General features: G+C 39.0%; 5 protein-coding genes, 1 long non-coding RNA gene and 1 pseudogene across 9 annotated transcripts; 2 read left to right on the top strand and 5 right to left on the bottom strand.

Moving 5' to 3' along the window:
* Positions 1 to 15,152: 15,152 nt before the first annotated feature.
* Positions 15,153 to 20,644, top strand: BCKDK (branched chain keto acid dehydrogenase kinase). 2 transcript variants are annotated; one of them, XM_003761597.4, is made up of 12 exons: positions 15,153 to 15,298; positions 15,994 to 16,340; positions 16,444 to 16,512; positions 16,637 to 16,747; positions 17,264 to 17,311; positions 17,511 to 17,630; positions 17,745 to 17,843; positions 18,048 to 18,121; positions 18,224 to 18,352; positions 18,439 to 18,528; positions 18,861 to 19,019; positions 19,121 to 20,644. In XM_003761597.4, exons 2-12 carry the CDS (start codon positions 16,152 to 16,154, stop codon positions 19,263 to 19,265), a joined length of 1,233 nt encoding a protein of 410 aa, XP_003761645.1. In that variant the 5' UTR covers positions 15,153 to 15,298; positions 15,994 to 16,151; the 3' UTR covers positions 19,266 to 20,644. The 2 variants fall into 2 exon arrangements, with proteins under 2 accessions (XP_003761645.1, XP_031795652.1); XM_031939792.1 differs by lacking the exon at positions 15,153 to 15,298 and adding an exon at positions 15,535 to 15,894.
* Positions 20,645 to 21,927: 1,283 nt separating this feature from the next.
* Positions 21,928 to 29,463, top strand: KAT8 (lysine acetyltransferase 8). 3 transcript variants are annotated; one of them, XM_031939767.1, is made up of 11 exons: positions 21,928 to 22,296; positions 24,451 to 24,525; positions 24,667 to 24,842; positions 26,066 to 26,119; positions 26,304 to 26,468; positions 27,108 to 27,197; positions 27,644 to 27,784; positions 27,876 to 27,969; positions 28,061 to 28,211; positions 28,459 to 28,613; positions 29,234 to 29,463. In XM_031939767.1, the coding sequence occupies exons 1-11, from the start codon at positions 22,095 to 22,097 to the stop codon at positions 29,296 to 29,298; spliced, it is 1,368 nt and encodes a 455-aa protein (XP_031795627.1). In that variant the 5' UTR covers positions 21,928 to 22,094; the 3' UTR covers positions 29,299 to 29,463. The 3 variants fall into 3 exon arrangements, with proteins under 3 accessions (XP_031795627.1, XP_031795618.1, XP_031795638.1); XM_031939758.1 differs by having other exon boundaries at positions 27,852 to 27,969; XM_031939778.1 differs by lacking the exon at positions 21,928 to 22,296 and adding an exon at positions 22,481 to 23,359 and having other exon boundaries at positions 27,852 to 27,969.
* A 4,668-nt stretch (positions 29,464 to 34,131) lies between these two features.
* On the bottom strand, positions 34,132 to 36,223 carry LOC116419968 (polyserase-2-like). Its single transcript, XM_031942798.1, has 6 exons — positions 36,023 to 36,223; positions 35,742 to 35,810; positions 35,369 to 35,484; positions 35,036 to 35,277; positions 34,756 to 34,877; positions 34,132 to 34,579 (listed from the first exon to the last, which is right to left on the bottom strand). The coding sequence occupies exons 1-6, from the start codon at positions 36,221 to 36,223 to the stop codon at positions 34,427 to 34,429; spliced, it is 903 nt and encodes a 300-aa protein (XP_031798658.1). The 3' UTR covers positions 34,132 to 34,426.
* A 14,478-nt stretch (positions 36,224 to 50,701) lies between these two features.
* LOC116419452 (polyserase-2-like) lies at positions 50,702 to 51,686 on the bottom strand. The gene is made up of 3 exons (XM_031939753.1): positions 51,607 to 51,686; positions 51,326 to 51,447; positions 50,702 to 51,149 (listed from the first exon to the last, which is right to left on the bottom strand). Exons 1-3 carry the CDS (start codon positions 51,647 to 51,649, stop codon positions 50,997 to 50,999), a joined length of 318 nt encoding a protein of 105 aa, XP_031795613.1. The 5' UTR covers positions 51,650 to 51,686; the 3' UTR covers positions 50,702 to 50,996.
* A 757-nt stretch (positions 51,687 to 52,443) lies between these two features.
* LOC116419945 (polyserase-2-like) lies at positions 52,444 to 91,344 on the bottom strand. Its single transcript, XM_031942727.1, has 7 exons — positions 91,049 to 91,344; positions 90,640 to 90,812; positions 89,711 to 89,945; positions 89,501 to 89,630; positions 89,132 to 89,367; positions 52,595 to 52,758; positions 52,444 to 52,494 (listed from the first exon to the last, which is right to left on the bottom strand). The coding sequence occupies exons 1-7, from the start codon at positions 91,281 to 91,283 to the stop codon at positions 52,444 to 52,446; spliced, it is 1,224 nt and encodes a 407-aa protein (XP_031798587.1). The 5' UTR covers positions 91,284 to 91,344.
* Positions 91,345 to 91,824: 480 nt separating this feature from the next.
* Positions 91,825 to 92,313, bottom strand: LOC116419451. The gene is made up of 3 exons (XR_004229767.1): positions 92,190 to 92,313; positions 92,022 to 92,063; positions 91,825 to 91,873 (listed from the first exon to the last, which is right to left on the bottom strand). It is a non-coding gene; the product is annotated as an uncharacterized LOC116419451 (long non-coding RNA).
* A 13,556-nt stretch (positions 92,314 to 105,869) lies between these two features.
* LOC116419928 lies at positions 105,870 to 117,195 on the bottom strand (annotated as a pseudogene).
* Between the last annotated feature and the right edge of the window lie 8,580 nt (positions 117,196 to 125,775).

Below are 125,775 nucleotides of genomic sequence, written 5' to 3'. Positions count from 1 at the left end.
TGAGAATTATAAGGTCAAGGAGAAAATACTACAACTTGTTAGAAGGGAGGAGTTGGTCAAAAACAAAAAACTAATAATGAGGTGCTGAGAGGAGAACTGGAGAACTATAGACTGAATGCAGATCCAGTGTATACTATTTTAACTTTTTTTCCCTTGTTTTTTTTCTTTCTAGTGTTTTTTTCTCTTTTGTTCTGATTTTTTTCCCCCAACTTGACTCATATGGAAATAGGTTTAAAATAAACGTACTGATCCAACCATTCTGGAGAGCAATTTGGAACTATGCCTAAAGGGCTGTAAAACCTAAAAACTGCATATCCTTCCATAAAATACTTTTTATAAACAACAAGGAAGTAGAAGAAATTTCAAGATTGGAAACAAATCTTTTTTTTAATTGTACAGTTATTGTCACTTTTAATGTTTTTTCCCTTGTTAATACACGAATTCAAATATGGAAAAAACAAATGTACACATATAATCTATATCAGATTGCTTACTGTCTTGGAGAGGAAGAGGTAAAGGAGGGAAGAAGAAAAAAAATTGGGAACTCAAAAGGCCTCTCAGGAAGTAAGGAGAGAAAGGAATTTTGGTTATATAAAATAAAAAATATCAATACAAAAAAATAAAACTTTAAGAAAGCCATTCTAAACGGTCTAGGCCAGAGGTGATGAGCACCTCTATTATGGGATTAATCACATGCATGGAGAAAAGACTTAAAAGCAAAATTTAATGAAGTTAGGAATGACAAGTTCTGCTAGTAGATAGGATATATGGGTGAATGAGAGTGAGGGATTGAAGGTGACACCAAAATTTAGAATCTGCCTGTCTAGGATCATGGTAGTATCTTTTTTGAAATTTTTTTAATATGGAAAGCTTTTTATTTTCAAAACTATGCATAAATAGTTTTCTTTTTTCTAGTAAACTTGTTTATTTTTAATACACATTGCTTTATGAATCAAGTTAAGAGAGAAAAATCAAGAGTAAAAAGAAAAAACCATGGGAAAAAGAAAAACAAAACAGAAAAAAGTAATGAACATAGCATGTATTGATTTACATTCAGTCTTCTTAGGTCTTTTTCTGGATGCAAATGACAGTTTCTGTCCAAAGTCAATTGGTATTGCTTTAGATCATTGGACCATTGAGAAGAACTAAGTCTTTCATAGTTGATCATCACACATTCTTGCTATTATTGGTGTACAATGTGTTACTGCTTGTTTCTCTTATATCAGTTCATGTAAAATTTTTCATGCCTTTTTAAAATCAGCTTGTTCATCATTTTTTGTAGAATAATAGTCAATTATCTTCATATGCCACAACTTATTCAACTATTCCCCAATTGATGGACATCCATTCAGTTTCCAGTTTCTTGCTACTCCAAAAAGGGCTGCCAGTTTTGCACATGTGGGTCCTTTTCCCTTTTTTATGATATCTTTGGGATATAGACCAAATACAGACAATGAGAGATAAAGGGTATGCACAGTTTAGTACTTGGAACTATTTGGGCACAGTTCCAAATTGCTCTCCAGAATAGTTGAATCAGTTCACAACTCCACCAATAATATATTCATCCCCTCCAACATTTATCATTATATTTTTCTGACATCTTAGCCAATTGGAGGTACCTCAGACTTGTCTTAATTTGCATTTCTCTGATCAATAATGCTTTAGAGCATTTTTTCATATGACTAGAAATTATTTTAATTTCTTCATCTGAAAATTATTCATATCTTTTGGGCATTTATCAGTTGGAATTTGAGTCAATTCTCTATATATTCTAGAAATGAGACCTTTATCAGAGCCCTTGGATGTAAAATTTTTTTCCCAGTTTTGTGCTTCCCTTCTAATCTTAGCTTCATTGGTTTTATTTGTGCAAAATCTTTTTAATTTAATATAATCAAAATTATCCACTTTGAATTTTATGATATTCTCCAGTTCTTCTTTGGCTATAAATTCCTTTCTTCACAGATCTGAGTGGTAGACTATCTCTTGTTCTTCTAATTTGCTTATATGTCTAAATAAACCCATTTCAACCTTATCTTGGAATGAGGTGTTAGCTTTTGGTCAATGCCTAGTTTCTGCCATACTGTTTTCCAGTTTTCCCAGCAATTTATCCCAGAAGCTAGATCTAGTTTTTTGGATTTATCAAATACTAGATTACTATTGTCATTGGCCATTGTTAATTGTGAGCCTAACCTATATCAGCTACTCTTATTTCTTAGCCATTACCAAATATTTTTGATGACCACTCCTTTATAATATAGTATTATGTCTGGTACAACAAGGCCACCTTAATTTGCATTTTTTCATTAATTCCTTTAAATTCTTGACTTTGTTCTTTTAGATGAATTTGATTATTTTTTCAAATACTGTAATTTCTTGGCAATTTGATTGGTATGACAATTAGATTAATTTAGGTGGAATTGTCATTTTTTATTATATTAGCTTAGCCTACCTATGAGTACTTGATATTCTTTCAGTTGTTTAAATCTAACTTTATTTGTATAGAAAGTGTTTTGAGTTCATAGAATTCCTGGCTTTGTCTTGGCAGATAGACTTGCATGTATTTACTATCTAAAGTTATTTTAAATGGAATTTCTCTTTATCTCTTGCTATATTTTGTTTGTAACATACAGAAAAGTTGATGATTTATGTGGATTAATTTTGTATCCTGCAACTTTGCTAAAGTTTCTAGTATTTTTTTTAGTTGATTCTCTAGGATTCTCCAACTATATCATCATATCATCTGCAAAGAGTGATAATTTTGTTTCCTTATTACCTACTCTAATTCCTTTAATTTCTTTTTTTTTTTTATTGCTAAAGCTAATTTCTAATACAATATTGAATAGTAATGGTGATAGTGGACAAAGAGTGATAATTTTGTTTCCTTATTACCTACTCTAATTCCTTTAATTTCTTTTTTTTTTTTATTGCTAAAGCTAATTTCTAATACAATATTGAATAGTAATGGTGATAGTGGACAATCTTGTTTCACTCCTAATCTTATTGGGAATGCTTCTAGTTTATCCCCATTACCTATGATGCCTGCTGATGATTTTAGGTAGATATTGATCATTTTAAGGAAAACTCCATTTATTCCTATGCTCTCTAGTGTTTTTAATAGGAATGAATGTTGGATTTTGTCAAAAGCTTTTTCTGCATCCATTGATATAATTGTATGATTTCTATTAGTTTTATTATTGATATAGTCAATTATGCTAGTAGTTTTCTTAATACACTACAATTTCTTTGCCAAGAATATCCCAAACTAGGTTCGTGAAGAGTCAGACATGACTGCACAACAAATTATTCATCTTGAGTTCATCTGTTAGAAGATAATTATAACAGGCTTCAACACAGGTCCTCCAGAGACAGGATTGATCATTCTTTTGATAAGAATTCTTGGTCTTTAAAAAATGTTTTTCCTTTACAATGTTGACCTTGTAATAATTATATTTCTGGTTCTGCTCACTACATTCATCAATTCATACTTCTCAGGATTCTCTGAAATCATCTCTTTTGTAATTTCTTACATTACAACAATATTCCATTACATTTAAATCCCATAACTTGATTAGCCCTTTCCCAACTGATGGACTCCCTTCTTAGATTCCAATTCTTTTTTTCTCTTCCTTTTGAATCCACTCCTTCAAGGTCCCATTGCTCTATATAATGCTCTTTTTAAACCTTTCCTCTGTCCCTATTCCCCCTTCAATTTCATACATTTCCACAATTGTGTTTGATGTGCCTTTTCATTTGATGTCTACTTCCCTCACCCTTTTTCATTTTTGTATATTCTTTAATTTAATTTAAACCATAAAATATAAATTATTTTATAAATGTATTTAAATTTATTTTCAATTCCAAATTCTCTCTCTCCCCTCCCCACCCATTAAGAAAGCATGTAAATATACTCTTCTCAGAGCTGATTATAAGAAGTAGCAAGTTCTACCTCCTTTCTTTTTTTCCTTTTCTTTTTTTTTTTTTGGCAAGGCAATCAGGGTTAAGTGACTTACCCACACGATAAGTGTCAAGCGTGTGAGGCCAAATTTGAACTCAAGTCCTTCTGATGCTTTATTCACTGAACCACTTAGTTACTTCTTCCTCTTTTCTGAAATTCTTTTAACTTTCCTTCTCTTTCTCCTCCTAAAATCCTTAGAACAAAATCATTCCATAAGCCAACCTGTTTTTCTCAATTCCCTCAATACCGTCTGAAAATATTAAGGTTCTGAAAGGATACTGCTGTCTTCACTTATGTTATTGGAACTGCATCATCATTCAGCCCCATCTAATTATTTAAATAAATTTGATGTCTCTGATTGCTTATAATTATATTTGTAAATTCCTTCTCAGCTCTGATCTTTTTTCCCCCCTCTGAATACCCTTTTATTTTTCCAATTACAGGTAAAGATAATTTTCAATATTCATTTCTGTAAGATTGTCAATTCTAAATTTTTTCTCCTTCCCTCCCTCACCTTCCCCCACCAGAGATAGCAAGTAAGTACTCTGATACAGAATACAATCATTTAAAACATATTTCTATATTGATCATGTTGGGAAAGAAAAATTGGATAAAAGGGAAAAGACATGAGAAAAACAAACAAACAAAAAAGCTGAAAATAGTATGTTACGATCTACGATCTTTATAATTCTTTCTCTTGATGCAGATGGCATTTTCCATCCCAAGACTACTGTAATTATCTTGGATCACTGGATCACTGAGAAGAGCAAAGTCTATCATAGCTTATCATCACACAGTCTTGCTGTTACTATGTATAATGTTTTCCTGGTTCTGCTCACTTCACTCAAAATAACTTCATCTAAGTCTTTCCAGGTTTTTCTGAAATCAACCTGCTCGTCATTCCTTATAGAACAATAATAATCCATTACATCCCTATATCATAACTTATTCAGCCATTCCCAAACTGGTGGGCATCTACTCAATTTCCAATTCCTTGCCACCATAGGTCTGGTCAGAAATGCTTGAAAATCCTTTATTCCTTCAAAGATACATTTTCCCCTATGGACTATTGAACTTTTCAGGATAAGTTATTCTTTGTTTTGTGTCTCTCTCACCTTTTAAAATGTTGTATTCCAAGAGCTCCTCCTGTTGTTTATATAAATCAACTGTGGAGGAGGAAAGATGGCAGAGCTCTTGGGAAATGGCCTCAATTTGGGGAGTGAAGTTAGGCAAGGTTCAAAGGAGAGGCTTAATGTAACATGTCAGGAACCTCAGTTATGGGGAGTTCCATACAGAATTAATTAGGGAGGAGCAGAATTATTGATTTGCCCAATGAGGGCCTCCTTGAGATTAAATAACACAAATTTGTAATGAACCCAGATAGTATAGTTAATTAACTTTCTCTAGTTTCCTTTCCTATCTGAATGAAGGGAGTAATACAGAGATAGGATTTGGCTAGGTGTCTGTAGACAGATGTATAGGGCAATAGGTCTAGGGGGTAAGGGATTCAACAGAAGATGAAAGTGCAGTTGTATGGTTCACAAAGGATCAAAATAGGGAAGGAGAATAGAATCAATTCAGAGGAGATTGCTTGGGAAAGAACTATACGGTAGAGGGAATGGATGTTACATGGGCAACTGGGTGATACAGTGGATAGGGAGCCAGCTTTGGGGGCCAGGAAGGCTCTTTTCTCAGACAACTGTAACCTCAGACACTTGCTACTTTTGTTACCAGGGCAAGTCACTTAACTATTGTTTGTCTCAGTTGTCTTCTGTAAAATGTGGAAAATTATACTATCTACCTTTCAGGATTATTGTAAGGATCAGATGAGATAATAACTATATCTTGAACATATTAAACACTATATTAATAGTAGCTATTATTATTTTATATATTATTTCCCAATTCAATTAGTTGCTAAGCTTACCAAATCTAACTCCACATGCAAGATCCCTTGCATCTGTGAAGTCTAAAAGTCAAGCCAATAAACATTTATTAAATGCTTACAATGTGCCAGATACTGTGTTAAGTGCTGGGAATATAAATGTAAGCAGAAAAACAGATCCTATGCTCAAAGAACTGCATTCTAATGGCAGGAAGACAACAGATGGTGGGCAGGAGGATATGAAGTAGAGAAAGTTCAAGAGTCTTTAAGTGTATCCTGGAGAGGAATCAAGATTTAATTGGAACATTAATTCTCAAAAAGTATATCCAATAGTTTACCTCTCGGACCTGTGGAGGAAGAAAATATTTTTGACCAAAGAAGAACTAGAGATCATTATTGATCACAAAATAGAAAATTTTGATTATATCAAATTAAAAAAGCTTTTGTGCAAACAAAACTAACGCAGACAAGATTAGAAAGGAAACAATAAATTGGGAAAACATGTTTACAGTCAAAAGTTCTGATAAAGGCCTCATTTCCAAAATATATAGAGAACTGACTAATTTATAAGAAATCAAGCCATTCTCCAAGTGATAAATGGTCAAAGGATATGAATAGACAATTTTCAGATGAAGAAATTGAAACTATTTCTAGCCATATGAAAAGATGCTCCAAGTCATTATTAATCGGAGAAATGCAAATTAAGACAACTCTGAGATACCACTACACACCTAGGATGACAGGAAAAGATAATGCTGAATATTGGAGGGGATGTGGGAAAACTAGGACACTAATACATTGTTGGTGGAATTGTGGATACATCCAACTATTCTAGAGAACAATTTGGAACTATGCTCAAAAATTCATCAAACTGTGCATACCCTTTGATCCAGCAGTGTTAACTACTGGATTTATATCCCAAAGAAATCTTAAAGAAGGGAAAGGCACGTGTATGTACAAAAATGTTTGTGGCAGCCCTGTTTGTAGTGACTAGAAACTGGAAATTGAATGGATGCCCATCAATTAGAAAATGGCTGAGTAAATTGTGGTATATCAATGTTGTGGAATATTATTGTTTATAAGAAATGACCAGCAGGTCATTCAGAAAGGCTTGGAGAGACTTACATGAACTGATACTGAGTGAAAAGAACGGGACCAGGAGATCATTATATACTTCAATAACAATATTATATGATGATCAATTCTAATAAATGTGGCTCTTTTCAACAATGAGATGAACCAAATCAGTTCCATTTGTTCAATAATGAATAGAACCAGCTACAGCCAGTGAAAGAACTCTGGGAAATGAGTGTGAACCACTACATAGTATTTCCAATACCTCTGTTTTTAATCCACTTGCATTTTTTATTTCCTCCTCAGGTTAATTTTACTTTATTTCAAAGTCTGATTCTTCTTGTGTAGCAAAATAACTGTATGGATCTGTATACATATATTGTGTTTAATATATAATTTAACATATTTAACATGTATTGGTCTACCTGCCATCTGGGTGAGGGGGTGGGGGGAAGGAGGGGAAAAGTTGGAACAAAAGGTTTTTGCAAGGGTCAATGCTGAAAAATTACCCATGCATATGTCTTGTAAATAAAGAGCTATAATAATAAAAAAAAGTATATCCATAATTAATTAATCAGGAGCTTGAGATGTTATGTAAGGAATTTCATAAGACTGGAAAACTTGATTAAGGGACAGGTGAAAATGGAAAAGCTAACAACAACAACCAAGGAAATTTATAACCTAGAAAATTACTATCATGGGAATGGAAATTCCATACATGACCCACAATCTCCATCATCATCTTCTTTTTTTTGCTGATGCAATTGGGGTTAAGTGACTTGCTCGGGGTCACACAGCTAGGGAGTGTTAAGTGTCTGAGACCAGATTTGAACTCAGGTCCTCCTGACTTCAGGGCTGGTGCTCTATTTATTGCGCCAACTAGCTGCTCTCCACAATCTACTTATATAAAGTTTCCCACAAAAGAATAAAAGATATAAATATTCCATTGTTGAGCACTCACTCATACTATGAACCAGGATCTCATCCTGATCTATTTTTCTATGGAGTTGTATCAGCCTTTTTTTTTAATGAGACATTTAGACATTTATGGAATAAAGCAAGCATTTCTATAGCATAGTACAAAAAAGCTTATTGCACATATAAATTGCAAAAGAAAAAAGAAAGGAAAAAGAGACAGAGAGAGAGAAAGAAAGTAAAGAAGAAAGAAAGAAAAGAAAAGAAAAGATTTAGTTGGCCCAATCTGGTTTTGGAAGAAACCAACCAATAGGAGAGGTCACAGGAAGTGTATTTCCAAAGTGTGAAGTCTAAGGGGAGAGTGAGTTTCCTGTACCAGGAGTTTTCTATGGCATGATAAAGTTTGGAGAGGAATAAAGACCAAGTAGAACTGACCAAAAAAGCCAGATACCAAAACAGAGAAGAGAGTGTTATTTGTTTATTCATATCCTACTTTTCCTGACCCCATGGACCATTAGCATGCCAGGCCCTTTATCCTCCACTACCTCTCAAAGTCTGTCCACGCTCATGTTGTTTCCATAATACTATATATCCATCTCATTCTCCACCTTCATTGAAAAAAAAATAAACTTAAAATAAAAAGAGTACTCAGCTTCCCTCAGAGCTCTGCTCAAAGTCCAAACCTTCTTCCTTTCTTCTCTGGCAAGCTACTTCTATCCCCTAGAAATAACTTTGTATTTCAGATTCTTAAACTGTGGGTCATAATCCCATAAAGGATCTCATAAATGAATATGGGAATCATGAAATTATGATTTATTACCAATAACTGTTTCATTTGTATACCTATTTTATATACCGATATACCTAAGATCATGAAAAAATGTCCTGGGCCAAATAGTGTTGTGAGTGGAAAAAGTTTGAGAAAACCTGCAGATGGTATGGTCTTTCTGATTCCCAACCCCTCCTAGTTTATGTAGTTATCAATCAAGGACCTTTTGATTCACAAATCTTGGTCCCTTTGAATTCCAATAGAAGATCCGGGCCTGTCCCAGCCCCACCCGGATCTGAGCCAATTTGGACTACACCCACCGGCCTCTTTAGCAGAATCTCTCATAATAAAAGAGTTAAACTGCCTGTAAGAATGCTGATGGCCCATCTAACTATCAAAGAGAAGTAGGAGAAAATGCTGGGAGCAAAAGACAAAAATTATTTGTTATAGTAAAAAGTGTTAAGTAGCCTAAGCATCTTATAAAAGAATTTATAGGCCCGAAAAGCTAGATTGATAAAAGAGATTTATTATGGGGTTTGGAAGTAAGGTTTAAGGAAATAGGTAAGGATACTGGAAACAATATTCTAATGGACTAGGGGCCTGGCATGCTAGGTGTAAAAGAATACTTATGTGAACACTCCCACCTCAGTGATAGTGATAAGGATGTTGGGGTTTGGGAGTGTTGTACCCCAAAAGTATTTTGATGTATCTCAAAAGAATTCTCCAAATCAAGAGGCAAATATTTATTATGCTATTAACAGCTGGCTAAATAGAAGAGTTTTTTTAAGCAAGGAAAGGGGGTTTAGCAATTAATAACGGGCCTAAAACTCCATTAAAGAGGAAGATGCCTTAAGAGGAAAATACCATTAAGTCATTGCAAGAGGTTTTTTGAAATCCTCAATAAATCTATCATATACACTAATTTCTTCTCTCTTGGTATCGAAACCTCTTACCACACCCTGGTCTCTGTTCCTCGGGACTGGTGGACCCGTGGCGACCTTATTCTCTAAATTCTCCAAATTCTCCGGGACTGCGCAATCTTCTTATTGAGAGGTTCGATCTAGCAATGGCTACTCCTTTCTCCAAAATCTTCCGGGCCCCACGTATGGGCGCCATTTGCCTTGGAAAAGAGGAAGAAATTTTGTTCACAAATTAAAAACAATTATCATATCTAGGTAGATGTTACATAAGTGAACGTTATACATACAAATCATTTTGCTTTTAAAATGCCCAATACATAGAAAAATATCCCAAATTGCATATTGCCCGTAACAGAAACATTTCCCAAAAGGACAAAGAAAAAATTTTCAGAGGCCCTTTAAATAACCTCAGGATGACCCAATACATTCAATTTAAACTTATACAGACTACCCAATTCCATTATAAGAATTCAAGAAGTTTTTTAAAAATAGTAATTAACTTTTAGAAATATTCTTACCAAAGTATGGATCACATTTGTGACCATATTCCTCAACCAAGAAAAGTTATGTATCAAGAAACAAATATTCAATCAAGTAACCTAAAAGTAAGCATGTTCCTTTAAATCACAGTTTGCTGCACTGTGGGGAGAGAGGAGAGGACTCCCTTCCCCCACTCCTGTCCCCTAGGAAAAAACTCCGCTCAGTGTCCTACATAGGGATCCTTTTCAAGATTTAGCCCATCAATTTTATTTACTTTCTTCCCAAATCTACCCATTTCCAGTTTTCTCTTTCTCCCTAGCTATATACCTGAACACTCAGATGCTCCTTTGGGCCGGGCTCTGTTTCAAGGGAAACAAACTTTCCTGTCTGCTTAAAATATCTAAATTCCATTTACTTACAATATTAGTACATCAGGTTGAAAGTTTTAAAATCACAAGCAGATTTTCAAATAACCAATTCCCAAATCCCTTAATCATTGTTCTTAAAAACTTAAAGCTTTTACATGGGCAAACAGACTAGGGGCTGATTCCAAGACCTCTGGCCTGGGGGAGAAGTTTGTTTCACCTTGAATTCCCTTTTTCCCTTCCAGAATCCAAAGAGTCTTGTATGAGCTTCCAATCCCATTTTGTGCCTTCAGAGAAGGCCTAGATATTCCATTTAAACTTCCTTTTCTTTTAAATGTTAGCACATTGCTCTTCTAGATTTTTTTTATTTATTCATTTATTCATTCATGTATTCATTTATTCATTCATTTATTTATTCTTTTAAATTTCTTCCCTTCTCTCCCTTTTTCTCAGGCTACTGCAGTCAGCCAGAGAACACACACACACACACACACACTAGAGAGAGATTTTTCAAACTTCTTGATATTTTCTAAGCTTGCAACACAGAGGCTGAATTCTTATCTTTTACAAACTTGCTAACTTTTAACACAGACACACACAGACACACATGGAGTTCCATTTTACTAAGCACAGTTGCAACGGTGTACTTAAAAATTTTTCAACCAACAAAACAGACAAATCACACAGAACATAGAACACAGTTACTACATTAAACATATAACATATAACCAAAGGATATTTTCCAGCGTCCCAGAAAATACCCGTTTCAGAACTTTACCCAGAACAGAACCAGAATAACCAGAACCAGAACCAGATGGGTATGCCAAAAGGCACTCAGACAGACTTACTCTCCCAAATGCCCAATCAATATCATTGTCCACTGTAGGCCTGATTGAAGCTGAAGAACCGCTTCCTTCAAGTCAGCGGAGCTAAAGGCTCTCACTTGGGGAAGCTGAAGAAAAGCCATTGAAGCTTTGGGAGGAGGGTCATACAGAATCCTTTTCATTGTTTTTGGGAGCCTAATTTGAGCCTAGAATTGGTGTGCTTAAGGGCACCTTTTAAGAAAGAGGCATTGTCCTGAATTACATAAAAATCATTAAAGCAATCTCCAACTCTTTTTCACCTTTTCTCATCAATGGTTCCTTCCTGCGGGAACCATGGGCAGACATCTTCTAAAAACTTAAAAATTTTACAAATTCATTTTTTCTTAACCTTTACTCTACGCGTCCTTAATAAATCCTTGAAATCCTCAACAAATCTATCATATACACTAATTTCTTCTCTCTCTTGGTATCGAAACCTCTTACCACACCCAGGTCTCTGTTCCTCAGGACAGGTGGACCCGTGGCGACCTTATTCTCTAAATTCTCCAAATTCTCCGGGACTGCGCAATCTTCTTATTGAGAGGTTCGATCTAGCAATGGCTACTCCTTTCTCCCAAAATCTTCCGGGCCCCACGGATGGGCGCCATTTGCCTCGGCAGAGTGTGTGGACCATGGAAGAAAAGAAATAAGAAAAGAGATAAGGGCAAGAGAGAGGGGACATGCAAAATGGAGGCAAGACAAATAAATCTGATCTAGACTCATTTTAATGGGTGCAATAGTACAGATATATATAGCAGTAGAAAAGAAGGCAGGGTTGTTCAAACACAGTACAGGGTGGGGGTCCATGACAAAGCGTTGGTATCCCGCCCAAGGAAGAGCTGCTTAGATGTTTCAGGTGGCAGGAAGCTCTATGATGCAATTAGGGGATGCCTAGATATCTGCCTATTCAAAGTTAGGATGTGATTAGGAGATTCCTATTCAGGAAGTCTTTGGTATAATGTGATTAGGAGATTCCAACCTATTCAAGGTTGGCCTTATGTGGCTGTAGATTAGTGCTGGCTCCCCACAGTGGACCACAACATATTTTCACTTTTTCTGTTGATGTTTGCTTACATTTTGTTCTCTTTCTCAGGTTTTTTTTTTTTTTTTTCCCTTCTTGATCTAATTTTTCTTGTGCATCAAGATAAATGTATAAATATATATACATAGGGGCAGGTAGGTAGTAGAGTGGATAGAGCACCAGTCCTGAAGTCAGGAGGACCTGAGTTCAAAATAGGCCTCACACTTAACACTTCCTAGCTGTGTGACTCTGGGCAAGTCACTTAACCCCCAATGCCGCAGCAAAATAAAAAAAAAAAGTAATAAATATGTACACATATATTGGATTTAACATATATATTAATATATTTAACATGTATTGAACTACTGGCCACATAAGAGAGGGGATGGAGGGAAGGAAGGAAAAATTTGGAACATAAAGTTTTACAAGGGTCAATGTTGAAAAATTACCTATGCATATGTTTTGTAAATATAAAGGTTTAATGAAATTTTAAAAAAGAAAAGAGCCAAATCCATCTGAGTTGATCATCACAATCTTATTCTTGCTGTGTACAATGTTTTCTTGCTTCTATTCATCTCACTTAGTATCCATTCATGTAAGTCTCTCTAGGCCTTTCTGAAATCATCCTGCTGTTCATTTCTTACAGAACAATAATATTCCATAATATAATATACCATAACTTACTCATCCATTCTCCAATTAATGGGCATCCACTCAGTTTCCAGTTTCTTGCCACTACAAAAAGGGCTGCTACAAACATTTTTGCACATGTGGGTCCCTTTCCCTCTTTTATGATCTTTTGGGGCTACAAATCAAGTAGAGACATTGCTGGATCAAAGGGTATGCACAATTTGATAGCCCTTTAGGCATAGTTCCATATTGCTCTCCAGAATGGTTGGATCAGTTCATAATTCCACCAACTTGTATGAATGTATTGTATGAATGTCCCAGTTTTCCCACATTCCCTCCAAAATTTATTTTCCTATCATCTTATTCAATCGGAGAGGTGTGTAGTGGTCTCTCAGAGTTGTCTTAATTTGTATTTCTCTAATGAATCGTGATTTAAAGCATTTTTCATATGACTTGAAATGACTAATTTTAATTTAATTTAATGAAAACTGTCTATTCATATCCTTTGATTCCTTTTTCAATGCAAAGAATTGAGAGACCTCCTCCTAGGGTAGGGCTATAATAAAGATCCACTTGAATAAAAGGCCTAATCAAAATCAAAAAGATCCACCCATGATCCTATCGGTACTCCTCCTAACTTGCTTGAGAAAGCTAGGCTTCCTGATTGTTTACAATAAATCAGACTCTCTCTCAATACCCAGGACCTCATCGGTAACGTATACTACATAAATTTTTTAACTCGGCTTCCTCCTGGACAAAGCATATCAGATGGGGCTCAGACATACTCCCAGAGGATGATCTCTGCAGATCAACTCTCATTTATCACTGAATACTTTTGAATTCACTGTCAGTTCTCTTCTTGGCTGCCAGGGGTCAGACTTCTAAAAGTTGCTTCAAGTGTGACTGATTTCCAAGTTTTAGTTGGTCTGGAGAGTTGGTCTCCATTCCCTGATGGCTGGCTGTTTTTCCCTTTTGTTTAGAATTCTGTCAAACTAATGCACCTTCTAACTGTTGGAGTGGTCCCTATTGGGTGTGTAGTTCTGCAAATAGTAGAAGGGGAGAGACCTCTTTCTGCTGCCCCTTGGTACAGCTCCGATGCCTGTATTCCAAAAAGCTGCTCTGAGCCTGGCATCCTTTCAGCTGATTTTTACTAACTCAAGTCATGACAATGAACATTTATTATGTATGTCAGGCCCTATGATGAGTGCTTGAGATACAAAGAAAAGCAAAAACAGTCCCTGAATTTAAGAAGCTTACATCCTCTTGGAGGGGACAACATGCAAACTACTATACTATGAACAATCAAGATAGATATGATCAATTGGAGATAACATCAGAGGGAAGGCAAATGCTCCTTAAGAAAGGTGGGATTTGGGGTGAGATCTAGAAGTGAAGGTAAGGAAGGAGGGAATTCCAGAAATAGGGGCCAGAGAATGCCTGCCAGAGATCAAGTGCTTAATTTGAAGAGCAAGAAGGTGTATCTTTCACGCCTAGAACAATACCTAGGATATAACAGGTGGCCCAATAAATGCTTCTTCTTATCACTAATGTAGAGCTGGAAGGGGCTTAGTCCAGACTTCTGATGTAGCTCCTTTGTTTTACAAATGAAGAAACTAATATGGAGGAGACTTACCAAGATAACCCAGATACTAAGTAGCAGAGCTGCTATTTAAACCCAGGTTCTCTGGGCAACGACAATGCACTTTCTCCTATAACAAAGTATTGACTGGTTGGGTGAAGTCTAAAAAGCTTTTATCAAATTAATTTCCAACTATCTCTCTCCCGTGCCTAATGGATCATCACTACCAACAGAGAATAAAAAAGCAGGAAAGAGCAGTTCAGCAAAATTAAGTCACACATCACCAAACTCGATTGTAAATGCAATGTCCTGCCGTCAATCATAGTCCCCTTCCTCTGCAAAGGAAAGGAGGGGAGCTTTTTTTAAACCAAAGCTAACGGAGGTCACTACCATTACACAGAGTTGAAAAAAGTTTTGAAGGATAGACAGTCACTCAACAGGCGAGGAGAATACTTAGGGCATGGGGGAGAATCTTGAGCACAAGTTCACAGATCAATTCTGGGATTCTTTCCAAAGCCTCGCAACTTCGCCGCAGTCCTTAGAGAGGTCGTGCCAAAGAAACTACAATTCCCAGGAGGCCCTGGTCCCTCAGCGTAGGTTTCTTTTATCTACGTCATCACGTAGGAACTGGAGACGGGAGGAGGGAGGAGAGCCCCGGAGGAGGAGGAGGGGGGAGGAGAAAAAGGAGAAGGAGGAGGAGGAGTGGGGAGGGGGGGGGGGAAGATAACAAGGGGAGGCAGCGTCCGAAGGTGCAGACTGCTTGCTTCAGCTTGGTCCTCTCACTCTGGCACCCGCGTCGGATCCGCTCTCTTCCCCGTCCCACTCTCTTCCTGGCCCAGGCGGTAAGTGAGGGCCTCACATGGCATACCCCCCACGCGGGCCCTACCATTGCGGGGTCTTACATGGCAGGCCCTGAAGAGGGATCTACCATTACGCCGACGTGGGGGGTGAGGGGGAGGGGGAAGGAAGGGAGGCGGGGGAAGGAAGGAATGGCATTGGAGGTTACCCGGGCGCTACCATATGTTGGGGGGTAATGTGGAGGAGAAGGGAGGGGGAAGAGCCCCGTAGGAGATATCCCCCGGATAGAGGACACCGGGGAGTCCCCTGCCTCCCATCCCCCAAGTTTGATTGGTCATGGATGACCAGGCCCCCCCCATCCCCTCTGCTGGGTCATTTTTGTATCTGATCTTTTGTGCATAGATCCTCTTTGAGGGCTGTCAGCGTGGTTGGTGCTTTTCTGCCAGGGTCCAGCCTACCTGTCCTCAGGAGGCTGCCTGTCACCAAGCTGCTGAAGTTTGTTTCCTGCAGAAGGGGAAAGAAGGGTCAGCCCTTGCCCAACTCCTTACTCTACCTCCTCCAGCATCAGAAATTGCTCTTCTAGGAATTGGGGCCAAGAGATACCTCTAGTAGGGAAATCTGTCTAATTTGGGAACCCAATGTAAGGATGCCCCCAGAACGGTTTCTGGGAAATCCCTGGAGGTGCATCTGGGGTAGTTCTGTTCTCGTAGTCACATCCTTCTCTACTTTCTTCCAACAGATGGGAGTGGGTCTACGAGGCCTACCCTTTGTTTCCTGTCCTCCCCCCCTAAATCTCAGGTAAGCCAGCTCCCCCTAGCCTCCACCCAGTCAATTTTGACCCACCTCCTGGGTTCCTTTGGAGGCCCATCAAGAAGATAAACAGGTGGGGAGAGGACAATGCTCTTAGCATCAGTGCTGGGGAGTGGCCCCCGTGGGGGTTCCCCACTCTGGCCACTGGCTTCCCCGGCTCTTCGATTCTGGTCTACTTCGGCCACTGACACCCATCACATGGAACTGGCCAGAGAGCGATCCAAGACTGTCACCTCTTTCTACAACCAGTCAGCCATTGATGCTGCAGCTGAGAAGGTGGGCTATGGTAGAAGAAAAGGGTACTCTCCAGGGTGGGGAAAATTTGGAGGAAATAGCTAAGTTTATGTGGAAGCTATCAATCATCTGTCCATATTTTCAGCCTTCTGTCCGTCTTACTCCAACCATGATGTTGTACTCAGGCCGTTCCCAGGATGGCAGCCACCTGCTGGTAAGCGTCTTGTGGTCCTTCTCCTTGAGCCCAACTATCATTCACCATATCACCATTGCTCCCTTTTTATATCCTGCTCTTGTTTGAGATTTCCACACATAAAACATACATCCTTGCTTTCCAGAAAAGTGCCCGTTACCTACACCACGAGCTCCCTGTTCGTATAGCTCATCGTATCAAGGGCTTCCGAAGTCTGCCTTTCATCATTGGCTGCAATCCTACCATTCTCCATGTGGTAAAAAAAAAAAACTTAACCTACCTAGGGGAAAGGGAAACTCCAGCTTCTGGAGAAGTAGAACATAATCAGCTATGGGGAAAGGAGGAAGCCTGTGAGAGACTGACTTAGTTGGAGGGAAGGGGGAGGGGGTGAAAAAATACCATAAAATGTCAAAATTGGAGAAGATTTTGGTGATCTTCTGGTGCCCAGCTTGTTTTCTAGACAAGAACATTGAGGTCCACGAGGTTGGGACTGGCTCAAGGTCATGTGGCCAGTCAGGGAGAGCTAGGACTAGAACTTAGTTCCAATTTCCGCATTGGGCTTTTTCCCACTTAAAAGCATAAATTATGAGCTGGCTTTACAGAATGCTGCCTCCTTAACTGCTAAAGATCTGGGATTAGGAGAATGTGTGCATCTGTGGGACACTGAATGACTTGGAGAGAGTAAGAGGCAGCTGGACAAAGGGGCCAAGGAGTAATTAATTCCCCCTGTAATCCTCCTCTCTTCTCCCTTGACCATTACTTTTCCTTTCAGCATGAACTCTATATCCGAGCCTTCCAAAAGCTGAGTGAATTTGCCCCGGTAAGGTGGGAGAATCCTGGGGAACTGGGAGGACTGGAGGGACAGAGAAAGCATGTGCAGAATTTCTAGAAGGGAATAGTCTGTGGGGTTTGGAGGGCTGGAGGGCATGTTAGAATGGTAAAGACTACAGAGAAGGTACCTTGTAGAAGAGAGGCATCTTGTATACTCAGGACTGTCTAATGACCTTGGTTGCCTCTAGATAAAGGACCAGGCATCTGAGGCTCAGTATTGCCAGTTGGTCCGTCAACTCCTAGATGATCACAAAGATGTGGTAACTCTTCTGGCTGAGGGACTTCGAGAGTGCCGGAAGCATATCCAGGTAGGGCTCCATATCTTAAGAGGGATGAAGGGGGCAGCCTGAGAAAGCCCAGGACTGGGTTGAAGAGAAAGAAGGAAAGAGCTCCATATCCCTCGGCCTCTTCTTCCCTCTCAGGATGAGAAACTGGTCCGATATTTCTTGGACAAGACACTGACGTCACGGCTGGGAATCCGTATGTTGGCCACCCATCACCTGGCTCTGCATGAGGACAAGGTGCCAGTGCTGGAGGGATGGGCAGGGTAGCTCATGATGTCCTAGGAGGGAAATAGGGATCAGATAACAGTCTTTTAGGTCAGCGCTCCCTTTGAGCTTGTGGCTTGAGATTGAGCTGGAGACAGCTGAATCTGCTGGCGGAGGGTTTCTTGGCTAGAAGGGAGCTGCCTCCTTCAACCTCCATGTACCTCCTCCCTCTTCCAGCCCGACTTTGTGGGGATCATCTGTACTCGACTCTCTCCAAAGAAGATCATTGAGAAGTGGGTGGACTTTGCCAGGTGAGGGGCAGACAAGGAGAGGGAAACTGGAAGAGGGGGACTACCTGAGGATGCTGAGCAAGCTGAGATCCTCCATCCTCCATCCCTTTATCCTGTTCCTAGGAGGCTGTGTGAACACAAGTATGGAAATGCCCCTCGAGTTCGGATCAATGGCCATGTGGCTGCCCGGTTCCCCTTCATCCCAATGCCCCTGGACTACATTCTTCCTGAGCTGCTGAAGAATGCTATGAGGTGGGGCCTGGACTCCTGGGAGAAGAGTTGTGGGGAGGGAGGATTGCTAACCATAATCCCACCTGCGTTTGCTCCCCCTATCCTAGGGCCACAATGGAGAGCCATCTAGACACTCCATACAATGTCCCGGATATTGTCATCACTATTGCCAACAATGATATCGACCTTATTATCAGGTTTGGAGGGGGATAGATTTTAAGAACCTACTGAGTAGTTCAAGGAGACTAGGATATAGGTAGTGGCAGGCTGAGGCCAGAAGTGGGGAAGGGCAGCATCTTGAGCCCTGGATTCTAGGGAGGGGGGTGTTGTAGGAAAGATAAGATCAGAGAGGGAATGTCCTGCCCTAGCAGAGCTGTCTAACTTGTATACACACACAGAAACAGGGCTGCAAGCCCAGGAGATCCAGAGGAAATGAGAAGTTGGAGGTGGGTGGTTTAAGAAGGGAAGGTTTTCTGCTAGGAGTGATCCCTGCAGATGGCCTTAGTGTGGTGTGGCTGGCTTCTGTTAGAATTTCAGATCGGGGTGGGGGCATCGCTCACCACCACTTGGACAAAGTGATGGATTACCATTTCACTACGGCTGAAGCCAGCACTCAGGATCCCCGAATCAGTCCGCTTTTTGGTCACCTGGATACAAACAGCAATGGCCAGTCAGGACCTATGCATGGGTGAGGCTTTTCCCTTCCCAGATTTTGGTGGTTTTCTTGGAGGAAGGGGCAAAGGGATAGGATGTTTAGGACCTCACACTCATCTGTTTCCATTCCTCCAGGTTTGGTTTTGGTCTTCCTACATCCAGGGCCTATGCAGAATACTTAGGTGGTTCCCTTCGCCTCCAGTCCTTGCAAGGGATCGGCACAGATGTCTACCTACGACTTCGGCATATTGATGGCAAGGAAGAGAGCTTCCGGATCTGACCCATCTAGCCTGCCCTTGCTCGGGCCCTTCCCCGGGACTTGCCAGGGGAAGCTGCCTGCTTTTTTCCCTCTTCTCACCATAATACTGTTAAGTCCCCCCCATTCCTTCCAGGTCTTGCAAATTGGTCTGCAGTATTCAGAGCCAGGAGCTCCCCTCAGGACCTTTGTTAATGGCTTGTCAGGAATCTCTGAACCTTTTTTTCCTTGCTGTTTAACCTTGGACTCTGGGTAATCAGGACTTAGACTCCCAGCTCCCCTGAGCCCAGTAGACCAGGGTTGGTAACTCAAGAATTTCTACCCGTCAGCTACTGCAATTCTTCCTTTCAAAGCCTTCCTCATTTTTCCTGTCTTCTCTGCCTCTGGCTTTTTGACCCAGAGCTGTAGATGATGGGGTAGAGGGAGCTTTGGAGGCCCCAGAGGCCTTCGTCATACATGTTGTTGGGGAAGTGGGCTTGGGGGTCCTTGAATCCCCATTCCCCTCCCCATCCACTGCTGTGTTTGTAATATTAAAGTGCACATTTTGAAAGCCCCTCCCCCAGGGCACGGTGTGTGTGTCCTGGCTGGCTGGAGGACAGCCAGACTTTCCTGTCTGTCTTCCCAGGACAAAGCTGGGGGTCACTTTGTCTTTTTCCCCTTGTCCACAGACAGGTAGGTCTGGCTGGGGGTGGGACACATTTTCCTTTTCCAAGAGATCAATGGAGATAGCAACCATCCATTTCATAGGATTTAGAGCTGGAAAGAGACCACCTAAACAAACCCCACCTCATTTTACAGATAACTGAAACCCAGAAAATAGTGACTTGTCTTAAGACCATCTATGGTAGCAAGTAACAGAAAGATTTGAACTCTTTTCTGATCTGAAATCCAGTTCTTTCTGGGTTTTTCTTCTGTCATAACTAGGCCATCTTCCCTAAATTCTAAGCGTAATTCTGGGATCTTCTCTATTTTTGTTAGTTCCTTTGTGGGGCCAGAGACCTGTTGGAAGTGAGGTCTTCAGTTTAGCTTTTCCAAAATAGGAATAACTGTCGATTATGACATATCCTCGGGCTGCTCTTATTTCCCCAAGCCTCCTTATTTCTATTTCCTTTCGGCTGTCCAAGGTTAGTGAGGTCATAGGGTGCCTGATATTCTGAACCCAGGTGGCTGTTAAAAATACTCACACTCAGCTGGGTTGTGACACCCAGGTTGGCCTCCTGCCTGTTATGAGTCCTGGCCAGCAGACTGCCAGCTACAGGGTACTTAGGAACTTTGACCAGGCCCAGAAGACAAGGAGGAAAGTGTGGGGGATAGAGGAAAGTTGGGATGGAAGTGGCAAGAAATCTGGATTTTAAATGACGCACTAGACACACCCATAAGTAAAGAGGAAATGTGGCAATGTAGTGTTTATTCTCTCCCTTGAGACATCCCCTTAATCCCCAAGTCTAAACAGGTGTGGAATTCCCTGCTTCTATCTCTAGATTATTGACTCATGAATGAGGGCTAATTAGTTTCTATCATCCACACACAGCCCCACCCTCTCATAACTGTCTTTCTTTCTCTCAGGAGGATGTTCAGAGGGAGTCCTGACCCATAGCTCAGATGGCCTGAACTCCAGTCATTCATTACCTTCTCTATCCTTTTATGACCTTCTCCCTTCCCCTCCCTACAAGTGCCTGTACTAGGAGTTCAGCTCATGACCAAGAGAAGGCCTTGAGAAGGAAAGGGAGAAAAGACAAGTTCCTGTTGCTTTGAACTGTCCAAGTCCATAGTATGTCTTTGAGCAATAAGGTCTGATTCCCTTATTCTTGGAAGAAAATCAGTTTAGAAAAGAACACAGGATCACAGACCTATTGAGATTAGCTCTCTTCAGGCACGCTCAGATGCTGGAAATACTCTCAAGTTGAGTGGCTTGGCCGGGGTTCACAGACCACAGTTTCTTAAACTGAGTCCACAAATGACTTTGGGTAGATGTGAACTTCAGGATAGAAAAAGTTAATTTCTTTTGTAGCCCTTACGTAACGTGTTTAAAAACATTCTGAGGAGAGATCCCTAAGGTTCGAAGGCCTCCTCATTCATCCCTCCCTTTCTTTCAGCTGTCCACAGTAATGTCTGAACTCTACTTTCCACAACCTCTAAGATCTTTGGGAGCTGAGCTGGCACCACCCCATCCTCCCAGAGGCATCGTGGTGTCGTGGAAAGAGGTCTGGGCTTGGATTTAGAGTATTCTCAAGTACCAGCTCCGCCATTGTTTAGCTGTGCGACTTTGCATCTGTTGCTTCACCTCTGCATCTGTAAAATGGGAACATTTTGCACGAAATCATAATCCCAGGGTGGTAGAGATGAACGCTTTCGGTAAAGCTTGAAAATAAGAACGAAGGTCGGGGTGGGGGTGGGGACGCCTCTTGAAGCGGAAAAAGGTCAGCACCGGCAAGGAGTTCTTACTACTGCTGTCGTTTGCCGTTGCCCGGCAACAAGGAATGCAGTTGAAGGCACCCATTCTCCACTTCCATCGTTTCCGGTTAAAAAAGAACGCGATGCCCTCTCCGCCCTAATTCTCGGAATTTAGACGGTTTATAGGCGTAGCCTAGAAGAAACGCAGACGTCTTCATGACGTAGCAACGCTCCACACTATCATGTCGTACGGAAGAAAGGGGGGCGGGAAAGAGAAACGAGGCCGCCCGGGCCGCGCCCCCTCATGGTCGGTCCCTACCCATAGCGACTCAATCGTGGTACATAACGTCACGCGGTTCCGCCTCCCCTTTGCTTCTAAAGGCCCCATTCTGCCGTACGGGACCCGGAAGTTAGGGGGCATCGAGTCGCCTGATTCTTACGTCACTTCCGACCGGTTCGATGGCGACGGCAAGCTCCGCTACGGCGGCCACGGTCGGAGCCCCGGGGGAGGGCGAGGCCGGGGGCGGGGAGAGAGCTATCGCCGAAGGGACCTCCCCGCCCCCAGGCCGCGCCTCCCCTCCGGCCCCGGCCCGCGGCGAGCCCGAGGTCACGGTGGAGATCGGAGAAACCTACCTTTGCCGACGTCCGGATAGCACTTGGCGTAAGGGCGGGGGCTGAGGATAAGCGCTGGGAGGGACGGGCTGGGGGCGGGTGGAAGTCCGTCCTGCGCTGACCCGGCTCTGGCGTCTGGGAGGTGGTCTGCGGGATGATGGGTCTGGAGCATCCCTGGGGATGAAAGGACCGCGGTCTGGGAGGGGCCTTGCGGGCTGGGGTTTGATGATCGCGCTTAAACTTTAGGAGGTCGTATAGGGAAAGTGCAAGAGAAGTGGAAAGTGTCTGACGCCAAAACCGTTCAGAGAAAGGGAGAAGTAGCCAACCATTCGGTGTAGCTTTTAAGATTTGCAAAAGCACTTTGATTCTTGTCCCCAAACTACTCCAGAGTCCGAGCTATTACCGTTAATCCCGTTTTATGGATGGAGACTGAGGCGTAGCTTAAGCAGTTACCCAGGTTCAAATAGCTGGTGTTTTAAGCTGCATTTGAACCCAATTCTCTCTTGACTTTATGGAGAAATAGATGAATGTTGGAGACGTTGCAATATGGTGATGGGTGCCAAAACAAGTCTACCATTTACTATCCGGTTGGTTTTACTTGTATCACATTTCCTTGGGCATTCACTTTCTTCATCGTTGGAAGAATGAAAACAAGTCTTAACATATGTTTGAAGAGGTCTTTGACTTCTTTCTCCTTCCTATTAGTTGGCATCATCTCCTATCCATTTGCAGACACCTTAATTCGAGACTGTCACATCTTCCATGGATTATAGTAATAGCTTCCTCATTTTAGAGAAGCATTTATTAAGTGCTTCATATGTACAAGGGACCACGCTTAATGCAAGGATGTCCCTGTTCTCATGGAATTCATATTCCAATGGAAGAGACAGATCTACAAGAGGTGTAGGCATTACATTGTACACAATGTACACACAGTCCAGAAAGGAAAACAGTGGACGGAAGGAGGCTTACTGAAAAACCAAACAGATTTTGTCTCTCCAAAAGGTCATAAGGAGCCACTGGAATTTATAAGGCTGTCTTAACATTGTCAGACCTGAACTTGAGGAATATCTGTCTCCATAGCAAGTGAAGGATGAACTTCCTACCTTTAGGTAGGAAGATCAATTAGCTGGTTGGGAATAATACTTGCTATTTTCAAAATGTTCTAAGTTTGAAAATATGATTCATTTGATCATCCTGACAACCCTGGAAGATAAGTGCTATCATTATCTCTATTTTATATATGAAGAAGCTAGGATAGAGGTTAAGTGACTTGCCTGAGATCATTTAGAGTGAGTCTTCTTGACTAGACACAGCAATTGCACTAGTCTCCTTCACCTTTTTGGGAGTGGGCTAGAAGAAAAGTTCTTTTAATCAATGCTATCCCAAAAGATTCCACTCATTTTTGTTTATATTCTTGAAAATAGCTTCAGGTACTGAGATTAAATAAATAACTTGTTCCAAACTCCAAGGCCAACCAGCTCTCTATTATGCCATATTGCCTCTCCTTTTAACCTTCACACAACTGCCAAAAGATGCTTACTAATTCACAAATATGTCATTTCCCTGCTTTAAAAAGAACAAAATCTTTTAGTGATTACCTGTCCTTCCCCCCTCCCCCCCCCCCCAGCTGAATACAAACTCTTAATTCTTCTTGATTGAAAATCACTGAAGGGGGCAGCTAGGTGATACTGTGGATTGAGTAGCAGCCCTGAAGTCAGGAGGACCTGAGTTCAAATTTGATCTCGGACACTTAACACTAACTTGTGACCCTGGGCAAGTCATTTGACCCCAATTGCCTCAGCAAGAAGGAAAGAAAGAAAAAGAAAAGCACTGGAGACTGTCACAAGGTGAATTAAAGGAGCTGGTGGTATTGGATTAGAAAAATGATGGCTCTCTTCCAGCATTTGAAGGGCAGTGGTGTGGAAGAAGGATGAAAGTTGTTCTGTTTATCCTAAATAGAATTTAGAGCAATGGGCAGATTAGGAAGAGAGTTGGAGTTTTATGCATCCAATCCTTTCCCTATAGAGCTGTTAAAAAGTAAAAGAATATGCCTCAGGAAAATTAGGGGGGAGTGGTCTGGTGATTAGCACAATTGAGCCAGAGAGATTAGAAACTGGATGGAAGGGTCCTTACCCTTCAAGGACTCTCATCCATTATCTGCCTAGTTCTCCTGGCAACTTCAAGGTTTCTTATTCTATAGACTCAGCAGAGGTGATTCAGTCCCGTGTGAATGACCAAGAAGGACGAGAGGAATTCTATGTGCATTATGTGGGCTGTGAGTACCTGGATTGTCTGGATATGGGACAGTTTTTTGCTAAGTGGCAAGAACTAACTGGGCACCTCAGAAAACAGGATCTGGATTGGGGAGGTGGTGGGACATATGAATTTTCTTCTCTTAACTTTTCATTTCTCTCAGTTAATCGTCGTCTGGATGAATGGGTTGACAAGAACCGACTGGCCTTGACCAAGACAGTGAAAGAAGCTGTTCAAAAGAACTCTGAGAAGTACCTAAGTGAGCTGGCAGAGCAGCCTGAGCGCAAGATCACCCGCAACCAGAAACGCAAGCATGATGAAATCAACCATGTGCAAAAGGTTTGCAGTCACTTTTAGAGGCCTGAGAGGTAGCCAGGACATAGGAGCTTTGTGATAGGCTTTGCCATGGAATGATTAACTGAGACACTCTGGGAAAAGGCACTTAAATTTTCTGCATTTAATTTCTCTGTAACACGAAGGAGGTGACCAAGTTATGCTTCCCCTTTTTGCTCTAAAGTTTAAATATGGCATTCACAATTGTTTTATTACTACTTGGCTCTATTTTAAGTGCATAAGATATGAAAATAAACAAGAATTCCCTTGAGTAGCTCTTGAGATCTCTAATACAGTTTACATCAATTAGTTAAATGAATGAGAAAAGTCAAGAGACCTGAGAGATTTAAGGCAGGTGGGATCACTTCACACTAGACTGGATCAGGAAGTTTCATTGAGTTGGTAGCACCTGACATATGTTTGAATTTAAAGACAGATTTCAACAGACGAGATAAAGAAGTGGGAGGAAGGAAGTAATAGATTGCTTTGAGAATAAGGAAATAGCATATGTCAATTTCATAGAGGGTTGGATGAGATCATGGAATTAAGTGGAGTCTAGTATGGAAGGGGTGTAGTGGGTGAAGGATGTCCTGTACTTATTTTCCCCATGAGGCAAACTTTCTATTGATTTACATTTCCTACAGCCTGCTGGAGGACAAGGTCTAATTCCTTTCTGTTCTGCCCCATTCTTTAATTCTCAGTCCATAATCAAGCTTTGTCTCAAACATCTACCAAATGTAAATCATCTCTGTATGGAGAATAAAGTAGGCCTTCTGCCTAGCTGAGGAGAATAAGAGAAAATACAAGAAAAATAAAATTAGTAGTATAATGTGGTAAAATGACAAATGATCAATGATAATCAGTCACAGGTAAAATGTTGGTGAGAAAGTATGCATCATTAAACAGGTGCCAGACTGTGTCTGCAAGAGAGTGGCAGAAAAGAGATAAGAGAAAAGGGGCCTTAATCTTGAAGATCAGGATTGGAATAGAAGGACAAGAGGAGGGATAAAGATGTACCTTGGACAGAGATAAATCTTTTGCCTTGGAGAGGGGTGGAACAAAGAGGAATAGGATGGCCGATGTTGGATAATGGAGACCAGTAGAATTAGAAAATAATTTGGAAATTATGTCCAAATTGTGGTGAATTTTAAAGGGAAGACATTGTTTAATGGGGGTGTGATAGGATGAAAATTTTTTTATTCTCTCTCTTCTCTTCCTCTCCTCACCAGACCTATGCAGAAATGGATCCCACAACAGCAGCACTAGAAAAGGAACATGAAGCAGTAAGCAGAGGGGGGGAATAAGGGGAGACCAGACCTCTCATTATCCCTACCCCTGAATCCTCTTCTGTTCAGTCTGGCCCCTTCTCACTCTCTTACCATTTGAATGTGTTCCCTCTCCTTAGATTCTCATGAAAAGCCACTACTCAATTTTTTCTTCTTAGCCTTTTACTATCTCTGCCCCCAGATTACTAAAGTGAAGTATGTGGATAAGATTCATATTGGAAACTATGAGATTGATGCCTGGTACTTCTCCCCATTCCCAGAAGATTATGGGAAACAGCCCAAACTTTGGCTTTGTGAATACTGCCTGAAGTACATGAAGTTTGAGAAGAGCTACCGTTTCCATTTGGTGAGAACTGTCTAGGGCTTGATAAACAGTTGTTGGGGGGGCATATGCAGTACCATTGGGGTTTGAATAGGCAGGAGAGCCACTAGGGAAGTGGGTAAAATAAAGAAAATACATTATAGGATGTTAGATTTGGAAAGGCACTTTGGGGCTAAATTTATTCCAGTCCCCTTGGTGATAGGAGCAACCAGTCCAAGTCTTTTGACTTTTTTGTGAGTCATGAACTCATTGGGAAGTCTTACTTCATGAAGTAAATTCTCTCAGAAAAGTCTTTAAATAATTGAAGGAAATGATAAATTTGAGTTAGAGATTGGTGAAAAGAAAAATAAAATCTTGTTCCCTCTCTCCCTTTCTCTCCCCTATCTGTGGACCTCAAGTTAAGAATCCTTAGTCCAGACTGTGTCCTTCAGTTGATAGATGGACAGCCCCAGTCCCAGAGGAGGAAAATTTGTAGAAAGTCACACATTGAATTAGTAGCAAAACCCTTGCTAAAATTTTTTTGATTCCTATTGCAGTTCTTGTAGCTCTAGTCTGCTGTGGGAGTTTTGGTTGTCAAACTCTCACACAAGCATGCTGGGCTGCCTTTCATCTTCAGAGCTGAATCCATGATGAGAGTTAGTCTCATCTGTTCTTCCACCCTAGGGGCAGTGTCAATGGAGACAGCCACCTGGCAAGGAAATTTATCGAAAGAACAACATCTCCGTGTATGAAGTGGATGGCAAAGACCACAAGGTGTGCCCCAGGGCCTTAGAATAGAATAGAACTTTCCCTCAAAATGGAAGGCAGTGGAATTTCTCCTTTCCCCATTGTTATCCTTGATGAGATCTAGAGGTATTCAAGAAATTGTTTTTGGTAAGGAAGGCCCCATGGGAGGTTTTCCCTCAGAAGTAGAGGGAAAATTATATATGCCTATGTTCAACAAACATTTAAGATTCAAGGTCCTAGGCAAACCAAAAAGCAAACAAATATTTGTTATCCACAGGAAGCTTTACTTTTATCAGCCTCAACCAGGAGAACATCCCCTAAGCACACTGGTTTCCTTTTGTTGAGGGCTTTTATTTGAAGTGGGATTGGCATGTTCCATTCTAATTCTAACTCCAAAAATGATTGAAGTTTATAAAAAAGAGGGGTTTCCTGCTGGAATCCCCTAATCTGTCGTCCCCCCCCCCCCTCTTAAGATTTATTGCCAGAACCTGTGTCTATTGGCCAAGCTTTTCCTGGACCACAAGACCCTGTACTTTGATGTGGAACCATTTGTCTTCTACATCTTGACTGAAGTGGACAGACAGGGAGCCCACATTGTGGGCTACTTCTCTAAGGTGCCAACTGGGGCACAGGAGGGATGGGTATAAGGTTGGGATGGTCCAGTTTCTATTTCCTGACTAGTTCTCTACCCGCCTGCTCCTGAAGGAGAAGGAGTCCCCAGATGGGAATAATGTGGCCTGTATCCTGACCCTCCCCCCATATCAGCGGCGAGGTTATGGCAAGTTCCTCATTGCCTTCAGTGAGTCTTCTGTAAAGGGAGGGAGGGAAGGGTTGGAGTGGGGTGAAGTGGGGTAGAAATGCCAGGGTCCTCAATTCCACCTTTCTCTAAGGTTACGAACTGTCGAAGTTAGAGAGTACAGTGGGTTCTCCAGAGAAGCCACTGTCAGACCTGGGGAAGCTGAGCTATCGTAGTTATTGGTCCTGGGTCTTGCTGGAGATCCTGAGGGACTTCCGAGGCACACTGTCAATCAAAGATCTCAGGTGAGCTTGGCCAGGTGCTTGTTGTTTCCTGCTACCCCACACCACCAGCAGGACAGCCCAGAGGGTGAGGATGGCACGTAAGGCGAGTATTGTGCTGTCTCTCTAGTTCCCCAATTCTCAAATGGACTTGGATGTGACCCTGTCCTCCCTACCCCAATGTCCTTTTAAGGACACAGAGTATGCCTGGGGGCTGGCAGAAGGGGAATCCCTAAGCTTTTCTTGCTTCTCTTCCCCCTCACTCCCACAGCCAGATGACCAGCATCACTCAAAATGACATCATCAGCACTCTGCAGTCACTCAATATGGTCAAGTACTGGAAAGGGCAGCATGTCATCTGTGTCACCCCCAAGCTAGTAGAAGAGCATCTCAAGAGCGCCCAGTACAAGAAGCCCCCCATAACAGGTAGCAGGGAGGTACCCAAACCAAAGGATGGGAGGGGCAGCAGAGAGTACAGAACTGGACATCCCATGTGTTCTGTGGGATTCCAGGCTCCCTATTGGCCACACAAGGCCTCCTCCATTCCTGCAACTCAGCTGGCCCTTGTCTCATGATCACCAAACCGGTCCTACCTGCTCTTTTGTCTACCAGTGGCAAGCAGTGCCTCGCTCTCCTCCCCCTCAATCAGTATGCCCTTTTGTTCTCACTCAGGCTCACTGAAACTTGGCCTACGGCCTAGTGCAAACGTGGGATCCCTCTCGTGTAAACTTTAAGTGTTAGAAATGGCAGGCATCTCAGTCTAGAACGCTAGACTCTTGACATTTTCTGTTCTTTCTACTCCTCTAAGTCATTGAGGAAAAAAAAGTTCTTTGTGACAGATACATAAACTCCTATTGGCCATGTTAAAAATACATGCACACACATCTCATTCTGTACCCCACATCTGTCACTTCTCTTGAGGAAGAGGGATATCATTGCTTGCTTTCCCAGCCCAGGGTCTCTGCCATCCATCAGGCAGAGGCAGCCCCTCACCCCATGTTCCAGCCAACTCCATCTTTTGACTTTTTTCTTCTTTTTCCTTACAGTGGACTCAGTTTGTCTCAAGTGGGCACCACCCAAGCATAAGCAAGTAAAGTTGTCTAAGAAGTGAGTGGTACTGAAACCAATTCCCCTGCACCTCCCTGCATCTCTTCCCACTGGCAGTCTATAGACCTGTGAGAGGTGCCTCTTTTCCCTGTCTGTAAATATGTATAGACTTGTATGCCCACCTTCAAGCCCTAAAATATTTTTTTAATAAAGAGACTTTAGCTCATCACTGTACAATTGAAAAATTGGCCGTTTGGGAAGGGAAAAATGGGGAAGAACAATAATTGGGGCTATGGGATCAACAGCTTGATGAGACTTCACAGGCCACTTGTTGCTTATACAAATGGTTTATTGTGTTCAATAGGACTGATGTGCTGCCTTCCCCTGCAGTGCATGCACCTGTATACAAATACACATACACAGACATACATACACACCCTCACCCCTCAGTCCTTTCCCAGGGGTGGCTCAGTCCTCCAGGGTGCAGTAGAGGAGGAGGGAGGGAGTCCAATAATAGGTGGCTACAGGGTAGGGTCCTGTGTAGGGAAGGGCCAGTAGTTAACTACCTTTGGGATTTGGGGGGATGGTCAGCCAGTACAGGAGGTTAATCCTTCATGAAGAGCATGTTAATGGGCATGCAGCTGCTCTCTGCTCAAGGGGGTTATTTGTAGAACACAAGAACCAGTACTGAGGTTGGCTTTTGTGGTGGCCAGTCTCCACCAAATCTCTGAGCTGACATGGATTTGGGGTGAAGGGGCAAGTACTCCAGAAGAGCAGCAGAATTCTCCAATGGTAGTCAGAGAAGTACCTGTCCCCGACAAGAAGTCTCAGGTTATCCACCAAAGTCTGTACTGGGAGACCTCTGACAACAGCCACAAATCTTGAGAATGAAGACAGGCTCAGGCCACAAACCACACACCAAGAACCATTGCTATTGTGGTGTGGAAGAAGCTGGCTCAAAGGTCAGGATGTCCCCTTAGTCCCTCCTCAGTGCTTGAAGGATAATATCTCCAGATCTGGAAAGGATTTCGGAGGCTGTCTAATTCAGTCCTCTCATTTTACAGATGAGGAACCTGAGTCTGAGGTTATTGAGAGTTGATTTTGAAGGTGGACCACAATTCCACAATCTGAAGTTTCAAGTCCCAGTGAGAAGAGAGTGTTTGTGCTTAGGGTTGGAGGGAGATTGTGTGTTAGTTGTCTAGGAGGTAGTGAGGGTGGTGATTGGAGTTTTACGAAATTAGGTAAAGTTTGTAGAAATTTTTGCTTTGTTTTAGCAAGAGGTGATGAAGATTGACATAAGGAAATAGAAGTAGTAAGTTTGGGGTTAAGGGTTGAGGTTGAATTGAGTTTAAGTAGTTTTGCATAGGTTTATATTCAAAGGGGACTTTTGCCATGTGGGGTACGTAGGGTGAGATTGGATTTTTGGAGATTTTATGGTGTATTCTATGAAGTAGAAAGTTGTGGGGAGTATAAAATTTGTGTGTTGGGAGCTCATGTTATCTTCTCAACTTACAATACTGTGCCAGAAATTAGAAGTGGTTTCTACAGGGACAAGAGAGTGGTTTTCAGAATTCTCTTGAAAAGAGAAACACAAAAGGTTAGAAATAGGCACTGAGAGTTAATTAACTTTTATTGTATTAATGGATGAGGGAAATTTTTCTAAAATAAGAGAATGTTTTATTTTGTATATATGTTGTATTTGGGATATATTGTGAGGTTAATATGTATAGGGATAAGTGTTGAAAGGGGGAGGGGATGGAGGGAGGGAGGGGAAAAGTTAGAAATAGAAGTGAGGTAAGGGGATAATAGGTATGGGTTTCTGTTAATAAAAGTTATACTAGTAAAAATATAATGGATGACAAATTGGAGGGGTGAGAAGAAGTATTTTGTTGGATAGTTGAGTTTTTTAAGCATTAAATTTCTAAAGTTTTTGTGGGGCTAGGTAAAATTTCATGTTTAGGGGTTTGTTTCTTTTTCTTTTGCATTTTTTCATTTTCTTGTTCCAAGACAGGTTTACTTGGTAGGTATTTTACATTTTTATAAAGAAATAATACTATGTTCAAGTTGGATAATGGTGGTTTGGTCAGGGATTGTGTTTTATGTTGTAAAGATAGCATGTTTTTACACTGGGGTGTACTTCTCTAGTTGCTAAAGATTTTGGGGTTAGAAAGACTTTCATTGTAGTAAAAGCAGATAAGGGTATATATCAAATTTTCCATTCTTCTATTTTTGAATATTGCTGTTTCTGGTAAATTTATATACGATAGAGTTCATTTTGAGTGTGTGTTGGGCTTTTGTGCTTGTGACGGTGTAATGGAGTTCGTTGGGGAAAGAGTATTGGTAGTTGTGGTGGATGGGATGTGATGGATTTCTTTAGAAGGTCATAGGAGACTTTGAAGTGAAGAGAGTAATGTTTCTTGTGACTTTCTTCTGTATAGTTATGATGGGTGAAGATTTTGTTGGCTGTCATGATTACTGGGTATTAGGTTATAGAAAGTGAGTTGATGTATTGAAGCTTACTTTGGTACCTTCAAATTTATGTGTTTCTTGGAGAAGAGGGGTGGGGTAAGTGAAGGAGAGTTGGATGGAGAGTTCTTTCATTCTTTTCTACTTTGCTTTTGAATTTAGCAGTACTTTGTTCTTTTCTATTTTTCTAAAATTTCTTTGTTCTTGCACTTGTGTTTCTTGTGTTTTTTCTTGGGTTTTTTTGTTTAACTTTGGGAGTAGGGTAAAGCGTACCATTGTTTGGATATAAGAGAGAGTTACCGTATAATGGATGCATAGGTTATGTTGATTTGCTAAGGCATTGCTAGGGGAAGTTGGTGGCCGCTTTTATAATGTGCTTGAGGGGCTATACTACAGGAAATTTTGAAGAGGATAAAGTAGGGAGGGATTGTTAGGGATTGGTGTTCTTAAATTAGTGAATGGGTTTTTTCTTAAATTATTTAGCATTTTTAATTTTAATATTACTTTTTACTAATTTTTCCTTTCTAATTTCTGTATTTTTTTCTAATGTATTTATTTTCTTCTTTTTCATTTTTGATACTTTTCTTCTATTTTATATATTGTACTACCTTTTTCTTTTTCTGTGTTTCTTTTAATTTCCTTCTGTTTTCTTTCTCTCCACTTTCATTTCAAAGACTTTTCCCTTGGTTACTTTTTCTCCTCCTTCCCTATTTGCTCTACCTTTCCTCTTTTCTCAGGTTCTCACCTTCTTTCCCATCGGCCCCTGAAAGCAAAGAGAAAAGAAAATGAGCAGAGCGGGAAAGGGGGAGGTGGCCATAGTTGGGGTCTGGGATGTTGGGATGGGACGAAAAGTAGAAAATTTGGAAGATTTAAGATTTAAGGGAGTGGGAGAAGGGCTAGGTCAGCCGTGATTGGGAGGGGAGGTGACAAGAGTGGAGGAACAGTGAACTAGTAAACTACGGGGATGGGAAACGGGGGAAGGGGAAGACCGGCCACCTACAGTCGCGCTGATCTCCACCCGCTGCCTTCACTCACCCCTTCCAAGCAGTAGCAGATTCAACAAGCTTAACAGGGTCACCAACCCCAGGCCCATCCTGCAGCTCCTGGCCCTGGTCTGCGACGTGCCTGCCGTTCCCCAGGCCCAAAAGGTCTGTTCCACGGGGCAGGTTAGCTCTGTCTCGTAAGACGACCTCCACTTCATTACTGATCTAAAAGCAAGAGCCTGAGCTGCTGGGCAGGATCTCAGGGAGGGGTCTGGAATGGCTGAGCTGGTATCCTGTGTCACCTGTTCCCGCCCTGCCCGCCTCTACCTGCCACAGTACAACCTTTTCTAGGGCTTCCTCAGTGGCCAGCTTAGCCCAATGGGGACTTAGCTTCCCTGAGCAGTACCGCCCACCTCCACTGTGCTCCGCCTCCCTTCCCTTACCTGAAGGAAGTTTGGGACTGGGGTCTGCACTCATTATTAGCAGCCTGACCTTTACCACATGAGTCACCCTATCAGATCAGGAAAAAACTCTTGTTCTCTTAAAACTAGTGCCAAGGAAACTCCTCTGTAAGGTAGATCCACACTATTTAAACATCACTTTTCCTTCACTTGTATCCACTCTTGGGGAGGGGTAGGGTGGCGGGCGGGGGGAAGGGGATCTCTCAATTCGAGAATCCAGGAAAAGGTGGACAGAACTGCTGTTAGAAGAATTTAAGCCTCTACCCGCTGTGCTTAGTCAAAGCTTTGATTTTGGTTATGAGGGATAATATCGGAGGCCATCTACTTCCACTCCCAGGAGAACCAGTTAGAAACACCAAGCAAAACAATGGGCAAACTTAGTGTTTGCCAGGTAATTATAAAGTGGGATATCTCTTGCCTACCAAGATGGGATAGAGGTGCAATTTCCCCTCTTTGACAGATTTTAGAGTCATCAGAAGTAGCTAATTTTGTCCAAGGGTAGAGCTAGATCTACTCTGATCATTTGATGGCAAATCAACCTGGTTGAGACACATACTGAATGCTGCATATGACAAACACTCAGCTGACCTTGGGCACACCCTGCCCAATGAAGGCAGGAATGAATGGCAGTTGCCACGTTATCAGCTACAAATTTCTCTTCTAGCTCTGGTCTTTGACTCAAACTTGTGGCACTTGTAGTGTGTTGAGGGTGAGGGTTGAGCAGCTCTGTAGACAACACCCTCAGAATAAACTAGCTGGCTCCCCTCCACTGGACTGCACATCTAGGCTTTCGCCTTCAGTTTGTGATTGCTCCTTTAAGCTAGGACCGTGCTTTATGCAGAGTTTAAGCAAAACCTCTCATCTAAAACCAGTGGGTTGTTGGCCCCCGGGACTGCCTTTTTCTCTTCCCCTGAACCCAATTACTAATGTTCCTTTGATATTTCCCCAACTCCCCCCACAGGCATCAGGCATGAAGAAGCTCCTGGTAATGTTAGCACTGTGTTTATTGAACATATTCATTCCACCCCCAGGATTCTTTGGCTCAAATTATCACCACTTGGAATGCAAGTCCAATTAGACACCAGTTTGTCATCACCATTGTCACCCTTCTTGAAGCTTTCGAGGTTCCCAGCATGGAACTGGTTTGGGTGCATTCCATAGGCAGCCATTTGAGACTGATTTATAGAGAAAGAGGGACGTTTCAACCTCTCCCCCTGTGCAGTAGAAGAACAGTTCAGGCTCTGCTTCTGGATCTGTTCAAGGTCTGGAGTCACTGGCTGAATTACACAAAGGGTGCATCCCACACAGTCCGAGAGATCCAAGACTGTTGGGTCGCCACTGGGGCAAACAGTTTTTGGCTTCCCCTTATTGAAATGCCCATCAGGACCCAGGAGTCAGGTCCTCGTTTGCACATGAGAGATGAGCCCGGGTCAACCTGCATGAAAGAATAAGAAAAGCTTTAGCTTCCAGGACTTCTGGAGGTTGGATGAGGATAGGCAAATTGACAAGAGGGTTTACATCCCCAACCCCGTCCCCTGATGTCCCTTCATTACAGTTTCCCAATCCCAGATTCGCTTTCCCCATCACTTGACCATTCCAGACCATTCATACCTCATATCTTTGTATTCTTTTCCTGCCTTGTAGTGCACAGATGGTTCCCAGAGGTAGGGTGCGCTTGTTGAGGGCGGGGCACTTTTTTCGGGTCCAGATGAACACGGGTACTGCCTGGGGGACTTGGGAATAGAATGGAGACCCATCAGAAACAAGAACAATGTCTTGCGTGAAGGCATCAGTCCCCCAGCCCCATCCCTCCATTTCAATCTACTTGTTTAGAGGACCTAGACTTAAAAAAAAAATTCCTATTTTAGGACCCTAGGATCTCTTTGCTCACCTCGGTTTACAGTATCTTTCCAGCCTATCATCCAACAGTTCATATTTGTTGAAACTGGCCCAGAATTGAGACAGACTGGCAGAGCAGAAGCTGAAATTTCTACCCTAGTCTCTAGCTTCAGTAGGACTAGGGGTGATCCCTTGGTGTAATGAATGCTGCTGACCAGCCTTGACACCTGGCCCGGGGTACCGAAGCGTGTTCTACCCAGTTTAACCTGTAGACGGGACGCTATGGAGCCATGCCTGTTGAAGAGGACAGTTTTATTTGTTCAAATTATATAGAGAAATGGGCTAGTCTCTACTTCCCTCACCGCCACCCCCAAAAGAAACCTACCTGGGCACACAATGAGTGTCTGTTAGAATCACTGAGCTCACTAGAGGCCATGCAAACTTATGTCCCTGGCACCGTGCACCTCTGCCAACGCCATGGGTTACTGTCTTTGTATGGGACTGATCACCACAGGTTGAAAAGGAGAGTACAGGCAGGCATTAGTCACAGCTTGCTGACTCATGGCTATGTATTCCACAGTCACTTCCTTCCCAAGTGACAACCTGAACCTCAAGCACCACGAATATTTGAAATCCTACTCAAAATGCATCCCCAAATCAAACTCCTGTTGCCTCCTGCTCAAAGAGCTGGCCTTGAAAAATAAGATTCTCCTCACCTCCAAACTTGGTTTTGAGGGACAGAATGATAGAGTCCTCACAGCCAGAAAGTCCCACTTGAGCTGATCCTCCATATAGGAGATAAGGGGCTGCCTCTGCTCATCCAGAGGCTTGAAGTTGTAGAGGGAGAACACTGAGGCTGAAGACAATTTGCTGAGGCTTTTGAAAGACCTGCTAGAAACCAGGATCCTGATCTCTATAAGAGGCCCCAAAGCATTTCATCTGAGAAATGAGAAGTGTCTATTAGAAATATGGACAGGGCCCCAGATGCCCTAGTTAGGGCTCCTGCTGCCTCAAGCAGGTTATCAGAACCCTTCATTACCCAACAGCCATTTTTCTCCTCTTCATGGTATTCAGCACACAGGATGCTAGGATTCTCCAAGGGGTTGGGTACCCTGTCCACCTTCGAGCCATGGACGCAATAACACCACCAGTTAGATGCCATTTCAGCTTCCAACAGGGACGGGGAAGCCAGGGGTGGCTCTGGGGAGATAACAAAGTGGAAAGCTGCAGGACTTGCCATGCCTCCTAGCTTTTTCAGCTGGAGTGCAGAGGGGAATTGTAGACTCCACCCCCCCGGCCCCGCTTGATCAGACGGCACTGGCTACTGGGCAAAAGTAGGATGCAGATTAAACACACGGCCCTGTATCCTCAGTAAAAGACACTGGGACTGCTAGCTCCAAGAGGGCAAGGTCATACTCATAATCCCTTGTGAAGTTGACATTTAACAGTGCGCGGAGAATAGGTATCCTTTGTCCCTTGTGTGGAAGTATCACGTACCAACTACTGATGTCTTTTCGGCTGTAGGTTGGGGAGAAAGTTACTTAACCAGAGGAAATGTAAGAATCAACTATCCATTAAGTTATTCATGACCTGTAACCCCCTCCCCCCATTCTTCCTTCTGAAAGACAATTCCACAGCAACACATTTACTCCTGAAAGCAGCTATTGGTGCAAGAACCCATTTCTCTGCTACCAACACCCCATGCAGCAGGGTAGAGATGCTTGAATAATTATTACAGCTTTCCAGGGCCAGTCACCAGGTCTGGGAGCAGTCACATTCTAGTCAAGAAAGTTAACATTTAGACTGGCTGAATTCCCATTGTTTTAGTTCAGAATTGTCACTTCCAATCTCATTTACCTGGCAAGGCAATAGTACAATTAAGTCAGAGTCTTCAACTAAAGGTATTGGGATCGCCTGTTGCTTCAGGGAAAGCTGCGCATTTCTTCCACTCGTTCCCTGATCCAGTCTTCAAAGGCTACCACATTTACAAAGATTCCCTGGCCGGTCTTCCTGTACATCCATACAAATTGGTGATTCTAGCCAGGGAACCACTGGCCTTTTGTTCTCATAGGCAAGGGGCCTCAGAGTCTCTGTGAGTAGATAACGCCCAAGTGCTTCAGAACTATGCTGGAGGGAGGGAATATCCATAGTGGAAAAGCATATACAAAGCTCTTATGTGGTCAACACTCAAAATTCCACTAGGGAATTAGTAGAATGTGCTTAAATAATTTGGAGAGGCGCAGAGAGGGAAAGGATGGAAGAGGGAATATATTTTTTGCCAATTTGAAAATACTAAGTATGTCTGGTACTTGTAACTCCACCTTCTTATCAATCCTGACTTTCTATACCACCCTTTCCTGTTTCTGACCCAGGACAGCCATGTGATTGCATGCATAGGAGACATGACTTGGATAAATTCTTCTTGTGCAGCAAGACAGCTGTATAAATATGTATACATATATTGTATATGTATGTATATGTATATGTATTCAACATATACTTTAACATATTTTACATGACTACCTGCCATTTTGGGAGTGGGGCAAGGGAAGGAGGGGAAAAGTTGGAAGAAAAGTTTTTGCAAGGGTCAATGTTGAAAAATTATCTGTGCATATGTTTTGTCAATAAAAAGCTATAATAAAAACATAACATTAAGAGAAAAAAGAACATACGAAGCATATCTGGAAAATCAAATTGGGAAGCCACTACGAGACACAATAAATACAGTACCAGTTGGGGTAGGAGCAAAGGTTTTAGTAACTACTATTAACAGTATAATGGCAGCTGGATGAAGCAGAGCATAGGTCCCCATTTTACCTGGCAGGGACCTCTTTTCCCTTCCTTGTAGCCAGCACATAGCATAGTAGGTAATATTTTCCCAGTAAAATTATAGGGACCGTTGTAGTTATAGAGACACTGACATTCTTTGGGTCCAATGATCTTCAGTTCCAGTTGCTGGAGTATCAAGCCTGACCGGAGCGACTGTGGTACTGTGGGTAAGAGCAAAGTCATTATCCACTGTTGTTCCCTATAATCACTGCTTCAAATACCAGCAATTGACAGGAACTGGTTTATTTTAATGTATCCCAAATACAGAGTGCAGTTGGAATTTTTTAATATGGTAGAGCTGTGGAAAGGGAATCAGATTTATACAGTAAAAATCCGAGGACCAAAGTAATATTCAGATATTTTTCTAACCCCTTGGAGACTCACCTCTCTCTTGGACATGTCCCCAACCTGTGGCCCAGCAGGAAGCTCCATGAGGGAAACTGTGATTGGCTCGGTAAACAAATGGGCTGCACATACCTAGAAGGTGACAGGCTGAGCAAGACGCAGCAATGTCATTTCCATAAAACTCCGGAGTAATCCCTCATGAACTAGAATATCTGACACTTTCACTATCTACGCATGCCAAATATGAAGCATCATCAAGGTTTAGCGTTAAAGACAGTTGAGGCAGCACACCACAGCAACAGTAAATTGCTCCATGGGAAACGAGAAAATTGCTGGGAAAAGAATTAGAAAAGTCAAATGTGGTACATTGTAATAGAGAATTTATGGCACCATGCATGGGTAGGTAAAGTTGCAAATACATTTGTTAAGATTAACGTAAACAATTATGGAGAACAGCTTTTAAACTTTTGATAATTTAAATATGCAGAATTATAGGATTAAATGCTCAGCTGATTTAGGGAAGCTTAAATGTGATCAGCCTTTAACTCAAGACTTTATGGACCAAGATATGGATCCACTGGAGCATTTGAAGTTGCTATGCAAAATTTTGAGTGGTTCACTTCCAGGATTGTATACAACCTGGGAGGTAGAACAGAAATGTATAGATTTTTATACTTACTGTGGGAATATAAAACAATGAGCTGCAGAGACAACCTAGGACTTGAGATGAGGATGCTGCCACATATTTTCCCTCCCAAATCTGTGGGATACTACTACAGCCACTGCAAGAGTATCAGAGCCACCCACAGGTGGTCTCTGGAAGAGGTCGACCACATTCTGAAATGAGACCAGTCTGTGAGACTGAAATGAGAACTGGTTCCCATTTCACCCCCCACAACCAAATTTTCATACACATTCAGTTGCAAGACAAGCTAATGAATCCCTCAAACCAGATTTTGAGTTTGTCTCCTCTGCATCTTTTCACTCTATGTTCTTTTGATTTCATCTGAGAAGTGCAGAAGTGAAGCAGGGGGGAAAAATCACATTCCTATTGCCGTTTTCAAAATAGGATTTTGGCTCATGAAGGAGATTGTGCTCTGAATGCACTCCCTAATTTGAAACTGCATCTTCTTGAAAAGAAATCTATACCTGCATATTGTGTCTTTCCTGATAGAGTAGAAGGCCGTAAGACACAATCTAAGAAAACATGGTTAAATTTAATCTTCCCACTAAATTACCTGTTTTATGTTTTCTGATCCTCAAACTGAAGATCAAATACTTTTTCTAGAAGAGAGCAATAGGTGAGATTCGTAGCTGTTATGCATTTCTGCTTTTGCAGAAGCATTCTGAAGCTGAGCAGCCCATTTTCTTCCTAGTGCCCAAAAACCATTCTATGGGATCTGGGTCATTGCCAATGAAGACCATCTCTAATGGTAATAACTACTACACACTGCCCCCCAACTAAACCAAAGCCAGTACTTACCAAGTAGCAGAAAGAGCACAGCTGGATGCATAGTAAGCTGGTTGAGTATGGGGGACACCGTGAGCTGTGGAACATTGGTGAAGGACCTCTTAATGGTCTGAGCCATTGCCTGGAGCACTTCCACTACCTCTAGAACTGCCCCCACCTTCTAGGGCTTTAGCCCATCCCAGGGAATTAGAGGTGCAAATAAGGGAAGTTATGGGAGTTTGAATTCCCCACCAAGGCCGGACTCTCTCACAGAGAATGGGTGGAAGAACAACAATGTTTCCATCACCTGCTTTCTGTAGATGGGGAAGAGGGAAAGCTGGAATGAAGTCAGAAGGACAGATGAGAATAAGATCACCTAAAAATTTCCTACAAAGAGCAGAAAGTTCTCAAGCGTGGAAGTCTTGAATTGGGAGATGAAAATCCTAGATTGTTTTTTGTGAATCTGAAGGGGAAGATTACTCCCTGCTTTGCCTGGGGATTTGGGCAGAGGAGGAGGGAGCTGTTCACTGATGTGACTGCCACTGTGGTTGGGGTTTTTCCTCACACTGCTCTAGTTACCCATACTGCCCATCAGCCCCAGAAAGAAGAGCCTAGGGAATCTGATGTAGTCTGAACAATAGGATTACAGATTCCATGTCCCACAGCAGCCAGGCAGGATGCTTGTGTATGGAAAGGAGAAGGTCCCGCTTGAGTTCCAAGTTCTTTTTTCCACTAAACTACCAAATAACATGGACAGCCAGCTCTTCCATTCTCCCCTGTGCCTCATACCTCTGAGCTTATTTTCTTATCAATTACTGACCTAGAAATGTCAGAACCTAAAGGAACCTTGGAATTACCTAGTTTAACCTCTTTCATTTTGCCAAGAAGGAAATGAGTTCATAGAGGGCTTCCTATGACTTGAAGGCTAACCTCTCATTTTCAGCTGCACTAAGTACAGTCAGTTCCATGTTAGACTCTCCTAACAAAAACACACCAGTGAACTATGTGAAAAATCAGGGCAGGAGAGTTCCTAGAGATGGGTGGTGGTAGTCCGGAAATAGAAAATACAATGTGATATGGGAGTGGGGGCGGGGTTGCAAGGGATTACTTTTAGCAAAGCTGCTCCTGGGCAAGTCACTTAACCCCCAATTGCCTTGTAGCCAAAATTTATATTCACATCAAATGTGAATGTATATATTAACAGGAAATGCTTATATAATGTAAAAAATATAAATTAATTTATTTACACATAACATTTTTTCTGTACTCAAACATTTTATTTTTTATATCACCATTTTTCTAGAAAAATGCAAAACACCATTTATTTTCATTTAATCCTCATTATTAATATTTTCTCCATTGTTTTCTTAAGTCTATTCAATCAACAAAACAATAATTGAAGCTATGATTTGTAGTTTGCCAATTTATTTTTTTTTTTGGCCCCATGGACCTGAATTTCTTTTTTTAAAAAATTAATTATTTTATTTCTTCTGGTTTTCTGTTATTAACTTTTTTAGTACACATTACTTTATGAATCATGTTGGAAGAGAAAAATCAGAATGAAAGTGACAGTATGTTGATTTCACACTACACACACATATACATATAATCAAAATTCTTCAACGACTTTTATTTTTTTCTTTTGTCTTTCATCTCCCCAACTTAACATTCTTCCCAAACTTTTCCTCCAAGTTGAAACAAAATTTTTGTTTCAGATAGAAATTTTACGGTAAGTTGCATAATAAAGATGTAATTTTTGCCTATGTAGGTTAAAGAGTATTTTGTTACTAAGCCAGATATAGAAGTGTAGAGTTTTTGATTGTGTATTTAACAAGGGACTTAAAGTAATAAGATGTTGTGATATTAAAATTTTTATTTTTAATTTCTTGTGATTTAAATTGACAAATGTTCTTGGCTTTTTGCTTTTTATTAAGAATGCAATAAAGAGGTTTTGATATTGCTTTTTCAGATGTAAATAAGTTTAGTTGTAGAAAGAATTTTGCTTAAAGAAGTTGATAAAATTTGCAGAAGTTAAAATTAATGTTTTTTTTGGTTTTTTCTGCTTATGGACTTTTTTAAGTTAGTATATATTAAAAATAAAGTGTTGATAGGGAGATATTGTTTTAAATAGAAGTGGGTTACTCTTTCACTTATTAAGATGATAGAATATATTACTTGCATTTGGCTTTTGTTATTTCAATTTAATTTTATTCCTAATTTCCTATTTCTTAACCTTTCTGTGCCTTTTCAGTTCTTTCTTACTTGTAAGTGTTTTTATTACTAAATTTTTTAATTTAAAAATTATGTATTTAAATTTAATACACCAAAATATGAAGTTTTCTATATATACAGAAATACACTAAAAATTTCTTTGGTTTTCAAATTGAATTTGTTTTTATATTGGCTTTTTGTTTTAAAAATTTTTTAAATATTTAAAGAGATTGTTCAATTTATTTGCTTTTGTGAATTTCTTTGTTTTCTTGGTATTTAAAAAATATTTTGTGTAGTTGTTTTTCTGACATTACATGTTTTATACTTTTAATAGTATATAATATTATATTAATGTTGTACTAAGTAGTGTACTCCATTAATTTCTATGGTTATTGTGGTGTTTTTTTCCTTTATTCTTTTCAGGTTTCTGGATGTTTTTTTTTGCTTGTGATTATTTCTCTAATATTATTTCTTTTTATTTTCTATCTCTAGTTTATCTATATGTGCATTTGTTGTTTCTTTTTTTTTTATTAAAGTTTTTATTGAAAAATATCTGTGGTAATTTTTTCTTTTTTCTTTTTCTTTTTCTTTTTTTATTGATTTTTTTTGTTTTTTGTTGAGGGAAACTAATGCTAGGGTAATTTTTATAAATATTATCCTTCCATTGGTAATTTCAATGTTGTTCTGATTTTTCCACTCTCTGCAGCAGTCTCCTAGATGGCAAGTAGTCCTATATATGTTAAATATGTTACAGTATGTCTTAGATACAGAGTGAAATAATTCGCTGAAGAAAACAAAATGCAAACAGTTTATTCATTTCCCAGTGTTCTTTCTTTGGGTGTAGCTGCTTCTGTCCATTACTGATCAATTGAAACTGAGTTAGATCTTCTCTTTGTCAAAGAAATCAGCTTACATCAAAATACATCTTCATACAGTGTCGTTGTTGAAGTATATAATAATCTCCTGGTTCTGCTCATTCCACTTAACATCAATTCATGTAAGTCTCACCAAGCCTCTCTGTATTCATCCTGCTGGTCATTTCTTTCTTTTTTCTTTTTTTTCTTTTTCTTTTTTTATTTATTTAATAGCCTTTTATTTACAGGTTATATGCATGGGGTAACTTTACAGCTTTAACAATTACCAAACCTCTTGTTCGAATTTTTCACTTCTTACCCCCCATCCCCTACCCCAGATGGCAGGATGACCAGTAGATAAATATATTAAAATATAAATTAGATAATAATAACTATACATGACTAAATGTTATTTTTGCTGTACAAAAGAATCAGACTCTGAAATATGTACAATTAGCTTGTGAAGGAAATCAAATGTAGGTGGGCATAAATATAGGGATTGGGAATTAATGTAATGGTTTTAGTCATCACCTGAGTTCTTTTTCTTCATGTAGCTGGTCTAATTCATTACTGCTGCATTGAAATGATTTGGTTGATTCTTGTTGAGGATGGCCAAGTCCACTGTGAAGTGGTCACCATATAGTATTGTTGTTGAAGTATATAATGATCTCCTGGTCCTGCTCATTTCACTCAGCACCAGTTCGTGTAAATCTCTCCAGGCCTTTCTTAAATCATCCTGTTGGTCATTTCTTACAGAACAATAATATTCCATAACATTTATATACCATAATTTATTTAAACATTCTCTAATTGATGGGCATCCATTCAGTTCCAGTTTCCTACCACTACAGAAAGGGCTGCCACAAACATTCGTGCACATACAGGTCCCTTTCCATCCTTTTTTTTTTTAAAATTTAATAGCCTTTTATTTACAGGTCATATGTATGGTTAACTTTACAGCATTAACAATTGCCAAATTTCTGTTCCACTTTTCCCTCTACCCTACCCTCCCCAGATGGCAGGATGACCAGTAGATGTTAATACATTAAAATATAAATTAGATACAATAGGTATACATGACTAAAATGTTATTTTACTGTACAAAAGAATCAGACTTGAAATATTGTACAATTAGCTTGTGAAGGAAATAAAATGCATGTGTTCAAATATAGGGATTGGGAATTCAATGTATGGTTTTTTAGTCATCTCCCAGGAGTTCTTTTTCTGGGTATATAGCTGGTTCAGTTCATTACTGCCCACTGGAAATGATTTGGTTGGATTCCTGTTGCTGAGGATGGCCTTGGCATCAGAACTGGTCATCATATAGTATTGTTGTTGAAGCATATAATGATCTCCTGGTCCTGCCTATTTCTACTCAGCATCAGTTCGTGTAAGTCTCTCCAGGCCTTTCTGAAATCATCCTGTTGGTCATTGCCTTCTCAGAACAGTAATATTCCATAATATTCATATACCACAATTTATTCAGCCTCTTCCAACTGATGGGCATCCCTCAGTTTCCAGTTTTCTAGCTACTGTGTGGGCTGCTAAATATTCGTGCACATACAGGTCCTTTCCCTTTCTTTATAATCTCTTTTGGGATATAAGCCAGTAGTATACTGGATCAAAGGGGTATGTACAGTTTGATAACTTTTGAGCATAGTTCCAAACTACTTCAGAATGCTGATTCTGTTCACAACTCCACCAACAATGCATCAATGTCCCAGTTTTCCTGCATCCCTCCAACAATCATTATTATTTTTTCCCTGTCATCTTATTAATCTGATAGGTGTGTAGTGGCATCTTAGAGTTGTCTTAATTTGTATTTCTCTGATTAATAATGACTTTGGAGCATCTTTTCATATGACTAGAAATAGTTTCAATTTCTTTCTATCTGAGAATTGTCTGTTCATATCCTTTGACCATTTTCAATTGAGAATGGCTTGATTTTTAAATTAGAGTCACTTCTATATATTTTGGAAATGAGTCCTTTATCAGAATCTTTGACTGTAAAAATGTTTTCCCAGTTTATTGTTTCCCTTCTAATCTTGCCCTGCTCGTCATTTCTTACAGAACAATAATATTCCATAACATTTACATACCATAATTTATTTAAACATTCTCTAATTGATGGGCATCCATTCAGTTTCCAGTTTCCTACCAGTACAGAAAGGGCTGCCACAAAAATTTTTGCACATGTAGGTCCCTTCCCATCCTTTTAAAATCTCTTTGGGATATAAGCCCAGTAGCAATACTGTTGCGATAAAGAGTAATGTGTAAAGTATTTCTACAAAAAATTTGTTTGCATGTGGAGTGGTGGTGGGTTACAGCTCAGTATTTTACATAAAAAGCAAAAGCTACTTCAGAACTTGGAGAAGAGATTCTGGGTATTTGAGAGACTAGAGCAAGCATGGTAGAAAGGGTCCTCTCTGAAATCTGGTAGAGAAGGGAAATATGGAGAATCCGTGGGTCTCTGGACATGTAGGATGAGGGATGTCCCCCCCAAAAGTTAACTCTTTCCCAATCCTACTATTTAATTATCCACTGAACATATAATTCCCCTTATGTTACCCAAATGTTTCCAGTAAAATGAGTTTGAACTACCAAGTCCAATGTTTAACAAGAGATATAAATGTAAAGTTCGACAAAGAGCTCAATTTTTGTGTAGATATGGCATTAAGAATTTTCATAATTATTAGAAAATATGATTGAACTGAGACTTGTTCATCTAAAAATAAACTGCAGGCTCCCCTCAATCAGTATGCCCTTTGTTCTCACTCAGCTCACTGAAACTTCAAGCCACGGCCTAGTGCAAACGTGGGATCCCTCCTCGTGTGTAAATCCTAAGTGTTAGAAATGGCAGGCATCTCAGTCTAGAACGCTAGACTCTTTGACATTTTCTGTTCTTTCTACCCTCTAAGTCATTGAGGAAAAAGTTCTTTGTGACAGATACATAAACTCCTATTGGCCATGTTAAAATACATGCACACACATCTCATTCTGTACCCTCTACATCTGTCACTTCTTGAGGAAGAGGGATATCATTGTTTTTGCTTTCTCCAGCTCCAGGGTCTCTGCCATCCATCAGGCAGAGGCAGCCCCTCACCCCATGTTCCAGCCAACCCATCTTTTTGACTTTTTTCTTCTTTTTTCCTTACAGTGGACTCAGTTTGTCTCAAGTGGGCACCACCCAAGCATAAGCAAGTAAAGTTGTCTAAGAAGTGAGTGGTACTGAAACCAATTCCCCTGCACCTCCCTGCATCTCTTCCCACTGGCAGTCTATAGACCTGTGAGAGGTGCCTCTTTTCCCTGTCTGTAAATATGTATAGACTTGTATGCCCACCTTCAAGCCCTAAAATATTTTTTTAATAAAGAGACTTTAGCTCATCACTGTACAATTGAAAAATTGGCCGTTTGGGAAGGGAAAAATGGGGAAGAACAATAATTGGGGCTATGGGATCAACAGCTTGATGAGACTTCACAGGCCACTTGTTGCTTATACAAATGGTTTGACAGAATTATGCTGCCTTCCTGCATGCACCCACAAACACACACAGACACACCTCACCCCTCAGTCCTTTCCCAGGGGTGGCTCAGTCCTCCAGGGTGCAGTAGAGGAGGAGGGAGGGAGTCCAATAATAGGTGGCTACAGGGTAGGGTCCTGTGTAGGGAAGGGCCAGTAGTTAACTACCTTTGGGATTTGGGGGGATGGTCAGCCAGTACAGGAGGTTAATCCTTCATGAAGAGAGCAAGGAAAAAGACGGCACATGCAGCTGCTCTCTGCTCAAGGGGGTTATTTGTAGAACACAAGAACCAGTACTGAGGTTGGCTTTTGTGGTGGCCAGTCTCCACCAAATCTCTGAGCTGACATGGATTTGGGGTGAAGGGGCAAGTACTCCAGAAGAGCAGCAGAATTCTCCAATGGTAGTCAGAGAAGTACCTGTCCCCGACAAGAAGTCTCAGGTTATCCACCAAAGTCTGTACTGGGAGACCTCTGACAACAGCCACAAATCTTGAGAATGAAGACAGGCTCAGGCCACAAACCACACACCAAGAACCATTGCTATTGTGGTGTGGAAGAAGCTGGCTCAAAGGTCAGGATGTCCCCTTAGTCCCTCCTCAGTGCTTGAAGGATAATATCTCCAGATCTGGAAAGGATTTCGGAGGCTGTCTAATTCAGTCCTCTCATTTTACAGATGAGGAACCTGAGTCTGAGGTTATTGAGAGTTGATTTTGAAGGTGGACCACAATTCCACAATCTGAAGTTTCAAGTCCCAGTGAGAAGAGAGTGTTTGTGCTTAGGGTTGGAGGGAGATTGTGTGTTAGTTGTCTAGGAGGTAGTGAGGGTGGTGATTGGAGTTTTACGAAATTAGGTAAAGTTTGTAGAAATTTTTGCTTTGTTTTAGCAAGAGGTGATGAAGATTGACATAAGGAAATAGAAGTAGTAAGTTTGGGGTTAAGGGTTGAGGTTGAATTGAGTTTAAGTAGTTTTGCATAGGTTTATATTCAAAGGGGACTTTTGCCATGTGGGGTACGTAGGGTGAGATTGGATTTTTGGAGATTTTATGGTGTATTCTATGAAGTAGAAAGTTGTGGGGAGTATAAAATTTGTGTGTTGGGAGCTCATGTTATCTTCTCAACTTACAATACTGTGCCAGAAATTAGAAGTGGTTTCTACAGGGACAAGAGAGTGGTTTTCAGAATTCTCTTGAAAAGAGAAACCACAAAAGGTTAGAAATAGGCACTGAGAGTTAATTAACTTTTATTGTATTAATGGATGAGGGAAATTTTTCTAAAATAAGAGAATGTTTTATTTTGTATATATGTTGTATTTGGGATATATTGTGAGGTTAATATGTATAGGGATAAGTGTTGAAAGGGGGAGGGGATGGAGGGAGGGAGGGGAAAAGTTAGAAATAGAAGTGAGGTAAGGGGATAATAGGTATGGGTTTCTGTTAATAAAAGTTATACTAGTAAAAATATAATGGATGACAAATTGGAGGGGTGAGAAGAAGTATTTTGTTGGATAGTTGAGTTTTTTAAGCATTAAATTTCTAAAGTTTTTGTGGGGCTAGGTAAAATTTCATGTTTAGGGGTTTGTTTCTTTTTCTTTTGCATTTTTTCATTTTCTTGTTCCAAGACAGGTTTACTTGGTAGGTATTTTACATTTTTATAAAGAAATAATACTATGTTCAAGTTGGATAATGGTGGTTTGGTCAGGGATTGTGTTTTATGTTGTAAAGATAGCATGTTTTTACACTGGGGTGTACTTCTCTAGTTGCTAAAGATTTTGGGGTTAGAAAGACTTTCATTGTAGTAAAAGCAGATAAGGGTATATATCAAATTTTCCATTCTTCTATTTTTGAATATTGCTGTTTCTGGTAAATTTATATACGATAGAGTTCATTTTGAGTGTGTGTTGGGCTTTTGTGCTTGTGACGGTGTAATGGAGTTCGTTGGGGAAAGAGTATTGGTAGTTGTGGTGGATGGGATGTGATGGATTTCTTTAGAAGGTCATAGGAGACTTTGAAGTGAAGAGAGTAATGTTTCTTGTGACTTTCTTCTGTATAGTTATGATGGGTGAAGATTTTGTTGGCTGTCATGATTACTGGGTATTAGGTTATAGAAAGTGAGTTGATGTATTGAAGCTTACTTTGGTACCTTCAAATTTATGTGTTTCTTGGAGAAGAGGGGTGGGGTAAGTGAAGGAGAGTTGGATGGAGAGTTCTTTCATTCTTTTCTACTTTGCTTTTGAATTTAGCAGTACTTTGTTCTTTTCTATTTTTCTAAAATTTCTTTGTTCTTGCACTTGTGTTTCTTGTGTTTTTTCTTGGGTTTTTTTGTTTAACTTTGGGAGTAGGGTAAAGCGTACCATTGTTTGGATATAAGAGAGAGTTACCGTATAATGGATGCATAGGTTATGTTGATTTGCTAAGGCATTGCTAGGGGAAGTTGGTGGCCGCTTTTATAATGTGCTTGAGGGGCTATACTACAGGAAATTTTGAAGAGGATAAAGTAGGGAGGGATTGTTAGGGATTGGTGTTCTTAAATTAGTGAATGGGTTTTTTCTTAAATTATTTAGCATTTTTAATTTTAATATTACTTTTTACTAATTTTTCCTTTCTAATTTCTGTATTTTTTTCTAATGTATTTATTTTCTTCTTTTTCATTTTTGATACTTTTCTTCTATTTTATATATTGTACTACCTTTTTCTTTTTCTGTGTTTCTTTTAATTTCCTTCTGTTTTCTTTCTCTCCACTTTCATTTCAAAGACTTTTCCCTTGGTTACTTTTTCTCCTCCTTCCCTATTTGCCCCACCTTTCCTCTTTTCCCAGGTTCTCACCTTCTTTCCCATCGGCCCCTGAAAGCAAAGAGAAAAGAAAATGAGCAGAGCGGGAAAGGGGGAGGTGGCCATAGTTGGGGTCTGGGATGTTGGGATGGGACGAAAAGTAGAAAATTTGGAAGATTTAAGATTTAAGGGAGTGGGAGAAGGGCTAGGTCAGCCGTGATTGGGAGGGGAGGTGACAAGAGTGGAGGAACAGTGAACTAGTAAACTACGGGGATGGGAAACGGGGGAAGGGGAAGACCGGCCACCTACAGTCGCGCTGATCTCCACCCGCTGCCTTCACTCACCCCTTCCAAGCAGTAGCAGATTCAACAAGCTTGGCAGGGTCACCAACCCCAGGCCCATCCTGCAGCTCCTGGCCCTGGTCTGCGACGTGCCTGCCGTTCCCCAGGCCCAAAAGGTCTGTTCCACGGGGCAGGTTAGCCTGTCCTTTGTAAGACGACCTCCACTTGGCTACCGGATCTAAAAGCAAGAGCCTGAGCTGCTGGGCAGGATCTCAGGGAGGGGTCTGGAATGGCTGAGCTGGTATCCTGTGTCACCTGTTCCCGCCCTGCCCGCCTCTACCTGCCACAGTACAACCTTTTCTAGGGCTTCCTCAGTGGCCAGCTTAGCCCAATGGGGACTTAGCTTCCCTGAGCAGTACCGCCCACCTCCACTGTGCTCCGCCTCCCTTCCCTTACCTGAAGGAAGTTTGGGACTGGGGTCTGCACTCATTATTAGCAGCCTGACCTTTACCACATGAGTCACCCTATCAGATCAGGAAAAAACTCTTGTTCTCTTAAAACTAGTGCCAAGGAAACTCCTCTGTAAGGTAGATCCACACTATTTAAACATCACTTTTCCTTCACTTGTATCCACTCTTGGGGAGGGGTAGGGTGGCGGGCGGGGGGAAGGGGATCTCTCAATTCGAGAATCCAGGAAAAGGTGGACAGAACTGCTGTTAGAAGAATTTAAGCCTCTACCCGCTGTGCTTAGTCAAAGCTTTGATTTTGGTTATGAGGGATAATATCGGAGGCCATCTACTTCCACTCCCAGGAGAACCAGTTAGAAACACCAAGCAAAACAATGGGCAAACTTAGTGTTTGCCAGGTAATTATAAAGTGGGATATCTCTTGCCTACCAAGATGGGATAGAGGTGCAATTTCCCCTCTTTGACAGATTTTAGAGTCGTCAGAAGTAGCTAATTTTGTCCAAGGGTAGAGCTAGACCTACTCTGATCATTTGATGGCAAATCAACGTGCTTGAGACACATACTGAATGCTGCATATGACAAACACTCAGCTGACCTTGGGCACACCCTGCCCAATGAAGGCAGGAATGAATGGCAGTTGCCACGTTATCAGCTACAAATTTCTCTTCTAGCTCTGGTCTTTGACTCAAACTTGTGGCACTTGTAGTGTGTTGAGGGTGAGGGTTGAGCAGCTCTGTAGACAACACCCTCAGAATAAACTAGCTGGCTCCCCTCCACTGGACTGCACATCTAGGCTTTCGCCTTCAGTTTGTGATTGCTCCTTTAAGCTAGGACCGTGCTTTATGCAGAGTTTAAGCAAAACCTCTCATCTAAAACCAGTGGGTTGTTGGCCCCCGGGACTGCCTTTTTCTCTTCCCCTGAACCCAATTCCTAATGTTCCTTTGATATTTCCCCAACTCCCCCCACAGGCATCAGGCATGAAGAAGCTCCTGGTAATGTTAGCACTGTGTTTATTGAACATATTCATTCCACCCCCAGGATTCTTTGGCTCAAATTATCACCACTTGGAATGCAAGTCCAATTAGACACCAGTTTGTCATCACCATTGTCACCCTTCTTGAAGCTTTCGAGGTTCCCAGCATGGAACTGGTTTGGGTGCATTCCATAGGCAGCCATTTGAGACTGATTTATAGAGAAAGAGGGACGTTTCAACCTCTCCCCCTGTGCAGTAGAAGAACAGTTCAGGCTCTGCTTCTGGATCTGTTCAAGGTCTGGAGTCACTGGCTGAATTACACAAAGGGTGCATCCCACACAGTCCGAGAGATCCAAGACTGTTGGGTCGCCACTGGGGCAAACAGTTTTTGGCTTCCCCTTATTGAAATGCCCATCAGGACCCAGGAGTCAGGTCCTTGTTTGCACATGAGAGATGAGCCCGGGCCAACCTGCATGAAAGAATAAGAAAAGCTTTAGCTTCCAGGACTTCTGGAGGTTGGATGAGGATAGGCAAATTGACAAGAGGGTTTACATCCCCACCCCTGTCCCCTGATGTCCCTTCATTACAGTTTCCCAATCCCAGATTCGCTTTCCCCATCACTTGACCATTCCAGACCATTCATACCGCATATCTTTGTATTCTTTTGCTGCCATCTAGTGCACAGATGGTTCCCAGAGGTAGGGTGTGCTTGTTGAGGGCGGGGCACTTTTTTCGGGTCCAGATGAACACGGGTACTGCCTGGGGGACTTGGGAATAGAATGGAGACCTATCAGAAACAAGAACAATGTCTTGCGTGAAGGCATCAGTCCCCCAGCCCCATCCCTCCATTTCAATCTACTCGTTTAGAGGACCTAGACTTAAAAAAAAAAATTCCTATTTTAGGACCCTAGGATCTCTTTGCTCACCTCGGTTTACAGTATCTTTCCAGCCTATCATCCAACAGTTCATATTTGTTGAAACTGGCCCAGAATTGAGACAGACTGGCAGAGCATAGCTGAATTTCACCTGCCCTAGCTTCAGTAGGACTAGGGTGGATCCTCTTGCACGGAATGCTGCTGACCAGCCTTGACACCTGGCCTGGGTACCAAGCCGCACTTCTACCCAGTTTAACCTGTAGACGGACGCTATGGAGCCATGCCTGTTGAAGAGGATGTTTTATTTGTTCAAATTAGAGCAGAGAAATGGGCTAGTCTCTCACTTCCCCACCGCCCACCCCAAAAGAAACCTACCTGGGCACACAATGAGTGTCTGTTAGAACCACTGAGCTCACTAGAGTGGCCATGCAAACTTATGTCCCTGGCACCGTGCACCTCTGCCACCCAGGGCCATGGGTTACTGTCTTTGTATGACTGAATACCACAAGCTTGAAAAGGAGATGCACAGGCAGGCATTAGTCACAGTTTAAGGACTCATGGCTATGGCCCCACAGTCACTTCCTTCCCAGTGACAACCTGAACCTCAAGCACCACGAATATTTGAAATCCTACTCAAATGCATCCCTCAACCCAAACCTCCCTGTTGCCTCCCTGCCCAAAGAGCTGGCCTTGAAAACAAGATTCTCCTCACCTCCAAACTTGGTTTTGGAGGGACAGAATGATAGAGTCCTCACAGCTGAAAGTCCCAGTTGGAGCTGATCCTCCATGTAGGAGGTAAGGGGCTGCCTCTGCTCATCCAGAGGCTTGAAGTTGTAGAGGGAGAACACTGAGGCTGAAGACAATTTGCTGAGGCTTTTGAAAGACCTGCTAGAAACCAGGATCCTGATCTCTATAAGAGGCCCCAAAGCGACTTCCCATCTGAGAAATGAGAAGGTTTATTAGAAATATGGACAGGGCCCCAGATGCCCCAGTTAGGGCTCCTGCTGCCTCAAGCAGGTTATCAGAACCCCTTCATTACCCAACAGCCATTTTTTCTCCTCTCTTCATGGTATTCAGCACACAGGATGCTAGGATTCTCCAAGGGGTTGGGTACCCTGTCCACCTTCGAGCCATGGACGCAATAACACCACCAGTTAGATGCCATTTCAGCTTCCAACAGGGACGGGGAAGCCAGGGGTGGCTCTGGGGAGACAACAAAGTGGAAAGCCGCAGGACTTGCCGTGCCTCCTAGCTTTTTCAGCTGGATGTGCAGAGGGGAATTGTAGACTCACCCCCCCGGCCCTGCTTGATCAGACGGCACTGGCTACTGGGCAAAAGTAGGATGCAGATTAAACACACGGCCCTTGTATCCTCAGTAAAAGACACTGGGACTGCTAGCTCCAAGAGGGCAAGGTCATACTCATAATCCCTTGTGAAGTTGACATTTAACAGTGCGCGGAGAATAGGTATCCTTTGTCCCTTGTGTGGAAGTATCACGTACCAACTACTGATGTCTTTTCGGCTGTAGGTTGGGGAGAAAGTTACTTAACCAGAGGAAATGTAAGAATCAACTATCCATTAAGTTATTCATGACCTGTAACCCCCTCCCCCCATTCTTCCTTCTGAAAGACAATTCCACAGCAAATATTACTTACTCCTGAAAGCAGCTGGCTGGTGCAAGAACCCATTTCTCTGCTACCAACACCCCATGGCAGGGTAGAGATGCTGGAATAATTATTACAGCTTTCCAGGGCCAGTCACCAGGTCTGGGAGCAGTCACATTCTAGTCAAGAAAGTTAACATTTAGACTGGCTGAATTCCCATTGTTTTAGTTCAGAATTGTCACTTCCAATCTCATTTACCTGGCAAGGCAATAGTACAATTGTCAGAGTCTTCAACCAAAGGCATTGGGATCGGCTCGGGTTGCTCAGGGAAAGCTGCGCCTTCCACTCGTTCCCTGATCCAGTCTTCAAAGGCCACCACATTTACAAAGATTCCCTGGCCGGTCTTCCTGTACATCCATACAAATTGGTGATTCTAGCCAGGGAACCACTGGCCTTTTGTTCTCATAGGCAAGGGGCCTCAGAGTCTCTGTGAGTAGATAACGCCCAAGTGCTTCAGAACTATGCTGGAGGGAGGGAATATCCATAGTGGAAAAGCATATACAAAGCTCTTATGTGGTCAACACTCGAAATTCCACTAGGGAAGTAGCAGAATGTGCTTAAATAATTTGGAGAGGCGCAGAGAGGGAAAGGATGCAAGAGGGAATATATTTTATGCCAATTTGAAAATACTAAGTATGTCTGGTACTTGTAACTCCACCTTCTTATCAATCCTGACTTTCTATACCACCCTTTCCTGTTTCTGACCCAGGACAGCCATGTGATTGCATGCATAGGAGACATGACTTGGATAAATTCTTCTTGTGCAGCAAGACAGCTGTATAAATATGTATACATATATTGTATATGTATGTATATGTATATGTATTCAACATATACTTTAACATATTTTACATGACTACCTGCCATTTTGGGAGTGGGGAAAGGAAAGGAGGGGAAAAGTTGGAAGAAAAGTTTTTGCAAGGGTCAGTGTTGAAAAATTATCTTTGCATGTGTTTTGTCAATAAAAAGCTATAATAAAATATAAGATTAAGAGAAAAAAGAAGAACATACTAAGCATATCTGGAAAATCAAACTGGGAAGCCACTAGGAGACACAATAGATACAGTACCAGTTGGGGTAGGAGCAAAGGTTTTAGTAACTACTATTAACAGTATAATGGCAGCTGGATGAAGCAGAGCATAGGTCCCCATTTTACCTGGCAGGGACCTCTTTTCCCTTCCTTGTAGCCAGCACATAGCATAGTAGGTAATATTTTCCCAGTAAAATTATAGGGACCGTTGTAGTTATAGAGACACTGACATTCTTTGGGTCCAATGATCTTCAGTTCCAGTTGCTGGAGTATCAAGCCTGACCGGAGCGGTTGCCGTACTGTGGGTAAGAACAAAGTCATTATCCACTGTTCTTCCCTATAATCACTGCTTCAAATACCAGTAATTGACAGGAACTGGTTTATTTCAATGTATCCCAAATACAGATTGCAGTTGGAATTTTTTAATATGGTAGAGCTGTGGAAAGGGAATCACATTTATACAGTAAAAATCCGAGGACCAAAGTAATATTCAGATATTTTTCTAACCCCTTGGAGACTCACCTCTCTCTTGGACATGTCCCCAACCTGTGGCCCAGCAGGAAGCTCCATGAGGGAAACTGTGATCGGCTCAGTAAACAAATGGGCTGCACATACCTAGAAGGTGACAGGCTGAGCAAGACGCAGCAATGTCATTTCCATAAAACTCCGGAGTAATCCCTCATGAACTAGAATATCTGACACTTTCACTATCTACGCATGCCAAATATGAAGCATCATCAAGGTTTAGCGTTAAAGACAGTTGAGGCAGCACACCACAGCAACAGTAAATTGCTCCATGGGAAACGAGAAAATTGCTGGGAAAAGAATTAGAAAAGTCAAATGTGGTACATTGTAATAGAGAATTTATGGCACCATGCATGGGTAGGTAAAGTTGCAAATACATTTGTTAAGATTAACGTAAACAATTATGGAGAACAGCTTTTAAACTTTTGATAATTTAAATATGCAGAATTATAGGATTAAATGCTCAGCTGATTTAGGGAAGCTTAAATGTGATCAGCCTTTAACTCAAGACTTTATGGACCAAGATATGGATCCACTGGAGCATTTGAAGTTGCTATGCAAAATTTTGAGTGGTTCACTTCCAGGATTGTATACAACCTGGGAGGTAGAACAGAAATGTATAGATTTTATACTTACTCTGGGGATATGAAACAATGAGCTGCAGAGACAACCTAGGACTTGAGATGAGGATGCTGCCACATATTTTCCCTCCCAAATCTGTGGGATACTACTACAGCCACTGCAAGAGTATCAGAGCCACCCACAGGTGGTCTCTGGAAGAGGTCGACCACATTCTGAAATGAGACCAGTCTGTGAGACTGAAATGAGAACTGGTTCCCATTTCACCCCCCACAACCAAATTTTCATACACATTCAGTTGCAAGACAAGCTAATGAATCCCTCAAACCAGATTTTGAGTTTGTCTCCTCTGCATCTTTTCACTCTATGTTCTTTTGATTTCATCTGAGAAGTGCAGAAGTGAAGCAGGGGGGAAAAATCACATTCCTATTGCCGTTTTCAAAATAGGATTTTGGCTCATGAAGGAGATTGTGCTCTGAATGCACTCCCTAATTTGAAACTGCATCTTCTTGAAAAGAAATCTATACCTGCATATTGTGTCTTTCCTGATAGAGTAGAAGGCCGTAAGACACAATCTAAGAAAACATGGTTAAATTTAATCTTTCCCACTAAATTACCTGCCTTTATGCTTTGATCCTCAAACTGAAGATCAAATACTTTTTCTAGAAGAGAGCAATAGGTGAGATTCGTAGCTGTTATGCATTTCTGCTTTTGCAGAAGCATTCTGAAGCTGAGCAGCCCATTTTCTTCCTAGTGCCCAAAAACCATTCTATGGGATCTGGGTCATTTGCCAATGAAGACCATCTCTAATGGTAATAACTACTACACACTGCCCCCCAACTAAACCAAAGCCAGTACTTACCAAGTAGCAGAAAGAGCACAGCTGGATGCATAGTAAGCTGGTTGAGTATGGGGGACACCGTGAGCTGTGGAACATTGGTGAAGGACCTCTTAATGGTCTGAGCCATTGCCTGGAGCACTTCCACTACCTCTAGAACTGCCCCCACCTTCTAGGGCTTTAGCCCATCCCAGGGAATTAGAGGTGCAAATAAGGGAAGTTATGGGAGTTTGAATTCCCCACCAAGGCCGGACTCTCTCACAGAGAATGGGTGGAAGAACAACAATGTTTCCATCACCTGCTTTCTGTAGATGGGGAAGAGGGAAAGCTGGAATGAAGTCAGAAGGACAGATGAGAATAAGATCACCTAAAAATTTCCTACAAAGAGCAGAAAGTTCTCAAGCGTGGAAGTCTTGAATTGGGAGATGAAAATCCTAGATTGTTTTGTGAATGTGAAGGGGGAAGATTACTCCCTGCTTTGCCTGGGGATTTGGGCAGAGGAGGAGGGAGCTGTTCACTGATGTGACTGCCACTGTGGTTGGGGTTTTTCCTCACACTGCTCTAGTTACCCATACTGCCCATCAGCCCCAGAAAGAAGAGCCTAGGGAATCTGATGTAGTCTGAACAATAGGATTACAGATTCCATGTCCCACAGCAGCCAGGCAGGATGCTTGTAGTATGGAAAGGGAGAAGGTCCCGCTTGAGTTCCAAGTTCTTTTTTCCACTAAACTACCAAATAACATGGACAGCCAGCTCTTCCATTCTCCCCTGTGCCTCATACCTCTGAGCTTATTTTCTTATCAATTACTGACCTAGAAATGTCAGAACCTAAAGGAACCTTGGAATTACCTAGTTTAACCTCTTTCATTTTGCCAAGAAGGAAATGAGTTCATAGAGGGCTTCCTATGACTTGAAGGCTAACCTCTCATTTTCAGCTGCACTAAGTACAGTCAGTTCCATGTTAGACTCTCCTAACAAAAACACACCAGTGAACTATGTGAAAAATCAGGGCAGGAGAGTTCCTAGAGATGGGTGGTGGTAGTCCGGAAATAGAAAATACAATGTGATATGGGAGTGGGGGCGGGGTTGCAAGGGATTACTTTTAGCAAAGCTGCTCCTGGGCAAGTCACTTAACCCCCAATTGCCTTGTAGCCAAAATTTATATTCACATCAAATGTGAATGTATATATTAACAGGAAATGCTTATATAATGTAAAAAATATAAATTAATTTATTTACACATAACATTTTTGGTATACTCAAACATTTTATTTTTTTTTTACATCACCATTTTTCTAGAAAAAATGTAAAACACCAGTTATTTTCATTTAATCTTCATTATTAATGTTTTCTCCATTATTTTCTTAAGTCTATTTAATCAACAAAACAATAATTGAAGCTATGTTTTCTAGTTTGCCAATTTATTTTTTTTTTGGCCCCATGGGCCTGAATTTCTTTTTTTAAAAAATCAATTATTTTATTTCTTCTGGTTTTCTGTTATTAACTTTTTTAGTACATATTACTTTATGAATCATGTTGGAAGAGAAAAATCACAATGAAAGTGACAGTATGTTGATTTCACACTACACACACATATACATATAATCAAAATTCTTCAACGACTTCTATTTTTTTTCTTTTGTCTTCTATCTCCCCAACTTAATATTCCTCCCAAACTTTACCTCCAAGTTGAAACAAAATTTTTGTTTCAGATAGAAATTTTACGGTAAGTTGCATAATAAAGATGTAATTTTTGCCTATGTAGGTTAAAGAGTATTTTGTTACTAAGCCAGATATAGAAGTGTAGAGTTTTTGATTGTGTATTTAACAAGGGACTTAAAGTAATAAGATGTTGTGATATTAAAATTTTTATTTTTAATTTCTTGTGATTTAAATTGACAAATGTTCTTGGCTTTTTGCTTTTTATTAAGAATGCAATAAAGAGGTTTTGATATTGCTTTTTCAGATGTAAATAAGTTTAGTTGTAGAAAGAATTTTGCTTAAAGAAGTTGATAAAATTTGCAGAAGTTAAAATTAATGTTTTTTTTGGTTTTTTCTGCTTATGGACTTTTTTAAGTTAGTATATATTAAAAATAAAGTGTTGATAGGGAGATATTGTTTTAAATAGAAGTGGGTTACTCTTTCACTTATTAAGATGATAGAATATATTACTTGCATTTGGCTTTTGTTATTTCAATTTAATTTTATTCCTAATTTCCTATTTCTTAACCTTTCTGTGCCTTTTCAGTTCTTTCTTACTTGTAAGTGTTTTTATTACTAAATTTTTTAATTTAAAAATTATGTATTTAAATTTAATACACCAAAATATGAAGTTTTCTATATATACAGAAATACACTAAAAATTTCTTTGGTTTTCAAATTGAATTTGTTTTTATATTGGCTTTTTGTTTTAAAAATTTTTTAAATATTTAAAGAGATTGTTCAATTTATTTGCTTTTGTGAATTTCTTTGTTTTCTTGGTATTTAAAAAATATTTTGTGTAGTTGTTTTTCTGACATTACATGTTTTATACTTTTAATAGTATATAATATTATATTAATGTTGTACTAAGTAGTGTACTCCATTAATTTCTATGGTTATTGTGGTGTTTTTTTCCTTTATTCTTTTCAGGTTTCTGGATGTTTTTTTTTGCTTGTGATTATTTCTCTAATATTATTTCTTTTTATTTTCTATCTCTAGTTTATCTATATGTGCATTTGTTGTTTCTTTTTTTTTTATTAAAGTTTTTATTGAAAAATATCTGTGGTAATTTTTTCTTTTTTCTTTTTCTTTTTCTTTTTTTATTGATTTTTTTTGTTTTTTGTTGAGGGAAACTAATGCTAGGGTAATTTTTATAAATATTATCCTTCCATTGGTAATTTCAATGTTGTTCTGATTTTTCCACTCTCTGCAGCAGTCTCCTAGATGGCAAGTAGTCCTATATATGTTAAATATGTTACAGTATGTCTTAGATACAGAGTGAAATAATTCGCTGAAGAAAACAAAATGCAAATAGTTTATTCATTTCTCAGTGTTCTTTCTTTGGGTGTAGCTAAGCTTCTGTCCATTACTGATCAATTGAAACTGAGTTAGATCTTCTTTGTCAAAGAAATCAGCTTACATCAAAATACATCTTTCATACAGTGTCGTTGTTGAAGTATATATAATCTCCTGGTTCTGCTCTATTCCCACTTTTAACATCATTCATAAGTCTCTACCAAGCCTCTCTGTATTCATCCTGCTGGTCATTTCTTTCTTTCTTTTCTTTTCTTTTTTATTTATTTAATAGGCCTTTTATTTATAGGTTATATGTATGGGGTAACTTTTACAGCTTTAATAATTACCAAACCTCTTGTTCGAATTTTTCACTTCTTACCTCTATCCCTACCCTAGATGGCAGGATGACCAGTAGATAAATATATTAAAATATAAATTAGATAATAATAACTATACATGACTAAATGTTATTTTTGCTGTACAAAAGAATCAGACTCTGAAATATGTACAATTAGCTTGTGAAGGAAATCAAATGTAGGTGGGCATAAATATAGGGATTGGGAATTAATGTAATGGTTTTAGTCATCACCTGAGTTCTTTTTCTTCATGTAGCTGGTCTAATTCATTACTGCTGCATTGAAATGATTTGGTTGATTCTTGTTGAGGATGGCCAAGTCCACTGTGAAGTGGTCACTATATAGTATTGTTGTTAGAAGTATATAATGATCTCCTCTCATTGTCCTGCTCATTTACCTGTGCACCAGTTCGTGTAAATCTCTCCAGGCCTTTCTTAAATCATCCTGTTGGTCATTTCTTACAGAACAATAATATTCCATAACATTTATATACCATAATTTATTTAAACATTCTCTAATTGATGGGCATCCATTCAGTTCCAGTTTCCTACCACTACAGAAAGGGCTGCCACAAACATTCGTGCACATACAGGTCCCTTTCCATCCTTTTTTAAAATTTAATAGCCTTTTATTTACAGGTCATATGTATGGTTAACTTTACAGCATTAACAATTGCCAAATTTCTGTTCCACTTTTCCCTCTACCCTACCCTCCCCAGATGGCAGGATGACCAGTAGATGTTAATACATTAAAATATAAATTAGATACAATAGGTATACATGACTAAAATGTTATTTTACTGTACAAAAGAATCAGACTTGAAATATTGTACAATTAGCTTGTGAAGGAAATAAAATGCATGTGTTCAAATATAGGGATTGGGAATTCAATGTATGGTTTTTTAGTCATCTCCCAGGAGTTCTTTTTCTGGGTATATAGCTGGTTCAGTTCATTACTGCCCACTGGAAATGATTTGGTTGGATTCCTGTTGCTGAGGATGGCCTTGGCATCAGAACTGGTCATCATATAGTATTGTTGTTGAAGCATATAATGATCTCCTGGTCCTGCCTATTTCTACTCAGCATCAGTTCGTGTAAGTCTCTCCAGGCCTTTCTGAAATCATCCTGTTGGTCATTGCCTTCTCAGAACAGTAATATTCCATAATATTCATATACCACAATTTATTCAGCCTCTTCCAACTGATGGGCATCCCTCAGTTTCCAGTTTTCTAGCTACTGTGTGGGCTGCTAAATATTCGTGCACATACAGGTCCTTTCCCTTTCTTTATAATCTCTTTTGGGATATAAGCCAGTAGTATACTGGATCAAAGGGGTATGTACAGTTTGATAACTTTTGAGCATAGTTCCAAACTACTTCAGAATGCTGATTCTGTTCACAACTCCACCAACAATGCATCAATGTCCCAGTTTTCCTGCATCCCTCCAACAATCATTATTATTTTTTCCCTGTCATCTTATTAATCTGATAGGTGTGTAGTGGCATCTTAGAGTTGTCTTAATTTGTATTTCTCTGATTAATAATGACTTTGGAGCATCTTTTCATATGACTAGAAATAGTTTCAATTTCTTTCTATCTGAGAATTGTCTGTTCATATCCTTTGACCATTTTCAATTGAGAATGGCTTGATTTTTAAATTAGAGTCACTTCTATATATTTTGGAAATGAGTATTTTTATTGTGAATCTTTGACTGTAAAAATGTTTTCCCAGTTTATTGTTTCTTCTAATTTGCCCCTGAGCTGTCATTTCTTACAGAACAATAATATTCTATAAATATTTACATACTATAATTTATTTAAATATTTTCTAATTGATGGGCATCTATCTGTTTGAAGTTTTACTACTACAGAAAGGGCTGCTATAAAAATTTTTGTACATGTAGGTCCTTTTCTATCCTTTTAAAATTCTTGGGATATGTTTGCAGTTACTAAGCTGCGTATAGCGGGTAATGTGTAAAGTATTTCTACAAAAAAAAAAAAATTGTTTGCATGTGTGGAGGTGGGTTACAGCTCAGTATTTTACATAAAAAGCAAAAGCTACTTCAGAACTTGGAGAAGAGATTCTGGGTATTTGAGAGACTAGAGCAAGCATGGTAGAAAGGGTCCTCTCTGAAATCTGGTAGAGAAGGGAAATATGGAGAATCCGTGGGTCTCTGGACATGTAGGATGAGGGATGTCCCCCCCCAAAAGTTAACTCTTTTCCAATCCTACTATTTAATTATCCACTGAACATATAATCCCCCTTATGTTACCCAAATGTTTCCAGTAAAATGAGTTTGAACTACCAAGTCCAATGTTTAACAAGAGATATAAATGTAAAGTTCGACAAAGAGCTCAATTTTTGTGTAGATATGGCATTAAGAATTTTCATAATTATTAGAAAATATGATTGAACTGAGACTTGTTCATCTAAAAATAAACATACTGCCCATCAACCCCAGAAAGAAGAGCCTAGGGAATCTGATGTAGTCTTGAACAATAGGATTACAGATTCCATGTCCCAGAGCAGCCAGGCAGGATGCTTGTACTATGGAAAGGGAGAAGGTCCCGCTGAGGTTTAAGACTCTTTTTTCCACTCAAAGTCACCAAATATCATGGACAGCCAGCCTTCCATTCTCCCCTCTGTGCCTCATACCTCTGAGCTTATTTTCCTTATCAATTGCTGGCTTGGAATCCTAGAATGTCAGAACTGGAAGGAACCTTGGGAATTGCCTAGTTTAACCTCTCTCATTTTGCCCAGAAGGAAATGGAGGTTCATAGAGGGCCTCCTATGACTTGAAGGCTAACCACTCTCATTTTCAGCTGCACCAAGCAAGCATAGTTCAGTTCTTGTGTCAGACTCTCCAACAAAAAAACACTGAAAGAAATGAGTAAAAATCAGGGCAGGAGAGTTCCTGTGAGATGGGTGGTGGGAGTGCAGAAATAGAAAATACAATGTGATATGGGGGGGGTGTGGGAGTTGTGGGGACAGAGAGGGAGGAGAGTAAGGTATGGAACTGCTTCCCTATATCATATCTCCCGTTTAGAGCCCTTGGAAGAAGTCTTTCTTTTCTCAGGTTTTTCACTGAGTCACTTACATATCTAATCAGTCCCACTGATCATCACCAATGGATTACCCTCAACAGAGTCAGAATATCCTGCAAACTCCCTGAAGTCTCTTAGCTCAGCATGGTCCCAACCTTCCCAACCTCACTTCCCTACTGCAGACATATTCCACTATAGGCAAACCTACAGAAGTCTTATCTCAAAAGAGATAAAGCCTCCCCTAGAGTCATTACCAGGTCTTTATAACAAGAAGTATCCTTTATCTTTTCTGAAAAAAACCTGTGATGACCTATTTGCTCTTATACCCAAATGCTTTTTGTAATCCTGCCTATGAACCCTCTCTATTCTAACTGGATCTGGAGAAGTAACTCCCCTAGCCCCCCGAAAGTGACATTTTATATATATTATTTTATAGCTACACATATGTAAACATCTCTCCTCTCCTCTCTATATCTATAAATGTGATATGTGAAAATGTGAGATACATATCAATCCTTTGTTGATTTATCTGTACAGTTGCTAGCCAGGATTTTAAAACTTCTTACAACATTTTCCTCAGATGCAAATTAAGACAACTCTGAGATACCACTACACACCTTCTGACTGGCTAGAATAACAGGGAAAGATAATGCGAAATGTTGGAGGGTTATGTGGGAAAATTGGGATACTGATGCATTGTTGGTGGAATTGTGACATTCTGGAGAGCGATTTGGAACTATGCTCAAAAAGTTATCAAGCTGTGCGTACCCTTTGATCCAGCAGTGTTACTCCTGGGCTTATATCCCAAAGAGATTTTAAAGAAGGGAAAGGAACCTGTAGTGCAAGAATGTTTGTGACAGCCCTCTTTGTAGTGGCCAGAAACTGGAAACAGAATAGATGTCCATCAATTGGAGAATGGCTGAATAAATTGTGGTATATGAATATTATGGAATATTATGATTCTGTAAGAAATGACCAGCAGGATGAGTCCAGAAAGGCCTGGAGAGACTTACATGAACTGATGCTGAGTGAAATGAGCAGGACCAGGAGATAATTATATACATCAACAACAATACTATATGGTGATCAATTCTGATGGACATGGTCATCTTCAATAATGAGATGAACCAACTCAGTTCTAATAGAGCAATAATGAATTGAAGCAGCTATATCCAGGAAAAGGACTCTGGGAGATGAACGATGAACCACTACATAGAATTCCCAATCCCTCTATTTCTGTTTGCCTGCATTTTTTTAGTAGACTCAAAATTTTGCTATATAGGTATTGTATAATGATTTGCATGTTGTCATGCCAATTAGAATGTGAGCTCTTATCCTTTTCCTCCCCCAAATTCTGTGTTTTAATGGATATAGATAAAGAACAAATGCTTTTGACTTATGGTGTTATATAGCTGTTATTTGATGGTCTAAGAACTAAAAACTAAGCCTAATCCTGACTATCATTATTGACTATATTTGTGAAGTCCTACACAAGTCATTTAACCTCTCATACCTCATTTTCCCCATTCTTAAAATAGGAATATTACTCAACTCGCTGAGGTGTGACAAGAGGCAAAGTATGAGAGACACTTTACACCAATAGGACATAACTAAATTTTCACATAATACCTAAGATTCTGTAGGTATGAGTTACTTCTAAAAGCCTCTGTACAGAGTAGGATTCTACAATCCCCAGAATTAACCTTCAAATATCCCTCTGGGCAAAGGCCCTCCATTCAGTGGTTAACCAACAGATGCTACCTTTCTTTTGGACATCTGGTCAATTACCAATAAATGCCAGTTTTATCAGAAATTTTTTTAAAGGCCCTCCATCACTGGTTAACCAGGAGATGGTACTTTTTTTTTTTTTTTTTTTTTTTTGAAAACTATATCACTTAGCAAGTGAGACTAAATGCCAGTTTTTATCAGGAATTTTTTTTAAGGGAAGGTCTTTTACTTGGTAAAGATTTTGGAGGGAGGGAAGATTCTAAAATGACAATCCCTTAACTTAAAGCAGACAGTATTTTCTGTGATCCTTTAGGAAAAAGGATTCTGATGTTTTTCCTTCTTTTTAAACATTTTTTTAATATCTTTGTATTTTCAAAACACATGCAAAGATAATTTTCAGCATCTACCCTGGAACCTGGTGTTCCAGATTTTTCTCTTTCCCTTCCCCTTCCCTCCATCCCTCCCCCCCCTCCCCAGACAGCAAGTAATCCAATATGAGTTAAACATATGCAATTCTAAACATATTTCCATATTTATCATGCTGCACAACAAAAATCAGTTTAAAAAAAAGGGAAAAAATGAAAAAGAAATAAAAAGCAAACAAATAATAAAAAAGGTGAAAATATTACTATCCACATTCACTCCCCAAATGTTCTCTTTCTAGATGCAGATGGTTCATTTCATCCCAAGTGCGTTGGAATTGGCCTGAATCATCTCATTGTTGAAAAGAGCCACATCTATCAGAGTTGATCATCACATAGTCTTATTGCTGTGTAAAATGTTCTCTGGATACTACTCACTTTATTTAGCATTGGTTCATGTAAGTCTCTCCAGACTTTTCTGAAATCCTAATACTGTATTTCAGTAATTCTTTTCAACATTGTTTTTTGCACCAAGCTTATTTATTCTAGACACTCAGTGGGGTAGAGGAGTCTCCAGAACTTTGTACTGTCACATGAGCTGGGTCTTTTCTCATACTAGCAACTCTGCCTCCTTTTCTGGTTAATGTTTTTTTTTTTTTTGCAGCGAGGTTTTACTTTTTGTTCACATTTATTGGTATTGAGTATATGGGAACCAAAGGGCTATCTTTGCTCTTTACTGCCTTCTAAAAGCCAAAATTAATTTTCTTTTTTTTTTTTTTATTTTTTATTTAATAGCCTTTTATTTACAGGATATATACATAAAAATTTTAATATATTACAATTGCCAAACTTTGTCTCTAATTTTTTCTTTTTTTTATTTTTTAATATAGCTTTTTATTTACAGGATATATACATGGGTAACTTCTTCTACAGCATTAACAATTGCCAAACCTCTTGTTCCAATTTTTCACCTCTTACCCCCCCCCCCTCCCCTAAATGGCAGGATGACCAGTAGATGTTAAATATATTAAAATATAACTTAGATACACAATAAGGATACATGACCAAAACGTTATTTAGTTGTGCCAAAAAGAATCAGACTCTTGAAATATTGTACAATTAGCTTGTGAAGGAAATCAAAATGCAGGTGGGCATAAATATAGGGATTGGGAATTCAATGTAATGGTTTTTAGTCATTCCCAGAGTTCTTTTTCTGGGTATAGCTAGTTCAGTTCATTACTGCTCCATTAGAAATGATTTGGTTGATCTCATCGTTGAGGATGGCCTGGTCCATCAGAACTGGCTTCAATGTATAGTATTGTTGTTAAAGTATATAATGATCTCTGTCCTGCTCTATTTCACTCCAGCATCAGTTCGTGTAAGTCTCTCCAGGCCTTTCTGAAATCATCCGTTGGTCATTTCACAGAACAGTAATATTCCATAATATCCATAGCACAATTTATTCAGTCATTCTCCAACTGATGGACATCCATTCAGTTTCCACTCTTTAGCCACTGCTACAGTACAAGCAAACATTCGTGCACATACAGTCCCTTTCCTTTCTTTTATAACTTTGGATATAATCCCAGTAGTAACACTGCTGATCAAAGGGTATGCACAGTTTGATAACTTTTGAGCATAGTTCCAAACTACTCTCCAAAATGGTTGGACCCATTCACAACTCCACCAATAATGTATCATCGTCCCAGTTCTCAGCATCCTCCAACAATCATCATTATTTTTTCCGTCATCTTAGCCAATCTGAGGTGTGTAGTGGTATCTTAGTATTGTCTTAATTTGCATTTCTCTGATTAATAATGACTTGGAGCATCTTTTTCATATGACTAGAAATAGTTTCAATTTCTTCATCTGAGAATTGTCTGTTCATATCCTTTGACCATTTTCAATTGAGAATGGCTTGATTTTTATAAATTAGAGTTAATTTCTTCATATTTTGGAAATGAGGATCATCAGAACTTTTGACTGTAAAATATTTTCTCCCAATTTAGTTTTTTTTCCTCTAATCTTGTCTGCATTAGTTTTGTTTGTACAAAACTTTTCAGTTTGGTATAATTGAAATTTTCTATTTTGTGATCAGTAATGATCTCTAGTTCTGCTTTTGGTCATAAAGACCTTCCCCTTCCACAGGTCTTGAGAGGTAAACTATCCTAAGTGTTCCCTCTAATTTATTAATAATTTATTCTTTATACCTAGGTCATGAACCCATTTTGACCTTTATCTGGTGTAATGCTATATGACCAATGCCTAGTTTCTGCCATATTAGTTTCACCTTCCAGCAATTTTTATCAAATAGTAAGTTCTTATCCCAAAAGTTGGATCTTTGGGTTTGCCAAAGACTAGGTTGCTATATTTGTTGACTGTTTTATCCTCGAACCTCTGTAATCAATTCCACTGATCAACTAATCTATTCCATTAATACTAAATAGTTTTGGTAACTGCTGCTCTATAATATAATTTTAGATCTGGTACAGCTAAGCCACCTTCATTTGATTTTTTTTTCACACCCCTTGAAATTTTGACCTTTTGTTTTCCATATGAACTTTGTTGTTATTTTTTTTCTAGGTCATTAAAATAGTTTTTGGGAGTCTGATTGGTATAGCGCCAATAAATAGATTAGTTTAGGTAATATTGTCATCTTTTATTATATTTGTTCGCCCTATCCAAGATCATTTAATATTTTTCCAATTGGTTAGATCAGACTTAATTTGTATGAAAAGTGGTCTGTAATTTTGGCTCATGTGTTTCTGATTTCCTTGGCAGATAGATTCCTAAATATTTTATATTATCAGTAGTTACTTTAAATGGAATCTCTTTGTAAATTTGACTGTTGAATTTTGTTAGTGATATATAAGAATGCTGATGACTATGGGTTTATTTTATAACCAGCAACTTTGCTATAAAGTTGTGGATTATTTCTAATAACTTTTGCAGAATCTCTGGGGTTCTGGCATACCATCATGTCAATGGCAAAGAGTGATATAATTTGGTTTCTCATTGCCTATTCTTATTCCTTTAATCTTTCTGTTTTATTGCTATAGCTATGTTTAACACAATATTAAATAGTAATGGGTGATAGTGGGCAACCTTGTTCACCTATAGATCTTATTGGGAATGGTTGCAGTTTGTCTCCATTACATATGATGCTTACTGATGGTTTTAAATAGATGCTGCTGATTATTTTAAGGAAAAGTCCATTTATTCTTATACTCTCAAGTTTTTTTTTTTTTTTTTTAATTAATAGCCTTTTATTTACAGGATATATACATGGGTAACTTTACAGGATTAACAATTGCCAAACCTCTTGTTCCAATTTCACCTCTTACCCCCACCCTCCCTAGATGGCAGGATGACCAGTAGATGTTAAATATATTAAATATAAATTAGATAATAATAAGTATATATGACCAAATCGTTATTTGCTGTACAAAAAGAATCAGACTTAAATATTGTACAATTAGCTTGTGAAGGAAATCAAAAAGGCAGGTGGGCATAAATATAGGGATTAAATTCAATGTAATGGTTTTTATCATCTCCCAGAGTTATTTTTCTGGGTATAGCTAGTTCAGTTCATTAATGCTCCATTGAAATGATTGGTTGATCTCGTTGCTGAGGATGGCCTGGTCCATCAGAACTGGTCATCGTATAGTATTGTTGTTGAAGTATATAATGATCTCCTGGTCCTGCTCATTTCACTCAGCATCAGCGTTCGTAAGTCTCTCCAGGCCTTTCTGAAATCATCCTATGGTCATTTCATGCAGAACAGTAATATTCCATAATATTCATATAGCATACAATTTATTCCTAGCCATTCTCCAACTGATGGACATCCATTCAGTTTCCACCTTTTAGCCACTACAAAAAGGGCTGCCACAAACACCTCCAAAATAGCAGGTCCCTTCCTTTCTTTTATATAATCTCTTTGGGATATAATCCCAGTAGTAACACTGTTGACTGGGGCAGTACAGTTTGATAACTTTTTGAGCATAGTTCCAAACTACTTCCAAAATGCTAACTCATTCACAACTCCAACAATGCATCAATGTCCCAGTTTTCCCGCATCCTCCAACAATCATCATGATTTTTTCCCGTCATCTTAGCCAATCTGACAGGTGTGTAGTGGTATCTTAGAGTTGTCTTTTTAATTGCATTTTGATTAATAATGACTTGGTTCTTTTCATAAGATTCTAGAAATAGTTTCAATTTCTTCATCTGAGAATTGTCTGTTCATATCCTTTGACCATTTTTCAATTGGAATGCTTGATTTTTTTATAAATTAGAGCACCTCTATATATTTTGGAAATGAGGACTTTATCAGAACTTTTGACTGTAAAAATATTTCTTCCCGTAATCATTGCTTCCTTCTAATCTGTCTGCATTAGTTTTGTTTGTACAAAAACTTTTCAGCTTGGTATAATCGAAATTTTCTATTTTGTGATCAGTAATGATCTCTAGTTCTGCTTTTGGTCATAAAGACCTTCCCTTCCACAGGTCTGAGAGGTAAACTATCCCATGTCTCTAATTTATTAATAATTTCATTCTTTATGCCTAGGTCATGAACCCATTTTGACCTTATCTTGGTGTGTACGGCGTTAAGTATGGATCAATGCCTAGTTTCTGCCATATTAGTTTCCAATTTTCCCAGCAATTTTTATCAAACAGTTCTTTATCCCAAAAGCTGGGATCTTTGGGTTTCGACAAAGACTAGGTTATGTATTTGTTGACTGTTTTCATCCCTGAACCTAATCAATTCCACTGATCAACTAATTCATTCCTTAGCCAATACCAAAACAGTTTCGTAACTGCTCTATAATATAATTTTAGATCTGGTACAGCTAAGTCAACCTTCATTTTGATTTTTTTTTCATTAATTCCTGAAATTCCTTTGGACCTTTGTTTTCCGCTATGAACTTTGTTGTTATTTTTCTAGGTCATTAAAATAGTTTTTGGGGGTCTGATTGGTATAGCTAAATAAATAGATTGTCGTAATATTGTCATCTTTATTATATTTGCTCGTCTCTATCCAAGATCATTGAATATTTTTCCAATTGGTTAGACCAGACTTAATTTGAAGAAAAGTGGTCTGTAATTTTGCTCATAAAGTTTCTGATTTTCCCTTGGCAGATAGATTCCTAAATATTTTATATTATCAGTAGTTACTTTAAATGGAATTTCTTGTAACTCTGACTGTTGAATTTTGTTAGTGATATAAGAATGCTGATGACTTATGTGGGTTTATTTTAGTAACCAGCAACTTTGCTAAAGTTGTGGATTATTTCTAATAACTTTTGCAGAATTTGGGGTTCTCTAAGACATCAGCGTCATCGCAAAGAGTGATAATTTAGTTTCTATTGCCTATTCCCACCTTTCGAATCTCTTTCAGCTCTTATTGCTATAGCTAGCGTTTCTAACACAATATTAAATAGTAACGGTGATAGTGGGCAACCTTGTTTCACTCCAGATCTTATTGGGAATGGTTGCAGTTTGTCTCCATTACATATGATGCTTACTGATGGTTTTAAATAGATGCTGCTGATTATTTTAAGGAAAAGTCCATTTATTCTTATACTCTCAAGTTTTTTTTTTTTTTTTTAATTTAATAGCCTTTTAGTTACAGGATATATACATGGGTAACTTTACAGGATTAACAATTGCCAAACCTCTTGTTCCAATTTTTCACCTCTTACCCCCACCCTCCTAGATGGTACTAGATGTTAAATATATTAAAATATAAATTAGATACATTGGGCCAAGTATACATGACTAAAACGTTATTTTGCTGTACAAAAGAATCAGACTTGAAATATTGTACAATTAGCTTGTGAAGGAAATCAAAAGGCAGGGTGGGTACAATAGGGGATTGGGAATTCAATGTATGGTTTCTTTTTAGTCATCTCCAGAGTTATTTTTCTGGCATAGCTAGTTCAGTTCATTACTGCTCCATTGGAAATGATTTGGTTGATCTCAAGGTTGAGGATGACCTGGTCCATCAGGAACTGGTCATCATATAGTATTGTTGTTGAAGTATATAATGATCTCTGGTCCTGCTCATTTTACCCAGCATCAGTTCGTGTAAGTCTCCAGGGCTTTCTGAAATTATCCTGTTGGTCATTTTCACAGAACAGTAATATTCCATAATATTCATATAGCACAATTTATTCAGCTATTCAACTGATGGACATCCACTAGTTTCCACTTTTTAGCCACTAAGCAAAAGGGCTGCCAAAACATTCGTGCACATACAGGTCCTTTCCTCTTTATAATCTCTCTTTGGGATATATAATCCAGTAGTAACACTCATGTGATCAAAGGCATGCACAGTTTGATAACTTTTAAGTATAGTTCCAACCACTCTCCAAAATGGCTGGACCAATTTTTCACAACTCCACCAACAATGCATCAATGTCCCAGTTTTCCAAGAGATCCCCTCCAACAATCAATATTATTTTTTTCCTGTCATCTTAGCCATAATCTGACAGGTGTGTAGTGGTATCTTAGAGTTGTCTTAATTTGCATTTCTCTCTGATTAATAATGACTTGGAGCATCTTTCATGACTAGAAATAGTTTCAATTTCATCTGAGAATTGTCTGTTCATATCCTTTGACCATTTTCAATTGAGAATGGCTTGATTTTTTATAAATTAGAGTTAATTCTCTATATTTTGGAAATGAGGCCTTTATCAGAACCTTGACTGTAAAAATATTTTCTCAGCTTCTATTGCTTCCCTTCTAATCTTGTCTGAATTAGTTTTGTTTGTGCCAAAAACTTTTCAGTTTGGTATAATCGAAATTTATTTTATGATCAGTAATGATCTCTAGTTCTGCTTTTGAAGTTATAAAGACCTTCCTTCCACAGGTCTGAGAGTAAACTATCCTATGTTCCTCTAATTTATTAATTTCATTCTTTTTTTTTTTTTTTTTTTTTTTTTGGAGTTTTTGCCAGTTTCCAAGATATTTTTTTTTTTATTTTTATTTTTTTTTATTTAATAGCCTTTAATTTACAGGATATATACATGGGTAACTTTACAGCATTAACAATTGCCAAACCTTCTTGTTCCAATTTTCACCTCTTACTCCCCCACCCTCCCTAAATGGCAGGATGACCAGTAGATGTTAAATATATGTGTTATAACTTAGATACACAATAAGTATACATGACTAAAATATTATTTTGCTGCACAAAAGAATCAGACTCTGAATTATTGTACAATTAGCTTGTGAAGGAAATCAAAGATGCAGGTGTATAAATATAGGGACTGGGAATAATGTAATGGTTTTTAGTCATCTCCCAGAGTTCTTTTCTTGCAGAAATAGTTCAGTTCATTAATGCTCCATTAGAAATGATTTGGTTGATCTCACTGCTGGTGATGGCCTGTCCATCAGAACTGGTCATCGTATAGTATTGTTGTTGAAGTATATAATGATCTCCTGGTCCTGCTCATTTCACTCAGCATCAGTTCGTGTGTCTCCAGGCCTTTCTGAAATCATCCGTTGGTCATTTCTTACAGAAACAGTAATATTCCATGATCATATAGCACAATTTATTCAGCTATTCCTAAACTGATGGACATCCATTCAGTTTCCACTTTTAGCCACTACAAAAGGGCTGCCACAAACATTCGTGCACATACAGGTCCCTTCCTCTTTTTTATAATCTCTTTGGGATATAATCCAGTAGTAATACTGTTGACCAAAGGAAAAGCATGATAACTTTTTTATATAGTCTCAAACTACTCTCCAAAATGGTTGGACCCATTCACAACTCCACCAATAATGCATCAATGTCCCAGTTTTCCTGCATCCTCCAAATTGAATCATTATTTTTCCGTCATCTTACAATCTGACAGGTGTGTAGTGGTATCTTAGATGTCTTAATTTGCATTTCTCTGATTAATAATGACTTGGAGCATCTTTTCATATGACTAGAAATAGTTTCAATTTCTTCATCTGAGAATTGTCTGTTCATATCCTTTGACCATTTTTCAATTGAGAATGCCTGATTTTTTATAAATTAGAGCACTCCTCTTAAGTATATTTTGGAAATGAGGACTTTATCAGAACTTTTGACTGTAAAAATATTCTCCAAATTTATTGCTTCCCCTTCTAATCTTGTCTTCTGCATTAGTTTTGTTTTGCACACAAAAACTTTTCAGTTTGGTATAATCGAAATTTTCTATTTTGTGGAATTAGTAATGATCTAGTTCTGCTTTTGGTCATAAAGATCTCCTCCACAGGTCTGAGAGGGTAAACTATCCTATGTTCCTCTAATTTATTAATAATTTATCTTTATGCCCAGGTCATGAACCCATTTTGACCTTATCTTGGGTGTACGGCGTTAAGTATGGATCAATGCCTACTTCTATATATTAGTTTCCAATTTTCCCAGCAATTTTTATCAACAGTAAGTTCTTATCCCAAAAGTTGGGATCTGGTTGTCAAAGACAGTTACTGTTAAGTATTTGTTGACTGTTTGTCCCTAACCAATCTATTCCACTGATCAACTAATCTATTCCTAGCTTTTATCACTAAAATTTTGGTAATCATGTTTCATAATATAATTTTTCTATCACACTATTTTCAAGAATAATTTTGAATAAGCAGGCCCTTAATTAAGAAGTTTCCCTATTATTGCAAGAGGTAATAGTGGTGGTGTAGAGATAGAGTCCCTCATACAGTTTTATGCATTCTTCCAAGGACCAGAGGTAATTATTGGACAAAAATTTAATGAAGTTTGTTCCTAAAATAAACGAATGGATCTCATACCTATTTGTAGTGCAAATACCTGGAGAGAAAAATGATTCACATAATGCAGATTGCTGGGAATGGAATTATTGGCCTGGAGTCATAAAGCATGACTTGTGGGGAGAATCTAAACTTAAATGTGACACAATATGACCAAACTATCTGGATATTTGAAGTGATTCAGTATCTGTTTAAGTACTTCTGGGTGTGACTTTTGTGTTTTTTTGTTTCTTTTTGGGAGTTCCTTTTAGCATGTTTATGCTATCTTGTAGGGTAAAATAAAAGTTGTCTTTAGGTATTGCTAATATTGAGTTTCTGAATGGGAATTGATACTTTGTTACTCTACTTTGGGAAAAAACTATACAGGAGGCAAAGACAGATAGATAGAAATGTATGGATGCACATACATATATATGCATTCTGAATGTAACAAACACAAATTCAAATGGGCATCCACATGTAAATGGTAGAATAGAAAGCATATTGTACACAAGACTGTAAATCTCTATTAGATACAGATTTTTCTTTTAAAATAATATAAAATAGGGTTAGCTAGATGATACAGTGGATAGAATGTGGGAGCTGCAGACAGGAGGACCTGAGTTCAAATCTGCCATCAGACACTTAACACTGCCTAGCTGTGTCACCCTGGGCAAGTCACTTAACCCCAATTGCCTCAGCCAAAAAAATATTTATATTATATTCACATGAAAGATTAATGTATACATTAACATGAAATTTTTATATAATGTAAAAATACAAATTAATTTATTTACATATGACATTATTGGTGTACTCAAAAATTTTATTTTTTTTACATTACCATTTTTCCAGAAAAAATGCAAAACACCATTTATTTTAATTTAATCTTTGTTATTAACATTTTCTCCATTATTTTCTTAAGTCTATTCAATCAACAAAACAATAATTGAAGCTATGATTTCTAGTTTGCCAATTTATTTATTTTTGGCCCCATGGACCTGAATTTCTTTTTTAAAAAAATTAATTATTTTATTTTTTCTGGTTTTGTGTTATAATATACATAATGCTTGTATATTAATTCTTTTAGTACACATTACTTTATGAATCACATTGAAAGAGAAAAATCAGAATGAAAGTGAAAAACCATTGAAGAGAAAAAAAAACAGAAAAAAGAAGTGAACATAGTATGTCTTGACTTCACATACACACATATATACATATAATCAAAAATTTTCAACAACTTTTATTTTTTTTCTTTTGTCTTTCATCTCCCCAACTTAACATTCCTCCCAAACTTTTCCTCCAAGTTGAAACAAAATCTTTAAATTGAGATTACAGATCCCAAAGATAAGCTATATTAACAAAATATTTTTGTGGAATTTAACCCATGTAGGTTAAAGAGTATCTCTGTTGACTAAATTAGATGAAGAAGGTATAGAGCTCTTTGATCAATATCTATCTGGGCTGGAGCCAAAGTTAAATAAGATTGCCTTCAGGACATTAAAAAATTCCTTTATCATTTAATTTCTCCTGGAATTCTAAACTCTTGACAAAAGTCATCATTTCTATTTCTATGAAGAATGCAATAAAGAGGTTGACATCTTTCAGATGTAAACAGTGAAGTTGCAGAAAGAACTTTTGGGTTTCAATAGCTGATAAAATCTAGGAGTTAAAACCAAATGTTTTTCTTTTTCTTTCTGGTTTTCATGGCCTATGGTCTTTATTTTAAGTCAGTAGCATATATTAAAAAACAAAGTGTTAGAAGGATATTGTCTTTAAATAGAAGTGGGCACAATTTTCCAATTTATCTAAGATGACAGACAAATACATTAATTTGGATCTGTCCTCTTATTATCTACCTAATTTTATCCCTAATTTTCATTCCTAACCTCTCTGTGCCCTTTTCTCTACTTCTTTCCCTTATTTGTAAGGTTCTTCTCTTACTTTATCACCAATCCTATTTAAATTTTAAAAATTTATATATTTTAAACTTAACACACCAAAAAAATGAAGCATTTCTATATATATAGTAGAACACCCTAAAAAAATTCTATTTCAAACTGAATCCCTATTTTACATTACTTGCTTAAAATTTTTTTCTAAATATTTAAAGATTGTTCAATTTGTTCTGCTTCTTTCTGAATTTCCTTCTATTCTCTTTTCTGCATTTAAAAAATATTTCAGTAGCTCTTTTCCCCTCCTGACATCAATAATGCTTTCATAATTTCTAATAGCATAATATTTCATTACATTAATGTTCCACTAAGAGGCAATCTAAATTAATTCTTATGTTCATTGTAGTTCTTTTCTTCTCCCCTTAATCCTTTCAGGTTCTGGATGTTAGTTTTGCTTGTGACTATTCTCCCCCCAATATTATCTTTTCTTTTATCTTCCCTACCCCTACTTGTATCCATATATGCAGTATTTCTCTTCTTTCTTTCTTTCTTATTTTATTAAAGCTTTTTATTGAAAAAATATGCATGGGTAATTTTTCAAAACTGACCCTTGCAAAACTTTCTGTTCTAAATTTTTCTCTTTCGCCTCACCCCCTCTCCTAGATGACAGGTAGTGCAATACATGTTAAATATGTTGAAATATATGTTAAATCCAATATATGTATACATATTTATACATTTATCTTGCTGCACAAGAAAAATTGGATGTAGAAAAAAAAACCTGAGAACGAAAACAAAATGCAAGCAAACATCAACAGAAAGCATGAAAATGCTATGTTGTGTTCCACACTCAGTTCCCACAGTCCTCTTTGTGTGTAGATGCCTTTCTTTATCACTGAACAATTGGAACTGGTTTGAATCATCTCAATGTTGAAGAGAGCCAAGTCCATCAGAACTGATTATAGTCCAATCTTGTGGTTGCAATATAGAATGATCTCCTGCTTCTGCTCATTTCACTTAGCATCAGTTCACCTAAGTTTCTCCAGGCCTCTCTGTATTCATCCTGCTGGTCATTTCTTACACAACAACAATATTCCATAACATTTATATACCACAATTATTTAGCCATTCTCCAATTGATGGGCATCCATTCAGTCTCCAGTTTCCTGCTACTACAGAAAGGGCTCCCACATTTTTGCACATGTGGTTCCCTTGCCATACTTTAAAATCTCTTTGGGAGTAGAAATAGTGCTGCATCAAAGGGTAATGTGTACAGTATTTCTACAAAAAAATTGTTTGCATGTGGAGTGGTGGTGGGTTACAACTCAGTATTTTACATGAAAAGCAAAAGCTACTTCAGAACTGGGAAAAGAGATTCTGGGTATTTGAGAGACTAGAGCAAGCATGGTACAAATGGTCCTCTATGAATTCTGGTAGAGAAGGGAAATATGGAGGAGAATCTATGGGTCTATGGACATGTAGGAGGAGGGATGTCCCCCCAAAAAGTTAACTCTTTCCCAATCCTGCTATTTATTTATCCATTGAAAATATAATCCCCTTTTATTACCCAAATGTTTCCAGTAAAATGAGTTTGAACTACCAAGTCCAATGTTTAACAAGAGATATAAATGTAAAGTTAGACAAAGAACTCAATTTTTGTGTAGCTATGGTATTCAGAATTTTGAGAATTATTAGATATTATGATTGAACTGAGACTTGTTCATTTAAAATAAACTCCCATGCTGAGGCAATTGCAATACACTTGGATAGAAAATGCCATCTGAACAACTATAGAGATTGAATGTAAATCAAAACATGTTCTTTTTTATGCTTGTTCATTTTTTTTCCTCTCCCATGGTTTTTCCCTTTTGCTCTGATTTTTCCTCTCAACATGATTCAGAAAGCAATGTGTATTAAAAAGAATTAAAAAAAAAAAAGAAAGGAAAAGAAACTCCCAAATGTTAAAGAAAAGGAAACTGATGGAATCTAAGGAGGTAGAATACTGTTTATCTCTTGGCTATAAAATGAAGTATTTATTTTTTGTTATTAGATATGCTTAATTTTAACTTAAGCTGTTTCTGAAATGTAAGATGAAAAATTTGTTAGATTTTAATATTTTATGGTTGAATAACAAAAATTTCTAAAATCAAGATGAAATGAAAATGTTCTTTAAGCATTTGATGCCCCAAGAATTTAATATTCTCCAAAGATAGATTCTTAGAGATACCACTACACACCTGTCAGATTGGCTAAGATGACAGGAAAAAATAATGATGATTGTTGGAGGGGATGTGGGAAAACTGGGACATTGATGCATTGTTGGTGGAGTTGTGAACGAATCCAAACATTCTGGAGAGCAGTTTGGAACTATGTCGTGCGTTATCAAACTGCGCATACCCTTGATCCAGCAGTGTTACTACCGATTATATCCCAAAGAGATTATAAAGAAGGAAAGGGACCTGTGCACGTAGAATGTTTGTGGCAGCCCTTTTGTAGTGGCTAGTAAGTGGAAACCGGAATGGATGTCCATCAGTTGGAGAATGGCTGAATAAATTGTGCGCTATATGAATATATGGAATATTACTGTTCTGGAAGAAATGACCAACAGGATAATTCTCAGAAAGCCTGGAGAGACTTACACGAACTGATGCTGAGTGAATGAGCAGGACCAGAGATCATTATATACTTCTAACAATAATACTATGATGACCAGTTCTGATGGACCAGGTCATCCTCAGCAACGAGATCAACCAACCATTTCCAATGGAGCAGTAATGAACTGAACTAGCTATGCCTGTAGTGAACTCTGGGAGATGACTAAAACCATTACATTGAATTCTAACTCATATTTATGCCTTCCACCTGCATTTTGATTTCCTTTCACAAGCTAATTGTACAATATTTCAGAGTCTGATTCTTTTGTACAGCAAATAACGTTTTTGGTCATGTATACTTATTGTGTATCTAATTTATACTTTTAATATATTTAACATCTACTGGTCATCCTGCCATCTAGGGGAGGGGTGGGGGGGGGTAGAGGAAAATTGGAACAAGAGGTTTGGCAATTGTTAATGCTGTAAAGTTACCCATGCATATATCCTGTAAATAAAAGGCTATTAAAAAAAAAAAAAGATAGATTCTTAGAAATCCTGAATTTCTCAATTATCTGAGCATCTATCTTTCCTACACACTCAATAATTACAAGTATTATACTTCATATAGGCAAGGGCAAATTTTCAAAATATAACAAATTAGATATTAGCTTGCAATGATATGACTAATATTCTTTCTTGAGGAAGAGAAGCTGCAATTATCCAGGATAGTATTTTCAAAACAGTATGATATGTGAATAACCCAAAGGGGAGACTCCTCAGAGTGGCTGGGCTATGTTGTCAAAAATAGATCTGTGTTCCTCTGATTCTTCACTATCTATTGTGGATCTCTTGGTATTTCCAAAAGCCTTACTAACTTTTCCTGAAGAACTTCCATTTGTTCCTGCATTTTTCTCAGTAGAGCTGAGTTTCTTTTCTCTAGATTTAAGCCTTGTTTCTTCCCATTTTTCACCCCTAACCTTTGATGGCCCTGGGAATTCTTCCTTGACATCTGGCTAAGGAGCAAAGTGTACTGACTTGGATTTCTTTTCCACTTTCTTTTCTTCTCTTGCTGAGGCACTAGTTAAGTAACTTGGGCTGAGTCATACATCTAGAAGTGTTATGTCTGAGGCCAAATTTGAACTCAGGTTCTCCTGACTTCAGAGCTGGTGCTCTATCCACTGTGCCATGTAGCTGCCTCCTCCAGTTTCATTTTCATGAATCAATGGATCTGTCATCCATTCTCTTTGACATATCCTGTGATCTTTATTGTTCTTCATTTGTGTTTGACTTTTCATGATCCTAATTGGAGTTTTCTTGGCAAGGATATTAGAGTGATTTGCCACTTCTTTCAGATCCTTTTATCGATGAGGAAACTCAAGGTAATGGGGTTAAGGGACATTCCCAGGGACACACTGTGTCTGAGGCTGAATTTGAACTTAAGTCTTCCAGACTCCAGCTACGGTGTTCTATATTTTAGAGCATCCACATCTTCTTTATTGTCATTAAGCACAGTGATGTCATCTTTTGGAAAACGGACATCATACTTATTGCAAACTTCGGCTTTACGTTTATTCAAGTTTCTTTTAGAAAACACACAACTACAGCAACCCAGAAAACAAAACCTGTGTTGGCCATTCATCTCCTGCCCTATATCCAAGTATATAAATTGGGCATGCTGTAAGTCATATTTATCACCTTTGGTATTTCCTTTATCAATAATCTAAGCTGAATTATCAGAATATTTTAGCTCTCTCATCTTTTTTTCTTTCTTTGTTTTTTAATTTTCCATAGTTAAATGTAAAATAATTTTTTCTTATACATGTACATTTATTTTTTAATGTATTTCCATATGAATCATGTTGGGAGAGAGAAATCAAAACAAGAGGAAAAAACCAGGAGAACATACACACATATAAAAAAAAAAAAAGCAGAAAGAAAAAAAAAGTAAACTGCATGTGTTGATTTACATTCAGTCTCCATAGTTGTCTCTCAGTCTGCAGAAGCTCTTTTTCCATCCAAAGTTTATGGAATTGCCTTGGATCGCTGAACCGATGGGAAGAACCAAGTCTCTCATAGCTGATCCTCAGACAATCTTGCTATTGTTATGATGTTTTCCTGATTCTGCTTGTTTTGCTCAGCATCAGTACATGTAAATCTTACCAGGCCTTTCTAAAACCAGCTTGTTCATTTTTATAGATCATATTTCATTACTTTCATATAACAGACATAACTTATCCAGCCATCCCCCAAGTGATAGGCATCTACTCATTTTTCAATTCTTTACCACTACAAAAAGACCTATTAGAAACTTTTTCCTTTTTCATGCTTTCTTTGAGATCCAGACCCAGTAGAAACTGTGCTGGATGAAAGCATATACACTGTAGCTAGAATTAGCACTTGGAACTTCTGGCACCCCAGATGATGCAAGAAACTCCAGTTGCTATAACGATGTGAATTTGAGGCCAGAGTAGAATCCCATAGTGAGAGAATGGCAAACAATCTGTTTCTAAGGAGATCGTTGCTGGGGAGTCATGCCTTCTGCAGGTGAGCAGCTAGGGGTAAGCTAATTCTTGTAATGGGGTGTTTCAAAATGTTCAATCTTCCTTTGTCCCATTAAGATAAGAGAGAGGTTTGCAGCTACGCCCAGAGAAAGAACTCTGGGAGATGACTAAAAACCATGACATTGAATTCCCAATCCCTATATTTATGGCCACCTGCATTTTTGATTTCCTTCACAAGCTAATTGTACAATATTTCAGAGTCTGATTCTTTTTGTACAGCAAAATAACGGTTTGGTCATGTATACTTATTGTGTATGTAATTTATATTTTAATATATTTAACATCTACTGATCATCCTGCCATCTGGGGGAGGGGGTGGGAGGTAAGAGGTGAAAAATTGGAACAAGAGGTTTGGCAATTGTTAATGCTGTAAAGTTACCCATACATATAACCTGTAAATAAAAGGCTATTAAATAAAAATAAATAAATAAATAAATAATTGGCATCAATACGGTTAATTAAAACTTCCTATTTTTACATAAAAGAATCTGAAAAGTTCTCAAAAACATCAATTAAACCTTTGTGAAATAACCCTTTCAAAGTATATATAACATTTCTGATTATATTCTTTAAACACAAAAACCATTATATATCTAAAGAAACAAATGTTCAATCAATTAACATCTTGTAAGAGCAGTGTGTCCCTTTAAAATAGATTTAGCTTTCTTCAACCAAAAGCAGCTCCAGCTTTCCACTGCTGCTCTCCCCCTGCAAAAACACATCCAGTCTCACAGCCGTCTCTCTGTGAACCTTCTGACTTGATGTTCCTATGCTCAAAAAGTTATCAAACTGTGCATACCCTTTGATCCAGCAGTGTTACTACTGGGATTATATCCCAAAGAGATTATAAAGAAGGGAAAGGGACCTGTATGTGCACGAATGTTTGTGGCAGCCCTTTTTGTAGTGGCTAGAAACTGGAAACTGAATGGATGTCCATCATTTGGAGAATGGCTGAATAAACTGTGGTATATGAAAATTATGGAATATTACTGTTCTGTAAGAAATGACCAACAGGATGATTTCAGAAAGGCCTGGAGAGACTTACACGAACTGATGCTGAGTGAAATGAGCAGGACCAGGAGATCATTATATACTTCAACAACAATACTAGATGATGACCAGTTCTGATGGATCAGGCCATCCTCAGCAACGAGATCAACCAAATCATTTCTAATGGAGCAGTAATGAACTGAACTAGCTATACCCAGAAAAAGAACTCTGGGAGATGACTAAAAACCATTACATTGAATTCCCAATCCCTATATTTATGCACACCTGCATTTTTGATTTCCTTCACAAGCTAATTGTACAATAATTCAGAGTCTGATTCTTTTTGTACAGCAAAATAATGTTTTGGTCATGTATACTTATTGTGTATCTAAGTTATATTTTAATATATTTAACATCTACTGGTCATCCTGCCATCTAGGGGAGGGGGTGGGGGCGGGTAAGAGGTGAAAAATTGGAACAAGAGGTTTGGCAATTGTTAATGCTGTAAAGTTACCCATGTATATATCCTGTAAATAAAAGGCTATTAAATAAAAATTTAAAAAAAAAAAAAAAAAAGAAACTGACTTGATGTTCCATTTAAACTATTAATTGCTTTTGTAAATCAATCTCTCTTTTCCTTGTCTTTAAATCACCCTTTTTTTTAACTTTAAACTTTAAGATTCACAATTAATTTTGAACAAAATTTCATAAAACTTATAATATAGTTTATAAATTACCAAATAATTTTAAAAACCAATATACCATTTAAGTAGGGAGATACAAATATGACCCCCCCACCCAAGGTAAACTACTGGCATTTTGTTTAATAACAATAATTTTGAATTTTAATTTGAAGTCCAACCAAATAATAAAAAAAAAGAAAAGTTTTTCTCTTCAGTTGTAAAGGCCACAATATTCAAACAATCCTTAAGATTTTTACCCATAATAAATCTAATCTGTGCAAGACAACAGTAAAATTATTTCCCCCGATTTCAATTTTATTTCAATTTCAAAATTATATTACCTCTTTAAAATATAGTAAGTTCCCAAAACTCTTAATCAGATGTTTCAGACAAACAATTAATCAGTTTAGCCTTCTTAAACTCTCTGTTCTCTAATTTCATGAAAGCAAACTTGCTACTAATGATTTTTCTTTCTTCTCCTGGCACAATTTTTTAGAAACACACTTAGTTTTCCCACAGGTCCAAGAAGTCAGAGAGCCCCCCGTGTTCAGCTATTTACCTCACTTAATCTATTTTTATTCCTCCCTTCCAATATCTGCAGTTTCTTGTTTCCAACATGCCAATTTAAAATTATTTTAAAATTAATCAATACTTTAGTTCATGAGATTTCCTGAAATCTACCTAGATATTCCATTCAAACTTATTTAGTAAGCCAGGAAAGAGTTAAGCACCAAATCCTTGCTTTACCTTAAACATTTTTTTTTCTTCTCTCCCTTCTCTCCCTTTTCCCCACAAAGCTAAAGCTGTTAGCTAGAGGTAGAGGAAGAGAGAAAAAGATTTTTCAAACTTGTTTTTCCTACCTAACCCACTGCCTGCAACACAGAGGCTGAATTCTTATCTCTTATGAGCTTGCTAACTTTTAACATAGAACAGAATGCAAAGTAGACAAACATACACACACACACAGACCCAGAGCTCTATTTTTCTTGAATTTCCTAGCTAAAGTCCTAACATAAATCTTTGGACTGCTTCTGTCCCATTTTTACAACTTGGTCTCAAACCAAATTGTCAGCGGAGGTCCTTCGTTACCCTCACGCCCCGCAGTCACCAGAGTCTTCTTAGAAAATCCTTTACCGTTGAGTCAATAGCAGTCCACCAAAGCAATTTTGAGGAGGGCTAGTCTCTCGGGTCTCCCTTGACCCAGCGAATAGACCCCAGACTTTCCAAGCTCACCTCGAGAACATCTGTTTCTTTTCAGAGTGCCGCTATGGCCCGTCAGGACTCTATTTCGCCTTTTCCTCTTCAATTCTGCTTTTCACTGAGTATCTCTGCCTGGAGTCGTTTGTTAGAGAGGGAGGGAGGGTAAACACTCAGAGCCAGAGACCATGAAAAAAAACTAGCCTTGGGAGCGCCTATCCCTGTTGGGGGTGGGCAGCTGTCTCCCCCAAAGACTCATCCCGGACTGACCCCCCAAAACTGTGAGGGATAGAAAATCCTACTCAAAAATGACTGCTCAGAGACCTCTCTAAGTAAAAAGCAGAAAAATTGTTTATTTAATAAATTCTCATGAGAATGAACAATTCCACCGTGAGGAGGGAAAGAGACATAACTCATGGTAAAAGGGCTAAAGAAGGGGATAAGGTATACAGTTTTTTAAAGGTTTTAGATACCAAGGATTACATCATGTGTTGGAGAACATTAAGAAATAGGTGTTTCTCCCCCCCCCCCTTAATTAGATGTTATTAGTACCAAAAATAGCAGATTCCCTAGTTCCGAGAGGACCCATCAATTGTCCAGATGTTGATAACTTGAACAGTGATAAATGTCATCATTTGAGGTTAAATACATATGTCTAAAATCTAAGTACATATTGGCTACCACTCAACATACCCAGGCAGGTCACAGAGACCTAGAGAAACTAAAAATACAGAAGAGGAAGTTAAACGTCCTTGGAAGTTCAGCTGCTGGAAGTTCTTCACCTTATCTCTACTACACACACCCAGAGTATCAGAAAGGTAGGAAAAGAGGAAGGGGAGAGGAGAATAAGTAGGTAGGAAAGGAAAAATACATAGTTAGGAGAGGAAGAGTTATTGAGTGATATTGGGCAGAGTTAAAAGAGAGGTGGCTAGATGGTTAGGAAAGGAGTCCATTCTCTAATTTAGGGACACCGAAGTCCCTAAACAGTCCCTTCCCATCTTTGTCCTCTTCCAGAAGTTTCCTGTGGTGTGGCCCCTCAGGCACGAATTGTGGGCGGTACCAATGCTTCCCCTGGCCAGTGGCCTTGGCAGGTCAGCATAACCTACAATGGCATCCACGTATGCGGTGGCTCTCTTGTATCCAAACAGTGGGTGCTGACTGCTGCCCACTGCTTCCCAAGGTTAGAGCAAAGGTTGGGAGAGAGAAGCCTAGGGAGGCACAGAGCTGGGGACTGGGGGAGGTTTTGGGGGAAAGTGAAAGGACAGAGGGTGCTGCTGGGATTCAGAAATGGAGGGAAGCAGTGGAAGGGATGAAGGACTCCTCCATCCCAGCTCTCCTTCATTTGCCCTCTTCTCAGGGAGCATAGGTTGGATGATTATGAGGTGAAGCTGGGGGTCATCAACTCAGCACCTATAACCCTGACTCAGTGGTCATGACAGTAGCCAAGGGCTTCACCCATCATAACTATGTGGAAGAGGGGTCACAAGGAGATATCCATCCTGTCTGGCTACCAGCTGCCAATGCCTCTTTCCCCAATGGACTCCATTGCACCATCACAGGCTGGGGTAACTCACACAGCTCAGGTAAGACTCTGCGGGTATATGGGTTGCCAGAGCCAGTGATATTCAAAGAGATGGAGAGGCTGGAGGATTTGATATGTACCCTTATCTGCTTTTGCTACAGCGAGTCTTTCTAACCCCAAGATCTTGCAGCAGCCGGGGGTACCTTTGATTAGTTGAGAAACATGCAACTGTCTTTACAACATAAAACCTGATCCTGACGAGCCACACGTTATCCAGCCGGACATGGTGTGTGCTGGCTTTGTACAAGGGGGTAAAGATGCCTGCCAGGTAAGGGCCTGCTCTTGGACAGGGAGATGAAAGAGTCATGAGAAAGGAAAGGGAGGAAGACAAGACCCCTAAGAAGCAGCAGGAGTTTTACCTGGGCCCTGAAGGGGAAGGCTGGGAGGTTGATGTCCCTAAAAAGGAGCTGAAAACTCAGCTGTCCAGCTTAGGAAATTACTTCCTTTCTCCTTGCCTCAGTTTCCTCATCTCTTAATATGATAAAAAACTGGACTAGAACTCCAAGGTGCTTCCTGTTCTAACCTTTTGTGGTTTCTCTCTTCATGGGAAGGGGAGGGTTCAGGAAAAACACTTATTCTCTCAAAACTAGTTCCAAGGAAACGCCTCTGTAAGGTAGATGCACACTATTTAAATATCACTTTTCCTTCACTTATCCAGACTTGCTGGGGGGAGGGGAAGGAGAAAGGGGATCTCTTTCTATTAGAGAATCCAGGAAAAGGTGGACAGAATTGCTGTTAGAATTTAAGTCTTTTAGTTATGAGGGTTAACATCAGAGCTCATCTACTTAAATTCCCAGAAGAACCAATTAGAAACACCAAGCAAAAGAATGGGCAGAAAAAAGTTGTCAAATTGTGAATACCCTTTAATCCAGCAGTTGCTACTACTGGGCTTATACCCAAAAGAAATACTAAGGAAGGGAAAGGGACCTCTTTGTGCCAAAATGTTTGTGGCAGCCCTGTTTGTAGAGGCTAGAAACTGGAAAATGAATGGATGCCCAACATTTGGTTGGGTAAATCGTGGTAAATGAATTTTATGGATTATTGTTCTGTAAGAAATGACTTAACAGGATGAATACTGAGAGGCTTGGAGAGACTTATATGAACAGATGCAAAGTAAAATGGGCAGAACCAAGAAATTATATAGTTCAACAACAATACTGTATGAGGATGTATTGCAATGGAAGTAGATTTCTTCAAAGAGATGATATAATTCAGTTCTAATTGATCAATGATGGACAGAAGCAGCTACACCCAAAGAAATAACACTGGGAAATGAATGCAAACTGTTTGCATTTATTTTTCTTCGAGTTATTTTTTTCCTTCTGAATCCAATTCTTCCTGTGCAAAAAGAGAACTGTTTGGTTCTGCACACATATATTGTATCTAGGATATACTGTGATATATTTAACATAGGACTGCTTGGCATCTGGGGGAGGGGGTGGAGAGAGGGAGGGGAAAAGTTGCAACAGAAGTGAGTACAAAGAATAATGTTGTAAAAAATTACCCAGACATGGGTTCTGTCAATAAAAAGTTATATTAAAAAAAATGGGTATAAGTGCAATTTCCCTTCTTTGACAGATTTTAGAGTCATCAGAAATAGCTAATTTTGTCCAAGGGTAGAGCTAGATCTACTCTGATCATTTGATAGGAAATCAATGGGGTTGAGACACATAGTGAATGCTGCATATAACAAACAATCAGGTGACTTTGGGCACACCCTGCCCAATGAAGGCAGGAGTGAATGGCCGCTACAAATTTCTCTTCTAGCTCTGGTCTTTGACTCAAACTTGTGGCACTTGTAGTGTGTTGAGGGTGAGGGTTGAGCAGCTCTGTAGCCAACACAGTCAGAATAAACCAGCCTTGGGCTCCCCTCCACTGGACTGCACATCTAGGCTTTCCCCCTCAGTTTGTGATTGCTCCTTTAAGCTAGGACCATGTTTTATGTAGAGTTTAAGCAAGACCTCTCATCTAAAACCAGTGGGTTGTTGGCCCCCCTGACTGGCTTTTTCTCTTCCCCTGAACCCAATTCCTAATGTTCCTTTGATAATTTCCCCAACTCTCCCCACAGGCATCAGGCATGAAGCTCCTGGTAATGTTAGCACTGTGTTTATTGAACATATTCATTCCACCCCCAGGATTCTTTGGCTCAAATTATCACCACTTGGAATGCAAGTCCAATTAGACACCAGTTTGTCATCACCATTGTCACCCTTCTTGAAGCTTTCGAGGTTCCCAGCATGGAACTGGTTTGGGTGCATTCCAGAGGCAGCCATTTGAGACATGATTTAAATAAAGAGGGACATTTCATCCTCTCCCCCTGGGTAGTAGAAGAACAGTTCAGGCTCTGCTTCTGGATCAGTTCAAGGTCTGGAGTCACTGGCTGAATTACACAAAGGGTGCATCCCATACAGTTTGAGAGATCCAAGACTGTTGGGTCTCCACTGGGGCAAACAGTTCATGGCTTCCCCTTATTGAAATGCCTACCAGGACCCAGGAGTCAGGTCCTCGTTTGCACATGAGAGATGAGCCTGAGTCAACCTGCATGAAAAAATAATAGCTTAGCTTCCAGGACTACTTGAGGTTGGAGGGATTACAACTTCAGCCCACCTGTTGTCCCTTCATTACAGCTTCCCAATAACAGTTTCCCTTCCCCCATCACTTGATCATTCCAGACCATTCATACCTCATATCTGTATATTCTTTTACTGCGATATGCTACACAGATGGTTTCTGGAGGCAGGGTGGGGTTGTTGACCCAGGGACATTCTTTTGGGGTCAAGATGATGACTGGTACCGCCACAGGGACTTCAGAATAAAATGGAGACCCATCAGAAAAAAAAGGACTATGTCCCCATGAAAGCATCAGTCCCCCAGCCCCATCCCTCTATTAGAAATCTACTAATTTTTAGAAGACCTAAATCCTCCCAAAATTCCTATTTTTTAATAGGATCCTTTTGCTCACCTCGGTTTACAATATCTTTCCAGCCTACCACATAACAGTTCATATTTATGAAAACTGGCCCATAATGCAGACAGACTGGCAGAGCAGAAGCTGACATTTCTACCCTAGTCTCTAGCTGCAGTAGGACTAGGGGTGATCCCATGGTGTACTCAATGCTGCTGACTGGCCTTAACACGTGGCCCGGGGTACCGAAGCGTGTTCTACCCAGTTTAACCTGTAGATGGGACGCTATGGAGCCATGCCTGTTGAAAAGGACAGTTTTATTTCTTTAAATTATATAGAGAAATGGGGTAGTCTCTACTTCCCTCACCACCACCCCTGAAAGAAACCTACCTGGCCACACAATGAGTGTCTGTTAGGACCCAACCAGAGCTTACTAGAGTGCCCATACAAACTTCATCCCTGGCACCGTGCACCTCTGCCACCCAGGGCCATGGATTACTATCTTTGTATGACTGAATACCACAAGCTTGAAAAGGAAAATGCACAGGCAGCCATTAGTCACAGTTCATAGGATTCATTCCTATGGCCCCATAGTCCCTTCCTTCCCAGTGACAACCCTGAACCTCACCACTGAACATTTGAAATCCTATTCAAATGCATCCCTCCACCCAAATCTCCCTGTTGCCTCCCTGCCCAAAGAGCTGGACATGAAAACAAGATTCTACTCACCTCCAGACTTGGGTTTGAAGGGACAGAATAATAGAAAGGTTTTCACAGGCGTCCAATTCCAGTTGAGCTGATCCTCCATGTAGGAGGTAAGGGCTGCCTGCTTGATCCAGAGGCTTTGAAGTTGTAGAGGGGAGAACACCCGAGGCCGAAAACAATCTTCTGGAGGCTTTGAAAGACCTGCCAGAAACCAGGATCCTGATTCCTCGCATAAGAGGCCCCAGCGGCTTCCCATCTGAGAAATGAGAAGGTTTATTAGAAATATGGCCCCAGATAACCCCAGTAAGGCCCCACTGCTCCCCTAAACAGGTTATCAGAACCCTTTATTACCCAACAGCCATTTTTCTCTTCTTCATGGTATTCAGCACACAGGATGCTAGGATTCTCCAAGGGGTCGGGTACCACGTCCACCTTTGAGCCACGGAGGCAATAACACCACCAGTTAGATGTCATTTCAGCTTCCAACAGGGATGGGGAAGCCAGGGGTGGCTCTGGGGAGACAACAAAGTGGAAAGCCGCAGGACTTGCCGTGCTTCCTAGCTTTGGCAGCTGGATGTGCAGAGGGGAATTGTAGACTCACCTCCCCGGCCCCATTGGATCAGACGGCACTGGCTACTGGGCAAAAAGTAGTGATTCAGACGGGGTAAACACACGGCCCTTGTATCCTCAGTAAAAGACACTGGGACTGCTAGCTCCAAGAGGGCCAGGTCATACTCATAATCCCTTGTGAAGTTGACATTTAACAGTGCGCGGAGAATAGGTATCCTTTGTGCCTTGGGTGGAAGCATCACATGCCAACTACTGATGTCTTTTAGGCTGTAGGTTGGGGAGAAAGTTACTTAACCAGAGGAAATGTTAAGAATCAACTGTTCATTAAGTTATTCATGACCTGTAACCCCCCCCCCCATTCTTCCTTCTGGAAGACAATTCCACAGCAAATATTTCTTACCCCAGAAAGCAGCTGGCTGGTGCAAGAACCCATTTCTCTGCTACCAACACCCCATGGCAGGGTAGAGATGCTGGAGTAATTATTACAGCTTTCCAGGGCCAGTCACCAGGTCTGGGAGCAATGCCACATTCTGGTCAAGAAAGTTAGCATTTAGACTGGCTGAATTCCCATTGCCCAGCCCAGAAATCAGCCTACTCCAATCTCATTTACCTGGCAAGGCAATAGTACAATTGTCAGAGTCTTCTACCAAAGGCATTGGGATCGGCTCAGGTTGCTCAGGGAAAGCTGCGCCTTCCACTCGTTCCCTGATCCAGTCTTCAAAGGCCACCACATTTGCAAAGACCCCTGGCCGGTTCCTCCTTGCACAGCCATGGCCAAAACTGGTGATTCCAGCCAGGAACCACTGGCCTTGTTCCTCACAGACAAGTGGGCCTCCAGAGTCCCCCTGTGGAAAGTAGATAATGCCCAAGTGCTCAGACTCGACACCACTGGCCTGTATGAACTATGCTGGAGGAGGGAACATCCATAGTGGAAAGGCATAAGGGGCAGCCTTTATGTGGTCAACACTTGAAATTCCCACTAGGGAAGTAGCAGAATGTGCTTAAATAATTTGGGGAGGGGCAGAGGGGGAAAGGATGCAAGAGGGAATATATTTTTTGCCAATTTGAAAATACTAAGTATATGTGGTACTTGTAACTCCACCTTCTTCCCAATCCTGACTTTCTACACCACCCTTCCCTGCCTCTGACCCAGGACAGCCATGTCATTGCATGCACAGGAGACATGACTTGGATAGATTTTTCTTGTGCAGCAAGACAACTGTATAAATATGTATACATATATTGTATTCAACAATATTTAACATATTTAACATGTATGGGACTACATGCCATCTAGGGGAGTGGGGAAAGGGAAGGAGGGGAAAAGTTGGAAGAAAAGTTTTTGTAAGGGTCAATGTTGAAAAATTCTATGCATATGTCAATAAGAAAATACTAAGTGTATCTGGAAAATCAAATTGGAAAGCCACTAGGAGACACAATAGATAATAGTAGCAGTTGGGGTAGGAGCAAAGGTTTTAGTAACTTCTATTAACAGAATAATGGCAGCTGGATGAAGCAGAGGATAGGTCCTCATTTTACCTGGCAGGTATCCCTTTTCCCTTCCTTGTAGCCAGCACATAGCATAGTAGGTAACAATTTCCCAGTTATGTTAAAGGGACCTTTGTAGTTGAAGAGACACTGACATTCTTTGGGTCCAATGATCTTCAGTTCCAGTTGCTGGAGTATCAAGCCTGACTGGGGCAGTTGCCGTACTGTGGGTAAGAACAAAGTCATCATCCACTGTTCTTCCCTATAATCACTGCTTCAAATACCAGGAACTGCCAGGAACTGTTTTATTTGACTATCCCAAATACAGAGTGCAGTTGGAATGGTTTAATATGGTAGAGCTGTGGAAAGGGAATCAAATCTATACAGTAAAAATCCGAGGATCAAAGACATATCCAGAATCTAAGACATTGAAAATTTTTCTAACCCCTTGGAGACTCACCTTTCTCTTGGACATGTCCCCAACCTGTGGCCCAGCAGGAAGCTCCATGAGGGAAACTGTGATTGGCTCGGGGCAAACAAATGGGCTGCACATACTCTGTGAAGTTGACAGGCTGAGCAAGACGCAGTAAAGCAATGTCATTTCCATGTAAAACTCCGGAGTAATTCTCATGAACCAGAATATCTGACACTTTCACTATCTGATGCATGCCAGCTGATACCGCTGAGTTTAGCATTAAAGACAGTTGAGAGTGCACACCCACAGCAACAGTAAATTGCTCTGGTGGAATGAGAGAAAAATTGCTGGGAAAAGAATTAGAAAAGTCAAATGTGGTACATTGTAATAGAGAATTTGCTAGTAATTATGGTGACAAGAGGTAAAGTTGCAAATACATTTGTTAAGATTAACGAAACAATTATGGAGAACAGCTTTAAACTTTGATAATTTGTAAATATGCAGAATTATAGGATTAAATGCTCAGCTGATTTCTAGGGAAGCTTAAATGTGATCAGCCTTAACTGGAAAGATCTTTATGGACCAAGAGATGGATCCACTCGGGAGCATTTGGTTGCCATGCAAAAGTTTGAGTGGGTCCACTCTCCAGGATTGTATAAACTGGGAGTAAGTGTAGACAAATACAGAAATTTTATACTTACCGTGGGAATACGAAACAATGAGCTGCAGAGACAACCCAGGACTCGGAGATGAGGGTGCCGCCACATATTTGCCTCCCAAATTTGTGGACACTTACGTGCCAAGGCCACTTTCCAAGAGGTGCATCAGAGCCACCCACAATGCGGTCCTGGCGAAGAGGTCGACCACATTCTGGAAATGAGACCAGTCTGTGAGACTGAATGAGAACTGGTTCCCATTTCACCCCCCACAACTACCCCCATACATTCAGTTGCAAAGACAAGCTAATGAATCCCCAAACCAGAGGGTAGAGTTTGTCTCCTCTGCATCTTTTCTTTACCTAGTTCTCGGATTTCGTCTTGGAAAGGTGCAGAAGTGAAGGCTGGGGGGGAAAAAAAATCACATTCCTATTGCCGTTTTTCAAAAACAGGATTTTGGCTCATGAAGGAGAGCCAGGCTTGAATGCACCTCCCACTTGAAACTGCATCTTTCTGAAAAGAAATCTTACCTGCATATTGTGTCTTTCCTGGGATGGAGTAGAAGGCTGTGAAGACACACCCAAGAAAACATGGTTAAATTTAATCTTTCCCACTAAATTACCTGCCTTTATGCTTTGATCCTCAAACTGAAGATCAAATACTTTTTCTGCAGAAGAGAGCAATAGGTGACATTAGTAGCTATTATGCATTTCTGCTTTTGCAGAAGCATTCTGAAGCTGAGCAGCCTATTTCCTTCCTAGTGCCCAAAGACCATTCTATGGGATCTGGGTCATTTGCCAATGAAGACCATCTCTAATGGTAATAACTACTATGCCCTGCCCCCCAACTAAACCAAAGCCAGTAGTTACCAAGTAGCAGAAAGAGCACAGCTGGATGCATAGTGTTGCTGAGTCTGGGGACACCAGAGCTCTGAAATATTGGTGAAGGACCTCTCTCTTTAATAGTCTGGAGCCATTGCCTGGAGCACTTCCACTGACCTCTAGAACTGCCCCACCTTCTAGGGCTTTAGCCCATCCCAGGGAATTAGAGGTCCGGGGGCTAAGGGAAGTTAAGTGGGGAGTTTGAATTCCCCACCCTAAGGCCGGACTCTTCTCACAGAGAATGGGTGGGAAGAATGGAACAATAAGCCGATCACCTGCTTTCTGTAGATGGGGGAAGAGGGGAAAGCTGTAGAATGAAGCCAGAAGGACAGATGAGAACAAGATCACCCAAAAATTTCCTACAAGAAAGCAGAAAGTTCTCAAGTTATGGGAAGTCTTGGAATTGGGAGATGAAAATCCTAGATTGTTTTGTGAATGTGAAGGGGGAAGATTACTCCCTGCTTGGTACGCCTGGGATTTGGGGTGCAGAGGAGGAGGGAGCTGTTCACTGATGTGACTCGCCACTGTGGGTTGGGGTTTTTTCCCCTCACACTGCTCTAGTTACCCATACTGCCCATCAGCCCCAGAAAGAAGAGCCTAGGGAATCTGATGTAGTCTTGAACAATAGGATTACAGATTCCATGTCCCACAGCAGCCAGGCAGGATGCTTGTAGTATGGAAAGGGAGAAGGCCCCGCTGAGGTCCAAGGCTCTTTTTTCCACTCAAACTCACCAAATAACATGGACAGCCAGCCTTCCATTCTCCCCTCTGTGCCTCATACCTCTGAGCTTATTTTCCTTATCAATTACTGACCTAGAATGTCAGAACCGGAAGGAACCTTGGGAATTACCTAGTTTAACCTCTTTCATTTTGCCAAGAAGGAAATGGAGGTTCATAGAGGGCCTCCTATGACTTGAAGGCTAACCCTCTCATTTTCAGCTGCACCAAGCAAGCATAGTTCAGTTCTAGTGTTAGACTCTCCAACAAAACACACTGAAAGAACTGAGTAAAAATCAGGGCAGGAGAGTTCCTGTGAGATGGGTGGTGGTAGTCCGGAAATAGAAAATACAATGTAATGTGGGGGGTGTGCTGATGCCGGGGCATGGAGGGGGACCTGCAGACAAGAGGAGCTGACTTCAAATCTGCCCTCAGACACTTAACACTGCCTAGCTGTGTCACCCTGGGCAAGTCACTTAACCCCAATTGCCTCACGCCCCCCAAAAAAAATTTATATTCACATCAAAAGTTCTATACTTTAGAGCATCCACATCCTCTTTATTGTCATTAAGCACAGTGATGTCATCTTTTGGAAAAAGACATCATACTTATTGCAAACTTCGGCTTTACTTTATTCAAGGTTCTTTTAGAAAACACACAACGAAGAAATCCACGTCCATCAGAATACATCCTCATACAGTATCGTTGTTGAAGTATATAATGACCTCTTGGTTCTGCTCATTTCACTTAGTATCAGTTCATGTAAGTCTCTCCAAGCCTCTCTGTATTTATCGTGCTGGTCATTTTTTACAGAACAATAATATTCCATAACATTCATATACCATAATTTACACAACCATTCTCCAATTGATGGACATCCATTCATTTTCCAGTTTCTAGCCACTACAAACAGGGCTGCCACAAACATTTTGGCACATACAGGTCTCTTTCTAGTCTTTAGTATCTCTTTGGGGGGGGATCTAGCACTGCTGGATCAAAGGGTATGCATAGTTTCATAACTTTTTGAGCATAATTCCAGATTGCTCTCCAGAATGGTTGGATTCGTTCACAAGTCCACCAACAATGCATCAGTGTCCCAGTTTTCCTGCATCCCCTCCAACGTTCATCATTATTTTTTCCTGTCATCTTAGCCAATCTGACAGGTGTGTTATGGTATCTCAGAGTTGTCTTAATTTGCATTTCTCTACTCAATTGTGATTTGGGACACTTTCATATGAGTGGAAATTGTTTCAATTTCATCATATGAAAATTATCTGTTCATATCCTTTGACTATTTGTCAACTGGAGAATGGCTTGATTTTTTACAAATTAGAGTCAATTCTCTATATACCAATGAGATACATGAACTTAGTCCATAGTGTCTTTCTTTCTATGGTGGGAAATCCTCACTTTACTATTTCCTTTCCATTCCAGTGGGAGCAATGGAAGAGAATTGTTTTGTTCCCTCTTGGTGATAACCAAAGTAGTTGGCACAGGACACCTAAATAACCTAAATTTGTCCCTGAATCTTAGGAATAATGCAAAAAGAAGAGAAGCCTAATCCAAAGAGGAGAGAGTTTTTCCCCTAGCTTGACTTAGGCAGAAGCAGCTGGTTAGAAAGAAAACTTTTGTTGTGGTGCTACATTTGCTATAGTTATATTTCTTTCTTATTCTATGGAACACCAAATGGGTTGATTCCTTCAGTGTCTCCTTTTCCTCCCCACTTTCCTGTTACCAAAAAAAAAAAAAAAAACCCAACCCAAAAAAGCACAAAACCATTCCTAGGACTTTTAATAGTTCCTAAAAAAGACATCCTCATCTTACTCTATTTAGGTAGTACTAAGGGGATTAAGAAAAGTTAATACAATAACTAATTATTACTGTTGATTATTATATGAAACACCAATTAACTGATAAAGAAGGTGCAGTTTTCTATCTCCAATGGTAATTAGTTATACTAAAGGTCTTCATAACATTAAATATCCTTTATCCTTTCTGAAAAAACATGTGATGACCTATTTGCAATGCTTTTTGTAAGCCTGCCTGTGAACTCACCCTGATCTAACTGGATCTGGGGAAATGACTCCCACATCGGCCCTCCCCGGCCAAAAATGACATTTTATATATATTATTTCATAGCAGTAGATATATAAACATCTCTCCTCTCCTCTCTATATCTATAAATGTCATATGTGAAATTGTAAGATACATTGTTGTACCAAAGTTCCCCTTTAATGTCATGACCCAGTTTCTCCAATTGTCCTATTTAGTTACTCTGCCAAAGCTTATAACCTTTCCCTCTGAATGTTTGATGAGATAAAGGTCTACTTCAATTGTTCTGCCCCAAAACCCCAGGCTACAATCATTCCCTCTTAAGTGGTTGATGAGATGAATGTTTTATATCTTAAGTTATAGACATTCCTTCTTCAGTAACCTCCCTCCATGGTGTCATCCTTGGGGCGTCACCCACCATTAGGTTATCCCCACCTAGGTACCTCCCCCATTATGTCACTGTGCTTGTTATAATATAAAAAAGCTTGGTGTCCCAGCACTCAGGACTGGATGCTTTGAGATGATAGTCTCATCCATCCCTGCGACTAAGATCCATCTCTTCCTGGTATGTCTCTAAATTTGATAAACTATTGAATTGGTCTCTAACCTCTGTTCAGCATTACAACATGTCCATCCTTTGTTGATTTATTTGTACAGTGGCTAGCCAGGATCTTAAAACTTCTTACATTTTCCTCTGATGCAAATTAAGATAACTCTGAGATACCACTACACACCTGTCTGATTGGTTAGAATGACAGGGAAAGGTAATGTGAAATGTTGGATGGGATGTGGGAAAACTGGGACACTGACACATTGTTGGTGGAATTGTGATTACATCCAGCCATTCTGGAGAGCGATTTGGAGCTATGCTTAAAAAGTTATCAAACTGTGCATACCCTTTGATCCAGCAGTGTTACTCCTGGGCTTATATCCCAAAGAGATTTTAAAGAAGGGAAAGGAACCTGTATGTGCAAGAATGTTTGTAGCAGCCCTCTTTGTAATGGGCCGAAACTGGAAACTGAGTAGTTGCCCATCAATTGGAGAATGACTGAATAAATTGTGGTATATGAATATTATGCAATATTATTATTCTGTAAGAAATGACCAACAGGATGATGTCAGAAAGGCCTGGAGAGACCTATATGAAATGATGCTGAGTGAAATGGGCAGGACCAGGAGATCATTATATACTTCAACAACAATACTATATGATGATCAATTCTAATGGGCATGGTCATCTTCAATAATGAGATGAACCAAATCAGTTCTAATAGAGCAAGAATGAACTGAAGCAGCTACACCCAGCGAAAGGACTCTGGGAGATGACTATGAACCACTACATAGAATTCCCAATCCCTCTATTTCTCTCTGCCTGCATTTTTGATTTCCTTCACAGGCTAATTGTACACTATTTCAAAGTCTGATTCTTTTTGTACAGCAAAATAACTATATGGACATGTGTACATATATTGTATTTAACTTATACTTTAACATATTTAACATGTATTGGTCAACCTGCCTTTTGGGGGAGGGAGTGAGGGGAAGGGGGGGAAAAGGGAGAACAAAAGGTTTTGCAACTGTCAATGCTGAAAAATTACCCATTCATGTATCTTGTAAATAAAAAGGTATAATGAAAAAGAAAGTGCTTATTGAATGTAAGAAAAAACCCAACTTTTCCCTCTGTGTGTGTGTGTGTGTCTGTATGCAGAACATTAAATCCTAGATAATTTGTTTTTGAAAATGGAGAGATAGAGAAACTTACAAAGAAAATCCTCAGAGTCTCCAAGTGGTATCTCAAAATTTTCAGTGTAAGCACTGAAGTTCTTGTCATGTTTTTTGACACTGAGGTTTCTAGGCTAATGCAACTAACTGAGCACACACATGCCTACTTGTGACCTTTATTTCTCAGGTCCCTTCCCTCTCAACATCTCTCCCCAATCCAACTTTTAAATTAGCTATATAAAAATTTTTAAAAATTGGAGCCAGATGGAGGAAGGAGAAATCATTTCACTTTACAAAGGATTTGATCTCCTCCAAGTTTCCTTGAAATAAGGAGATCACCCTAGTGTATTTTAAATATATTTGTATACATTTTACTTACATACATATTTTTTCCTCAGTATTTTATTTTTTCCAAATACATGTATAGATAGTTTTCAAAATCCACTTTTGTAAGACTTTGCTTTCCAGATTTTTCTTTCTTCCTCCCTTTATCTCTATCTTCCCCAAGACAGCAAGCAACCTGATATAGGGTAAATATGTATAATCCTTTTAAACATATTTCCACATATGTCATGTTGTGACAAAAATCAGAACAAAAGGGGAAAAAACACAAGAAAGAAAAAAATAAATTACATATTTTTAACAATGTCTTAGGACATCTTCTAGGAAGCTTCTCCTCAATGCCCCATCACTGCCCTCAAAACCTTTTCTTTCTTTTTCTCCCCTTTTCTTTTTTCTTTTCCTCTCCTTCATTCTCCTCCCTTCTCCTGACTAGTCTACTCTTTTCACTCATCTACTCTGCCAAGCTGACCCTCATTGTATATTTTGGTTTTCTGTCAAATAGTACAGGATATACCAAAAGTCTTAGTACAGTTTTAAGCAATTAAATGTTTTGTAGACTTAATATAGTAGATTCCAAGTTATGCTATATAGGTATTGTATAGTGATTTGCATGTTGTCATGCCAATTAGAATGTGAGCTCTTATCCTTTTCATCTCCCAAATTCCGTGTTTTAATGGATATAGATAAAGAACAAATGCTTTTGACTTATGGTGTTATATAGCTGTTATTTGAAGGTCTTAGAACTAAAAACTAAGCCTAATCCTGACTATCATTACTGACTATATTTGTGAAGTTCTACACAAGTCATTTAACCTCTCATACCTCATTTTCCCCATTCTTAAAATAGGAATATTACTCAACTCGCTGAGGTGTAAGAAAAGGCAAAGTAATGAGAGACAACTTACACCAATAGAATATAACTAAATTTTCAAATAATACCTAAGATTCTGTAGCTATGAGCTATTTCTAAAAGCCTCTGTACAGAGTAGGATTCTACAATCTCCAGAATTAACCTTCAAATATCCCTCTGGGCAAAGGCCCTCCATTCAGTGGTTAACCAATAGATGCTACCTTTCTTTTGGACATCTGGTCAACTACCACTAAATGCCAGTTTTATCAGGAATTTTTTTAAAGGCCCTCCATCACTGGTTAACTAAAGATGGTACCTTTTTTCTTTTCCTTTGGAAAATTATATGATGGGTGGGGGGGAGTGGGAAAGTGGTCGACTTGTTAGAATTTTCACTGTATTACTGTGCTTGGGAAAACTGGTATTTTGCTAGTTCAGATTTAATTGGAAGTTGGGAAAACTGGTATCTTGCTAGTTCAGATTTAATTGGAAGTCCTTTATTCTTTGCTTAAATTTACTAGACTACGATTTGCTGGTTTTGCTTTAACTTAGAAATCTCTTATTCTGTTGGAATTGCCCTGGCAGACTCAGTTCTTGGGATTATTTTTTAGAAACAACCAGAAATTGGATACCTGTCTTGGAACTGGCAGTCTCTCTGTACTGTTTCTCCACTCCTGTTACCCCAGATCCTTAATTAGTAGTTCAGCCTACTTAAAAGGACCTCTAAAATTTTGGGGTTTGCCTGCCTTGGTCTAACTGTGCATAATCTGCATTCTAGTAGCAGCCCTGTCCTATTTTGTAATTCTGCCTTAAGGTTATGACTGTCCCCTCTTAATGGTTGAAATAAAAGTTTTATACACATTCCTTAATGTCATTAGAATATCAGTAACCTCCTTCTATGAGGTTATCCCCACCTAGGTCCCTCCATTGTTGTTATTCCATAAAAGGCTCCCTGCCCAGAGAGTCAAGCTAGACTCTTTGAGACAATAGTCTTGGCTAGCCCTGGGATCAACATGGATGCATTGGTCCCAGTATTTCTCTCCATTTAATAAATTATTGAATTGGTCTCAAATCTCTGTCCTGCTCAGTTTCTTTGGCATTACAAGAAGAGTCTCCAGAAGTTTGTACTGTCACATGAACTGGATCTTTGCTCTAGTATACTAGCAGCTCTGCCTCCTTTTCTAGTAAAAGTGTTTTTTTTTTCTGCAGCCAGGTTTTAATTTTTGTTCACATTTATTTGTATTGAGTATATGGGAAACAAAGGGCTGTCTTTGCTCTCTACTGCCTTCTAAAAGCCAAAATTTCATTTTCAAAGCTTTATTTGGTTTCTAAAATTATTCCACAATCCTACTGAAAGGATCAGTCCAATTTCCCATTTGCACTATCAGCATTGGAACCCATTTTGTTCTTTGAAAAGTGTTTCAGGATCTTCAACTAGTCGGGAATCTCTAAACCTTGATGTAGAGTTTTTTTTATATATAAAGTAATTTAGACTAGGATTTGATGTAATACAAGCAGGAATTCAAAATTCTAAATAAATTTCACTTATTGGAAAAAAAAGAAAAAAGAATGTGAGCTCCTTAAGGGTAGAGACCATATTTTTTTACTTTTCTTGGTATCCATCCCCTGAACTTAGTAGAGATCTGTGACATATTACTTGTCTAAAACTCTTGAGGAGGGATGGGTCAGCAATTAGTTGTTGGTTATTAGATCTCTACCTTAAAGACAGCCTTTATTTCCAGACCTTGCCCCAATTTTTCCCCTCAAGTGTAGCTTTGTAGGAATTACTTTAATACAAAATAGCCACACCTTCAGACCTGGGAGTTAAAGCTCTTCAATGACAGAGAGGACAAACTATTATATTGTTACAAATAATAGAAATAACTGGGATAACATATCAAAGTAGGTGGAGTAATAGGTCCTCTGCCTTTGGAAAAGAATAAGCTTTGGGCTGTCTGGTTAGAACTGGATGATGGCCTCTCTTCTTTATTATCCAATGCCTTATTCTTACCATTCATACCCTTTTAAAAAATTCCTACTTTAAAAAAAAATTCACTCCTTTCCCTCTTCTCTAATTCACACTTTTTCTCCTCTTTCTCTTCCTATAATTCAGGTCAATTTCTTCCTTTTCCCTTGTTTTGCATCTTGTTTGTCCTTTATTCTGTTTTTATTTCTATAAGAGGCATGCTTGATGGATGAATGGGAGCCTTGAATAGACTCAGACACATATAATCTAATGTTTTCGTTCCCATTATGTTGATAATTTTATTTGGCTACTAAGTCAGAACACCAAGTCTCTAGTAAAGGGCAATCCTGACCTCTGCCCTTCTACTTTCTATAAGAACTCTCTTGAACTCAGGAGGGTTGTTGAGAGGATGCATTTCCTCACCAGTAGACCCTTCTAGGCAAAGCGTGCCTAGGAAGGAGGTCGCCTACTATTTATGTCCACTTTTGATACAAGCCCTTGTAACATCTCAAAAACAATGGACATCTTCTCTCCGATTTGGACACCTTAGTAGCAATACATGAGTGAATAGAACAGTTGCAGTGGAAACACTGTCAGAGGCAGATTGTCAGAAAGATAAAGAGTCACCCATAAAGAGTAGGATGGGGAGGGGAAAAAAGTCTCTTTGGCAATGATTTGTACTCAACTGAGGTGAAATGTAAACTAGCTGATGTTGCAAGTTTCCCTGAGATGCTTAGATACTACCTTCTAGACAGGTTACAATTATTCTACCACTATTGCTTAGCATAATTGGTTCTTCCTATGTGGAAATAAGACTCACATGTGGTACATATTTCTACTGCTCTGGGCCCCTTGCTACTATTTCTCTCTAGAGTGAAAGAACAGAACTGTTCCTCAGGAATCAGAAGACCGATAATATTATTTCTCCTATGGCCTTACTGGGAATACTGTTTCAACTATGGGGTGGAGAGAGAATTCTAGAGCAAACCTCAGGGATAAAGGATGGGAAGAACTGAAGGTCAGCAGCTTCTGTGACCTCAGACTGCCTGTGCTCCAAATAGATGGGGGAGACATTTTTTTTTTTTTTTTGAGCATTGATTCTAGTTGGACTCAGAGTGCTACATAGAATTTTTTCTCCTCCCTTAATCATATCATTCTCTGTTTTTTTACAGATTCCTACATCGAAAAACTTCTTTCTTCTTTGAAAGCATAAAATTATGCTCTATAACTACATGGCAAATGGTATATTTTTGCATATAACTTTTAAGGTATTTTAAAATTCCTTATTTTTATTCATTAAAAAAGCTTTTATTAAAAACACCGGTTATGTGCCAAGTCTTGAGCTAGATGTATGATACAAAGAAAAAAAAAACCCAAAGCAGTTTAATATTTTATTAAAGAGTTGCCTGGTGGTGTAATTTTTCACATGTGAAAACTGACTCTGAGAGCATAAGCAATTTGTTTAAACTTTTTGTTTAAACCTTAAATCCTTAAGACCTAGCCAAGAGTGCTTTCTATCACACTATTTTCAAGAATAATTTTGAAAAAGCAGGACTTTAACTAAGAAGTTTCCTTATTATTGCAAGAGACGATAGTGGTGGTGTAGAGGTAGAGTCCCTCATAGAGTTTTATGCATTCTTCTAAGGACTAGAGGTAATTATTGGACAAAAATTTAATCCAGTTTCTTCCTAAAATAAAGGAATGGATCTCATACCTATTTGTAGTGCAAATACCTGGAGAGAAAAATGGTTCACATAATGCAGATTGCTGGGAATGGAATTATTGGCCTGGAGTCATAAAGCATTTGACTTGTGGGGAGAATCTAAACTTAAATGTGACACAATGTGACCAAACTATCTGGATATTTGAAGTGATTCAGTATCGGTTTAAGTACTTCTGGGTGTGACTTTTGTGTTTTTTTGTTTCTCTTTGGGAGTTCCTTTTAGTCTTTAGCATCTTTATGTTATCTTGTAGGGTAAAATAAGGGTTGTCTTTATGCATTGTTAATATTGAGTTTCTGAATGGGAATTGATACTTTGTTACTCTTCTTTGGGAAAAAACTATACAGCAGGCAAAGACAGATAGATAGAAATGTATGCACACACATACATATGTATTCTGAATGTAACAAACACAAAGTCAAATGGGCATCCACATGTAAATGGTAGAATAGAAAGCGTATTGTACACAAGACTATAAATCTCTATTACATACAGATTTTTCTTTTAAAATAATATAAAATAGGGGCAGCTAGATGTTACAGTGAATAGAATGTGGGACCTGCAGACAGGAGGACCTGAGTTCAAATCTGCCCTCAGACACGTAACACTTCCTAGCTGTGTCACCCTGGGCAAGTCACTTAACCCCAATTGCCTCAGCCAAAAAAAAATTTATATTATATTCACATCAAACATCAATGTATACATTAACATGAAATGTTTATATAATGTAAAATTACAAATTAATTTATTTACATATAACATTTTTGGTGTACTCAAAAATTTTATTTTTTTACATCACCATTTTTCCAGAAAAAATGCAAAACACCATTTATTTTCATTTAATCTTCATTATTAACATTTTCTCCATTATTTTCTTAAGTCTATTCAATCAACAAAATAATAATTGAAGCTATGATTTGTAGTTTGCCAATTTATTTTTTTTTGGCCCCATGGACCTGAATTTCTTTTTTTAAAAAATTAATTATTTTATTTTTTCTGGTTTTCTGTTATAATATACATAATACTTGTATATTAACTTTTTTTAGTACACATTACTTTATGAATCATGTTGGAAGAGAAAAATCAGAATGAAAGTGAAAAACCATTGAAGAGAAAAAAACAGAAAAAAGAAGTGACTTTACACACACACACACATATACATATAACCAAATTCTTCAACGACTTTTATTTTTTTTTTTCTTTTGTCTTTCATCTCCCCAACTTAACATTCCTCCCAAACTTTTCCTCCAAGTTGAAACAAAATCTTTAAGTTGAGATTACAGATCCCAAAGGTAAGCTATGTTAACAAAAGATTTTTGTGGAATTTAACCCATGTAGGTTAAAGAGTATCTCTGTTGACCAAATTAGATGAAGAAGCTGTAGAGCTCTTTGATCAATATCTATCTGGGCTGGACCCAAAGTTAAATAAGATTGCCTTCAGGACATTTAAAAATTCCTTTATCATTTAATTTCTCCTATGATTCTAAACTTGACAAAAGTCATCATTTCTATTTTTACAAAGAATGCAATAAAGAGGTTTGATATTACCTCTTTCAGATGTAAACAGTTTAGTTGCAGAAAGAACTTTTGGGTTTAAATAGCTGATAAAATCTGGGAGTTAAAAACCAAATGTTTTTCTTTTTCTTTCTGGTTTTCATGGTCTATGGTCCTTATTTTAAGTCAGTAGCATATATTAAAAAACAAAGTGTTGATAGGAGCATATTGTCTTTAAATAGAAGTGGGCACAATTTTCCAATTTATCTAAGATGATAGACAAATACATTAATTTGGATCTGTCCTCTTATTATCTACCTAATTTTATCCCTAATTTTCATTCCTAACCTCTCTGTGCCCCTTTCTCTAGTTCTTTCCCTTACTTGTAAGGTTCTTCTCTTACTTTATCACAAATCCTATTTAAATTTTAAAAATTTATATATTTTAAACTTAACACACCAAAAAAATGAAGCATTTCTATATATACAGTAGAACACACTCAAAAAAATTCTATTTCAAACTGAATGCCTATTTTACATTACTTGCTTAAAAAAATTTCTAAATATTTAAAGATTGTTCAATTTGTCTGCTTCTTTCTGAATTTCCTTCTATTCTCTTTTGTGCATTTTAAAAACATTTCAGTAGCTCTTTTCCCCTCCTGACATCAATAATGCTTTCATAATTTCTAATAGCATAATATTTCATTACATTAATGTTCCACTAAGAGGCAATCTAAATTAATTCTTATGTTTATTGTAGTTCTTTTCTTCTCCCCTTAATCCTTTCAGGTTCTGGATGTTTGTTTTGCTTGTGACTATTCTCCCTCCAATATTATCTTTTCTTTTATCTTCCCTACCCCTGCTTGTATCCATATGTGCAGTATTTCTCTTCTTTCTTTCTTTTTTTTATTAAAGCTTTTTATTGAAAAAACATTCATGGGTAATTTTTCAACACTGACCCTTGCAAAATCTTCTGTTCTAAATTTTTCTTTCTTTTGCCCTACTCCCTCTCCCAGATGACAGGTAGTGCAATACATGTTAAATATGTTAAAATATATGCTAAATCCAATATATGTATACATATTTATACATTTATCTTGCTGGACAAGAAAAATTGTATGTAGAAAAAATACAACCTGAGAAGGAAAACAAAATTTAAACAAATATCAACAGAAAGCGTGAAAATGCTATGTTGTGGTGCACACTCAGTTCCCACAGTCCTCTCTGTGTGGATGGCTTTCCTTATCACTGAACAATTGGAACTGGTTTGAATCATCTCATTGTTGAAGGCAGCCACGTCCATCAGAACTGATCATTGTACAGTCTTGTGGTTGCAGAATAGAATGATCTCCTGGGTCTGCTAATTTCACTTAGCATCAGTTCACCTGAAGTTTCTCTAGACTTCTCTGAAATCATCCTGCTGATCATTTCTTACACAACAATAATATTCCATAGCATTTATATACCATGATTTATTTAGCCATTCTCCAATTGATGGGCATCCACTCAGTTTCCAGTTTCCTGCCACTACAGAAAGGGCTGCCACAAACATTTTTGCACATGTGGGTCCCTTTCCATCCTTTAAAATCTCTTTGGGATATAAGCCCAGTAGAAATACTGCTGCGTCAAAGGGTAATGTGTACAGTATTTCTATAAAAAATTGTTTGCATGTAGAGTGGTGGTGGGGTACAGCTCAGTATTTTAAATAAAATCAAAAGCTACTTCAGAACTAGGAGAAGAGAATGGTCCTCTATGAACTCTGGTAGAGAAGGGAAATATGGAGAAGAATCTGTGGGTCTATGGACATGTAGGATGAGGGATGTCCCCCCAAAAAGTTAACTCTTTCCCAATCCTGCTATTTATTTATCCACTGAAAATATAATCCCCCTTATGTTACCCAAATGTTTCCAGTAAAATGAGTTTGAACTACCAAGTCCAAGGTTTAACAAGAGATATAAATGTAAAGTTCGACAAAGAGCTCAATTTTTGTGTAGATATGGCATTAAGAATTTTCATAATTATTAGAAAATATGATTGAACTGAGACTTGTTCATCTAAAATAAACTCGCAGGCTGAGGCAATCCCAATAGACTTGGATAGAAAATGCCATCTGAACAACTATACAGATTGAATGTAAATTAATACATGCTATTTTCACTTCTTTTTTCTCCTTTTTTTTTTCTCTCCCATGGTTTTTCCCTTTTGCTCGGATTTTTCTCTCCCAACATGATTCAGAAACCAATATGTATTAAAAAGAGTAAAAAAAAAGAAAAAGAAAGGAAAAGAAACTCCCAAATGTTAAAGAAAAGGGAACTCATGCAATCTAAGCAGGTAGAATACTGTTTATCGCTTGGCTATAAAATGAAGTATTTATTTTTTGTTATTAGATATGCTTAATTTTAACTTAAGATTATTTCTGAAATATAATATGAAAAATTTATTAGATTTTAATATTTTATGGTTAAATAACAAAAATGTCTAAAGTCAAGATGAAATGAATATGTTCTATAAGCATGTTATATCCTAAGAATTTAATATTCTCCAAAGATAGATTCTTAGAAATCCTGAATTTCTCAATTATCTGAGCATCTATCTTTCCTACACACTCAATAATTACAAGTATTATACTTCATATAGGCAAGGGCAAATTTTCAAAATATAACAAATTAGATATTAGCTTGCAATGATATGACTAATATCCTTCCTTGAGGAAGAGAAGCTGCAATCATCCAGGATAGTATTTTCAAAACAGTATGATATGTGAATAACCCAAATGGGAGACTCCTCAGAGTGGCTGGGCTGTGTTGTCAAAAATAGATCTGTGTTCCTCTGATTGTTCACTGTCTATTGTGGATCTCTTGGTATTTCCAAAAGCCATACTAACTTTTCCTGAAGAACTTCCATTTGTTCCTGCACTTTTCTCAGTAGAGCTGAGTTTCTTCTCTCTAGATTTAAGCCTTGTTTCTTCCCATTTTTCACCCCTAACCTTTGATGGCCCTGGGGATTCTTCCTTGACATCTGGCTGAGGAGCAAAGTGTACTGACTTGGATTTCTTTTCCACTTTCTTTTCTTTCTTCTTGCTGAGGCAATTGGGGTTAAGTAACTTGCCCAGGGTCACACATCTAGGAAGGGTTAATTGTCCAAGTCCAAATTCGAACTTAGGTTCTCCTCACTTTGGAGCTGGTGCTCTATCTACTGTGCCATGTAGTTGCCCCCTCCAGTTTCATCTTCATGAATCAATGGATCTGTCATCCATTCTCTTTGACATATCCTATGATCTTTATTGTTCTTCATTTGTGTTTGACTTTTCATGATCCTAATTGGAGTTTTCTTGGCACGGCATTAGAGTGGTTTGCCACTTCTTTCACCTCCTTTTACTGATGAGGAAACTCAATGCAACGGGCTTAACGGACATTCCCAGGCGCACACTGTGTTTGAGGCTGAATTTGAACTTAAGTCTTTGAGACTCCAAGTATGGTGTTCTATACTTTAGAACATTCACATCTTCTTTATTGTCATTAAGCACAGTGATGTCATCTTTTGAAAAAAAAGGACATCATACTTATTGCAAACTTCGGCTTTACTTTTATTCAAGGTTCTTTTAGAAAACACACAACGAAGAAATGTACTTCCATCAGAATACATCCTCATACAATGTCGTTTTTGAAGTGTATAATGATCTTTTTTCTGCTCAATTCACTTAGTATCAGTTTAATTCACTTAGTATCAGTTTATGTAAGTCTCTCCAAGCCTCTCTGTATTCATCCTGCTGGTCATTACAGTAGATCTTGGATACAATATATGTGTGCAGAACCGAACAGTTTTCTTGTTGCTCAAGGAGAATTGGATTTAGAAGGTATAAATAACCTGGGAAGAAGAACAATGATACGACAGTTTCATACATTTCCTAGTGTTCGGGTGTAGCTGCTTCTGTCCATCCTTGATCAATTGAAACTAAGTTAGATCTTGTCTTTGTTGAAGAAATCCACTTTATCAGAATATATCCTCATACAGTATCGCTTTTGAGGTATATAATGATTTCCTGGTTCTGCTCATTTCGCTCAGCATCAGTTCATGTAAGTCTCACCAATCCTCTCTGTATTAGTCCTGCTGGTCATTAGAAAAAAGTTTTTCAATGTCTTAGATTCTGGGTATGTCTTTGGTCCTCGGATTTTTGCTTTATAAATTTGATTCCCTTTCCACAACTCTACCATATTAAACAATTCCAACTGCACTCTGTATTTGGGATACAGTCAAATAAAGCAGTTTCTGACAGTTACTTGTATTTGAAGCAGTAATTATACGGAAGAACGAACAGTGGATGATGACTTTGCTCTTACCCATAGCAACCGCTCCAGTCAGGCTTGATACTCCAGCAACTGGAACTGAAGATCATTGGACCCAAAGAATGTCAATGTCTCTATAACTACAACGGTCCCTATAATTTTACTGGGAAAATATTACCTACTATGCTGTGCTGGCTACAAAGAAGGGAAAAGAGGTCCCTGCCAGGTAAAATGGGGACCTATCCTCTGCTTCATCCAGCTGCCATTATACTGTTAATAGTAGTTACTAAAACCTTTGCTCCTACCCCAACTGGTACTGTATCTATTGCGTCTCCTAGTGGGTTCCCAATTTGATTTTCCAGATATAATTAGTATTTTCTTTTTTAATCTTATTATTTTATTATAGATTTTTATTGATAAAACATAATGTACAGATAATTTTTCAACATGGACCCTTGCAAAAACTTTTGTTCCAACTTTTCCCCTCCTTCCTTTCCTCCTCCCCTAGATGGCAGGTAGTCCCATACATGTTAAATTTGTTAAAGTATATGTTGAATACAATATACATATACATATGTGTACAGCTGTCTTGCTGCACAAGAAGAATCTATCCAAGTCATGTCTCCTGTGCATGCAATGATATGGCTGTCCTAGGTCAGAGGTGGGAAAGGGTGGTATAGAAGTCAGGATTGATAAGAAGATGGAGTTACAAGTACCAGACATACTTAGTATTTTCAAATTGGCAAAAAATATATTCCCTCTTGCATCCTTTCCCCCTCTGCCCCTCCCCAAATTATTTAAGCACATTCTGCTACTTCCCTAGTGGAAATTTCAAGTGTTGACTGCAGCTAAAGAGCTGCCCTTATGCTCACTATGGATGTTCCTCCTAGCACTAGTTCATTCAGGCCAGTGAATGTCGACTCTATGCACTTGGGCATATCACTTTCCACAGGAGGACTCTGGAGGCCACTTGTCCTGTGAGGACAAGGCCAGTGGTTCTGCTGAATCACCTAGTTTGGTCATGGATGTGCAAGGAGGAACCGGCCAGGAATCTTTACAAATGTGGTGGCCTTTGAAGACTGGATCAGGGAACGAGTGGAAGGCGCAGCTTTCCCTGAGCAACCTGAGACTAAATGATTCTAAATGAGACTATGATTCTGTGACTAATGGCTGCTTGTGCATCTTCCTTTTGAAGCTTGTGGTATTCAGTCATACAAAGACAGTAACCCATGGCCCTGGGTGGCAGAGGTGCACGGTGGCAGGGATGACGTTTGCATGGCCACTCTAGTGAGCCTTGGTTGGGTCCTAACAGATACTCATTGTGTAGCCAGGTAGGTTTCTTTTTGGGTGGCGGTGGGGGAATTAGAGACTAGCCCATTTCTCTATATAATTTGAACAAATAAAACTGTCCTCTTCAACAGGCATGGATCCATAGTGTCCCGTCTACAGGTTAAACTGGGAAGAACACGCTTCGGTACCCCGGGCCAGGTGTCAAGGCTGGTCAGCAGCATTCATTACACCATGGGATCACCCCTAGTCCTACTGCAGCTAGAGACTAGGGTAGAAATGTCAGCTTCTGCTCTGCCAGTCTGTCTCAATTCTGGTTGCCAATTTCAAGATGACCCATTAGTTGCTAAGCTGGGAAGACCTCTGAAACATCGAGGTGAGCAAAGGGATGACAAACTAGGGTCCTAATATATAATGGAAATTTTTGCAAGACAAGAATATGTCATAACATAGCAAAATTGTCAGGAGCATGCTGATGCTTTGGGAATTGATGGACAATTCATATGAATATTGGAATTGGTGTGCAGGGGAAGGAAAGCCAGTCGAGGGCCACAAGCCCATGGTTAATGATGGTTCTCTTGACTCCCATAAACTGCTCCCACTCAACGGAGCCAATCACCTGCAGGGAAACCTGTCAGTCTCAGTTATGGAAGAGAGACTCAAGAGTGAGGTTTATGGTCTTGAATGTTATAGTGAAACTCTGATTTAGCTGTGAAGGACACAGCGGTAATTTTTAGCAGTATAAACCCTTGCATCAGCTTGCCTTCCACCTCCACCTCCCAGAAGTTGGCTAAGCTTTCTTATTTTAATCTGTCCTAGTTGATCCTTGATGTCATGCTGCTCAGATCCAAGAGGTACTTGACTCCTGGATGTGATTGGATTCAGAAGGTAGAAATAGCCAAGAACTGAAAAATTTCTCATACCCAGTGTTTTCTCTAGAGCTGTGAGTGCACTTGTGTAATTGAGCAATTGAACTGAAAGGTCTCTTGAAAGAAATCCAGCAGGCCATCAGAACTGATTCTTCATACAGTATCTGGAGTAATGAAATCCTTGGTTCTCTATTTAAATCAAGTCTCAAATGAGATCTCCAAGCCCTAATTCATCCGTTCGCATTTCTTAAAACTAATATTCATAAATCATGTCCAGCAATTTACTAACTATCTAACTTGGCACCATTCCAGTTTCCACTTCTAGCCACTACAAATCCTAGGGTGCAAAGAATATTTGCAATACTGTCATTTCCCTTCATTGTATGCCTGGGGATAGAGTCTGCCGGAAATTGATCAAAGGTATGATTGAACTTGGGATAAAAGAAAATTGCCATCCAGAGTGGTTATTTGCTTCACAGCTCCACTGTCTTAAAATGATAGGTCCTTGTTAAATCTACAACATCATCCCTTCAACAATCATAAATGATTTATTCCTGTCATTTAGCAATCCAGTGTAGTGGTATCTCAAGCTGTCTTAATTCATTGTTCTCTTTTAATAATATTTGTAACTTTTATTGCAAATTCTCATGCATCATCGTAATTGTTTTCATATCCTTGCCATTACATTGTGTTTTGTTTCCTTATCCAATCTAGTGAAATTATCTATATATGTTGAATATGCCTTAGTAGATCCTTCTGATAAATGTTTATGTGTGCAGTCCTAGATCTTTTTTGCATCAGTTTATGGTAAGGCTATTAATGTGATATAACCAAAATTTTCTATTTTGTGATCAATAATGATCTCTAGTTCATCTTTGGTCACACATTTCTTCCTCCTCCACAAGTCTGAGAGGTAAACTACCCTATGTTCCTCTAATTTATTTATAATATCGTTCTTTATGCCTAAATCTTGGACCCATTTTGATCTTATCTTGGTATATGGTGTTAAGTGTGGGTCCATGCCTAATTTCTGCCATACTAATTTCCAGTTTTCCCAGCAGTTTTTGTCAAATAATGAATTCTTATCCCAAAAGTTAGGATCTTTGGGTTTGTCAAACACTAGATTGCTATAGTTGACTATTTTGTCTTGTGAACCTAACCTATTCCACTGATCACTTAATCTATTTCTTAGCCAATACCAAATAGTTTTGGTGACTGCTGCTTTATAATATAGTTTTAAATCAGGTACAGCTAGGCCACCTTCATTTGATTTTTTTTTTTCATTAATTCCCCCTTGAGATTCTCAACCTTTTGTTCTTCCATATGAATTTTGTTGTTATTTTTTCTAGATCATTAAAATATTTTCTTGGGAGTCTCATTAGTATAGCACAAAATAAATAGATTAGTTTAGGGAGTATTGTCATCTTTATTATATTTGCTCGGCCTATCCAAGAGCACTTAATATTTTTGGAAGTGGATTTCTTGGACAAAGAGAAGATCTAACTCAGTTTCAATTGATCAATGATGGACAGAAGCAGCTACACCAAAAAAAAAGAACACTGGGAAATGAACATAAACTGTTTGCATTTTTGTTTTTCTTCCCGGGTTATTTTTACCTTCTGAATCCAATTCTTCCTGTGCAACAAGAGAACTGTTTGGTTCTGCACACATATATTGTATCTAGGATATACTGTGACATATTTAACATGTATAAAACTGCTTGCCATCTGGGGAGGGGTGGAGGGAGGGAGGGAAAAAGTCAGAACAGAAGTGAGTGCAAGGGATAATGTTGTAAAGAAATTTTTTCAAAATAAAAAATAGAAAAAAAAAAAAATTACAAAGCACTTCTCATGCAAATAAAGTCAGATCTAAACAACTGGGAAAATATCAATTGCTCATTGGTAGGCCAAGCTAACATAATAAAAATGACAATTCTAAAAAAAAAACAAAAAAAAACAAAACAACAACAACAAAAACACACACAACTACAGCAACCCAGAAAACAAAACCTGTGTTGGCCATTCATCTCCAGGCCTACAACCAAGCACATAAATTGGGCATGCTGTAAGTCATCATATTTATCACTTTGATATTTCCTTTATCAATAATCTAGGCTGAATTTTCAGAGTATTTTAGCTCTATCATATTCTTTCTTTCTTTCTTTTTAATTTTCCCTAGTTAAATGTAAAATAATTTTTTTTTTTTAGTTATACATGTACATTCATTTTTTTATGTATTTCCATATGAATCATGTTGGGAGAGATAAATCAGAACAAAAGGGAAGAACCAGGAGAACATACACACACACATATAAAAAAAAAAAACAGAAGGAAAAAAAGAGTAAACTGCATGTGTTGATTTAAATCCTGTCTCCATAGTTCTCTCTCAGTCTGCAGAAGGTCTTTTTCCATCCAAAGTTTATTGAAATTGCCTTGGATCAATGAACCGATGGGAAGAACCAAGTCTCTCATAGTTGATCCTCAGACAATCTTGCTGTTGTTGTGTATGATGTTTTCACCCCAAAAAAAATTAAAAATAAAAAAAAGGGGCCAACCCCTTTTAAAAAAAGGCCCCCCCCAAAAAAATTAAAATTTTGGGGAAAAAAAAAAAAAAAATAAAAGAAAAAAAAAAAAAAAAAAAAAAAATTTAAATTTTCCATTTTAAAAAACCCCTTTTTTTTAAAAAAAAAAAAAACCCTTTTTTTCCCTTTGGGAAAAACCTTGGAAAAGGAAATTTCCCCCCAAAAAAAAAATTTAAGCCAAAAAGGAAAAAGGGAAAAAAAAAAAATTTCACCAACCCACCCAAAAACTAAAAAAAAAAAAAAAATTTTAAAAAACAAAAAAAAAAAAAATTTTTTAAAAAAAAAAAATTTAAAAAGGGGCCCCGAAAAAAAAAGGGGAAAAAATTTTTGTTTAAAAAATTGCCCCTTTCAAATTTAATTCTTAACAACCCAATTTTAAAAATACCCAAAAAAAAAATTTCCCCCCTCCCAAACCCCTTTTTTTCCTTCCCAAAACCCCGCATGGGAAATTGGGGAATTTTTTAGGGTAAGTGTAACAATTTTTTTTAAAACGGGTTTGCCCCTTTGAAATTAAATTTTTTCCAAAGGGTTTTCCCTGGTTCCCTTTTCCCCTAAAATTTGGGAAATGGAAATAAATTTTTAAAATTTTGGTATAGGGAAGTTGAAAAAATTTTTTTAGGGTTTTTGCCTGGGGTTTTTAAAAATTTTAAAAAAAAAAGGTTTTGTTTAAAATTTAAATTTTTTGGTTAAAAAAAAAATTTTTTTTAAAGTTTGCCAAATTTCAGGCTTAAAAAAAAATAAAGGTTTGGAAAAAACCCCCTTTCCTTTTCTTTTCCCCCCCTTTTTCCCCTCAAAAAAAACCCTTGAAAAGGGAAAAAAAAAATTTTTTTTTAAAAAATATTTTTTAAAAGGGGAAAGTTTAAAGGGTAAAAAAAAAAAGGGGTGTTTTAAATTTTTAAAGGAAGTTTATGTTTTTGGGTTTCCTTTTTTGGGGAAAAAAAAAAAAAGAAAAATTTTCTTTTTTTAAGCAAAGGAAAATTTAAAAAAGGAAAAAATTTAAAATTTTTTTCCCCCCTTTTTTTTTTCCCCCCTTTTTTTTAAAGGTTTTAAAAAAATTTTTTTTTTTTTTTTGAATTTGGGAAAAAAAAAAAATTTTAAAAAAAATTTAAATTTTTAAAAAATTTAAAAAATTAAAACAAAAAGAAAAGGAAAATGGGCTGGATTAAAACGGGGCCAAAAAAAGGGAAATTCAAGGGGGAAAAATTAAGGAAATTTAAAAATGTTTTTTCTAAAAAAAAAAAATATTAAAATTTGGGTTGGATTTGAAAATCTGGAAAAAAATAATAATTTTTAAGTTAATTTAAATTTTAAAAGGGAAAGTGGAAGGTAAACCCCCTTGCCCGGGGGAAAGGGGGGCCTCAAATTGAAAAAACCCTTAAATTAAAGGGCCCGGGGGAGAAAGTAAATTTTTAGAAAAATGTTAAACCAAGGAACAAAAATTTATTTAAGGCCGGGTTGAAAAAAGGGTTTTTAACCCTTTTTTTAAAATTTTTTAAAGGGGGCTTTAAATTTAAAATTGGTTTTGGAGGGAATTCCCAAATTTTTAAAAAAAAATAAACCCAAATTTAAAAGGGAGAAACTTTTTAAATTTTAAAAAAAAAACCACCCTTTAAAAAAGGAAACCCGAAAAAAGGTTTAAAAATTTTAATAAAAATTTTCCCCAAAACCCAATTAAAAATTTTGTGGGAAAAACCCAGAATTTCAAAATTTAAAGGGGGGTTTTTTAAAATTTGGGAAAGATTTTGGGTTTTAAAAGGGAATAGAAAAATTTCGCTTTGAAAAATGGGGGGAAGGGGGAAAATAAATATTTTCCTTTGAATGGGATCAACAAGGGAGGAAGCAAACCTTGGAAGTTTCCCCTAAAAAAAATTTAAATTAAAGGATTGGGCTTTTTGGAAAAAAAAAAGGAAAAAAAACAATTTTAAAAATTTTCCCTTAAAGGGAAAAAGAAAATTGTTTGTACAAAATTTTTTAATATAAAAAACAAAGTTAAAGGGGAAGGGATTTAAAACCCGAAAAAGAAGAAAAAAAGGGTTTTTTGGAAAGGGATTGGGAAAAAAAAATTTTTAAAATCCTGTTTTAGAAATTTTAAAAAATAATTTTAAAAAAACAAATGGGGGAAATTAAAAAAACCCAAAAATTTTTCCAAAAATTTGAAAAGGTTTAACCGCCCCATGTTGTTTGACCAAAAAACTTTCCCTTTTTAAAAACCCGGGACAAGGTTTGGCCGTTTAAAAAAGTTGGCTTTTTCAAAACAAAACCCTTGGATGTGGCGATTACAAAAGGTTTAAGGGGAAAAAGTTTGACTTTTGGGGAAAACAAAATTACCCCCATTTGGGAACTTTAAATTTGGGGGGCCCCAAGTTGCATTTAAGGGTTTTTTAAAAAAACCCCTATAAAAGGTTACAATCCCCAATTTTATATAGATTCCCCCTTTAAGGGGTTATGAATTTTGGGCTTTTAAAATTTACCCCAAGAATGGAAAGGTCATTAAATTAATTTAAAAATTCTAATTTTAGGAAAATTTTTTCCCTTTTTTTTCCCCAAAAAATTTTCTTTTCCCTTTGGGGAGGGAAAAAATGGGCCCGGAAGATTAAAAGGGCAGGGCCCCTTTAAAAAATTTTGGTAAAAGGTATTTAAATTAAATTTTTCCCCCAAACCCGTTTAAGCCCTAAACCGGGGAACATTTAAAAACTTCTTTTTCCCAAAAAAAGATTGAAAGGATAAATGTTTGGGCCCTTGGGGAGTTTTTAAAATAAAGATGGGAAAATGGGAAGGAACATATTGGGGAAAATTCAAAGAAATTTATATGTGTTTAAAAATTTGGGGTTGATTAGGTTACAGGAAATCCCAAAAATAAAAAAAACCGCAAGCTAAAATTTCCCTGATACCTACATGTATTTAGGAAGGATTTTAAAAAGTTGTCAATTCGTTCCAATTGATCAATGATGGACAAACAGCTACACCCCAAAGAAAGAACCTGGAAATGAATGCAAACTTCTTTTCTTCCCAGGTTATTTTACCTTCTGAATCAATTCTTCCCGCCCAAAAAGCTGGTTCTACACAATATTGTATCTATATAACAGTGACATAGGACTGCTTGAATTGGGGAGGGAAGGAGGGGGAAAAGTTGAAAGAAGGGTCAAGGGATAATTTTGTAAAAATTATTAATTGTAAAAATTATTAAAAATAAAAATAGGCAGACAGTGTTTGCCAGGTAATCATTTCAAGATGGGATAAATCTTAAATACCAAGATGGGGTAGAATAATTTCCATCGAAGATTTTAGGGTCATCAAGGCTAATTTTTTCAAGGAAGAAGATGATCTCTTCATTTCATGGGAAATCAACCTGCTTATGACACATACTGAATGCTGCATATGACAAACACTGAGCTGACCTTGGGCACACTCTGTCCAAAGAAGGCAGGAATGAATGGGAGTTGCCAAATTATCAGTTACAAAACTCTCTTCTAGCTCTGGTCTTTGACTCAAACTTGTGAAACTTGTAGTGTGTTGAGGGTGAGAGTTGAGCAGCTCTGTAGTCAACACCCCTAGGACCTCAGAATAAACTAGCCTTGAGCTCCCCTCCATTGGACTGCACAAGGAGGCTTTCCCCCTCAGTTTGTGATTGCTCCTTTAAGCTAGGACCATGCTTTATGCAGAGTTTAACAAAGCTTCTAAAACCAGTGGGTTTTGGCCCCCCATGACGGCTTTTCTCTTCCCCTGAAGCAATTCCTAATGTTCCTTTGATAATTTGCCCAACTCTCCCCACAGTCATCAGGCATGAAGAAGCTCCTGGTAATGTTAGCACTGTGTTTATTGAACATATTCATTCCCCCCGCCCAGGATTCTTTGGCTCAAATTATCACCACTTGGAATGCAAGTCCCAATTGACACCAGTTTGTCATCACCATTGTCACCCTTCTTGAACATTTCAAGGTTTTCAGCATGGAACTGGTTTGGGTGCATTCCGGAGGCAAGCCATTTGAGACTTGATTTAAATAGAGAAAGAGGGACGTTTCATCCTCTCCCCCTGTGCAGTAAAAGAACAGTTCAGGCTCTGCTTCTGGATCTGTTCAAGGTTTGGAGTCTCGATTACACAAAGGGCATCCTCACAATCTGAGAGATCCACGACCGTTGGGTCCCCACTGGAGCAAACAGTTCTTGGCTTCCCCTTATTGAAATGCCCATCAGCATCCAGGAGTCAGGTCCTCGTTGGCACATGAGAGATGAACCCAAGTCAGCCTGCATGAAAGAATAAGGAAAAGCTTAGCTTCCAGGACTACTTGAGGTTGGATGAGGATAGGAAAGTTGACAAGGGGGTTTACACCTTCCAAGTCCTGCCTATTCCTCTACTCCCAAGGCTTCACACCTCCCTGATGTCCCTTCATTACACCTTCCCAATCCCAGTTTAGCTCCCCCCATCACTTGACCATTCCAGACCATTCATACCTCATATTTGTCTAGTCTTTTCTTGCCATAAGCTACACAGAAGGTTCCCAGAGGTAGGGTGGGCTCGTTGAGGTAGGGGCAGTCTTTTGAGGTCAAGATGGACACTGGTACTGCCACGGGGACTTGGGAATAGAATGGAGACACATCAGAAACAAAAGGACAATGTCTCACATGAAGCCATCAGTCACCCAGGCCCATCCCTCCATTACAATCTACCTAAAGCCCCTCCCCCAAAAATTCCTATTTTAGGAACCTAGGATTCCGTTGCTCACCTCGGTTTACAGTATCTTTCCAGCCTACCACCCAACAGTTCATATTTTTGGGAAACTGGGGTGAACAGACTCGGCAGAAGCTGCATTTCTACCCTAGTCTCTACTGGTAAGACTGGGGTGATCCTGTACTAAGTGCTGGCCGCCTTGAAACCTGGCCCGGGGTACTGAAGCGTGTTCTAAGTTTAACCCGGGCGGACCTATGGAGCCATGCCTGTTAAGAACATTTTATTGGTTTTTTTTGAAAATCACCTCATTTCCCCACTGCTATCCCAAAAGAAACCTACCCCACAATGGTGTTGTGGACCAAAGGGGCTCACAATGGTGAAACTTCATCCTGGCACCGTACTTCTGCCACCCAGGGCCATGGGTTCTGTCTTTTATATGAATACCACAAGCTTGAAAGGAAGATACAGGCAGGCAAGTCACATTTCAAGGTTCTTCCTTTTTCCCAGTCCCTTCCTTCCTGTGACAACCCCTCAACCTCACCCCTGAACTTTGAAATCCTATAAATGCCTCCCCCAAACCTCCTTTGCCTCCTTGCCCAAAAAGCTGGACAAAAAAGATTCTCCTCACCTCCAAATCTGGTTTTGGAGGGACATGATAAATTTGTCACAGCTGTAAAGTCCCAGTTGAGCTGATCCTCCATTGGGGAGGTAGGGCTGCCTCCTATCCAGGGGCTTTGGTTGTAGGGGTAGAACCCAGGCCGAAACAATCTGCTGGGCTTTGAAAGACCGCCAGAAACCAGGATCCCATTTTCAAAGAGGCCCCGACTTCCCATCGAGAAATGGAAGGTTTATTAGAAATAGGAAGAATTCCCATCGGCCCTTTGCCCCTGTTATCAGAACCCTTCATTCCCAACAGCCCTTTTCTCTCTTCGTACGCACACAGCATGCTAGGATTCTCCAAGGGGTTGGGTACCCTGACCACCTTCGAGCCACGGACACAATAACACCACGAGTTTGATGCCATTTCACTTAAAGGGACGGAAGCCAGGGGTGCTCTGGGAGATAAAAAAGTGGAAAGCTGCAGGACCCATGCCTCCTAAGCTTTTCAGCTGGATGAGAGGGAATTGTAGACTCACCTCCCGGCCCCTTGGATCAACGACGGCTATTGGGCAAAAGTAGTATAAGACGGGTAAACACACCCCTTCTATCTTCAGTAAAAGGCACTGGGACCTGCTCCACGAGGCCGGGTCATCCTTAATCCCTTTGGAAGTTGAATTTAACGTCGGGAGAATAGGTATCCTTTGTGCCGGGTGGAAGCATCCATGGCAACTACTGATGTCTTTTTAGGCTGTTTGGGGAGAAAGTTACTTAACCAGAGGAAATACAGTAAGAATCAACTGTTAATGAACAGTTATTCATGACCTGTAACCTCTTCCCATTTCCCTTCTGGAAACAATTCCGAAATTACTTACCTGGCAAACTCTGGTGCAAGAACCCATTTCTCCTTACAACACCCGAGGGTAGAATGCTGGAGTAATTAAGCTTTCGGGCCAGTCCCGGTCTGGGGGGTCCACATTCTGGTCAAGAAAGAACATTTAGACTGGCTGAATTCCCATTACCCAGCCCGAAATCAGCCTCCCCATCTCATTTACCTGGCAAGGCAAGTACAATTTAAGTCTTCAACCAAAGGTGGGATCCCAGGGTTGCTCGGGGAAAGCTCCCTTCCCTCGTTCCCGATCAGTCTTCAAAGGCCACCACATTTGCAAAGACCCCTGGCGGTTCCTCCTTGCACAGCCATAAAAAAGGTGATTCCCCAAAGGAACCACGGGCCTTGTTCCCACAGGCAAGTGGGCCTCCAGGGTCCCCTTGGAAAGTAGATAAGCCCAAGTGCCGACTCGCACCACTGGCCTGTTGAACTATCTGGGAGGAACATCCATGTGGAAAGGCATAAGGGGCACCATTGGTCCACTTGAAATTCCCATAGGAAGTAGAGAATTCTTAAATAATTTGGGAGGGCAGAGGGGAAAGGATACAAGAGGGAATATATTTTTTGGGTTTGAAAATACTAATATATTGGTATTTAATCCACCTTCTTCCCAGTCCTGTTTCTATACCCTCTTCCCTCCTCCCCAGGACAACTATTTTTGCATACAAGGAACATGACTTGGATAATTTTTTTTGGCAGCAAGACAACTGTACATATTTATATTATATTTATTCAACATATACTTTAACAAATTTAACATGTATGGGACTACCTGCCATCTAGGGGAGGAGGAAAGGAAGGAGGGGAAAAGTTGGAACAAAAGTTTTTGCAAGAGTCCATGTTGAAAAATTATCTGCGCATGTTTTCTCAATTAAAAGGCATAATAAAAAAATAAGATTAAAAAAGAATAAAAAAAACACCAGGTATATCTGGAAAATCAAATTGGGAAGCCACTAGGAGACACAATAAATACAGTACCAGTTGGGGTAGGAGCAAAGGTTTTAGTAACTAATATTAACAGTATAATGGCAGCTGGATGAAGCAGAAGATAGGTCCCCATTTTACCTGGCAGGGACCCTTTTCCTTCCTTGTAGCCAGCAATAGCATATAAGGTAACTTTCCAGTTACATTATAGGGATGATTGAGTTTAAAGGAACGCTTCTTTGGGTCCAAATCTTCAGTTCCAGTTCAGTATCAAGCCTGACTAGCACTTGGTTACTTTGGGTAAAACAAAGTCATCATCCACTGTTTCCCTAAATCACTGCTTAAAATACAAGTAACTGACAGGAACGGGTTTATTTGACTATTCCCAAATGCAGGTAGTTGGGTTGTTTTAATATGGTAGAGCTGTGGAAGGGAATCAAATCTTAAGTAAAAATAGGATAAAGACATTGAATCTAAGACATTGAAAATTTTCTAACCCCGGAACTCACCTTTCTTGGACAGCCCCCAACCTGTGGCCCAGCAGGAAGCCCAGGGGAAACTGTGATTGGCTCGGGGCAAAAAATGGGCCACATACCTGTAAGTTGACAGGATAGCAAAGCGTAAAAGTCATTTCCGTGTAAAGCTCAGAGTAATTCTTGAACCAGAATATCGACAATTCACTATCGATGTGCCGGATAAATCAGGGTTTGTTTAAAGACAGTTGGGTACACAACAGTAAATTGCTCTTGGAATGAAGAAAAATTTCTGGGAAAAGAAGAATTAGAAAAGTCAAATGGTTATATTGTAATAAAATTTGTAATAAGTATGGTGACAAAGGGGTAAATGGCAAATACAGTTAGGAGAACACCTTTTTGATAATTTTAACTATTCAAATTATACTTAAATCTGAGCGATTTTAGGAAGCTTAAATCTGATCCCTTAACTGGAAAGATCTTTGGACCAAGATTGGGATCCACTTGGAGCATTTGGTTTCCATGCAAAATTTTGGGGTCCACTCTCGGATTGTATAAACTGGGATAAGGTAGACAAATGCAGAAAGGGTAGGTTTTATACTTACGTAATACAAACAATGATAGAACCCCAGGACTCAGAGATGAGGATGCCGCCACATATTTGCCAACCAATTCTGTGGACACTTACTTGCCAAGGCCACTTTGCAATAGGTGCATCAGAGCCGCCCACAATGCGGTCTTTGCGAAGAGGTCGACCACATTCTGGAAATGAGACCAGTCTGTGAGACTGAATGAGAACTGGTGCTCATTTCACCCCCCACAACTACCTCCATACATTCAGTTGCAAAGACAAGCCAATGCATCCACAAAACCAGAGGCTAAAATTTGTCTCCTCTGCATCTTTTCTTTACCTAGTTCTCGGATTTCGTCTTGGAGAGGTTCAGAAGTGAAGGCTGCAGGGAAAAATCACATTACTATTGTCATTTTTCAAAGAAAGGATTTTGGCTCATGAAGGAGAGCCAGGCTTGAATGCACCTCCCACTTTAAACTGCATTTTTGTGAAAAGAAATCTTACCTGCATATTGTGTCTTTCCTGGGATGGGTGAACTGTGAAGACACCCAAGAAAACATGTTAAATTTAATCTTTCCCACAAATTACCTGCCTTTAGTTGATCCCCAACTGAAGATCAAAACTTTTCTGCAGAAGAGGCAATAAGGGTGACATTAGTAAAATTATGCATTTCTGCTTTTAAAGCATTCTGAAGTTGACACCTTTTCCTTCCTAATGCCCAAAGACCATTCTAGGGACCTGGGTCATTTCCAATAAAACCATCTCTAATTATCTACTATCCCCTTTAACAAACCACAGCCATGTTACCAAGTAGCAGAAAGAGCACACTGGATATAGTTTTGTGGTCTGGGGACACCAAGAGCTCTGAAATATTGGGGGACCTCTTTTTAATTCTGGGCCATTGCCTGGAGCACTTCCCTACCCTAGAACTCCCCACCAGGCTGCCCATCCAAATTAGAGGTCCAGGGCGGGTTAAGTGGGGTTTGAATTCCCCACCCTAAGGGGACTCTTCCAGAGAATGGGTGGGAAGAATGGAAAAAACCATCACCCTTTCTGTAGATGGGGGAAGGGGGAAAGCTGTAGAATGAAGGAGAAGGAAATTGATCAAGATCCCTAAAGATTTCCCCAAAAGAAAGCAGAAATTTAATTATGGGAACTCTTGGAACTGGGAAGGAAAACCAGTTTTTTGTGAATGTGAAGGAAAGTCCCCTCTTGATACCCTGGGGGGGCAGAGGAGGAAAGGGCTGTTACTGATGTGACTTCCCTGCTTTGGGTGGAGTTGGGGGTCAATGCATTGTGGGGTTCAGGTTTCCCTCACCTGTCTTTCCATTGCCCATCAGCCCCAGAGAAGGCCTAGGGTCGATGTGTCTTGAACAATGGATTACGATTCCATGTCCCGACAGCCTGGAAGGATGCTTTACTATGGAAAGGAAGGCCCCCTGAGGGCCAAGGCCTTTTTTTCCCCAAACTCAAAAAAACATGGACCCAGCCTTCCATTCTCCCCTCGGCCTCATACCTCTGGAGATTATTTTCCTTATCATTTACCGGCCTAGAATGTCAAACGGAAGGAACCAGGGAATTCCTAGTTTAACCTCTCTTTTTTGCCCAGAAAAATGGAGGTTTATGAGGGCCCCATGACTTGAAGGCTAACCTCTCATTTCACTGCACCAAGAAGCATAGTTCCTTTTTGTCAGATTCCCAAAAAAAACACGAAAATTAGTAAAAATCCTGAGATAGTGGTGGGAATACAGAAATAGAAAATGCAATGTGATAAGGGGGGGTGGGGGAGGGTATGAGTAAGGTATGGAACTGCTTCCCAATATCATATCTCCTGTTTAGAGCCCTTGGAAGAAGTCTCTTTTCTCAGGTTTTTCATTGAGTCACTTACATATCTGATCAGTCCCACTGATCATCACCAATGGTTACCCTCAACAGAGCAGGGTTTTCCAAACTCCCCAAGTCTCTTAGCTCACTTAATTCCCAACCTCACTTCCCTACTGCGGCTTTCCTGAAAATGGAAATTTATCTCAAAAAAGATAAAGCCTCCCCTAGAGTCACTACCATGGCTTTGTGGACCCACAAGTATTTGTCTACTGGCACCTTGGGAATTTTCTAGAGAAGCCTGTGAACCAAAAGAATGAGAAGGGAAAGGGAGAAGGAATTTTAGGTGTTGTTGGCTAGCATCCATTTTGGGACCCCTTCTTGCCTGCCAGGCCATGTGGATGGTAGAAGCAGAGGATCATGGAATGATAAGCATAGGGTTAACTGAGATACTAAAGAGCTATGAGCCAAGGAAAGCAGGGGAGAGATACAGGTTGGAAGTGAAGGTGATGGCCAGCTATGGAACAATTGAGGCGGAAGAACCTGCTGACTGGGGGCAAAATAGAACTGAACTTAGTCCATGTTTTCCTTCCTTTAAGGTGGAAATCCTATTTACTGTTTCCTTTCCATTCCAGTGGGACAATGGAAAAAGTTTTTTACCTCTTGGTGATAACCAAAGTGTTGAACTGGACAAATAACCCAATTTCTCCCTATATATTAGAATAATCAGAAAGAAGGAAGCCTAATCCAACGGAAGTTTTCCCCAAAACAGGTACTTAAAAAAAACTTTTTTTTCTCATTTGCCATATTGTATTTCTTTCTTTCATGGAAAAACAGAATAGGTTATCTTTTTAATATCTCTTTTCTCCCCTCTTCCTTTAACAAAAAAAAAAAAACCCAAAAAAAGACAAAACCATTCGATGGATTTTAATAGCCAAAAAAGATTCCATCTTATTCTATTTAGGTACCTAAAATAAAAAAATTAATAAATTCATTATTACTTTTATTATAAAAAATCATTTTCTTTCCAACTGTTTGTATCTAAAGGTCTTTATACCATTAAGTATCCTTTATCTTTTCTGAAAAAAACATGTGAACCTATTTGCACTTAACCCAAATCTTTCTGGCCTGCTGAATCCTCCTAATCAACTGGATCTGGAAATCTCCCCCAACACCCCCCCCCCAAAGTGACATTTTATATATATTTTTTATACTAACATATAAACATTTCTCCTCTCCCTCTATTTATAAAGTCATATGGAAAATTAAAACATGTCCTTTTGTTGATTTATTTTACAGTCCCTAAGGATCAAAACTTCCCAACATTTTCCTCTGTCAAAATTAAACAACTTGAATAACCACACTTTTCATTTAGAAACAGGGAAAAATAATGAAAAATTTGGAGGGATTGGGAAAATGGGACACTGATAATTTTGGTGGAATTTGATTATATTCAATTTCTGAAGTATTTGGACTATCTCAAAAATTTAACTTATACCCTTTATCCCAGGTTACTCCCTTATATCCCAAAAATTTTAAAGAAAAAAACTTATGTAAAATTTTGTGGCACCCTCTTTGTAGGGCCAAAACGGAAACTAGAATTTCATCATTGAGAATGTGAAAAAGGGATATATGAATATTATGGAATATTTTATGTAAAAAACCAACAGGATATTTTAAAACCGAAAACTTAAAACATGCTATAAAAAAGCAGGAAAGGAATTTATATACCCAACAACAATACTATATGGGATAATTCATGGACATGGCATCTTAAAAAAAAACAAATGTTCTAATAAAATAATAATTAACACTTACCCAGCAAAACTTAAAATAAAAACCATTAATTAAATTAACCCTCTATTTCTTCTTCCACATTTCCTTACACTAATTTACACTATTCCAAATCTGATTCTCTTTTTTTAAAAAAAACTATATGGACATTGTACATATATTTATTTAACTTATATTTAAATATTTAAATTATTGGTCAACCCCATCTGGGGGAAAGGGGAAAAGAGGGAAAAATGGAAAAAAATTTTGTGCTGAAAAATTACCCATTTATATATCTTGAAAATAAAAAAAGTATAATGAAAAAAAAATGCTTATTTAATAAGGTAAGCTACCCCTACCTTTATTTAAAAAAAAACAACTTTTTCCTCTGTGTTTTTAAAATTAAACCCAAAATTTTTTTAAACTGGGAAAAAAACTTATAAAAAAAATCCTTTAGTCTCCAAAAGTTCCAAAATTTTCATTTAACACAAAATTTTGTCATTTTTTACACTGATTTCTTCTAAAAAACTAGCAACACACCTACCCCCAAATTTTCTCTCTTTTTGAAAAAAACTTAAATTGCACAATAATAACTTTAACTAAATACTCAGGCCTAACCCCATCACTATTTTAATAACACATTCCATTTCCAAAAAAATTACACAACTTATATCACCTTTTTCTTCCACTACCAAAAAGAAAATTTATTAACCAATCACCCTGTAGAATTTTGGGGTTCTTTTGAAATTATAAAACTTTAAACTTTAGGTGAATGTCCTCCCTTGATTCAAAACAAAATTTGAAAAAAATTCCCGCGCCCTTTAAATCCCACAACGGGACAAACTTTTCTTATTGGCTATTTTAAATCAAAACCTTCAAAAATTATGCTGGACTGGGACCGGCTCCATGTTAAAAACCAAACTGCCCTTCAACATTTGGGGAACTAAGAAATAAATCCAAATCCCCAAACATGTCAGGATTAAAAACCATCCACAACCCCATTAAGTGGACTTGAACTAGGAAGAAAACAAAAAATTGTTAAATATTATTTTTTTTGAAAGGGCCAAAAAATATTGGAAACCTTTTTAATTTGGTCCTCAGAGGTTGAATTAACAATTGAATTTGATAATTTAAAACCCTTTTACCCAGAAATCCTTATCAATTTCTTATGGATTCTAAAGTTTTTAACCACCCAAAACTTTATCAAAAAAAACAAAAAACCAAACTAAAAAAATAAAAGGAAACAACAATTTCCCCAAACTCTCCCCCTTCCCTTCCACCCTCAGGGAACAGCAGTTGGGCCCATTCCTGGCAACTCCTGAAAAATTAGAAAGGGTATTCCCTATTTAATCAAATGCAGAAGGATATTAACCTCCCCAACAGGCAAAATCCTCCCAAAAAACATATTCATGGGGAAAACTTTCCCCTCCCGGCGGGGATCTACATTTCCCCCCAGGGAAATCCCATTAGGTAAATCAAGGGACTTTGGATATGTAAACCCTATAAGGAAAAGTAAAAAAAAAAATTATTTCTTTAGGAAACCAGTTGGGGTCAAAACAACTTCCCCCCATTAATATCCTTTTTATAATATATTATTTACTCCAAAAGGGCCCAATTCGGGCACCCCACAGGAAG

The sequence above is a fragment of the Sarcophilus harrisii genome, chromosome 1 (genome assembly GCF_902635505.1).
Source record: "Sarcophilus harrisii chromosome 1, mSarHar1.11, whole genome shotgun sequence".
In the NCBI taxonomy this organism is placed as follows: domain Eukaryota; kingdom Metazoa; phylum Chordata; class Mammalia; order Dasyuromorphia; family Dasyuridae; genus Sarcophilus; species Sarcophilus harrisii.
This window is presented reverse-complemented; position numbering and strand designations above follow the sequence as displayed.

Excerpts from the sequence above, each read along its gene's own strand:
- BCKDK (XM_003761597.4), top strand. The coding sequence starts at position 16,152 with ATGCTCTTAGCATCAGTGCTGGGGAGTGGCCCCCGTGGGGGTTCCCCA. Across the intron at positions 18,122-18,223 it reads AAGTGGGTGGACTTTGCCAG|GAGGCTGTGTGAACACAAGT; the intron begins GTGAGGGGCAGA and ends TCCTGTTCCTAG. Across the intron at positions 18,353-18,438 it reads CTGCTGAAGAATGCTATGAG|GGCCACAATGGAGAGCCATC; the intron begins GTGGGGCCTGGA and ends CCCCTATCCTAG.
- KAT8 (XM_031939758.1), top strand. The coding sequence starts at position 22,095 with ATGGCGACGGCAAGCTCCGCTACGGCGGCCACGGTCGGAGCCCCGGGG. Across the intron at positions 27,198-27,643 it reads TGGATGGCAAAGACCACAAG|ATTTATTGCCAGAACCTGTG; the intron begins GTGTGCCCCAGG and ends CCCCCTCTTAAG. Across the intron at positions 27,970-28,060 it reads CAAGTTCCTCATTGCCTTCA|GTTACGAACTGTCGAAGTTA; the intron begins GTGAGTCTTCTG and ends CCTTTCTCTAAG.
- LOC116419968 (XM_031942798.1), bottom strand. The coding sequence starts at position 36,223 with ATGGCAAGTCCTGCAGCTTTCCACTTTGTTATCTCCCCAGAGCCACCC. Across the intron at positions 35,278-35,368 it reads GACACTCATTGTGTGCCCAG|GCATGGCTCCATAGCGTCCC; the intron begins GTAGGTTTCTTT and ends CCTCTTCAACAG. Across the intron at positions 34,878-35,035 it reads GAAAGATACTGTAAACCGAG|TCCCCCAGGCAGTACCCGTG; the intron begins GTGAGCAAAGAG and ends TCTATTCCCAAG.
- LOC116419452 (XM_031939753.1), bottom strand. The coding sequence starts at position 51,649 with ATGAACTGTTGGATGATAGGCTGGAAAGATACTGTAAACCGAG. Across the intron at positions 51,448-51,606 it reads GAAAGATACTGTAAACCGAG|TCCCCCAGGCAGTACCCGTG; the intron begins GTGAGCAAAGAG and ends TCTATTCCCAAG. Across the intron at positions 51,150-51,325 it reads AAAGAATACAAAGATATGCG|GTTGGCCCGGGCTCATCTCT; the intron begins GTATGAATGGTC and ends TCTTTCATGCAG.
- LOC116419945 (XM_031942727.1), bottom strand. The coding sequence starts at position 91,283 with ATGCTAAACTCAGCGGTATCAGCTGGCATGCATCAGATAGTGAAAGTG. Across the intron at positions 90,813-91,048 it reads GGGACATGTCCAAGAGAAAG|TACGGCAACTGCCCCAGTCA; the intron begins GTGAGTCTCCAA and ends TCTTACCCACAG. Across the intron at positions 89,946-90,639 it reads GGAAAAGGGATACCTGCCAG|GGGGACTCTGGAGGCCCACT; the intron begins GTAAAATGAGGA and ends TACTTTCCACAG.